Raw genomic sequence first — 144,179 nt, forward strand, 5'->3', positions numbered from 1 at the left:
TTTTTGACTGTCATTTTCAGTGTTCCTGTCCCTCTCCCACTTTTGCATTATGGGGAGGTTTATCCTGTTGTTTCTACTACTTCCGTGGTTCGATTGATCAGCTCTTCAAGCTTTGGTTTCTCATGCCATCTATATCTTCGATTTCAGTTGTTTTTGCCTTGTTTGCCTCCTGATTCGAGTAGTGTCATTTGAGGGCACTCATACAGATTACAGTCTTCTCTACCTGGTCATGTTCTATTTCAGTGGAGGTTCTTCAGATCAGCAGTTATTCTTCGATAGAGTTTGCAGGTTCTTCATGCTTTAGTGGTGTTCTTTTTATCTCTTTTTGGAGTAGAGTTTTGTTCCCACATGGTTTTCTCTATTTCTCCAATTCATAGAGATTTCCTTTGTATTTGGGTATCTGATCAGGCCTTGTTGTCGGGACCCATCTTTATTGCTTTCAGTAGTTGTTCTAGGTTTTAGCTTCTCCCTAAGTCTAGCTTAAGGGGGGGTGTTAGAATATTCGAGTATTTACTCGATTAATTAAACATTATTTGTTTAATTATTTAAGTTCCCTTTATGTCTTTTACACTTAAGCTAACTTTAGGTGCATATAATTATTTTAATTAATTATTATGTGCAAACCTAGGTTTTCCCTTTTAGGGTTTCTTGACCTATTAAAGGTTGAGTTCTTTATTTTCATTGTAGGAAGAAGGATTATTATTGTCAATACATTTTGGAGATTATTGAGCTCTCATCTTTTGGAGCATATTTTTTCTGTGTATTCTTTTCTTCTGTGATTTGCTTCATTGCTTCTCCTTGTAACAGGTTTTTCAACTTGCAGAGATTATTTGGGCTCATGTGGTGTTGTATTTTCTCAACTCCTATAACATAGATATTCCACACTTAACATTAAATGCAATTCACTTGATCATTAAATGTTTGTGGCAAGGCAAAAATAACAACACTTGGGCACACTTGTCATTGAATTCAACTCCAGCCCCCTGGGGGAAAATCGAACCCCATCTAGACAAATAAATGCACTTAAATTCATCACCATTGGCCATTTAAAACCTTGAGGGGAAAATTGATCCTCATCTGGGCAAGTATTTTCATCATTTTGCTTACTTTGCATCCCTAAATTGACTCCAAGGGAAAATCGATGACTATTTGGACAGTTAAAACTCATCATTTCATGTAAAGGCATCTCCCTGTGAAAAAATGTCTGTCATCTGGACACAAAAAACTAATTAAAACTTGTCAATTTCATCAAAATGGCCTCTAGGGGAAATTCAAACTCCATCTGCACAAATAATCTTAGTCAAAATTTGCACTTTTACCTCTAGTGGAAAAACGCACCTCATCAAGACAATGTAAAATTGTCCACACTTCACTTTACCGCACTTGTTTTCCAGTCTAGTGGAGATTTGAACCTCATCTGGACAAATAATTGCACTTAACTTGGTCATTTGTCATCCTGGTGGAAAAACATGGTCTATCTAGACACACCTTCCATGTACATTTTTGCTCAATAAGGCCTAGTGGAAAAACGACCTCCATCGGGACAAACACAATGGAGAATCTAGATGCATGAGAATTTTCCCAAAAAACACTTAAAACTCAATAGAAAAACACCTCCCATCGGGACAGATCAATTTAATGCCTTAATTTCATGTGGGAAAAAAATTCTCCATCAAGATAATTATAATTTTCACCTAGCAAAAGCACAAACTTGTCAAATTTTATCATTTCGCATCAGGACTTTCATCATTTTAACTAGATTTGAGAGATGAAAAATTGGGATCCATTGAAACTTTCTGTATATTGACCTAATTTTACCTCCTACAACCAAAAAAAATGACTCCTATAGGAACCTTTGATGCTCTAGCACAAAATTCACACCAATTTGCAAAACTAAACACATTTACCCTCAAACTTAAAACAGGTTACAACCTCAAAACACTGAGGCAAAATTAGGATCGCTCTAGAACATTTTAACATTTTCTAACACTTAATCCTATTGACTTCAAAATTCAAAAGTTAAACATTAATAGCACTTTGAAGACCTTTGGACATGATCATAGCAAAATGATATTCAGGGTCTCAAAATTGTCATCTAATTGGCAAAACCCCAAACTAATCAAACGTGGAAAGCAGGAAGAGGGGGGTCCCCATTTGCAATGGGGCGATGTGTGAAAAGGTCACAACAAGACCCCAACACCCACACCCACAACTATAGTAAGAACAGGTAGTTATTTTGAAATAATTAAGTTAATTTTTAATAAGTATTAAACAAAACGTTTCCCAAATATAATATTCACAAAGCATAAGGTTGAACCATCAAGAGACCTTCATTTAATTGCCTTGGAATCTTAAATTCACGATAATGCCCAAGATGCAAGCCAAATAACTAACTAGATCTTAGTTGTATGAAAATTTGGCTAGAATGTCAATGGATAACAAAATAACAATTGTGCTTATTTATATTTCAAATTTCTATTCATCTTAACCAATACAAAGGAGGGCCAATGCACGTCAAAAAATAACAGTGAGTACAAGATAAATATTAACATCTTGAAATTAATCAGCCATATTTATTACTGAACCAAATCGCAAGAGCTTTGAATCTATATCTTAATAATGCCAACTAGACATGAGTTCAATATTAACTAGAACTACATAATAACAAATTTTTGGGAGGCTAACAGGCTTTCAAATCTCCTTCAATAATGGCGTCAAAGACACAGAGACTAAAATCGTCTCCCAAATCTCCAATGGTGCCACAAAAGCTTTGTGAATCTCTTCCAACAATTGTGCAATCCCACACTTGGTCAAAAATCGCAGCTCCACAAGCAATGGCACCACACACACTTGGGCAAAAATCGTCCTCAATCTGTTGTAGCAGACCTTCAATCAAGCTCTTGGATTGTCACATCAAGGCAATATAATTATTTTAAAGCAGGGTTGAGTCCTTTTATTCTTGTTTTTGCCTTGAGAATACACCACACAAGCAATGTGAGATAAAACTTCACTTCAATTAGCCTTGTGGAAAATCAATTTACATAGAGACTCCACAATTAACATTAAATGTAATTCACTTGATCATTAAATGTTTGTGGCAAGGCAAAAATAATAGCATTTGGGCACATGTCATTTAAAACTTCATTGAATTCAATTCCAGCTCCCTGGGGGAAAATCAAACCCCATCTAGACAAATAAATGCACTTAAATTCATCACCATTGGCCATTTAAAACCTCGAAGGGAAAATTGATCCTCATCTGGGCAATTATTTTCATCATTTTGCTTACTTTGCATCCCTAAATTGACTCCAGGGGAAAATCGATGCCAATTTGGACAGTTAAAACTCATCATTTCATGTAAAAGCATCCTCCTGTGAAAAAATGTCATTCATCTGGACACAAAAATCTCATTAAAATTTGTCAATTTCATCAAAATGATCTCTAGGGGAAATTCAAACTCCATCTAGACAAATAATCTTAGTCAAAATTTGCCCTTTTACCCCTACTGGAAAAACGCACCTCATCAAGACAATGTAAATTTGTCCACACTTCACTTCATCGCACTTGTTTTCCAATCTAGTGGAGATTTGAACCTAATCTAGACAAATAATTGCACTTAACATGGTCATTTGTCATCCTGGTGGAAAAACATGATGTATCTGGACACACCTTCCTTGTACATTTTTGCTCAATAATGCCTAGAGGAAAAACAACCTCCATCGAGACAAACACAATGGAGAATATAAATGCATCAGAATTTTCTCAAAAAACACTTAAACTCAATAGAAAAACACCTCCCATCGGGACAGATCACTTTAATGCCTTAATTTCATGTGGGAAAAACATTCTCCATCAAGATAAGGATAATTTTCACCTTGCAAAAGCCCAAACTTGTCAAATTTTATCATTTCGCATCGGGACATTCATCATTTTAACTGGATTTGAGGGATGGAAAATTGGGAGACATCGGGACTTTGTGTATATTGACCTGATTTTACCTCCTACGACCAAAAAAATGACTCCTATAGGAACCTTTGATGCTCTAGAACAAAATTCACACCAATTTGCAACACTAAACAGATTTACCCTCAAACTTTAAACAAGGTGCAACCTCAAAACACTGAGGCAAGATTAGGATCACTCTAGACTTTTTAACATTTTCTAACACTTGATCCTATTGACTTCAAAATTCAAAAGTTAAACATTACTAGCACTTTGAAGACCCCTAGGCATGATCATAGTAAAAATGAGATTCGCACTCTCAAAATTGTCATCTAACTACCATAACCCTAAACTAAACAAACGTGGAAAGCGGGAAGAGGGGGGTCCCCATTTGCAATGGGGCGATGTGTGAAAAGGTCACAACAGGACCCCACCATCCACACCCACAACTATAGTAAGAACAGGTAGTCATTTTAAAATAATTAAGTCTTTTTAATAAGTATTAAACAAAACGTTTCCCAAATATGATATTCACAAAGCGTAAGGTTGAACCATAAAGAGACCTTCATTTAATTGCCTTAGAATCTTAAATCCACGATAATGCGCAAGTTGCAAGCCAAAAAACTAACTAGATCCTAGTTGTATGAAAATCTAGCTAGAATGTCAATGGATCACAAAATAACCACTGTGCTTATTTGTATTTCAAATTTCTATTCATCTTAACCAATACAAAAGAGGGACAATGCACGTCAAGAAATAACAATGAGCACAAGATAAACATTAACATCTTGAAATTAATCAGCCATCTTTATTACTGAACCAGATCGCAAGAGCTTTGAATCTATATCTTAATAATGTCAACTACACATGAATTCAATATTAACTAGAACTACTTAATAACAATTTTTTGGAAAGCTTACAGATTGGCTTTCAAACCTCCTTCAATAATGGCGTCAAAGACACACAGACTAAAATCATCTCCCAAATCTACAATGGTGCCACAAATGCTTTGTGAATCTCTTTCAACAATGGTACAATCCCACACTTGGGCAAAAATCCCAGCTCCACAAGTAATGGCACCACACACACTTGGGCAAAAATCACCCTCAATTTGTTGTAGCAGACCTTCAATCAAGCTCTTGGACTGTCACATCAAGGCAATATAATATTATTTTAAAGCAGGGTTGAGTCCATTTATTCTTGTTTTTGCCTTGAGAATACACCACACAAGCAATGCGGGATAAAACTTCACTTCAATCAGCCTTGTGGAAAATCGATTCATATAGAGACTCCACACTTAACATTAAATGTAATTCACTTGATCATTAAATATTTGTGGCAAGGCAAACATAATAACCTTTGGGCACATTTGTCATTTAAAACTTCATTGAATTCAATTCCAGCCCCCTGGGGGAAAATCGAACCCCATCTAGACAAATAAATGCACTTAAATTCGCCACCATTGGCCATTTAAAACCTTGAGGGGAAAATTGATCCTCATCTGGACAAGTATTTTCATCATTTTGCTTACTTTGCATCACTAAATTGACTCCAGGGGAAAATCGATGCCTATCTCGATAGTTAAAACTCGTCATTTCATGTAAAGGCATATCCCTATGAAAAACGTCCTTCATCTGGACACAAAAATCTCATTAAAACTTGTCAATTTCATCAAAATGGCCTCTAGGGGAAATTCAAACTCCATCTAGGCAAATAATCTTAGTCAAAATTTGCACTTTTACCCCTACTAGAAAAACGCACCTCATTGGGACAATGTAAATTTGCCCACACTTCACTTCATGGCACTTGTTTTCCAATCTGGTGAAGATTCGAACCTCATCTAGACAAATAATTGCCCTTAACATGGTCATTTGTCATCCTGGTGGGAAAACATGGTCTATCTGGACACACCTTCCTTGTACATTTTTTCTCAATAAGGCCTAGTGGAAAAACGACCTCCATTGGGACAAACACAATGTAGAATCTAGATGCATGAGAATTTTCCCAAAAAACACTTAAAACTTAATAGAAAAAGACCTCTCATCAGTACAAATCACTTTAATGCCTTAATTTCAAGGGGGGAAACATTATCCATCAAGATAATGATAATTTTCATCGTGCAAAAGCCCAAACTTGTCAAATTTTATCTTCGCATCGAGACTTTCATCATTTTAATTGGATTTGAGAGATGGAAAATTGGGATCCATCGGGACTTTGTGTATATTGACCTAATTTTAACTCCTACGACCAAAAAAATGACTCCTATAGGAACCTTTGATGCTCTAGCACAGAATTCACACCAATTTGCAACACTAAACCCATTTACCCTCAAACTTAAAACAGGTTACAACCTCAAAACACTAAGGCAAAATTAGGATCACTCTAGACATTTTAACATTTTCTAACACTTGATCCTATTGACTTCAAAATTCAAAAGCTAAGCATTGCTAGCACTTTGAAGAGCCCTAGGCATGATCATAGCAAAAATAAGATTCAGGCTCTCAAAATTGTCATCTAACTGCCAAAACCCTAAACTAACCAAATGTGGAAAGCAGAAAGAGGGGTCCCTGTTTGCAATGGGGCAATGTGTGAAAAGGTCGCAACAGAGCCCCAACACCCACACCCACAACTATAGTAACAAGACGTAGTCATTTTGAAATAAATGTTAATTTTTAATGTATTAAACATAATGTTTCCCAAATATGATATTCACAAAGCGTAAGGTTGAACCATCAAGAGACCTTCATTTAATTGCCTCAGAATCTTAAATCCACGATAATGCCCAATTTGCAAGCCAAAAAACTAACTAGATCCTAGTTGTATGAAAATCTAGCTAGAATGTCAATGGATCACAAAATAACCACTGTGCTTATTTGTATTTCAAATTACTATTCATCTTAACCAATACAAAGGAGGGCCAATGCACGTCAAAAAATAATAGTGAGCACTAGATAAACATTAACATCTTGAAATTAATCAGCCATCTTTATTACTGAACCAGATCGCAAGAGCTTTGAATCTATATCTTAATAATGTCAACTACACATGAATTCAATATTACCTAGAACTACTTAATAAACAATTTTTGGAAGGCAGACATATTGGCTTTCAAATCTCCTTCAATAATGGTGTCAAAGACACAGACTAAAATCATCTCCCAAATCTACAATGGTGTCGCAAATGCTTTGTGAATCTCTTCCAACAATGGTGCAATCCCACACTTGGGTAAAAGTTGTAGCTCCACAAGTAATGGCACCACACACACTTGGGCAAAAATCGCCCTCAATCTGTCGTAGCAGACCTTCAATCAAGCTCTTGGACTGTCAGGCCAAGGCAATATAATATTATTTTAAAGCTGGGTTGAGTCCTATTATTCTTGTTTTTGCCTTGAGAATACACTACACAAGCAATGTGGGATAAAACTTCACTTCAATCGGCGTTTTGGAAAATCGATTTACATAGAGATTCCACACTTAACATTAAATGTAATTCACTTGATCATTAAATGTTTGTGGCAAGGCAAATATAATAACATTTGGGCACACTTGTCATTTAAAACTTCATTGAATTCAATTCCAGCCCCCTGGGGGAAAATCGAACCCCATCTAGACAAATAAATGCACTTAAATTCATCACCATTGGCCATTTAAAACCTTGAGGGGAAAATTAATCCTCATCCGGGCAATTATTTTCATCATTTCGCTTAATTTGCATCCCTAAATTGACTCCAGAGGAAAATCAATGCCTATCTAGACAGTTAAAACTCACCATTTCATGTAAAGGCATGTCCCTGTGAAAAAACATCCTTCATCTCGACAAAAAAAATCTCATCAAAAATTGTCACTTTCATCAAAATGGCCTCTAGGGGAAATACAAACTCCATCTGGACAAATAATCTCAGTCAAAATTTGCACTTCTACCCCTACTGGAAAAACACACCTCATCAGGACAATGTAAATTTGTCCACACTTCACTTGGTCGCACTTGTTTTCAAATTTGGTGAAGATTCGAACATCATCTGGACAAATAATTGCACTTAACATGGTCATTTGTCATCCTGGTGGAAAAACATGGTCTATCTGGACACACCTTCCTTGTACATTTTTGCTCAATAAGGCCTAGTGGAAAAATGACCTCCATCGGGACAAACATAGTGGAGAATCTAGATGCATCAGAATTTTCCCCAAAAAACACTTAAAACTCAATAGAAAAACACCTCCTATCGGGACAGATCACTTTAATGCCTTAATTTCAAGGGGGAAAAACGTTCTCCAACAAGATAATGATAATTTTCACCATGCAAAAGCCAAAACTTGTCAAATTTTATCATTTCGCATCAGGACTTTCATCATTTTAACTAGATTTGAGGGATGGAAAACTAGGATCCATCGGGACTTTGTGTATATTGACCTAATTTTACCTCCTACGAGCAAAGTAAATGACTCCTATAGGAACCTTTGATGCTCTAGAACAAAATTCACACCAATTTGCAACACTAAACACATTTACCCTCAAACTTAAAATAGGTTGCAACCCCAAAACACTAAGGCAAAATTGGGATCACTCTAGACATTTTAACATTTTCTAACACTTGATCCTATTGACTTCAAAATTCAAAAGTTAAATATTACTAGCACTTTGAAGACCCCTGGGTATGATCACAGCAAAAATGAGATTCGAGCTCTCAAAATTGTCATCTAACTGCCAAAACCCTAAACTAACCAAACATGGAAAGTAGGAAGACGGGGGTCCCCATTTGCAATGGGGCGATGTGTGAAAAGGTCACAAAAGGACACCAACACCCACACCCAAAACTATAGTAAGAATGAGTAGTCATTTTGAAATAATTAAGTTAATTTTTAATTATTAAACAAAACTTTTCCCAAATATGATATTCACAAAGCGTAAGATTGAACCATCAAGAGACCTCCATTTAATTGCCTTGGAATTTTAAATTTACGATAATGCCCAAGCTGCAAGCCAAAAAACTAACTAGATCCTAGCTGTATGAAAATCTGGCTAGAATGTCGATGGATCACAAAATAACCAATGTGCTTATTTGTATTTCAAATTTCTATTCATCTTAACCAATACAAAGGAGGGCCAATGCCATAGAAAAATAACAGTGAGCACAAGATAAACATTAACATCTTGAAATTAATCAGCCATCTTTATTACTAAACCAGATCGCAAGAGCTTTGAATCTATATCTTAATAACGTCAACTACATATGAATTCAATATTAACTAGAACTACTTAATAACAAATTTTTGGAAGGCTGACAGATTGGCTTTCAAATCTCCTTTAATAATGGCGTCAAAGACACATAGACTAAAATCGTCTCCCAAATCTACAATGGTGCCACAAAAGCTTTGTGAATCTCTTCCAACAATGGTGCAATCCCACACTTGGGCAAAAACCGTAGCTCCACAAGTAATGGCACCACACACACTAGGGCAAAAATCGCCTTCAATGTGTTGTAGTAGACTTTCAATCAAGCTCTTGGACTATCATATCAAGGCAATATAATATTATTTTTAAGCTGGGTTGAGTCCTTTTATTCTTGTTTTTGCCTTGAGAATACACCACACAAGCAATGTGGGATAAAACTTCACTTCAATCAGCCTTATGGAAAATCGATTTACATAGAGATTCCACACTTAGCATTAAATGTAATTCACTTGATCATTAAATGTTTGTGGCAATGCAGAATTAATAACATTTGGGCACACTTGTCATTTAAAACTTCATTGAATTCAACTCTAGCTCCCTAGGGGAAAATTGAACCCCATCTAGACAAATAAATGCACTTAAATTCATCACCATTGGCCATTTAAAACCTTGAGGGGAAAATTGATCCTCATCTGGGCAATTATTTTCATCATTTTGCTTACTTTGCATCCCTAAATTGACTCCAGGGGAAAATGGATGCCCATCTGGATAGTTAAAACTCATCATTTCATGTAAAGGCATCTCCCTGTGAAAAAATGTTATTCATCTGGACACAAAAATCTCATTAAAACTAGTCAATTTCATCAAAATGTCCTCTAGGGGAAATTCAAACTCCATCTGCACAAATAATCTTAGTCAAAATTTGCACTTTTACCCCTAGTGGAAAAACGCACTTCATCGGGACAATGTAAATTTGTCAACACTTCACTTCGTCGCCTTGATTTCCAATCTGGTGGAGATTCGAAACTCATTTGGACAAATTATTGCACTTAACTTGGTCATTTGTCATCCTGGTGGAAAAACATGGTCTATCTGGACACACCTTCCTTGTACATTTTTGCTCAATAAGGCCTAGTGGAAAAACGATCTCCATCTGGACAAACACAGTGGAGAATCTAGATGCATCAGAATTTTCCCAAAAAACACTTGAACTCAATAGAAAAACACCTCCCATCGGGACAGATCACTTTAATGCCTTAATTTCATGGGGGAAAAACGTTCTCCATCAAGATAATGATAATTTTCACCTTGCAAAACCCTAAACTTGTCAAATTTTATAATTTCACATCGGGACTTTCATCATTTTAACTGGATTTGAGGGATGGAAAACTAGGATCTATCGGGACTTTGTGTATATTGACCTGATTTTACCTCCTACGACCAAAAAAAGACTCCTATAGGAACCTTTGATGCTCTAGCACAAAATTCACACCAATTTGTAACACTAAACACAACTACCCTCAAACTTAAAAAAAGTTGCAACCTCAAAACACTAAGGCAAAATTAGGATCACTCTAGACATTTTAACATTTTCTAACAATTCTATTGACTTCAATATTCAAAAGTTAAACATTACTAGCACTTTGAAGACACTTGGGCATGATCATAGCAAAAATGAGATTCGGGCTCTCAAAAGTGTCATCTAATTGCCAAAACCTTAAACGAACCAAACGTGGAAAGGAGGAAGAGGGGGTTCCCAGTTTGCAATGGGGTGATGTGTGAAAAGGTCACAACGGGACCCCAACACCCACAACCACAACTATTGTAAGAACAGGTAGTCATTTTGTAATAATTAAGTTAATTTTTAATAAGTATTAAACAAAACGTTTCCCAAAGATGATATTCACAAAGCATAAGGTTGAACCATCAAGAGACCTTCATTTAATTGCCTTGGAATCTTAAATCCACGATAATGCCCAAGCTGCAAGGCAAAAAACTAACTAGATCCTAGCTGTATGAAAATCTGGCTAGAATGTCAATGGATCACAAAATAACAACTGTGCTTATTTGTATTTCAAATTTCTATTCATCTTAACCAATACAAAGGAGGGCCAATGCACGTCGAAAAATAACCGTGAGCAAAAGATAAACATTAACATCTTGAAATTAATCAGCCATCTATATTACTGAACCAGATCGCGAGAGCTTTGAATCTATATCTTAATAATGTCAACTAGACATGAATTCAATATTAACTAGAACTACTTGATAACAAATTTTTGGAAGGCTAACAGATTGGCAGTGGTATAACCTGGTCCAGAATAGAAAGTGATGTCATCCACCCTTAGCCAAAATGCTTAAGTGGAACAAAAGACGGTTGCTCGCCCGAATTAGAAGATTTCCGAGATTTTGCATTCTTTGTTGTGCCCAAATAGGGAATATTGGAAGACTGAGGTCCAAAGACACCATATTCATCACTTGCAATTGCAAACATTGATGGTTGAAATCCTTGTGCCCTAGGCAAGCCTGTTGCGTCAACTGTTGAACTTGAATTCTTTGATGGTACGTCAGAGTCAAGAGGTAACTCATCCAATGTCTGGATGGAAAAAACATAAACAATATTACAAGTTATGCACTTGCAAATATGGTATGCTGCCGATACATCCAAATGAAGGAAGAAATTTTTGAACTGTGAGATCCTTCTGAATGTAATTAATTAATAAATATCAAAATCACACGCCTGTTTATAAATTGTGATATCCAATTAAATTGGTGACATGAAATACCTTCCATTCACAAGTTATGATTTAAAGCATTGCCATAGCCTATTGCACTTACCCGTGCTGCTTGCTCTAGGACCCTCAGGATGTCCTTGCAGCGTTTCCTCTTAATTGCTATATCTTCCTTCTCTTGCAAAAGATCTTCAAAATTCTTTTCGCTGCAGTTATGGTTGTCTTATAATTAAGCTCCATTAAATTAAATGTTAATAAACCATAGTCCGAAACTCAAAATGCTAAAATCTATTATTTCCATTTATTGAGGTCAAAGAGATGGTAATACCTGTATAGCTTAAGGATAAAGACACTATGCAATTCTCGTTTTGTCTTTTGTACCTAAGTACAATTCCAGAAAGGATTCAGGCAATGACTCAGATCTCATTTCCTCATTTTGGGCAGAAAAAATTGCATTTGCATATGGCAAAAGTACCAATATTCTATCTATAGTATTTTCAACTAACATAAAATATTTATTTGAGAAGACATGAATGTCATGAAAAAGATTTGACCTCGGTTTCTTGATTTAAAACAAAACTACTCATATGTTGATATTTCCAGGAAAATGGTCAATATAAATTTTAAACCTCAAGCAAATGAACTTAGATCAAAATATATACATATAGTTTGACTTATTGCAATGCAGTGAGATAAATGAAATGCTGCAGAACATGTGAACTGATGGGCATGCATAAACTCATCATTCTAACATATAATGATTACCAGAAAGTGCATGATAGCTTTAGGTACAGCATCCTGGATGTTTTTTCTAACAATATTGTAATATGACCTCACAAGTAATTTTGTTACAGTTATTTCAACAAGCTCATCATCTGTTTGTGCTTCAGTAAGTCTCAATATGGCAGGTGGCTGATAAAAGCATCAAAGATTAACACTTATTAGTAAACTCAATAATATTAAGAGATAGTGTTCAAAACACTCGAGCATCCAAATAAATGAATATGTTCTGCAAACTTACTTCCTTCAATTGAATTTTGGAAAACATGGGATCTATACTACGAACAGGGTCATTATATGTCTTGTTCACTGAATTCTCTTTAGTGGGAGCACGAGACTCACTAGTTCCAAAAATTGAAGAAATACCCCAACTTCCACCAGATGCATTTCCTGTATATTTACACAAGTTAGATGAAATACACCAAAACTTCTCAAGTCATATAAAACACACCAAAGTTTCTCAAGTCATATAAAACACACGAAAAATTCTCAAGTCATATAAAACACACAATAGGAATATATTACAGAGCAATACTATGCAAGTTCACAAAGGTATATTGTCGATAACAAAAGCACAAAAGTAGTTGAAAACAATGGAAGGTTATTTACTTGCCCACTTTGAAATCACTGAGGGAGGGAGGGATGCCTTCTCTTAAAGTTTCTTGAATATCAATAAGCATATCAAGAATAGATAGAAACACTTCAAATAAATGTGAAGGCTGCATTAATCAGACCTTTAGACGCTATATGATAATAGTGCTCAATCGTGTACTTGTGACTCAAAAAAAAATACATAATGCATTATATACAAGTTTGAGTGTGACTGATTTGAAGAATTAATCATTGGCAGACAAGGGTTTGAGGTTCAAAGCATTGAGATTGTTTGATTTCACAGATAAATGGATTCAAGTATTTGATTTATCAAGATTGGATTGGTAAGGTATCATGATGACCAAGGTTTCAATGTTCTTTAGATGGATCAAACAAGTCTCAAACGATTTTTTTATGATTAGAGGATGTTTGTGTGCTAGATTGTCATTTTTAACAATCGCTATCACTAGTCGATATTACTTCTGGTCTTCTATTTCCAAGTGATGAGAAAAGCATATTTTTAAGCCACTTGAGTTTTAATTTATTAGTTGTTTAAAATAGTTTAGTTTTGAGTTCCTTTTGTATTTTTTCGCAACTCCATTTGTTTCGCTTTGAAGCATGATTTTTTAGATTTAAAAAGATTATTCTAAATTCCCAAAGATTGGGCATTTGTTACCTATAAGTAAGTGCTTTGAGAAAAAAGAGTTTATGATAATGATCAATGCTACACTTTAAATGCTGAAATGGTCATTCAGATCGTTAACTATGCAATTTCATTGATTAAACTGAAAAAGTGAAAATGAATAACAAATTGTCAAACTTTGCATTGATGTCATTTTATTCATCCAAGTTGTAATTTTGCATGCAAACTAGCGATTTAGTCTTTGGAATCATGTATTGTTCTTTGTTCAATTTATTACTTCAAACTTATGCGCTTTGAAATACTGGTCCCTGTTTTTAGCCAATAGCAAAATGTCGTTTGTTGTGTTTAGATTAGTTGTATGATCCTTAAAATCTGAGAATCTTGCTTGCAAGATACAGTTGTTTTTAGTTTGGTACCTATAATTTGAGGGAAAAAAAACAGGCACCTAGTCATTTATTATTTAATGCAAAACCCTCCAGAAAGATATTGCAGTGTTATATCAATATTTAGTTTGGTGTCTAGGATTAGTTTAGCTAGTTTAACCTGGAAATTTGGGAAACTGCTACTTTGAGCACCGACATACTTTTAGGTTGCATTTCCTGGTTGCATTCAAGGCTTGGACTCCTTAACATATTCCCATTATATTAATTAAAAAAAATATATTCTCTAAATATCATTATCATCATGGGATAAACACAAAACATTTCTTTTTCTTTCACACATTTTTAATGAAATATTGTTAATTGTTATGGTAGAAGGGAATTTGATATGTCATGTCCAAAGGTCATGAGTTTAACTACCAATCAGTGGATCAATTAACTTGATCTAACTAAGAAATAAAGAATTGAACTGCCAAACAGTAGATTAGTTCACTCAATCTGACTAAGATAGAGGTGACACCTAACTACCATCAATCAAGGATTGATGAGCTAGTAGTGACACTTGTGTACTTCAAATCAAGGTGAAAACAGGCCATTATTAGCTCCCAAGGTGAGAATAACCAAGTATTCCTAATGTCCTAAGTAAACTTATTAAAAAAATGCAATATTACATTAAGGATAAACATTATTCCAAGTGAAGTAGAAATATTAAACCAACAAGAAAGAGGAACCATACTAGCAAGAATCTATCTTGGGAATAAATCAGCAAACAAAAAACAAAGAATTTTCAATCAATTAGAAATTAATTGGACAAAATAGGGATGGGATTTGAATTATAGTTGAGCATAGATAAGAACTTGCCGCAGAAACAAATAAAAACCCAGAAACCCTTTTTTTAGTAAAAATTCATGATTGCTTCCTGAAAAATATCCAAAAAACGAGTCAAATTTTGGGTTGACTGAATAAATAAAAAAATTGCAATTTTTTAAAAGATAAAATTGACAGGAGGATCGGTAGCAATTAATTGGGATAAGTCAACAATTTCTGTAACTATTGAATAAAACCGCCTTGCTGCATTTTGGTAAGTCTCACTAAAGACTAAGCTATGACGAGTTTCTTAATTCAGAATCACTTAATCTTGCCTCCAAAGTCAACATACTTACGTTCCAGGATTTGTCAACAAATGAAGAAAGAATGCTTGTGAGATCTTTCTAGACTATATTGAGGATACAAATGTAATGTTTCTTATTTCCGTGGCTGTGACATCTAAATATATAAGACAGTTTATTTCATGTGCTTGTTGAAAAGGGAAAACTCAAACATTAGTAGCTTCTAATTCTACAGATTAATTAAGACTTGTGGAGGTGGTTCAAATTACTAAGCTTACTTGACAATCCAACAAGAGGTAATTGTTATAATGGATGCTACAGCCAAAACTGGTGCAAAATGGAATTTTCAACTACTTTCACAGGATAAGAGTGACTACGATTTTTTTGTTAGAACATGATTATTAAATCCAGTGAATCAATAATACTTCCTCTAAGAAAAAGCATTACAAATCAACTAAAAATACATATGACTACGATAGAAAAATATTAGCTAGGGACACTCAACTTCTTGTTTCTCAATTTCAGAATTTTTTTCCTGGGGTTCAGAATTATGTGTATGACAATTATGATATACTCTAGAAAATGCCTTTGGCTCCCTGGAGTATGATTATGAAAAATGCCGATGCAAGGATAGACAAAATGGGAAATCTACTTTATTCCTTTGAGTTCTTTTGATGTTTTAAAACACTCTGCTTGGATTCATGTTTTCTTTTTGTCAGTTTCTTTTGTGGGGATCTTTTTGCTTTGGGATTTTGTTTCCAGCTGAGTTGATCAATAGGGCTTTTCCTGGCCTTGTTCTGAAGCATTAATATTTGTTTTGAGCTCATGGGTCACTTGGTGAATCTGTGATCAAACCTCACTTGAGAAAAAGGCATGATAAAGGAAACCTATCCCTCTTGATTTGTAGTGGGATTAGCTTCTATAATGTCCCCTTACATTAGATCTTAAGGATTTGGGACAATTAACTCAAAAATCAATTGCAAGAGACGACTTCTTGTAAAAATACATACAATCCTTATGAATGCTGATAATAAATATTTAATAGAACGACAGTATATCAATTCTGAAACATATAATCAATATATGATAATACAAGTATCATATAATCTGTAAATAGTAACTTGATTGATTGGATGTAATATATCAGCTGTCTCTGATATAACCTTGGGAATTATGCAATGGTAAGATTAGCCAATCTGCAATATAGAGAGATCTTTTCTCTTCCTGATGTATTGATGTGAGATATGCAATGAGCCTCCTAATTCGATAATAGCAATGATGCTATGTTGCTCTGTCTGATTGGTCTTTGGAAATATGCACATATGGTTGTGCTGTTTCTGATTTCTCACTTGAAGTATGCAACCTGATTTAATGCCAAAGGCAAATGCTCAATCGAGCAGATCCAATAATGGATACAAATAGAAATAAAAGACAAAATCTGATGATTCCCTTGAGAATGGGATTGATTCCCATTATATATCTAGCAAGATCGATGGGTTGCATCCTTGAATGTTTAAGAGACATATCTCTTCCTAATCGTATCTCTTCATAATATAATCAGTTTTGTTTGTTATACAAATTGCATCCTTCCATAAATATTTGTTATTTATTAATGCAATTCTTAAGCGCTGTTCCTTGTTTAAGGATTAATTAATCACTTGTTGGTTGGGGCTGCTTTATGATTAATATAATCATTGTTTGAATAGAATGGTTAGTTGCTGATCAGGTTTGTTAATGCCTTAACTGATATTTGTTTGGCCAATCAGTCATATACTCGAACTCTCTCTTTTGATATGGATTATCGAACTCTCCTTATCCAGCGATAAATATTGAGCTCTTGATCTTAATCAGATATTCTTGCTGACTGTTATTTGCTTATTGAATCAATTAATGATGCTTGACTATCTTCGATGGAATCATTACACAGTGATGACAATTAATGGATGATGGTTGAACTATGTTACTCATTATCTTCATTGTCTTTCCTCTGTATGACAGATGTTATAGAGGTGATGCCAATATGGATTTATATATAATTGATGCATAATTGATCTTCATGAGTTTCTGTGTAGCAGCAATATTTTGATCACAGCTTCCATATGCATCATACACGACATCATGTGGCTCAATATGTTCTATGCTCTTATAGTCTCCATTCCTTGATTATTAGAATGAGTGGATAGCATATCAAATTTCTTGTCTTATTCTCTATGCTTTACTTGGATGCTTGATAGGAAAATCATGAAGACGATTTTCCTCAATAAGGTCTTCATGCTTCAGTCTTTATTGATATAATATGCAAAGCTACCTCCCTGAACTTCTTAAACTATGTACAAATTGTTATTTCCTAACTACTAACTACTTGAAGGTGTTTCAAGGCTGCCAACCCTTTATCACATAAGTGTTTTATTGCTTCTTATTATAAGGTTAAAGATGGGGCCATCACAGCTTCTCAAGTTTAGAGACAGAAGTGAAATATCAATTTGATAATGTAACAGTTATGGTCTACAACTTTCTCTCTGCCTGGGGTCTTAAAGAAATGATGATACTAAGCAGGAACGAAGCCAAGGCTGACCAAATTCCCTACAAGTCACAACCAGTACCATTCACAACAGAGGGTCTAGAGTCTTTAAAACTAAGCAATTTATTCACGGACTACAACATATAACTTAATACAAATATAAGCACAAATTATTTATCCATCAACACAATAAAAATGTGATATCTCTCACCTGGTGAGGTTGTTAGAAGATAGAGCAACAAGATTATTGTCACAAAAAACAGTAAAAAAAATTATTGTCAAGCAGCTGTTGTTAGATGTTCATCACCAATGAATTTGTGCCTAAACCATGATAGAAAAACTCATACAATAGTACAATAACATTTTCATCTTAAATCCGACTATTTGTTTTAAAGGTATCCATGTAGCTGACATCAATGTTGTTGCAATGACTTAATTTGTATCGGCTTTTATTATGCAGCTATGCATTTATGATTTAACAATGTTTTTTACATTTTATAAATCCTAATAATAGATGGTTTCAGGCCTTCAAATAATCAGATATTAGATGATTATAGAAGTTTAGTCACATGAAGTTTGAAACATCATCAAACATTTCATTGAGATGCAAGACATTACCGCAATAAGATTAGAAAAAAGGCAATAATCCCAATATTTTACTTTTAGGATTCAATCACTTACCAGGTGCCACAGGTTTTTCATGGTGTGCAACTGGTCGTGTAACCTACACTCCAAAGCACCAAACATATATCAGAAAGATAATAAATCAAAACTCAAATATGGATCATAAATATCAGTGTTATTAGCTGTAAATCCACAAAAAATCCTTGAGGACACCCATAGAGGTTGTCCTGGAAAACAGAGTTAGTTACCGTCTGATCAGAAGCAGCTCTGGAGGTATTTGACTTTGGAAGTAATGCCCGTGACTTCTGAATTTTTTCACTACCTGGTACCCTATCAGAATCAGAAGTTTCCTGGTTTAAGAGGTGCAGGATGAAAGGTACATGCATATTAATATTTCAGACAGAGATCCAATCTTCATATTAATTGCTTGCTAACCCATATTAAATGGAAGTAAATTGTAGCTAGCAGTGAATTTAGTGGTGAAGAATGACACCTTGGAAGACCTGTGTTGCTGTAATGCAGCTTCCACTGCTTTGCTGCCACCAATAAATGCAGGATGAGAAGTATTAATATAGTCCATCTGAAAATCACATATGATAACAATGTCATGTCTTTGAAATCTTAAAAAGGAATAAAATAGTCCCCTTATTAGAAATTATGTGGACCATGTAAACTCACAGAAACAGCTTTCTCAAACTGTCTGCCCAGAAATCGAGCTGAACAGAACACTCAAATCAAGGATAAATTTTAAACAGGAAGCAAACCTTCCAAATAATAAGTAAAGACAAATTAGCTGTCTTTTTCTCAGTACCTCCATTTCAATTATGTGCCCAACCATAGTCTCGGCAGGACGTAAACCTTTACGTAAAAAGCCCCCTACAACTTCTTCAATATGTTTTTGTAAAACAGGAAACCGCTGCAGATCTACAGTCCCACAATGATGTGCTATCTGAAAAAGAGTGATTTAATAAACTCAATGCAAAATGTGAAATCAACTAGCACAATATAAACTGTTTTGCCATGGATCTGCATAAATTTGTTTGGACTAGAAGTCAACAAATATTCATTGAGTACCTTAACTAACTCATCATAAATAAACCGGGCACATTGAAGACTTGGATCTAATAAACGAGCAATTTGTTTCCGTACAAGAACCTCAAAGGGGATCTGCAAAATTACAGTCTTCGAAAGGTTAATAATAATAGAAAAAAAATTATGTACCTCATGGGTAAGGCGCAGATTAATCAATTGTAGTCTACAAAAGTGGTGAAGGTTTAAATCTTATTCTTCAGCAGAACATAGAAACATAATTAAAAAATAAAAAGCAAACGCGGCATACTTCAAAATCATTTAAATATGCAGATTGTGTTCTTCAATGCCATGCTCTGACCAGAGAACAATGACACTATAAATAAATCGAAGACTGTCCAAGTTGTGAGATGGATAGTTATTTTAGAGAAATATGTGTTATGGATCTACCTTAAGACTTCCTACATGGCATGCCCACTTATTATGAAGGCTGTTAAATTAATACACACTACAACTGTCAGGGATATCTTTGATGAACATTTAAAGACAAAAGGTATAAAAGATTTTCAAAGTACAACATAAACTTATATGTTTAATATTGAACAATATATACTTCTATGTTTAAAAGTTGAAAACAAAAATCAGGTAATCTTTGATTCTATAAATTCTAACCACATCCCAAACCATACCACAAATTCTCAATTCTTCTTCATCAATTTTGCATGCTCATGAATAAAATGCATAAGATTAAAAAAGCTGCTCCAAGTGAAATCATTACTATGAGTTTCTTTTGATTCTGTGATGCTGATAAAATGTAAAAGAGTAGAAGATTTTGTATGGACAAAAGCATGGGTTTACCTCAGGAACAAACAGAGCATTTTTTGCTCCAGTGGCATTTTGAATAGCTGTTCTAATATCCTCGTCAGTTAAATCTTCACAAGGATCCACTTCCTGTCACAAATTATGGGGCACCATATCTTTTTATGAAATAAGAACTGTGATCCTGAAGTTAAGTGAATCATCAACACCCTTCTACTTAGGAAAGAAAAGTGTAGAATATTTCAAAGGAACAGAAAGTTGAAAGACGAAATCCAATATGCTTTTGTACATTTTATTAAAATAAAAAAAAATTAATGAACAATACAATTTAAATCCAACACCTCTAAGCTCTTAACAAAAATTGATTGAAATATATAATGAAGTCGTGCTCCTCCTGACAACTCTGCTGTTGACATGTCTTCATTTTTGCCGTCTACAATTGAGGTAAATGCTACACAATTCAAATAGAGCATGTCAATACTCCTAGATACTAGTAACACCTGTAGTTCTAAATTCACAAGAGCATGTTGTAAGAAAAAAATACAGAATCTTTTCCAAAATTGTTAAAATGCTATAACATACGAACAATTAATATCACTTGAAGTTGATTTCAACTTTTAAAGCACTGAAAGATTACAATATTAATGCATTTACTAAATCAAACAGATCTTGAATTTGATTTGGTGAGAATCCCAGCATGAAAGCCCATATGCACTCGTTAAAGGCAGACATACTTGAAAAAACACAAGAAAAATATCAGCTACAATATGAGTGTGAAGAAAATATGCATACATATGCAATCAAGATAAAAAAGGTTTGTTTTGGAACTTGATGAGATAGAAAAGGAGCTACTACACAAGTCTTGTTATTATAACTACATAATGTCCCCTTTCTAGCCCATGTTGTATAATGTTGCCGTTAGCTGATTTCTCCATGGTCTCGTAGGCTAAACAGGACAATTTAGGGATCTTGAGGCCATTTGGCCTAGGCAATTTCAGTTTTAGGCGACTCCTGAGGTGATTTGGTGTATTTTCTGGTTACTTACTATTTATAGTAAGTCAACTGGGCCAGGTCCGGGTCATCAGTGGCAGCATTATGTTGATGGTAAATGTTTAATATCAACTGGAGATTTTAATATCGTTGATATGATTTATTAATGCATTGATAAAGTTAAGTTCTTAAATTCAATATAAATATTTTACTTTACTAATGTGCAGACTATAGTCAAGTGGGAAATATTTAAATATTAAAGGTCCCCTTATTTAATAACACATTGGAGATATAAAATGTAAATGGGGAGTAATGTTTATTTATCCCACATTGGTAAAATGAGTGAATGAGCTCTTATGAGAGCATTATAAAAGATTTCCAAGAGCTCACTTTCAGGCAAGCTGGATTGAATAAGAAATTTGTGAAATATTGGAGAGCTTCTCTTCAAGGGATTGTGAGTACGAAATCCCTCATGAATGACATTCTCTTCGTTGTTGGAAGACATAGTGAGGAGGATTTTTGAGTGATCTTTTCAAGGTAAAATCAGATTGTTTGCTACTTCCATTTGAATGTGATTTTTTTGTCTACTGGAATCGACTTGAAAATCTGAAGGAGTTTTTGTGAGTGCAAATTGTTGTTAATCAAATTGAATTTGCTGGCCGTACCAATCTGTACATGCTGGAAGTTTTGTGTGAGCCATACAAGGCTGTGACAGGGGAGTACATGCCCAATATTAGCTACAGCAGTGTCGTACATCCCTAGGGAAGTCTGAAGTGTTGGTGTACGTTTTATCATTCACCGAAAATTAGAATAAAATGTCAAGGACACTCTACCCTCTCTTGAAAAAAAATCACTGCATATGCCAAGATTGCGAGAAAGACCGCACGGTGACTCCAAGGTTTAGATGTGCGAACAGGCGACTTTATGTTGGATAGCTTCCTTGGTTATGTATGCTGAAATACAAGGGGGACTTACGCTTGGCTCGTTCAATTCACAATGAAGGTCTAGACAATGAAGCTCTATCGTTTGGGTCTTCGATCATGGACTTCGAGAAAATTGAAAAGGAGATAAGGGTTTAGGAGTTCTAATTAATTCCTAAGAATTCAAGAGACGGTATTGATTTGGCGAAACCAATAACCACGCTTTGCTTCGCCACGCTAGGACAACTACACAAAGTGGGTGCAATCTTCAAGGGGGTGTGCTTTATGATTTTCACATCATGAATAACTACCATCAAATTGAACAATATTCATCCAGACAGAAGTTAAGCATTGACAAAGTAGGCTCAAACTAACTTTACACAATGAACAAAAATCATCTGTTCATCAAAAGTATGAGCGAAGATTCGCCATAAATCAATACTTATCATATCTAGCATTCGTCTAACATGCATGAAATAAAATCTAAACTATGAGGAGGGATAAGAACCATGCAAACTCCAAAATAAGATATGTAATCACCATCAATTTGAACAATTCATTACTTATTACTTTGGCAATCATAAGCAACAATTTAGTTATCTCAGCATGTTTTACAACATGCTCCCATGTTTTACAAATGAGGAGTGAGCTCAATCTATAGGCTCCTCAATTACAATTCAATGGCTAGGATTGATTTCAAATCAACGCTCGACAAAATAAAACCCTAATTAGGGTTTGTTACAACTAAATACCCCTAGACCAATGAGAAAATTACACTTGGGGACACTTGTCCTTCTACTAAATATAAACCAAGAATAAAATTGAAAGTTGCTGCATTGTGGAGTATGCCTTCTAGAAGCCTCTATGGATGAGTCGGGTTCATTGAACCTAGACATGTTGACTTGGAACAATTTGATTGGTTGGAAGATGACGAGGCATCACCTCAGTGTGCTGGGCGTCTTCCTTGGTCACTTTGTTCCTTTTCCACGTGCTTGCCTTAGAATATCTTTCCTTGCCGACGACTCTGTCCTTTGCGCTTGCATCTTCCTAGCTTCCGAGATTTTGATCTTTTCTTCTTACTTGCATTTGAATCTTTGAGGTCCAAAAATCTTCCCTTGAAGCAAATGTCTCTTGAAGTTATTTAAAATTTCCTTTCCCGATTGCTTTGAAATTGCTCCTGCTTGAATTGAACTAATGTTATTCCTTTGGATTTCCTCCAATTTGTGTCAAGAAATTGTCTAAGTATGGAAATTTGTTTGGAATACTCCTCTTGTCACCATGTGATTGATTGGGAGCTTGTCTTTAATTCTTCAAGAGATGAAATCCCTCAAGAAGTCTGAAATTTTTTCTATATTTTCACTAAGTCTGAGGACTTTTCTTTCTTGATGCCTTGAAGTTCTTTCAAGTGCCTTGAATTTGGAGAAGAATTAAGACTATAATCTTTTGTACTGCTCCCTGAATAGAGATTAGATCAAAGATCTGGGACTTGTATGTAATTGTTTTTACTGTAATACAAGGGATTACTTTGGTGTGTAAGTTTTTCTCCCGTAAGGGTTTTCCCATGTGAAATCTGGTGTACATCTTTGTGTTTGTGTTTTTCATGTTACTCTGTTTATCCTGTATTGTGTATCTTAATTGTTGTAATTCGAATTGAAACACACATCTACTTTACTTCTCTAAGAAATTGACAGGAAGGTGTTTTCCACACTCTACTTTCCTTACAAGAGGAGCTCAACTCAATCTTGGCCAAATTCTTGGAATATGCTACTAGAGAGAGGGATGCAGGCCGGAATCTTCTAGAAGATTCCCTACTTGATGACTAGGCGTCATTCCATTGGGTCTTGTGTTGGTGATTCCTTTTTTGATGTGAACCCTAATTAGGGCAAATTTAGGGCAATGTTGGCATGATCTTGGCCCTTGATTCTATTTGAGACTCGAGATATACCCCATTGCCTCTCATTTGTAAAAGAGATTTTTGAGAATTGTTGTCTATATGCTACAGATTTGAATATAAATCAATTAAGTGTGGTGGTTTTTCTTAGATTTGTATGCATTTGTAGTTCTCATTGCCTCCAAAATTTAGAATAGAATTTGTTTCAAGTTTCTTAGATTGAATGAAAGAGTTACTGAATGCATTTGTGTGGAATCCACTTAATCCATACCACTAGCTTTCTTGCTGACTATAAGATTGCCTTGTGTGGTCAACTGGAATTTGGAATTGAACTTAACTTCAATTATTGTACATCCATTAGTATGCATTGCCTTGATGGTATTGATGTTGATGGTGATAATTTGAACTTCTATAAAATTTACCTTAGATGACTGCACTAAGCTTGTGTCAAATTGTTCATTGATGGTGAGACCGTGCCTAGTAGGATTCCATTAAATCATTCATTGCCTCTTGCATTCTAGGTTTTAGATTAGAACTCCTAAACAATCATTCCTTTTGCATTTTATTTTAAAATCCTTGCTAGATTAGATCAAGAGCTATATTGCAAAATCCTAAGTCATTGGCTAAACTTATTCCAATCCATCAAAAAAGTCCTTGAAGCACCACTTTCCTTCCTTGGTGCTCAAATCTCATCTCTAATTTCTCCAAGTTAAAAGTAAACTCAACTAAAGATGTCATCCAAGTCATACACAGCATCACATCAGAATCACCCATGTCTACCACAGAGAAATCATCTACCAGCTCATAATCACCCAATTGCATGTGCAAATTGCTGATCTTTTGTGTGTAAAGAAGCTTGTGCCCACTAGCTATCATCACTCTAAATCCATCATGCTCCTCTATCTGCACACCCTTCTTAGCCACCAGTTGCGCATCAATAAAATTATGCGTAGCCCCTGTGTCTATCAGTGAAATTACGCGTTGGCCCTGTATAGTACCCCGCACCTTGAAGGTGATTGCCTTCTGAGCACTTGTTAATTGTGCGATAGTCTTTTCATCTCCAGACTCCCCTTCTGATGTATTCTCTTCATCACTGCTTTTTAAATCAAATTGTTGTTCTAACTTCTCTGAAACTGATTCTTCAACACAAAAATACTCAACCTGTTTTGCCTTTTCTTTAACAGTGCACTTATGTGAAGGGTCCCATGGTTCTCTACAATGAAAATAAATTTTCTTCCTCCTGAGCTCATTCAATTGATCACTGTCAAGCCTGCCCAAATCATTTCGGGTTGGGTGAGAATCATTTTGGTTATGCTTCTTGTCTAAGTCTTTTTTTTGTGGAAAAACCTTTGAGTGGAACCTATTCCTCGAACTAGAAGCCTCCATGTCCCTAGCCTTCTTAATGGACTCCTGCAATGTAGGTGGATTGAAAGCCTTGGTGGATTGAAAGCCTTAATCCACCTACATTGCACTGAGAGTCTCTAAAATTCTGAAATATAAGTCTCCAGTGGTCCTCATTGTTTAAGCTGAGCTAGTTCCTTGAAGTGAAATTTTGGGTCCTTTTTGTCGAATCTCTCTATCAATATCTAAGTAAATTCTACATAAGAGGTAATCTAGTCATGCCCCATAGTAACCATGCCATGGTGCCACCACTCTTGCGCAATGTTGTCAAAGTGTATAGCCACATATTTGATGGCTTCTTCTTCTGGCATAGAGTTAAGATGGAGATATGTGTCCACCTTTTTAACCCAAGTTCATGTTGTGGTCTTCCCTGAAGAATCAAAATATGGTAGAGTCAACTTCCCTACTCTCTTCCATAATTCAAAATTTTGATTCCCATCTCCAACACAAGGCATATGTCTCATCCTCACATCAATGTAATCCCACAAGGATATAGCTGCCTAAAAATTTGGTCCTCCACTCTCCCAATCTCTTTTGAACTGATCCTATAAATCGATAATCTGAGGCTCATTCGCAGGCTGTATTGGTGCCCTAGGTGGGAAGTTAGGTAGAAGGTCTAGAGCTCACCGATCTAGTGGGTTGAGCTACATGTCCAAAGTTGACATCCACATTTCCTCCTCCGTTACCCCCCATTTCCATTTTGTCCACCATTATTACCTCCTTGGCTCCCACCATTATTTCCACAACCATCATTAGCATTAACATAAACACCCAATTGCCTAGCCATCATTTGTAACAACAGGTCCATCCGCTAGTTCTGTTCCTATGCTCTCTGATCTGCCTGTCGCTGCCCTTGCATGAATTGTTCCATCATATTGAAGAATCTCTCCTCAACTGGATCTCTTCTTTCACCAATATTGTTAATATTCTGATCTTCTACAGCTCTATGTTCCTCTTGTCCAGTATTAATATTCTGATCTTCTACAGCTCTATGTTCCTCTTGTCCAGTATTAAGCAAGGCGTTGTTTCTCTGTGTGTTATAATGATGCAATAATGGTTGTACGCTCCAATCAGTCATGTCACTGTTTGTTCATGTTTAACCCTCAGGATGGTAGGATTTTCTGCTCGGATACCACTGTAACATACACCCTTATGCCATCCTTTTTTTGTGTTTGTTTGTAATGTTTGAATTGTGTTTTTGCAAATGGTTTTGATGATAAATTTCAATGTTTTTTCATAACAATAGATTGCAGTAAAATAGAAGATATTGTATTAATGTAAACTCAAAAAAAATTGAACATTACATAGGAAATATACTACTGAAAATTCCAGATTTTTCTGCAAGCTTAAATATTCAATTCTTCAATAAAATACTAACAACCAGGTTTATTAAATAACCCCTACTATCTAAATCCATCATACCCAGAAAATGCAACAATACTTTGGTTTGGGCTGCTCACAAAACTCACCCGAACAGCACTCTAAAAATTGAAAATCTGCAAATCACTATAGCAAAATCACTGTAGCAGCAACACTATAGCAAAGTTACTATAGCAATTTTTATTTTTATTTTTTTGCTGCCACCAATGTCCTCCAAATCTGCTCTAACAATCTTCTCCAAAATCTGCCCTAAGTGTTCAGAAATCAAACTGCAATAATTAAAACAGTGCAAGACACACAATGGATTTCAAAGAATTGATTAATGACAGAATGAGCAAGACGCTCATAAATAATACAAGAGTATTTACAAGAATAGCAAGTTTCTAATAAGAAACTGCTGAGAAGATCGTAGAAGATCTTACTAAAATAGAATATACACTATTGAGCATTAATACTAAAATTAACATTATTTTAATATTCTAATACCCTCCCTTAATGCTCAATCTATTAACTACACCTATAGACCCCTTGAATTTTACAAATTTATCAGGACCAAGGGGCTTGGTGAAGATGTCTGCTGGCTACTCCGAGGTAGGAACATATAGCAACTGGATAGATCCGTCTTCAACCAGCTGTCGAATATAGTGACAATGAGTTTCCACATGCTTGGTTCTTTCATGGAAGACTGGATTCTTGGTGAGTTTGAGCACTCCCTGATTATCATAGAACAAGGAAGTTGGACCTGCCTGGGAGACATGCATATCCGCAAGCATTCGTCGAAGCCAAACCGCCTCACAAGATGCCTTAACTGCTCCCCGATACTCTGCTTCTATCGAGGAGAGAGCCACTGCCTGCTGCTTCTTACGAGTCCATGTGACAGCACCAAATCCCAAATTAAACACATACCCTACTGTAGATTTACGGTCATCAACCAAACCTGCCCAGTCAGAATCTGTGTAACCACTGAGTGTAGGATCAGAACTCCGAGTGTACAGAAGTCCATAATCAGGAGTGCCACTCACATAACGTAGCACACGCTTCACTGCCATCCAATGATCAGCCTTGGGAGCTGTCATGAAGCATGAAATGTAGCTCACTACAAAACTAATGTCAGGTCTAGTGGCAGTAAGATAGATGAGGCTGCCCACTAGTTGCCTGAACAAAGATTCATCCACAACTGGTGAAGATGACTAAGCTGAAAGTTTGAGCCCGGGTTCCATAGGAGTAGAGGCAGGTTTGCAATCCTGCATTTTGAACCTGTCCACAAGACTTCTGGCATACTTGGACTGAGAGAGAAAGATATTGTTCTCAATCTGCCAAACTTCAACTCCTAAGCAGTAATGTAGAAGTCCCAAATTTGTCATATCAAAGGTGCGGCACAAATCCTGTTTGATCCCAGTGATCAAATGTGTTGAACTGCCAATAATGATTAAGTCATCCACATAGACAACCACAAACAGAACATCATTACTAGTATGCTTGATATACAGGTTTGCATCAGATGGACTCCGCTGAAAACCATGATCTGTCAGGTACTTATCAATTTTCATGTACCGAGCCCAAGGAGCTTGTTTCAGACCATAGAGTGCTTTGACTAGTCTACAAACCTTCTGTTCTTGACCATCAACCTTGAATCCTGGGGGTTGCATCATGTAGACTTCTTCCTGTAAGTCACCATTCAAAAAGGCACTCTTGACGTCCATCTAATGGACTCTCCAACTAAACTGGGCTGCCAAGGCAAGAATGAGCCGTATAGTACTCATTTTCGCTGTAGGAGCAAAAGTCTCCTCGTAGTCAATGCCTTCTTTCTGTGAGAACCCACGAGCAACAAGACGAGCCTTATACTTGTCTAGGGTTCCATCAGCTTTGTATTTTACTTTGTACACCCATTTGCAGCTAATGGGCTTCTTCCCTGAAGGAAGATCAGAAAGGGCCCAAGTGTGATTCTTCTGAAGACTCTGGAACTCAGCTTCCATAGCCTATTCCCACTCAGGTATACCTTTAGCCTCTGAATATGTTTGAGGCTCAAAGACACTATGTATGTTAGCCATGAGAGCAAAATTGACTGTATGTTGCTGTTTGCTCTTATTACGGGAGGTTCTACCCTCAATGAGCTCAGTATCCCTGAGATCACCAATGGTCTTGGCCCACCATTTAGGCCGGAGAGTAGAAGTGCTAACATCTGGAGGAGCTGGAAGAGGCTCAAGATTAGGAACGGGAGCAGCAGGAGGAGGATTATTCTCCAGAGGGAACTCAGGTAGTGCATCATCGAAAATGGATTTTGCATCATCCCACCCATCAGGCGAGCCTAATGGAAGAACACTGTGAGGTTGATCCTCAGAACACTGCTCAGAAGAAGGGGACTAAAAGAATCCTCTGTCTTCATCAAATACAACATCACGACTGAAAATAAGACATTCAGTGTCTATATCTATCAGTATGTAGGCCTTATGGTGATCACTGTATCGTGTCATCATGAGTTTCTGACTTTTGGAATCCAACTTGGAGCGCTTAGCATCTAGAATCCAAACATTGGCAACAGAGCCAAAAACCTTCAGGTGGTTGATCTTAGGCTTCAGACCAAACCTCTTCTGGAGTCTTCCCCTTAACAGCCTGAGTAGGTGAACGGTTAAAGAGGTAGACAGCAGTAAACACTGCTTCAGCCCAATACTTATTCGGAACACTCCTGTGTTGTAACATTGAACGAGCCATCTCAACAACCGTACAATTGCGACGCTCAACAACATTGTTTTGCTGAGGAGTGTAGGGTGTAGTCAACTGGCATTTGATGCCATGGGTATCACAGAAGTTGGAGAATGCAGAAGAACAAAATTCCCCCCCGTTATCTGTCTTAAGAGTAATGATGCTACATCCAGACTCTTTTTCAACGAAGGACTTAAACTTCTGAAAGATACTAAATACATCTGATTTGTGTTTAAGAAAGTACACCCACATCTTTCTACTAAAATCATCTACAATAAGCAAAAAGTATTTGCAACCAGTAACAGAAGATGTATTCATAGGACCACAAATATCAGCATGAAGTAATTGAAGTACCTTAGATGCGCGCCAAGACTTTCCATGTGTGAATGAAGTCCGATGCTGTTTGCCAGCTTGACAGGCGCCACATACTCCAAGATGCTGAGTCTGAATATCAGATAACCCTGAAACAAGTCCCTCCCGAGATAGCTAAGAGAGATACTGAATGTTGAGATGTCCATATCTCTAATGCCACAAAGTGCTGAGAGGAGAAACACAAGCTGCCAGAGCCACTTCAAGAGAATCAACAATGTCAAGAAGCCTGTATAGGCCATGATCCTCTAGACCAACAGCAACAGTAAGACGAGTCTCCCGATCAATGATGGAACACTTGTGAGCACTGAACACCACATCTAGCTGAGGAGAATTCCTCATAATCTGACTGACAAAGAGCAAATTAAGTTCCATACCAGGAACATAGTACACATTCAGGAAGATGAGATTCCTACCACCAGACTGTATCTGAACAATGCCTTTGCCAACAACTGTATACTCCTCACCTCCGCCAAATACAACGGAATCACTTAAAGATGAGAAGTTTGTAAAGCAGTCACGCCAATGAGAAAAGTGACGTGACGCACCAAAGTCGATGTACCAAGCAAAAGACCTGGCATGATCTGAAGACCTCTTAGCCATAAAGGCATAAAAGGCAGACTACTTCTGCTCGGAATGTTCAGCAACATGCGCCTTCTAGTGTGACCCTCCCTGCTTCTTTTGTTTAGAAGCGAGCCTCTGACGGCAATCTTTCTTCATATGGCCGTACTTGTGATAGTAATTGCACTGCACATTCTTCTTCTTAGCACCATCCTGTGTCTGAGAAGAGCCTTTCTGCTAAAAAGATTGAGAGGATTGAAATTTGCCTTTATCCTTGTGAAAGGATTGGGCTGTGAAGGCATTTTCCAAGGAGGCTGACGTAGTACCACTACCAAACTGTTGTTTCCAGCGATCCTGCTATAAAAGTTTGGTGCACAATTCTGAAAACTTTAGGTCAACATTAGTTGCAGTAATATTGAGGGTCTCAATGAAGTGTTCATACGATTTCTGAAGACTTTTCAGAGTGATTACTACCATGTCTTCTTCCTCCATAGTCCGATCAATAGCTTCGAGCTGATCTCGAATGTCCTTAATCCTCGTGAGGTGTTCCTGTAAGGACATGCATTCGTCCATCATAATGGAGAACAGCTGATTCTTCAGAAAGAATGCTCGGCTCTTGTCGGATGTCTCATGCAATTCATTCAGATGCTTCCAGATGTCGAAAGTTGTCTTGCTGGAAGGAATTTGTGGTAACTGATCATCAGTCACGGAGAGTTTGAGAAGCATAACTGCCTCCCGATTGCGTTCATCAAACTTATCTTGATCTGCACCAGGTGTACCAGGACTGAGCTCTTTTCCCAAAACAAGCTGGTCAAGACGCCTATATTCAAAAATGGTCAACATACGCTGTTTCCAAATGTTGTAATTGTTGCCATTAAAGCGTTGACTGCTATCTAACATTAGGTTGGTTAGAGAAGCCATTTGCACGTTTCGCAATGCACTGAAAACGAAAAAAAACTGAGAAGAGGCACTGGCACAAAATTCAAAAATTTTGAATCCCACTATAGAAATAGAGGCAGATGTAGGTACAGACTTCAAAAAATGAAGTACAGCTAGCACAAATTTCAAGAAAAAATTTCCGGCTAACCCAGAAAAATCCGAAGACAACCCAAAAATCCTTGTGAAAACCCAAAAGGAATCTGCTGTCGAAATCTGGATCCGCTGGCACGAAAATCGAGGCACCCAGAAAATTCTGACGACGATCCAAATGAGATCTCGAAAAACCCACCAAGAATCTGCAATCAGAAAAAAATTTCGACTGAATTTGGAGGGTCAAAACCCTAGCTGAAAATGCAGATTTCCGTCCAAAAATGGCAGAAAAGATCTGCAGGCGAGAAAAAACGCGATCACAAATAAACCCGCACGCACAGGCATAGGAAACGAAGTCGCGCGGCCAAGGATGAAAATCGCAATTTTTTTTTACACAGCAAATGCTTGCGTCTGGAAAACGCGCGAACCGAAAATCTGGGTTTTCAAAAAAATCCAAACAAGTTGAAACAAATCCGCGATTTTGTGGAAGAAAATTCTAAAAAAAAAAATTCGAACAGAAAAAAAAATCCTTCGATTTTGTTTTTCAAAACAATAGAACAAAAAAAATTCACACTGAATTTTTTTGCTTTGAAAAAATTTCGAATTTTTAAGAAACCAGGCTCTGATACCATAAAACAATGCGAGACACGCAATGGATTTCAAAGAACTGATTAATGACAGAATGAGCAAGACGCTCATAAATAATACAAGAGTATTTACAAGAATAGCAAGTTTCTAATAAGAAACTGCTGAGAAGATCGTAGAAGATCTTATTAAAATAGAATGTACACTATTGAGCATTAATACTAAAATTAACATTATTTTAATATTCTAATAATAATCAACCCAACAATGAAGCTCGATTGTATTTCCTGAATGAAAACACTCAATAATCTTCCTAGCTATATCTTACAACAACGAAGAGAATTTCATTCACGAGGGATTTCATCCTCACAAACCCTTGAGAAACTACCCCAGCAATATACTCACAAATTCTCCAACCAAGCATGCTAAAAGAGCTCTGAAAAGTTTTATTTATTCACTCTCCAAGGAAGTCAACCCAACTCACAAGCAATGTGGGATACTAGAAATCACTTTTATTATAATATTATAATCTCCTCATTAGGGCACCCATGTATCTTTTAAAGAAAGGGGACAATTCATTCTTGTAACACTTAACTTTATGGTCCCACTAAATAGCGATAGAGTTAAATATTTTAATTTAACTTTATAACTTAAACTTTATCATTAAATAATAAATATCTCTGATTAGAAGTAAATTATCCAGTCAGTATTCAACTATCATCACCAACATTGTAGCCATTCAAAAATGCACTAAAAATGTTGAGTCACTAGCCTAACTAGTGACTTACTAAAAATTGGCTACTCAAGAGCAGACCTCGCTTGAACAAGATTCCCAATACACCACATAGAATCGACTTCCAAGAAGAATTCAAGGACTTGATAACCATGCTCAATCGGGTCACAAGTGCCTCTCAAGCTTTCTTCTTCGACAAATGGATGTTCTTCTTCATACAACTGATCGTCCAAGGAAAGGGAATGCTCAATTGGGCTAGAATCATTAGCAACAACCTGGACGTGCAGTTGAGAAGACTAAGGCCTACCAAGTCATTTCACATGAGTTCATATGCTATATATGCCTTGATCAGAGGTTTTGACTATGCAGGACTACCTCACAGAGGAGTTGTTGGAAGAGGACCCGGAGAAATAAGAGTTTGTGATTCTTATGTTCAACTGCATCATCCACCAGGAAGTGACTACAAGCTAGTCAATGACACCTTCACGATGTATATCACCAGGACATTGCAAGGAGGGATTCACAATCGACTATCTTTGGATGCACAGGAGCTCGTGAAGAAGCATGGTGCATGGTTCATTCAGTTTCCAAAATTCACATACATCAGAGTTCACGGATGTCCTTCACCTCCCTACATGTTGCCGAGATATCCTACAGACAGGATAAGACTACTTGAGGTGACTAGGCAATTGGCAGCTTATGCAAAGGCATCAAGACACAAGCATGGAAATGGGATTCCTGTACCCATCATACTAGGGAACTCAGTTGAAGTGTGTCCTAATACTCAGGCCGTGGAAGATGCGGAGAAGGAACTATCTCTATATTCATTCACATCCTTTGCCTCAAGTGGAAGACTTTTGGATAAATGTCCAGGATGATGTAGAGGTCAAAAGAAAGATGCATTCCAGGTTACCCTTGGATCTCATCCGGAAATGCAAAATTTATAGAGTAGCCGATCAAGCCCAGGACAGTGGTAGATACCTCCAAGCATCCTATGAGAAGGAAGATAAAGAAGTGAAGGTAGATTGGAATGAGCCCAAGGTTTTAGACCTAAGAGCTTTGATGGCTCCCATTTTATCTTGCACTCGCAGATGGGTGGATGTACAGCATCAAAAGTTGAAGGAGCAGAATGTATCTATGACATTCACCTTGGAAACAAGACCAAAAGAAGGAGAGGCAAGTGTGAGTGAGAATACTTCTCATTCCAAAGGTTCAAAGAGGAAAGAAGGCCCTGAGAAAAGAGAACCTTCCAAGAAGAAGCAGAAAATAAATCCTGATCGCCCACCAAGCACATCTTCTAGGCATGAAAAGGAAGCAAGTCAAGGAGAAGATCAGAGGCAGATAGTGTATGAAATTGATGAGTCTATGGAATCCATGGTACAGAATGATAAACAAGGAAAAGGACAGACACCTCAGCATTCATCAAGTCAATCTCCCCAGGTTGGTGCTAATGAGCAACGAGAAGAAAAGAATGATGATGAAGCAACATCTCCTTTCCGGGAAGATAGACCTCTACCTAAAGAGGTACAAGTGAGGGAAACGAGATCTGCCATTCTGGATTGGCTGAAAGAGAGGCTGACAAGGGTAGTTGTGGTTGAAGAGGAAGAACATGTATTTGACTTGGAAAGCCTTATAAGAAATTCTCATGAAGTAATAGAGAAGAAGGCCACAAAGATGTCAAAGGTAATTAGAGATGAGACAGGATCCAGAAAAGTGCAGATAGCTACACCAGTGGTGGACAAATATCAGGATGAGATTCTAGCAAAAGAATATGATCTAGAAACATTTGATCTTGGTCCACTTACCACCGAGCAAGCTATGGAAGAAGCAACTGATTCACTGAAAGCACTCAAAGAGGAAGTGGAAAAGAATAAGAAGCTTGAAAAGGAGGTCAGTGCTTGGAGGAATTATTTTAGCCATCTTAACCAGCCTTTGAGACGACAGGATCCAGCAATATCTCCTTTACATGCACTTCCTCTTGAATCAATAAGTGAGGCAGAGAGGGTGAAGAGCCTAGTTCAACTCATGAGTTCTTGGATTGATGAAACTTACAAGGTAGCCATTGAATTTGCAACAAGAATGATGAAGACAGTTCATCGAGCTATCCAGGTCCTTGAGATTATCCATAATCTAATGATAACTATAGCTGCATTCACTCACACTAGAGATGTTATCATCCCAGTCTTACAAGTGATAAGAAAAACACCAAGACGGATTCTAGCACAAGAAAATATAATGGATGGAGGAACCCATAGCCTCCTGCAGTGGTCAGCTCTGCTCCAAATGAAGGAAGTTCTTTTTGAAGACGTCAACACCAGATGCAGCCGAGTTGAAGGCACTATCCATCTAGTTCAAGACAAGGTGTTTGAGGTGTTGTGTACCATCCTTGACAGGCAGATTGAGATCGAGATAGATGTGAACATCCACGAGTTGGAAGACAGAATCAAGGTCATCTTTTGCAAGGAAGAGAACATCGTTACAGAAAGGCAGCGAGATCAAATGTATGCTACTACGTTCCTGATTGAGAAGACCAAAGAACTTGAGCCTGGGTGGGAGGCGACTCTTCTCACTGCTTTTGATCAAGTCCTTCACTTGGAAGAACGAATGAAGAATCTTCCTGAGATTCCCATTGCTGAGATTGAGGGAATTGTGTCCAGATTCATTGAATATGCTAGAAAAGAACATAGGAAAGGGAACAAAGTTCTAGATGAAAAGTTGTTATTAGATGATGTGGCAGCTTAATCCCTATTGGTCTATGTCTCCTCGTTATTTGTGCCAATTTTTATTGGCTATGGATTAATAATGTTTATCTAAATGGGGACTTTTTTGTAACAAACCCTAATTAGGGTTTAGGTGTCAAAATCTCAGCCATCGATCTTCTTTTGATCCGGGTTGTTCATTGTATTTGAGAGTGCTATATAAGCCCTCACTCATTTCATTTTGAGGGGAAAGGTTAGAAAAGTTAGAAAGTTGGAGAGAAATAAGTTTAATTTTGTTAGTAGCAAAATTGAGTAGTGAAGAGAGAAAGTTGAACAATTGTTGTTTATTTGGCTATGAGATCAATGAAACATTGAAGTTATGGTGTTTTGTTGCAATCCTTGTAGCTACTTTCATGGTTGTTTATCTTCTTGAATCACTCTTAGTAGAGATAGCATTTAAATTTTAAGTTTGAAGGACGAATGTTGTGCCTGATCTTCAATAAGACTCACATTCCAAACCACTAGCTTCTTACTGATTGTAAAAACGCCTTGTGTGGTTAACTGGAAACATTAAGATTGGTTAAGAGTTCAATCATCATTAGAAGTATTGATATGTATCTCCTTGATAGTATCTATCTCCTTGGTGATTTGAAAATCGTTGAATACCCTTAGAAGATCGCACCAATTCCAGTGGAGTTGTAATCCTTTGGCGATACTGAAATTGGTAGAATCTTATCAAGACCAGTCTTCATTAAGTCATTCTTAGGATTAGTTTAAGTATCTCTTCCTCGAAACCCTTATCTTTTGATTTTTTTTTGAAAATCTGTTAGTATTAGGAAAATCCTGTTTCCTCATTTGGAAAGATAGTAGCACGGACAAGCTTTCTTTGAAAGTACGTAAGGCCCCTTGAAGAAACAGCAAACACAACAACCACTAGTGCTTATCCGCGAGTAGAGATCCTACAAAGCAGAACCTTGAAGTCCTTCCGATTGATCCTTTTTTTGCGATATCTTCAGCATTCGGAGACTTTACTCAAGAGAGGATAAGATACCTCTAGGTATTTTATTCTGTGTTTGGTCGTGTACAAAATACACATCAACACCTACCCACATCTATTTCCTACCTACCCTTGTTTCGTATTGAGACACATGTCATGTTTGTGTGCTCACATATCCATAAGCCTTGCCTATATAAGCAGGCTCATCTACATTGTATAAAAATGGAACAATTGATCATTTATCTATTGATGAGAATACAGTTTATTCTTATCCTATATTTTGTCTCTCTATTGTACTTTTCATTGAGCTCTTGATCTTGGCAAAATCTCACAACATCATATACACCATTATGGTATATCTAAAGATATTACTATATGGCATGTCCACGGATTTCACGTCACATGAAATCCACCATGAATATCTCTTTATGTAATATCCACCATTAAGGCTTATCCATGCATATCACGTCTCATGATATCCACCATTATGGCTTATCCATGCATATCACGTCCCATGATATCCATCATAATGGTATGATCAATCAATATCATAAGATCGTCACCTTACGATAATGATCAGATGTACAAGTGTTCACTATTGAGAGATCGTCACCTCACAATAACATTCACAAGGGCTCATCAAGCACTGAACCAAAATTGTCATGGAGTCCCACACATGTCATCTACCATGAACCATATCAGAGGGTGTAGATAAGGGCTTTCTCCTTAAGTCTCTCTCAAAGAGAAATGCAATCACAAGAGTTTACACTTTAAAACATCTTTTGAAAAGAAGAATACATTAGTGAATAGCATACCTTTCCACCATGTCTCTAACATAGTGATATTTGATCTCCACATGCTTTGACCTTTCATGAAATACAAGGTTGGAGTCTAAATCACTCTTGGTGTATTCCAAGCTCACCAAGTATTCATCTATCCAGGAATATCATGACCTAGAAGTCAGCATAAAGGCCTTCCATCCTACATAAATGGGACTCCAACTCATGAATCATGGTCCTTTGGCTGATCACTAGAGAAAACCATCTTGACATGGTCCACTCCCTTTGAACCAATAACCAAGATCCTCAGGTATCAATAGAAGCACATCCTCTTAGCTGCTCCCTCTGTCACGGAAGCATCCCCTGCTCACATGGTCCCAATCATGGAAGATATCTTTCTTTAGGAGACTCTCATCATCTAGTATGATCCTCATACGGTTGGAAGTGCTAGATCCAAAACCACCATGAATCTACTGTCATAAGATCAAGCCCTAGGCAGGAATATGATCATCTTGAGATTTAGAACAAAATCCCCTTTTAGTATGTTCCCTCCCACTGAGAGAGCCCTCTTGTCTCAATCTGCTTTGTAACCCTAGATGCTATCATCACCTTGCACAAATGCCTCTATGGCTTTCACAAGTGAACTGTTGCACTTCTACTAGTAAATATTTGTTTTATAAAAATTTGGAAATGCAAAATCTCAGAATCTCCACTAAAGTCCTCTGCATATTCCTCCTGAATTGCCATTGCATAAGGGATGCAGGCAGACGAAGTATGAGTCGGTGCTTTCCCTTCTGTCAACACAGAGTGCAGTTCTGTTGCCGCCATTGCCATACAATTTCAAAACAGTTAGATTGTGTATGTGGGAATTTGGGAAATATGGAAATTCAGAACACTAGCAAGCTTCGAGATGATAATCGCTGACAAGGGTAGTGCTGCCTTATGTCAGCATTAGTATCACATAATTAAATTCAAAAACTTCTTTAGAGATAATCGTGGTTTATTAACTTGGCCACTGAACTTTCATTAATATCTGTCATTCACTATTTTATTCAAAGCACTGCATATGAAAGATATTAATCGACCATATTTGGATTGAGTCTACCTTTGACTTCATTAGTCACTGCACTCAATAAGTCGATCATAATGGATTCTGATGAAGTCGTCTATCATATGATTAGTCGTCCTTATTAACCTATTCGATGTTTTATTTATGGGAGTCAGGCTTGCCTTATACTATTAGATCACTACATTATTTCCTTGCTTACCATTTGTTTGTTCGAATAGAAGTTTGAATACTTCCATCCATTGTTGTGCATCAGTAATGATTCACTGCTGCATAATTTCCAGTTCTTGCTGTGAATTGTAGATCGCACCAATTCTTTATGAACTATTTTCTTAACAAATCGTATGTGTATCTCATAATATATGTGTGGAATACATATCGCTGCATACCTTGCATCAAGCTATATATTCGCTCAATACAAGTCTGTTTGTTTATATATATATATATATATATTGTCTTCTTAATGTATATATGAATCGTTGTTCATATAATAATGAGTCGACCATATCATATGCTGACATGAATATGCCCAGCATGTTAAGATCACTACATTACTCATTCCTTCATATATTGCTGCACTTTTATTGTGACCATTACAAGATCGCTGATGTTATTAATCCATTCATGAAGTCGCTGCTGTCAATAAGGAAGTCGTCCAAGAAATCACCATCTATTATAACCGTATCTCGCTTATGTTATAAAGTCGCTGCCTTTACTTGTCAGTTCACTGCTGAGACTCTGCTATTTACTGTTTTATATCTTCAATCTTCAACTAATTTACTAGAAGCAATCTCAACGCCCATTATAATGAGTCAACAATAATAGTTTGATGAACAAATACCTCACATCACTGTGCATTATTCGATACCTTTTGTAAAGGGCAATGTTGCTAAGACCAAACGTGCTACTTCCTTTTTATCATCGTATTCATAAATATGATTTGAATGCTTGACGTTTTGATAAAAATATGAACCGGAATTAATACAAGTTGAAATGCTTTGAAATGCTCAAACTTCTCCAACAGAGACGAAACATTAGTCACCAATGAAACCTGGGGGACACACATACTGGGCCTGTGGTGAATATATACACACAGCATAAGGCCCACACAGGCCTTGTACTGCTCCGCCATGCTAGTCCATGTTACGAACCTGGCTCTAATACCATGTTGAATGGTAGAGCTTGACCCGGAGCACTTCTCATATGTTTCAGTCTCCTGTAGGACTATGTGTGTAGTCTTTATATTCTTATGTCTTCTCCTATACGATCTACTTATCATATCTCCGCCTTATTGTATCCTCTATATATATATATATATTCCTCCCAAAGGAATTGCATTGTATGATATAGGATACCCAAGGTCGTGACTCTACACGTAGAGATATGATACCTTTGGAGGCAAACCAATACATTAATGTAATCAGTATTTATAACTAGACCAATTTAAACATAATCAGTTATGTGTAATAACCAGTGTTCCACGGAAACGCGTTTCCCCCCCCCCAGGCCCAAGTCCCCTCATCTCCGAAACCCATCCCCGCAACTTTTTCCCTTTGTCCCCCCGTCCCCGAAGCCCATCGTAGCGTCCCCTCGTCTCCCCGTCCCCAACGGCCGTGGAACACTGGTAATAACACACATCACCGATAATTAGACAATACTGTAATAATAAAGATCGATAATGTAATATAGATATCGATAGTCGATTATACATATCAACAACAATCATTTGTTAATGTTTTTCATATCGATTATATATATACATTAACTAATATCGATTTTAATATTGTTTAATTTATTAGGCATTTAATTTCGGTTTTCATTAATAGCTGGTATACGTAATTGTCTAAGGCCAATAGGCCAATTAGACAATTACATTGTCTCTGTCGGTCCTAATAGATTCTGACCGTAGCTATTCTAATATTATTTAATCTTAACGATATAACATTCATGTGTAAACTAAGTTGTCAAAGGCCGATTAGACAGCTTAGTTTACATTGTCAGATTAGATTATTGACTGACACTAATCTTCAACACCATCTTCACCTCTAAAGAAGATAGGGCCACCTCTATAGGACAAGCCAGAGAAAACCAGAGATGCTGAGGAAAAAGCCAAAGAAAAACGAGAAAACCAACCCAAGGGCCAACAGGGAGAGAAATAATCAATACAACCCATAGAGAAGGTACACCAAACAGTACCCGAAGGATCACACCACTTAACCATCCCCTCAAAGAGAACAAAGTGCAAGAAAGGGTGACGACAAGAAAGAAACAAGAATGGACAACACCCTCCATAAACAGATCAACAACCTTGAAGGCAAGACCAAGATTTCCTACCCCCCAAAACTCCACCACAAAAGTGGTCACCGAAACTTCTTCAACCAACCCTGTCTCCACCTCGAATTAAAACAAGACCACCTCCAAAGGGAGACCAGAAGAAGAAATCTTACCAAAAAACCTTGTGGCTGCTCCAAAAGACAAAAGCAAAGACCCTCTCAACCGAGCAAAATTACAACCCATAACACAAAAAAATAGACACTGCTCTTAGAAGGGCCCAACAGAACAGCCCCCAAGAGAGCAAAAACAACAAAGGGCTCCATAAAAGGACAAGGAGGAAAACCAACATCAAAAACCCAAAAGATAACTAGGCAAAAGAAAAGGTTACCATCCCCCGTGTAGCACATCAGGCCTAGAAACCTTAGAAAGCATTGACCCCCTTCCAAAATACAGGGCCACGCAACCAAGTCGACTGCATCTCCCAAAATGGCAACAGAAACCCCAAATGCAGCCCACCCGCTCTGCTCATGAACCAAACCAATAGAATGAGAGGTTATAGGGTCAAATAAAGATGTCTCCACAAAAGGAGAGCCTCCAAAAGAAACCCCAAACAAGAAAAGAGAAGCCGCCGAGAACCCAGAAAGGAAACAGGCCAGAGGGCCCCCGCCAGCGATGGTAAAAACGAAGCAAAGTAAGGGAAAGGGGGAGACCTCAGCACATCCCCCACAACCCTCAACCCTAGCTGAAACTCCGACCACCCCATCGCCAACAACTTCCTCCGAAGCCCTAGCCCAAAGCACCCCCATCCAAACACTCCAACTGCAAAGCGAACAAGCCATAGAGCACAACCCAACAACCAAGCAAAGCCCAGGGGAAGCGATCACACCATCATCGTCATCGTCCGCTTCATCTTCTCCACCATCAAATTCCCCTGAAACCCTCACTCCCACCTCGCCTCCGGCTCTCGTCATTTCAAAACTTTTTCGTCTTATAATTTCAATACTTCAAAATGTTGTTTTAAGCATTTCAGTATTTTACATTCTTTAAAGTTGCATATCCATTGTAAGATTATTTTATATTCTTTAAAGTTCAATATATATTTATTAGAATATTTAATTATATTTTAGTCACCTATATTTAGTTCCTTGTTTAATGGTCATTTAGCTTTTTAGTTAATTAGTTTTTAAGCTTTATTTAGCATTTAGCTTTTTAGTTAATTAGCTTTTAAGCTTTATTTAGCATTTAGCTTTTCCTTTTTAGTTAATTAGCTTTTAAGCTTTATTTAGCATTTAGCTTTTTAGTAGTTCACTCTAAATGACTTGTTCTTAATTTAGAACGTTGTCTTGTAATCCGATTATTGAATCATTCATTCATTTAATTTTTCATGGTATGAGAGCGGGTCGATGGGATTCTTTAAAGTTTGGCGAATTTTTTAATAAAAATTCATGGCCTTCTTTCTGGAATATTTTCCAGATTTTTTTTATTGTTTTTTTATTAAAAAAACGATTTTGCTTTTTTGAAGGCTTTTTGAGGGTTTCGAGGGTTTCTGGTTCATGGGCGAATTTCTTTGTGCGGGGCAGCAATTCATGTTTTTTTTAGGGTTCTAGAGATTTTCGGGCCTGCAACTTGGAGGTTTTTTTTTTGCAAATTGAAAATTTTCCTAGGATTTCTGCAATTTTCAACTAGGGTTTTGACCCTTCAGTTCAAGTCGAAATTTTATTCTGGTTGCAGATTCTTGATGGGTTTTTCAAGACCTCAATTGGGCCGTTGTCATATTTTTGGGGGGGGCATCGTTTTCCGTGCCTCGATTTTTGAGCCATTGGATTTGCATTTTGATTTCAGATTCTTGATGGGTTTTTCAAGAGATTTTTTGGGTTGGTCTCTCATTTTTTTGAGTGCCTCGAATTTTGTGCCAGCGAATTTGCCTTGGAATTTAAAAACAGTCCGCAATTTCTGCTAATTTTGTGGACGTCGGGATTTTTGGTGTTTTCTGGGCATCGTTTATGTTGTTTTAAGTTTGCAGAAAAAATTTTAATTTCTGGGTTTCTTCCAAACCTCGAAATTCGCGGCTTGGAACTCATGCCAGAATTCTTCTCCAAGGTTTCAGTTTTTTCAGCAGCTTCTTCTATTCTGAAATTTTTTTTTTTAAATCAAATTCTTCCGTCTCTTGCTTTCACTCAGTTGACCTTGATCAACCTCGGTTTACGTGACGGCATCTTTTACCAGCATCATGTTGGAACACAGACAAAAGTTCAACAGCTACGACAACACCTGGAAACAGTGCATGTTCACGATATCTAAATATCGTTGCCTTGATCAGATTGATTTAGGCTAGACCTCGTCCTACAAGTCCCAGGGTTTTCACATATTTTTTCCTCAAAAGTTGTTTGCAGGGTTCAGAATTTTTTCCTTAAAAATTATTATCTGTCATCTGCAAAGCTTGTGTGGGTTTTCTAATTTTTTGCCATAAAAAATCATGGGAGGGTTTTGCTTGATTTTTTTCTCAAAAATCAAGGTTTTACCACGTGATGTAAGGTATTTTACCACATGATGTTGTCTGGTGTTTTCCCGCATGATGTCTGATGTTTTACCGCGTGATGTTTGGTGTCTTACCACGTGGTGTTTTGGGTCTTGCCATGCGAAGTTTCCAGGTTTTGTTCGATTTTCCCATCCAAGTATGCACCTGCAACATTTTTGGAAAATGGCATACCAGTTCTCATCCCCATCTCCCGTACCAATACCAGTTCCTGTCTCCTGGTAACTTTAGATCCATCTTTCTTGTGTTTAACATATGCCATCAAGAAATGTCTCCCATGAGCACATGAAGGTTCCACAAATTACTTAGGGGTGCCTAATGAAACAGATTACAAACCAATCCACCGAAAAAAAAAATTACAAGACAACCCTGCAAAACTATTACTACAACTAGAATCGGTCCCACTTTTGCAGAAAAATGCAGTTAACTACTAGATACAAAGGAAGCTTATATCTTCTATCCTATGAGAGTGGCTGTGTTCAAAACCAACCGATGATCCCTTATGACGATGCACAAAGGTCTCTAAATGTTCAGCCAAAATAGATTTTGGGTATTCTAGAAATGCTTTTATCCAACCAGGTTGGGAGAAAGATGATCATAAATTCCTTTCAGAAACATGAGCATTGCTTTGTAAACAGTCAAAATTGTTCCTTCAAATACTGACGCTGACCTGATATCAGTCAAATGCAATGGTAGATTCGTTGCACTTTATATGATCTATCTCCAATCAAAGTGATAATCACTTTCAACCATTGCAACATCAATATTGAAGCTACATGCCTAGATGATAAACCATTCATGTGCACAGCAAAGATGAAAAAGATAAATCAGGTTCAGTAGTCTCAAGACCTGTATCATGTGGATTCGAATTGATGAGCATAACAGAATACGTGTGCCTTATTCAGTGGGGAAAAGTGACTGATATCTTCATACATGGAGTCAAGCCTCTTCATCTAGGGACAAGATCTTACCATTAAACAAATTATAAACAAAACAAGAAGCATGTGGTATAAAGCAAAGAAGCAAACATCTGCAAAAAAACGCAATTATACGCAATTAATCGTGAATTGGCCAGGTAGCCGACTTTTACCCCAAAAAAATCACGATTTATTGGTCAACGATTTTCAACGCTTTTTCCCCCATTAAATCGTGTTTAAATCGCCCAAAAATCGGCGAATAATCAGCCAAAGAAAACATGAACTCGTCAAAACCCTAAGAGACATCAACAAAACCAAAAAAAAACGGAAACGCCTACGAAAATCAATAAAAACACTGCGCGACGAAGAACAATATCGCGCGATGTGTGGGAGTTAAGGGAAATTCGCTGCAACGTCAAGGTACAGCCACCATTTGATTCCAAGTCACCACAGTAGCTGCTATGATTACAACCATTTTCATTGCTATATTAATTGCACTCAGTTTTTCAATATTTCTGCTTTCTTAAGTGTCGTTCCAATTTCATAGTATAGGCATTTTAATCGATAAATAAAAACGTCTTTTAAATATTTCAAATTGTTCCATTTGATATTCTTTTTTATTCTTTTTTCAAGTGGGAGAGAGAATTAGTTCGATTTATTTTCAATGAGAATTGTAGTTTTTCCTTTTAATTTTTTGGTTAATACTTATAATTTTATTAATATGTAATATATTTAGCACGATTTTAATATTAGAATGAATATAAATTTTATATTTTTAAAATAGTTAAATAAATAAAATATAATATAATTAACTATTAACAATAAATTATAGTTAAATATTTCAATATTTTAATATGAATATAAAATTAATAAAATATATTATAATTTAGCGTGATTTTAATATTAAATTAAATATAAATTTCAATATTTTTTAGATAGTTAAATAAAATCAAGCTTACATCTAAATTAAAAATTAAAATAAAAAATATATATATCTAATTATCTATTAACAATAAATAATAGTTATGAAATCTGAATATTAAAATTAAAATTAAATATATTAAATTTAATTAAAAAAATTCATATACATAAAATTAACTCTTAACTATTAATCATTGTTAATATATTTTTAATTATATTTAATATTAACAACAATTAATAGTTAAGAATATAAATTAAATATAATTAAAAAATAACAATAAATAATAGTTAAATATTTCAATATTTAAATATAAATATAAAATAAAAATATCAAATATATATATATATATATATCAGCCGTATCCATCTTAGAGAGTGTTGAAAAATAACCATTCCGAATCGGATACTTTGTACCCATATCCTTGTTCACACAACTTTGCAATTCATGTGTTGAAGTCTATTTTTTGTTTGCTTGCAATATCTCTATGCTATGGAAATGTCTGTAAATATTTTTAAAAAGTAGTTTTTTATTGTTTTTCTTCAATTTTTACGGCTTTTTGTAAATCCGATTTTTTCCCCATTTTTTCAAAATATATTATACTTTTGATTTGCCTATTAATTCCAAACGATTAATGCTACTATGGTATAAAGAATATAGCATATTCTAAATGCAAATACTAAAAACTCCAACAAAGACAAATGACACACAACCAGACTGAGAACACTAGGATGTTACCATCTGTGTACTTTGTAAGAATGCTTAGCAACAAAGTTCCTTGGCCATCCTGATAAACACCAAATAAAAGAATGTGAAGTATATAAGTAAAAGTTATGTCAATAGGCATACAGCTTCCACAAGGCTGGGCAATTCAATAATTAAACAAAAAGGAAAGAACAGCATCCATTTAAGTTTTGAGCAAAGCATCTCTTGTTAAATAACCTTGCCAAAAGTGGAAACAGATAAAAACTAGACTCAAATTATGCCCAAAAAAAAGATAGCATAGATTAGTTTCAGTGCACATACTTTAGAATCTACGATCTCGCCATAGGTGGAAAGCTCATTCACCACACTAACCATTTGGACATTTATTCGGGCTTTTAATTCTGGCAAGATAGCCCTGATATGGTGCACTAGTATCTGAAATGCAATAGTTAGAGCTTGAAAGTCATTGAGTATTTTTAACTATTTTTTGATGAGGATCACAAGAGTTTCATGGACAGAAAACAAGGAAAGTGTAATTGCAAAAGTTGTATCAAGAACATTCACCTGATTCAACTTTTTTGCTAGTTGGGGAACACCACAACGATCGGCTAAGCTATGGTACACCTACATAGATGCAAGGAAAGAACACAAACCAAATTTATTCACAAAGAAAGACAGTATACTACTGCATTTTAACATTTGTGCAAATAAACAATCATTAATTCACCTATAAAATGTAGAAGTTATAGATCCATCTATCTACTTCATGTTCCTGATAAAAACGTACCGGGCGACTGCGGAAAAAGCTTTCCTCATAAACAAGTGCATCTCGAATACTTCTGTTTGCAATAATGTCCTGTTTGACGCCACAAGGAAACTACTTAACTGCTAATAAACATTCCTAAGTCACTTGAACTGCTGTAAATCGACATAGAATATTCATAGTGACAATCAACCATTTCCAATACTCTCAAAGAAAAACCAAGAATATTCATCATCTCCATTACAAAAATGTAGGCCTAGCATATAAAGGCATAGTGTTCATTATGACCAGAGATCCTTGAACTAAATTATTGCTCAACAAAACCCTCAATTTCCTAGCTACAAACAAAATGAATCTGTTGGCGAAGGGCTATCCTGAGTGAATGAACTGTAACACTTTCTTTGATGACCTTGTATAACAGTTGAAAAATAGAACTCAAGAACAGTCAAAATCAATTTGAGTAACCAACAGAATAAATAATGTGAGAATATCAAATTTTAATATGTCACACTTTTTGCCTAGTCATACACTCCACAACGCTTAAAACAGCATGCAAAATAATATGCTCCTCTAGACATGCATATGATAGATGTATAACCTGCTGCTTCACTAGCTTTCTATCCTGACACCAGTTTTTCAAATAATCCCAACATCCATAGTTTGCAGACTCAGTGAGTACTCGGTGAGTTGCCAAGAACTTACAAAAAAATCACATAGCAAGTTTTTCTAGAATTAACTCAGGGATTTATGGTGAGTTTTTGACGATTTTTGGCAAGTTTTCCAGCGAATGTTCACCAAACTCAGTGATCCCAAGCCCTTGACTCCGCATGTCAAAAATGTAGATTAAACACTCCAAAAAAAATGCTTTTTTTCTTTGGTTTTATAAGCATTGTTTTTACCTTTTAAAAAATTATGAAAATGGTGTGTGCTGCCCCCAAACCACCACAAAATTCATTTGATAGATTTTGTAGCTGTATTTTGCATGGAATTTATGTTTTTTCAAAAATTTAAGTATTTTTAAAGTTACTGAGTTTTGCCAAGTCAGAAATTTTTTTTCTACCAAAGTCAAGTCCAGAATTTGTGAACATTATTTCTAATAATATAAAGGTCTTCAATATAATTTTATTGACTGTAGATGCATTGTTGTAACTACAAAAAAGCACATTTTTGAGAGATAGCTTGCAATATAGCCACATCTCTATTGTGTGAAGCATTGAGCCAAGCAAATGGAGTGTGCGAGTGACAAGGGCAAAAACAATGAGGAAACAGAAGTGGAAGAAAGGGAGGAATGGTGACATGGCAGGAAGATGGGGGTTGAGCAGCCATTGAAACATGCCAGAAATGGTGCTCTTTAGGCATTGCAATTACAGCAGACCAATTCTGGACGGAGCCTTTATAGTGTAGCTTCCTTTTTACCTTCAAACCCCTATTTAGGATTATGAGAATGCTCTTTACATACTACTGTGAATTGCGAGATTTTTATTGCAGGTTTATGTGTTTTCAGTTGCAAGGACTTCATACATTTTTAATGCATAACATGTATGCAATAAAATCATAAGGAGCATTCCACTGATCAAATACATATATTTCTAATAGAATCTTTCCATTAAGGTTCAGAATACAGATTATTTTAATTAGAAATATGTTCAAAAAATACAGAAGTAAATGGGTTTTTTCCTGATCTCTCGCTTAGAAACAGCAATGTATGAACTACTGATAAAATAATGATTAGGAAGGTGCTATTGCTCAGCAAGGGAAAGCCTGCAAATGTGTTGCAATAATGAACAGAACCTCCACGAACTTCCGGAATCAGCAGCAGCAATAAATGTAAACCAAAAGGTGATTTCCCAGCATACAAGAGGAACCCCCAACTCTCATGTGATTCATAGCATGGCGGACATACCTCTACTATTCATGGCACCCAGCCCATAGAGTATTTTCCAGTCCAAATGCCCTCCAGATTTATGTTTGAAACCCATGACTGGCATTAATTACGCTCAGCACTGACGTCCAAACATAACTTCACAAAATTGATGAGCACATGCTTATATAAGAGATGGTACGGGGGGGAATTAGTATAAGGTAATCTTTTACTTTTTCCAATTAAAATCACAATAATATGAATCACACAACATCAACAATTAAGAACAAAAGATGTATGTGGATACCCTTTCAGAGGGAGAGGCATCAACCTCTAACACAACAAAACTTTCGTCTTCTTGATATTGCTTCTTCAAAGCATAAGAGTCTACTTGATAAAATCTACCATAAATATCCTACAAATCTGCTCTTAAGTCTGCTGTATATCTGCTCTTAGGTCTGCTACAAATCCACTCTTAGGTCTGCTACAAATCTGAAAGATATTTCGTTAATTGCTTGATATATTCTTCCCATACACAACTTGCATATATACCTTCCAAAATACTTCTATGCCCAAAGGAGGTGACCCATCCAAGAGGGGTCAGCCACACTTGAAATTCAAATATTTTATTTTGATTCCCAAAAATGGGCAATCACCATGAGGGGTTGGCCCCTTAAGATAATATACTCATTTATTTTTAGATCAGTTTAAATTCCTGTCACTCCCAAAATGGGTAGGGCCATTATAAATAACATAATTAATTTAATTCTATCAACTTCATTTGCATAAGGTAGTCAGCCATGATTAAGTTCTTTATTTGATGACAATTAGTGGCCTTTGGCCATCGATTCGCTTCAGCAACATGATGTATTATCACAGCAATCTGATTTCTCCTTTGACATCAATGATAATAATCCAACAATCTCCCCCTTTGACATCAATGGCAACCCTACAAAAAAATAATGCTACCCCTTACTCTAATGCTCCCCCTTTTGACATCAATGGCAAAGGGACTCCTGCAATGAATATGCACCAACTGATCTACTTCGAGTTGACTGCTCCATGGAGCCGAATGATAATGCAATGACAAGATCTGCCCAAATTTGTGCTTCTTCATAAGATATTGCTTCCTAACTTCTGCCTGAGATACTTCTGCATCTTGACTTACTATTCTGCTACCTTAATGTCTTTCAATGTCTGTTCCATGATAATATTCCTATGACATCTACCTTCACTATGTATTCTACCTCTGCAATAGGAACTCGTGTGCAGCATGACACTAATACAATCATCACATAATGTATGTCAAATCTGCATGTTCACCTCTGCTACTTGCTCAATCTTTGGCCTTGATGATGTCACATATAGTAGGCTTGCCAAACATTGACTTACATAATGTCTGATTATCAAAAGTTAATATGACCCTTTCTTTTATGTCATAACCAACTTTCATCTTCTTGGCTCATGTACCATTTTTTTCCTTTGATTTGACTAAGAATGTAAAGATTCTTTGCAGTTCTGCTTGCATCTGCAACAAGTTTTCTGATACTTTCCTTTCTGATTTAACAAAGAAATGTCCCCTTCTTGCACCTATTCAGTTTGAGGTTTTCATTAGCCTACCATCTGCAACAAGTTTCCTGATACTTTCCTTTCCGATTTAACAAAGTAATCTCCACTTCTTGTAACTAGTCAGTTTGAGGTTTTCATTAGCCTACTCTTAGGTCCCCATAGCCTAAGTGGATGTGGTTAGGGGACTTAGTGTCCTGAGGAGAGCTCTTGCAAGTGTTCTCAATGTATTCTAGCAGAGCTTCTATTTTTAGCATATGGCTATTTTTAGTAACTGCCACTATTAGGTCTTTGTCTTTGCTTCTATCTTGTCTCAATTCAAAGTGCAATACTTTCCAATGTATTGCCTTGGTGAGTTCTAAGGTTGACATGATGATATTTGATTTATTTCACTAAAGTGTCCTTTTATAAAGTTACTTTATAACTTGAGTAAAGGGTGATGTGTTCATAAAGTGTGGGCCTAGGAAAGTGGGCCACTTCAAGTTGTTTTTAAAAAGCAAGTTACACATAATATGTGCTACAAAGGCAAGGAGGTGTTTTAATATTTCAAAAGGTTTTTATTGTGCCTCCAAAAGTGACACCAAGAGAGAGAGTGTTTTTTACAAAGTTAATTTATGGAGCTCAGAAGGGGTCAATCCATTATGGAATAATTTTGTGTCATTTCATAAAGTGAAATGAAAGGGAAAAAGATTCAAATTCAAGTTGCCCTATCTCTTCCCTCACTTATAAATATGAGTTTGAGCTCTTATTTGCATATAGATGATTTGACAAATTAAGTAGATGCTATTAGAATAAGCTTAGGGAGTTCTTCTTTTCCGTTCAGTGGTGAAACATCCACCCACTAGTCGATCTTCATAATTTGAGTTTGACAATGATTTTGATTTGGTTTTGAAGAAGATAAGATTTATGAAGATTTATAATACGGGTGTTTAATTTTGGTGGGGTGTGAGCAATCTTGGAGTGTTGATCAAGTTTGGTAGTGATTAGATGCTTTTACAATGTCATGGTGTGCTTTTTATGAGATACTAGAAAATAAAGTTTTGCTCATAACTCAGTGAGATTGCTAGGTATCATTCTGGGTATTATTTCATTGCATTCCTCTTTGTTGGGTGCCATTTTTGAGCCATCATACAGGGTTGTTGGTGAAGGATTTATTTATCTAAGCAAATTGCCCTCTAGGCTGAGCGTCGTACTTCAGTTGTCACGTGGGTTTGCTGGTCATTCCAATCTGCATCCTTTTTAGCATGTGTTTTCTATGGTTTTAAATCTGCATTGAATGGTTGTATGTTCAAAGTCATTTGGAAGAGTTTGGAGAAGTTTCAAGTTCATTTGACGGTTTGTAATGTCCCCACTTTGAAATACAATTCAATAGTAAATAATAATAATAACATTAAAATTAAAATATAAAAGAATATAATTAAATATAATTAAATTTTAATTTAGTTAATGAATAGTGAAAGACATGAAATGAGAAGTTGTGACTTGCTCAAACGTGAGATATAAAAGGGAGAAGAGAACCTCATTTGAGGAGGATAATTTGGGGAATCACAAGTGAAAAACTGATTTAAATAGGAAGTGCAGATCTGATTGTGAAATGTTTTCCATCGGGGACTTTGATGACTGTCACACTCTAAAATCCTATGACTACAAAGTTCAAGATTGGTAACTATCATGATGAGGTATTATGTGATATTATGCCTATGGTTTTTTGACTTGTGGGGTCCTTTTTTGGATGCTCATGGCACCGAAAACGCCTGGGTTCTGCCCAATGTTTGGCTCGGGCATTGGGTTCAAATCCAAGGTCGAACCCGAACCAAACCTGAACCCGGATCGAACTTGAACTTACAACTAGACCCAAACTCAGAGCAGCTTTTTGTCTTTCTTGTTTGGAAATGATTTGGATTGAAATTTTGATTGAGGGGCAGCCCACTCCATACTCCTTGCTTTCTTCATAGCTTCATGCAAGAATGGAGGATCAAATGCCTTAATCAATCCCCTAAGTGGCTCCATAAATTCCTCACTAAACAAGACCACCAACCTCCTCTTTGTAGTCCTTAAAACCTTGATTGAGAGCCTCTGAAAATATGCTATATAGGCATCCATTCAACTCGATCTTTCTTGTCAAATCTTTTAATGAATTTATCAGTAAACTCATCATAAGTAGTGATAGATTTGTGACCCAAAGTTAAGGCCATGGTACCACCATTCATGTGCAACTCCATCCAAATGCAAAGTGGCAAACTTAAATGCCTCATTCTTAGCCATATCTAAGAACTAGGTAGTTGTCTGACTTTTGTACCCAAGCTCTAGTTGAACACTTATAACTCCCATCAAAATGAGCAAGTGTAACCTTGCCTAATGCCTGCTGAAGGTCCCTCTATATTGCTGGTTCTCTGTGATCAGCTCTTCCACCACCCCTCTTCTTCTTCTTCTAATCCATGAAGTCATTGAAGGTTAAATTGTTTTTAATGGCTTCCAAAAAGGTTTCATACTCTGCATATGCATTCCTTAATTCGTCCACCAATGGTTGAGGAGTTTCATGAGTAGCCTATAATGCCTCTTTTTGTAGGAAGTGGGTTGGAAAGGCCTAGGAATGGTGTTTGACCTTGCTGTTATAGGCTGCCTTTCATTTTCACTATGCTGATTTGTGGAACTAATTCCTCCATTTTGTGTTTGGCTGCCCTGTGAATTGCTTTGTGTGTTAATCGGTGTTACGCAATTAGGGAGCTATCTTTGCTATTCCTGATATGGCGATGTGCAATAAGCAGGAACATTCAACCACCCTCGGGCCAATCAATCTATCATTTTACCCATGAGAGGTAGGAGCATCCAACCAGGACTAGAACCATCTCTTAGGCCAATTCACTTTACTCACAAGAGGCAGGAGCATCCAATCAGGACCAGAACCATCTCTTGGGCCAATTCATCACTTAGCTCACAAGAGGTAGGAACATCCAACCAGGACTAGATACATGTCTTGGGGTGATGGTTATTCCATAATTCACAATAAATCCCTTCCACAAATCTGCTATAAACTCTTCTACAAATCTGCTATAAAGTCTTCCATAATGTGCTATAGAGTCTTCTATAACCTGATCATAAGATTGTCATAAAGCATCCACAATCTCTTCTCAAAAGCCTATTACAAACTCTTCATATACTTCACCTTAGATCTCCATATAATATTCTCTCTTAAGCTAGTGTATATATTATATACTTGGTTGTCTTCTTCGCACAATACATGTATGTTTAACAATCTCTCATATTGTCTTGTCATTGTCATTTAGTTGTTGCCATATTTTTGAACGAAGTTAATATATCCCTTCCCATTGATTAGAATGCATAATCGTTTTATCCTTACCCTACAGGCTGGCAAGATCATGCTCTGATACCACTTGTAATGTCCTTTTTTGTAAATTCTCTGGAATTAGGAACTATCGACTCACAAATCAATTGCAAGAGACTTCTTCTAATTAAAAAACTTATCTAACATGAGATTCCTTAATAAATCTTATGAGAATGATAATTATGATCTGCTATATAGTTATATCTGATTATACTATTGAGATCAACATGATGTTCAAGTATTATTTGATGTGATGAGAGTCTTCATATATGAATCTGCAATGTACAACCTTGAATGATTAAGATGGATTATCTTGCTGTCTCTGATATTTCTTTGAAGATTATGCAATGGAAATCTTATCTGTATGTTACTGCGATCTGCAATTAGGGAGCTATCTGTGCTATTCCTGATATGGCAATGTGCAATATGCTATGAGCCTTCTCCTTGTTACTTGTAGCAATAATGCCATAATGCTGTTTCTGATTTTTGCTATGAATATATGCAAGTGTAATGGTGCTGTTCCAGATTTCTGTCTTTGAATATATGCAACCTGAATCCATGCCAATAAGGCTATTGCTCCGAGAGAGAACCATTACTAGACATAGATGCAAATAAAAAAACGAATTCCATGATGCCTCTGACTTGATGTTGGATACTCCTTTTATACCTTTATCTCCCAAGGTCGTGCCCTTTTGGAATAGCCATTTCTTGAAGGGTCATGTCTTGTCCTTCCTGTTAACATAGAAAATTGTCTCAATGATAATCATTAATGATATCACACCCCTTTAGATAATTGCCGTCCATTGTAATGTCTTAGTCGTAATTAATATGAACCGATGCTAAGTTTGTTTGACTAACAGATCATATAATTGGATTTCCTCTTATGGTAACATTGATATGGATTGTTTAATGCCTTAATCGCTTATTCCTTGGCCAGCGATATGAATTTCTTGGCAATATATATTACCCTTTGGAGCATTGATAATAACCTTGCACAATTGGATATGGAATTTCTAATTAGGATATCCAAAGTTAGTCACTATTATATTGCTCTACGAATTTCTTACTGTATGTTAATATGTTATAATCATCCTCTGATGATCAAACTGATAAAGCTTCCTCGCAAAATGATAATAATTGGTGGATGAGTGTGATGATTGTTTGAACATGTTTCTTTTATCTCCATTATCTTCTTTTTGTGTGATGGATGTTATAGTGGTGATATTTTACTATGATAAACAATTCCACATGATCAATCAATTTATTTTTCTATTCTTCACTTGATGCTGTAAATTGTAAAATCCACTACCAGGAGGCTGCTGTTTTCTGTAACTTAATAACAGTTCTGATCTGATCTGATCTGATCGATGGTCATCACTGGATTCTTTTAATTCCTTTCCTTTATATCTCTCAATGTGAGGGAGAGGTCACACCTCTTCATTATGGATGCCCTTTTGGCAACAGACACACCCTTTCACCATTAGGACCCTTTGAAAGAGTGCAACTCTTCATTTCTTCTGCCTTTTGAAAAGGACACAACCTTTCACAATCAGATCTGCACTTCCTGTTTAAATCAGTTTTTCACTTGTGATTCCCCAAATTATCCTCCTCAAATGAGGTTCTCTTCTCCCTTTTATATCTCACGTTTGAGCAAGTCACAACTTCTCATTTCATGTCTTTCACTATTCATTAACTAAATTAAAATTTAATTATATTTAATTATATTCTTTTATATTTTTATTTTTATTTTATTATTATTATTTACTATTGAATTGTATTTCAAAGTGGGGACATTACAAACCGTCAAATGAACTTGAAACTTCTCCAAACTCTTCCAAATGACTTTGAACATACAGCCATTCAATGCAGATTTAAAACCTTTCACCATTATGACCCTTTGAAAGAGTGCAACTCTTCATTTCTTCTGCCTTTTGAAAAGGACACAACCTTTCACAATCAGATCTGCACTTCCTATTTAAATCAGTTTTTCACTTGTGATCCCCCAAATTATCCTCCTCAAATGAGGTTCTCTTCTCCCTTTTATATCTCACGTTTGAGCAAGTCGCAACTTCTCATTTCATGTCTTTCACTATTCATTAACTAAATTAAAATTTAATTATATTTAATTATATTCTTTTATATTTTTATTTTTATTTTATTATTATTATTTACTATTGAATTGTATTTCAAAGTAAGGACATTACAAACCGTCAAATGAACTTGAAACTTCTCCAAACTCTTCCAAATGACTTTGAACATACAACCATTCAACCAAGCAATTCGATAGGGAGTCGAGTGCCTTCTTCTTTCTAACTTCAATTTACTAACCATTTCCTCTTGAACAAGGTTATCAGTACTACCACCATCTACAATAACATTGCAAACTTTACCACTACACTTACATCTTGTGCGAAACAAATTCTTCCTTTGGGCTGGTTCTTTCTCATCATTCAACAAGGCTCTTCTAGTAACAAGGACCTCTCCTCTCTCTACATCTTCCAAATGTGAAGACTCGACATCTTCGTCTACAGGGGCAACTCACGCATTACCCTCAGGTCTTCTATTTGTCCTCCCTTGATGTCGGGGGCACTCCTAAGCTCTATGTCCTTCTCCGCACTGAAATCATGTTCCACAAAAGCCTCCTCTTCCTTGTCCTCGTCCTCTTCCTCTTCTTCTTTGATCTCCATTATTTTAATCACAGGGATGGTAGGAATTATTTCCCTTGTGATTCTGATTGCTACTAGATTCTTCATTCTTCTTCAAGTCTTCATTTCAGCCTCCATAAGACTGTCCACCAGTCTTTCCACCACGACCTCTTCTATTTTGCTTGCTCTCAAATCTTCTGTTTATCTTCTCTTCTACCTTCAAAGTAAATTGATATGCATCTTCACTAGTAGACATTCTTACCAAACTCAACTCTTCTTAAATACTTGACCTCAACCCATTTTTGTAACAAACAACTTTCTCCTTATTAGTCTCAGAATGGCCTATTCTAATCAAGACTCGATAGAACTCCTCTGTATACTTTTTGATAAATTTTCCCGCTTGCTTCAACCCTTGCAAATTTTTCAACAAATCAAGCTCATAGTCAACAAGAATGAATTATCTCTTTAATTTGTCCACCATTCGATCCCATTTGGTTATTTTCTCTTTTACTCTTCTATTTCTCTCTAACTGAACTTCTTTCCACCAAATACTCGCATGGCCCTATAGCTTGGTCTTCACAAACTTGATCCTTTCATGGTCACCCACTTCTTCATACTCAAAATATTCTTCCATATCATTGATCCAGTCAATCAACTCTTCTAGATTAAGATTTCTAGAATATTTGGAAACTTCAATCTTTGGCCATTTTCCAATCTTGGAAATGGCCCTCATAAACCTAGCCTCATCAGGATCTCTGGCTACTTCTTGTTCTCATTCGAACTGGTCTTCTTCTTCAAATTAATCTTCACTTTCCTCCCATGCCCTAATATCAACTCCTCTTGCAATGCCTAAACTTGTCTCTAGAGGTCTCTAAAACCCTCTTCTATCACACCAGCATTTCTTCCACCACGGTTTCTTCATAGAGGCATTTTCCTCACTTTTCTCACAAACCCACAACCACAGTACTAGTGTAAAGTATTTTAGGGATTGTTGCATTAATTTCTTAAACAGTACAAAACTAACTCAATCATAATGTGGAAGTAGTGAAAATTATTTACCAAATAAATTTTAGCTAAAATCGGAATTTTTCCTCTTTTACAAGTATCAATATCTTCATTAAAATGTAATTTATGTTCTCAATCTCAGTTTAGGACTAGTTGATAGGCTCTACTAACGAGTACAGTCCAACATTACACTGCAAAATCTTAGGTGAACTCAAATTGAAACACTTTCAAAGGATTATGCTAGTGTAGTGTTGTGACCTTTTCACACATCACCCCATCACAAATGAGGACCCCCTCTTCCTTGCTTTCCACTTTTGTTAGTTTAGGGTTTTTGGCAATCTGGTCGCAATTTTGAGCTTTCAATGCCTGAGTCTCATCTTTTATGCGATCATGTCTAGAGGTCTTCAATGTGCAAGCAATGTTAAATTTTGAGTTTTGAAGTCATTAGGATCAAAGCGTTAAGAGAGATTAAAATGTCAAAGTGATCCTAAGTTTTTCTAAGTGTTGAGGTTGCAACTGGTCTTTAGAATGTGAACGTAATGTGTCCAAAATGTTGCAAATTGGTGTGATTTTTGTGCACAAGTGTCAAAAGTCCTTATAGGAGTCGTTTTTCCACTCCTAGGAGGTGAAATAAGTTAAAATTGCACAAAGTCTTGATGGACTCTTGTTTTCCACCCCTCAAATCTTGACAAAATTTTAAAAGTCCCAATGGAAATAGAATTTCCACTACACAAAATTATAAAATTTGATAAGTATAGGATTTTAGAGTGTGACAATCATAAAAGTCCCGATGGAAAACATTTTTCCACCATGAAATTAAGGCATAAAAGTAAAAAGTCCCGATGGGAGGGTTTCCAGCCATTGAAATTCAGTTTGTAGAGGTGTTTTCAGACCTTGTACTCAGAAAATCGGACCTGAGACAACATTTTTGGGAGTCAAATTCCCCATTTTCTGAGTTTAAAGAGGTGTATTCAAACTTAAGTAACCAAAATCAGACTTGTTCTAAGTCTGAAATTCAGGTTCTTGGAAGGTGAAATGTCTTATTTTGATTGAAATTCCCACATTTTCAGAATTTGTATCACATATTGTTCAATTTTTTATTTAATGAGCTCACAAGTATGAAAATTATTAGAAAATCAGTACCTTAGGGTAATTCTAAAAATTAACTATTACAGTTATTTTATGAGGTTATTGACTTCCAGTTTCATACAGGTGCTATGTCTAAAGCGAGGATAGCTGTGAGGAAGACTCAATTGAAGAATGTACAAGAAGGATACTACTCGAAGTCGCAGATATCTTCTAAATAGAAGAAAATTGGATATTCCAACATTGAGTACTGTTGATGTGTTTTTTATGCACATGCGAACATAGAATAAAATACCAAGGTATCTTATCCTCTCTTGAACAAAGTTATCCGAATGTTGAAGATTTGCCTAAGGATCAGTCGGAATAACTCCAAGGTTCTTATATGTAGGGTCTCTACGTGTGGAAAAGCTCAATTTGGTCTGATGTGATTATGCTAGAATCACAAGGGGACTTACGTTTGTATGCCTGAACATTTAATCTGCTGGAACTTGAGTCCTAACTACTCACCATAGAGAATAAAGAAATAGCAAAAGGTAAAGAGTTCAGAAAGTCCACTCTAAGACCTAGAATGCAAGAAGATAGCTGAACGACTAGGTGGAGTCCTACAGGGCTAGGTCTCATCATCAAACTGAACAATTCAACACCAGCTCAGTGCGATCTTCTAGGGTAGTTCTAAAGATGTTCAAATCATCACCATCAAACACTGATCACCATTCAAGTTAATGCATGAACAATAGACGCATAACAATTCGAGGTTAAGTTCATTCAATGCCAGTTCACCACGCAAGGCGCACTTACAATCAGTAAGAGGCTAGTGATATGGGCTAGGCGGATTTCACGCGAGTGCATTCAGTAACTTCCTTCATTTAATCTAATCATTTATCATCTAAACTGAAGATTCAACAAGAAACCATGCATATTGGAAAGAAACGACATATTTCACCATATCTTCAATGAAAATGGAGTTCATTTACAATCAAAGCAACAATTTATTGCCTTCTCTTCCTAATCTACTCTAATTTCTATTCAATTCACTATTGACCATTAGCTATTCTAACCTCTATTAACTAACTATTTACCAACTATTAACCCTTACAAATGAAGAGCCAATGCTTTATATGGAGAGCTCTTTACATTTCAATGGCTCAAATTGATTTACAATCAATAGCTAGGATTACAAGATGAAAACCCTAATTAGGGTTTGTTACAACAAACTCCTTTAGCCAATGAGAAAATTACATTTCATGAGTGTGGACCAATAGATGTCAGGGGTAGGTGCCTCGAAGTTTGTGCCATCACTGGTGAGTCAAGTACATTGAATCTGGACATGCTGATGTGGACGTATCTAACTGGAGGAACAATGACTGGGATGCCACCTTGTCTTGCATTTGTGCTTGCTCAAGGAACTTAGTATTTCTTGATATTCGATGAGAAGCTTAACTTTGATTAACTCTTCTGAAACTATTTGCCTCTTCAACATACCCTTGCACTGACTTTGGTTGATCTTCCTTCATCCTTGATGTACCTAATGAATGATGTAGCTCTCCTTGACTCTCCTATGTTTGATGAGGCCTCTTCATTGTCAAGTATTTCTTTCTTCTCTGTCATCTTATCTCCCTTTAAAATGTTTGTAAGATCCTTCTTCTGATATCTTGTGATCTTCTTAAGGATAGTTCTAACACTTGAAGTCCTTCAACTTGGAAGCACTTTGAGTCTTCTCTCATGCATTTGAAGTGTCCTTCATGATGATGAAACTTGAAGAGGTCGCCCCTGTCTCGGCCTAATCTTCCTCCATCTTGATTTTGTTGATCTGCAAAAAACAAACAAAAAAAAATGGTGTCAAGCACTTATGATATATTCATCCTAACATGGTGTTTTTCACTTCAAACCATTAACAAGAAGGCATTAGGATCAATTTCGCTTTGGACCCTCTAGAAGGATAGGCCCTATAATGAAATTCGCTCTAGACCCTCTCCAAGGACAGGCCCTATAATGAAATTCGCTCTGGACCCTCTCCAAGGACAGGACCTATAATGAGATTTTCGCTCTGGACCCCCTCCAAGGACAAGACCTATAATGAGATTTTCGCTCTGGACTCTTTCCAAGGATAGGACCTATAATGAAATTCGCCCTGGACCCTCTGGAAGGGTCAAGAGCGAAATTTGTGATTTAGTCACTCCAAGGACAGGCCCTATAATGAAATTCGCTCTAGACCCTCTCCAAGGACAAGACCTATAATGAGATTTTCGCTCTGGACCCCCTCCAAGGACAGGACCTATAATGAGATTTTCGCTCTAGACCCTTTCCAAGGACAAGACCTATAATGAAATTCGCTTTGGACCCTCTGGAAGGGTCAGGAGCGAAATTTGTGATTTAGTCTTAATTCTATCATTTCCTTTGCTCCAAATCACTTCACAAGGCAAGTATACACCAACCCTCTCTCAACCACGCCACAGGAACAAAGATCTTGGTGTCAAACAAGGAGCAAATAGAGGTTTTAGGAAATTTCGCTTTGGACCCTTTGGAAGGGTTAGGAGCAAATTTCTTCCTTAGGCTCAATTAACATTCAATTTCACTTGGCTTCATCTTAAACTTGACTTTTGAATCCTTTCTTTGCCATGCATGACCACCATTCAATGTTTCTAGTGAGGAACTAGGTTATTTGGGGAATTTCGCTCTGGACCCTTTGGAAGGGTCAGGAGCAAAATTTGCAACACAAATCCCTCACTTTTCTTCACTTCACTTTGTTGTACACATCAACTCTCTCTCAATAACGCCCTAGGGACAAGGTTTATAATGCAAATTAAGACCAAGAAGAGAGATCCAAGGAAATTCGCTCTAGACCCTTTGGAAGGGTCAGGAGCGAATTTGAGGAATTAGTCTTTTATATCATTTAAACATCCAAAATTCACCCTCATTCACATTGTCCTGGCCTTAGAACATGCTAACAAATCACCTTAAGGAGGCGCCTAGTCAAAATGTTGAATCAAAAGTGCATCCTAACAATTTCACTTAGGTACCTTTGGAAGGACAGGACCTAAAGAGGAATTTTGCTCTGGACCCTTTGGAAGGGTCAAGAGCGAAATTCATATTTTCACTCAATTTATCCTTCATTTTACTTATGTTTTAACCTTGGTCCATGCTAAGAAGGCATCCTAAGGGTTTTCTTTGCTCAAATTTGGGATCAAAAGGCAACTATTGACAAGTTCACTTGTGTACCCCTGGAAGGTACATACCCCTTTAGGAATTTCGCTCTGGACCCTTTGGAAGGGTCAAGAGTGAAATTCATATTTTTGGCTCAAATTCCTCATAGAACTTCATCTCACTTGGTTGCAACTCACTTCAAAGGTATGAATGAATCAACCTTGCCTCAATCACACCAAAGATTTTGACCTAAACAAGGAGATCAAAGGAAATTCGCTCTGGACCCTTTGGAAGGGTCAAGAGAGAAATTGGTCATCTTGGTCAAATTCCTAACATTTTCATCATCCAATCTTGTTTGAATATGCTCACGAGGCATAAATAGGTCATTTCTCATTTAGTCAAGGCATGGAATCAAGGATTTTAACCCATGTTAGAAGCAAAAGAGGTTTTTTAGAGAAATTCGCTCTAGACCCTTTGGAAGGGTCATGAGGGAATTTTGCAAAAATGCTCAAATTCATAACCTTTTCTCCAAATTTCCAAGTCTAAGTTTGATCAAAGGCATCCAAAAGGTTAATTCAAGCTAATTTCCTCCCAATCCACGCCTTAAAGCAAAGGTTTTGTCCAAAATAGGAGTCAAAAGGGAGCTAAGGAAGATTCGCTCCTGTCCCTTTGGAAGGCTCAGGAGCAAATTTTGCATTTGTGCTCAAATTCTTATTCAACTCTCAAGTTTTCAAGTGTAGGCTTGGTCGTTAGGCCTTTTCCAAGGATAAATTGGTCAGTTTCACATCATTCAATGCCTAGAAGTAAAAGAACTTCATCATTCATCAACTGGACCAATCTCAAACCCTCAAAGGGAAGAATCCTTGAGAACACCTGCTCACATACCTCCATTCACTTCCTTAACTCAATGACAGAGGCCTCAAAAGGCAAGATTCATAGCATGATACAAAGACTTCCTCAAACTCAATCAAGACTCAACCCTAGAAGCAAGACCCAGGCCTAACTAAGAGGAAACTTTCAACAGTGACCTTGACCTGGATCACCTACTGACCCATTTGAATTCAAGCAGACCCTGCTATCTCCAATGATCTCTCTGGCAACTCTCCAATGCAAAGATTAATAACCAAGAACCTAGAAGACTAAGCCAAGAAAACTATCTCCAAGAAAGCAAAAAGCAGGGGTCCCCATTTGCAATGGGGCGATGTGTGAATACGTCACAACAAGTACCTGGATAGAAAGAGGATGAAGCGGATATTGTATGGAACGAAACATCATCTACCATCTCCCTCGGTGGTCAACATTATGAAGAGTGGAATTTACCACGCAACTAGTTTTCGACCATCTATTCAATGCAACGAGCTCATGGTTGAGTGTGCAAGGCACTATGATCCACAAACCCGAACGATCAAGACACCTAAGGGGTTGGTGCTTGCATACCTAGTCAAAGAGTCAATTGGCGAGGCATTTGGAATCCCTAGATATCAAGACATGCAAGAGAGAACCAAGGAGAACAGTCAAGCTAAATTTGAAAAGAGATCAGAATCATGTTTGATAGTTATCAATAACAAGTGGGTCCTTGAGACAAGGTGTCACCACTCTAAGTTACCCAAGAGACTCCTATGTTCAGAATTTAAAGAGGAGCACAATGATTAAAATATTTCTACTCAACTGAGTCATGGGAGCACCTCAAGGCACGCTATTTGAGACATGGATGTATTACTTTATTGAAGAGATAGCAAAGGAACAGTGATGATCGACCAGGCAAAGATTATAAGCAACAACCTAGACATCCAATTGAGGAGTTTGGAAAGGACGAGGACTTTCTACATGACCTCCTACCTAGTCTACATGTTAGTGAGGCAGATTGTTTACAAAGGATTGATATGCAAGGGAGAAGTTGGAAACATGCCAAGACAATACAAGGTGTATGAGTGCTGTCCATAGCTCCACCTGCATGAGATAGAGCAATATAGAAGGGTGAACAATGCTTTCACCATGTACATCACGCGGTTGTTGCAAGGCAGAATACATAAACACTTATCTAAGGAGGCAATGTCACTCATTGAGAAGTATGGATCATGGTATATTCAGTTTCATACCGTCACATACCTAAGGATTCAAGGATTCATTTCCGAAACATACAAGCTTCCTAGGTATTTGACAAACAAGATAGTGTTACTTGAGGTAGTAAGGCAGCTCTCTCAGTTTGATTGCATCCAGAAGGCAAAACAAAGGCAAGGGATCACTTTTCCTATCACACTTGGGAAGATGATGGAAGTATGCCCCACTGCAACAGCAGCAGAGACAGTTATTGAAGAACTGGAATTCTTTCACCTTGTAATTTATAGAGCCAGGGATCGATTTGATCCATTTCAGAAAATCTTAACAACTAAGGGAGGGAAGTTTACACACAGGATTGACATCGAGGCTTATTGGGCTAATCTTATGGATGAGCTCGGAGTTAGAAGGAAGATATGGTCTCAAAGGTCAGTAGACTTCGTGAGGAAGTGTAACTTCTTCTCTATTCCAAACTAGGTGAAAGATGATGGGGATCACATTCATCCGCAATATGCAAAGGAGAAAGAAAAACCTGTTCCACTGCCTAATTGGTCACGGCTTGAGTTGGTAGATTTGAGTATTTTGATGAGAGATGTCAATGAATGCTCCAAAGAATGGGTGGACAAGCAAATTAATGAGTTGAGAAAACAAAAGGTCACCCTAACCTATGAGAAGATGAGAAATGAGTTCTCTCTCAATGATGATGAAAGGACAATAAGCAATGTTAGAATGCACAATGATGAGGAGGATCAAGCTCCTAAAAGGAGGAAAGGTATGCGTGAAGGATCACAAACGAAAGACAAGGAGATTGTTAGCCATGAGTTAAGGCACAAGAAACATAAGTCTAACACTCCTCAATCTACCATGAGTTCCGCATCCGTGAAGGAGAATGATATGACAGAGGACAATGAGCCCGAGCAAGGTTCTGACATGAAAATCCTATCGGAGAATGAATAGGATGTACATGCATCAGCACAATCGGCACCACATGAAGATGATGAAGAGCAGCCAAGATCTCCCACAATTCATCTTGAGGTCCATCTAGGCAATGATGTGGTGGATTTGACTAAGGATAAAGCAAATGATGAGGTTATTTCAGCCTTGTGAGGACTTGATGAAGATCAACAACTAGAAGATGGGATGGAATTCTCTACAGTTCCTGATTGGTTGTTGAGCAGCATGGAGAAGAGGAAAGTGATAGAGGTGCAGCTCACTGAAGATATTGATGACTTCCTAGCCCGGATTGGCAAGGATAAAGAGAAGAAGAAGGCGAAGAAGTTCTCTAAGATTACTAGAGATGATACAGGAGCACACATTGCACAAGTGGCTATACCGACAGGTTATAAGACTAGAGATGTGATCACTCCTATGGATTATAAGGTTGCCATAATTGACCTTGAACCTACTACGAAGCAGCAAGAGTTCCAAGAGTTGAGCGATACCGCCAATGCAATTGAAGCATAGTTCAATAAGGTTGAAGAAAAGAAAGAGATGCTAGAAATTGAGAACAGGAGACTCAAGGAGTGTATTGTAGGGTTGAATCCCCTAAAACGTGAGGATCCTACCTTTGTCTCACCTATTGCTATTGCTCATGGATCCCCCTTTGCTCATGAGGCAATGAGGAATACATATCAAGAGGTCAGAAAATGGATAGAAGATGTTTCAAGGCAAGCAAATGATTTCCTAGCTTAGTTCATCCCAGCATATGATAAGACTATGATGCTCATATTTAGGATGTAATACTTGGAGGGAGTATGGGAAGATTTCCAACCGATGCAAGTAAAGACTATTCCTCGCCTCAAGGTGTTAAAGCGGATTCCTCTACTACATTTATCCGAGAGGGAGTTATTCGGGAAGGTAATGTGTATGATTTCCATGGATGGTATTGTTCTTTGGCCATGAGGAAATCAGTGTTTGATCATGCAAAGCAAGAGTGCATGGAGATGGAGGGATCAATTCAAGAGATACATTCTAAGATCCTCGCACCTATTGAAGAGTTATTGGGACAAGATGTCCATGCTTCCAACAGTTTGAATTTGGAACAGTTGAAGGAGAAATTGAAGTTTATTTACTTCAAACAATTGGAATCCAAAAGGAAGAATCAGCTAGGTAACCTGGTTTCTCGGATGATTCACATCAACAACTTACATAAGCTTATGCAAATTGGGAAAGCATTTTCGATGCTTGCTCAGATGCCTTGGATGTGATCAATTTGCAGCAGGAAGGTCTACCAAATGTTACAATCGAGGATCTCAACTCAGTCTTGGCTAGATTCGTTGAGTATACTGCTAGAGAGAGGGATGCAAGCCGAAATCTTCTAGAAGATTCCCTACTTGTTGACTAGGCATCATCCCGTTTGGACCTCTTTTCTTTATTCCACTTTTTTATGTAAAACCTAATTAGGGCAACGTTGGCATGATCTCGGCCCTTGATTCCAAATGAATCTTGGCCATTCATTTCAGTTGGAGACCCCCTATATAAACCCCTTTGCCTCTCATTTGTAAGAGAGATATTTTTAAGAAGTGTTGCCTATATGTTGCTAGATTGAATTTAATCATTGAAGTTTGGTGATTTTATTGAGATTTTAAGGCATTGTGTGGTTCTCATACCTCCAAATTTAGATTAGAAATTGTTTCAAGTATTTTAGTTGAATTAAAGAAATTGTTGAGTGCATCCACATGAAATTCATTTTATCCATACCGTTAGCTTCTTGCTAATTGTAAGTTTGCCTTGTGTGGTCAACTGGAATCAAATTTGAACTTAACTTCAATTTGTGCTTGTTCATTGATATGCATCGAGTTGATCGTGTTAGTGTTGTTAGTGTGAATTTGAACATCTATTAATTACCTTAGATTATTGCACTAAGCTTGTGTAGAGTTGTTCCTTGATGACAATACCTAGCCTAGTTGAATTTCATCGAGCCATTTGTTATCCCTTGCATTATTGGTTTAAGATAGGATTAGAATAGAACTTCTAAACCTTTTTCCTTTTTGCATTTTGTTTCAAAATCTTTGTTAGAAGTAGATCAAGAGCTTATATTGCAAAATCTTAAGTCATTTGAAAAAATTGGCAAACCTATTCCATTCATGATAAGTTTGAGTTTTCAAGGACAATTACGTAAGTCCCTTTGTGCATACAGCAAAATCGCATTTGCCATTGAGTTACACTGTTACCCACACGTCAAGAACTGATATTAGAAACCTTGGAATCGTCTTAGTTGATCAGATATTTAGCATCTGAGGTGATTTTGTTCAAGAGGGTAAAATACTCTGGTATTTTATTCTATGTTAGAGGTGCCTTAAAAACACGTCAACATGTAGCTTCCAGGAAGCACGTGTATGTAAAATAAAGAGGATTCATGAATGGTGATGCAAACTAGTACATACCTTTAGTTGCACATGCACACTCATTTCAATTTGCTATATATGAGGTCCAGTATGAGTTTTTGTGGCTGCCATAGGAAATGGTTAGTGAAGGCGTAAGTTGCAATCTTTGCATTTCCCTTCAAGTGTGCTAATATGACTCAGGCTATACCCTCCTAGGTTTAGCAAAGCCTGAAAAAGAAGAGTTACCCTCTCCCATCAGTTGGCCACTAACTGTCCATTTTTTGTTGATGAATCTTACCTTTGCCCAGTGCAACCTTGTTCCCCTTGTCTTGGAGCTGAGAGATAAATCTAGGAGAATGGAACAGCAGTTCTGAGAGCCAACAAGAAGCATGTATTCTAAACATACACTTGTAGTCCTAAGACCAACCATTTAGGTGTGTGCAGGAATTCCCTATAACAATTTGAACATTATAACAGCATCAATTGTGATAGAGACACTTTAGCTTAATGTTAAGTAAAAGGCATCCACTTTTTGCTTTAGATTTTATTAGTTTGGAAGGCAGTGGAGCAAACTATCTTTTCTTCAAAATGATCAAGAAAATAGCATCTAGGATCTCAAAACCAATACCCACAAAGCCACAGATCCACAGAAAGAATCGATATACAGCTAATGCCATATCGTGCATACAACAATTCACAGGGAATGAATTCTCCTATAGTCTGAAAGTGGATTCAACAAAAACATAAATGCTCCAAATATGTGATATTTGAAAAACAATAGACATCACACTGATATTGATGTTGTGAAATTTTTCATAGCATAATTGAAATAATCTTAGTATTTAACATAACTAGCACATTCGCAAAATCGAAAATATAAAAATAAGCACATACCTCTTGGCTTCGATTAACAATCCCTATATAGCCAAGTCGAAGTGGAATAACATTTCCAAGAAGAAAATTCCGAGCATCAGTTCCCCTATCCATAATATCCAGCTGCAAGAAAATCCAAACTAGATGTCATTTATATTCTAAAACTTGTAGATACTTTATGAAGAGCATCAGGATGTTTACATATTCATAGAATACATCAGAATCTCAGACAAAAGGTAGTTAGTTACCAAATAAATACAAAGCTCTTTTATGACTCTTTTGAGAATATTACCTTTGTTATCACACCTATTGTCCGAGACCCTGCATCAAAAATTATCATTGTAAAGTATTGCAATGCACCAACAAAAGATAACTACAGCCATTCATTCAAATGGTTCCGCTACTAAAGATAAGTGAGACCATGCTAGAATGCATGTTCAAAGAACATACATGTTATGCTTACCATCAGGGTCAGCCATTCTTGCCATCTGAAGTGCATCTGAATTTGCCAAATCAGAGTTTGCAGGAGAAACAGCTAGTATAATGCAAGTTTCATGCCTAATATAGGACAGAATCATTGTTCTGATTCTAGCTTCAATATCAGAAGGTTGATCGCCCACCGGAACCCTTGTTATACCGGGTAAGTCAACCAAGGTTATATTGAGGACATGTGGTGAATATATTTTCAGCCGGATTTGCTTATCAGATACACCCTTGTTGATTCCAACTTCTCTCTCTGTCTCAGCCTGCACAATAAAAAGCAACTTGAGATGAAAGAAAGCATACAGATCTTACCAAAAGCGTCAATGCATAAGATTCATATTACATATTAGCCCTACTCATCATGTGACTAGAGTGCATGCACATATATAGTATATTCACCATCATTGCTTAGCAAGTTCACAAGCTTAGATATCATAGTTAACCCCAAGATTGCTTAGTTAGGGAACTACCGTAATGCTTCAAAGTTTCAAACTATCTTATATTTCTTTTCACTGCAAAAACTACTCTGTGGATGTGCAAGCCTCAGCCAATCACTCCATATAAGTTATTATTTATGGATTGGTTCATTTTTTTTATATGAGACCTAGTCAAAGTGCCCCACTATACAAAAGTGTGTACCATCATCCATCTACCCTATATGTGACTAATGGACCTTAAAGAACCTTTTCTTTCCATTTATTAAGTTTTCTTCTATTATAAAATAATGCCTCGAATAATTTAGTTCATCATTTATTTCATTACACTGCAAAAGCTAATGTGGGTGTCCCAAGGGTGCCAAACATTGTGGACTTTGAAATGACCTTTCCTTTCCATTTGGAGATTCTTTCTTCTATTATAAAACTCTAAAATTATCCCAGCAATGTAGAGGGTCCTAGTTATCTTCATTCATAGGATCCAGCAAAACTATAACTCTTGGGTAAAGGAATTTTATCTCTAAGTACTGGTATATCTTGTTCCCCATCTTTTCATATGTCTAATTTCCTGAGCATTAGAATAGAATAGTATTCTACCAACAATGCTTGCTCCAAATTATGTGTCTGCTAGTGTGGTGTTGTGCTGGTCAGAAACCAAATGGCTAGCACAGCAAACCACACTTGTCTTTTATCAAATTAAAATCATTATTAATGCTTAAATGAGATTAGCTATTTTCTTGCATGGAATAGTATAACAGCACCATTGCTTTGTGCAAATTATGGAAATAACTTAATTTGCATATTAGCAGGCATTGGTTGGTGCAAACCATGGAAATATCTAATTTTCTTTAAAATTAAGAGCACAGTAAATGCTTAACGATCCCTAAACCAGAATGATGTCTTTAGTCTGATTGATATTTTGCAGAAGATAATTAAAATGGTAAATATCAGCACCATTACTTTCTGTAGATTATGAAAATACCTTATTTTCTTTAAAATCAAAACTAAAAGCATGATCAATACATAAAGATCCCTGAACTGACATAATTTTTTTAGTCTGATTAGCATTTCGCAGAGCAAATTTGTATATCAGCACAAGTGCTTGCTGCAAATTATGGAAATACCTTATTTTTTATAAATGCATGGTCAATGCTTAAAGATCCCTGAAATGACATAAATTCTTTATTCTGACTGATATTTCGCAGAAGATAATTATGTTGTGGCAAATTTTCATGTCAGCACCATTGGTTGCTGCAAATAAATGGAAATGTCTTATTTGCTTTAGAATTAAAAAGAATAGTCAATGTTTAAAGATCCCTAAAACAACATAATTTCTTTAGTTTGCACTCTGACTAATATTTTGCAGAAAATAATTAGTTGTGGCAAATTTACATATCAGCAGTGTTTCATGGGGATTTGTACCTCCCCCCCTAAACTAGAAATTTCTAGGGCAGCGGTGTCCCTGAGAAGCAGGAGCTTGGAGGAAACATCCCCCCACTGTTCTGCCACCACCACCACATACCTGGGGTGTAACGTCCCCACTTTGAAATAGAATTTAATAATGAATAATAATAATAAGATTAAAATATTAAAAATTAAATTAAAATATAAAAGAATATAATTAAAATTTAATTAAGTTAATGAATTGTCAAAAGACATAAAATGAAAAGTTGCGACTCCCTCAAACATGAGATATAGAAGGGAGAAGAGAACCTCATTTGAGAGGGGAATAATTTGGCAATCAGACGTGCAGATCTGATTTAAATAAGAAATGCAGATCTGATTATAAAAGGGTGTGTCCCTTTCCAAGGGCAGAAACAGTGAAGAGTTGCACTCTTTCAAAGGGTGCTAATGGTGAAAGGATGTGTCACTTGCCAAAGGGCATACATGATGAAGAGGTGTGACCTCTCCCTCACATTGAGAGATATAAAGGAAAGGAATCAAAAGCATCTAGTGACATCACCATTGATCAGCTCAGATCAGAACTGTTATAAGTTACAGGCAGTAACATCCTTGTTCTTGGTGGTATGCATGGGGATGTGCTTAATATGTATGCTTAATATATGAAACCTGATAAGTTCTTATGCATAATTTAATAGTAATATTAATATAGATTGCAATATGTATGGCAGTCATATATATTGATCAGCTCAGATCAGAACTGCTATTAAGTTACAGGCAGTAACATCCTTGTTCTTGGTGGTATGCATGGGGATGTGCTTAATATGTATGCGTAATATATGAAGCCTGATAAGTTCTTATGCATGATTTAATAGTAATATTAATATAGATTGCAATATGTATGGCAGTCATATCTATCTATATATATATATATATATATATATCAGAAAATAATAATATGAGATTGAAAAATCAGAAAGAACTCTTAAATAAACATTAAAGAAAATATGCATATACTATTCATTCTTGCTACTACTGTCAATATTTAAGAAGATGGGATTGAGTTGTTTCAAAGAGGGGAAGTCTAAATCCAGCCAATAAGATGATTCCCAAGATAGGGTGGGGATCAGCGCCCCGTAAACGTTGAGGGCATAGTCCCAAGATAGGGTAAGGTCTTGGATCTGTAAACTTTGAGGGAGCCTATTGAGTTTGGTATCCAAGCGCTTGGCAACATAGTCATCTCCTTCTTCCTTAAAATTGGAGTATAAACAAGGATTGAATTTTGCATTAAGAATTATGGATGATACAATTAATTATCTATTTATAGAATTAATTGTCTAGTCTGGTGGCTTGACAATTTATTCATGAATAATTGATAAATTATTTAAAACTATGGAATATCACAGATTTGATTCATTTTGAGCTAGATTTGTTTCCTAATCAATTTAGTTTAAGATAAGTATATTGAAATAGATTAATTATGGTTAAAACAGGCATAAACCTAATAGGGGACATTACATGGGGCGTCTCCAGGATGTCTCCCTATTTCAGAGACTTCAAGACATCCCTTGGACCCTCAAGAGACTCAATCACATCTCCATAATGCACCAAAAATGCCCAGACGCACCCTTCACCTCACCCCCTCCCCCACACCGTATCATTCAACTAAAAAAATGTTTTCTTAATGTTTGTGCCAGTAATTTCAACCTAATGGTTTATGGGCTCCAGCCACACCCTAGCCTGTCATAAAAAAAATTCTAAAGAATGAAGATCGAGTTGGAAATAGGAAGGACTTGTTGTTGCAAAAAATATAGTAATAAAATTGTGAAAATGGTGTACTCCATGAAGATTTGTGGTTTCAAAGGCCTTCATTTGGGCTTGGGAGAGCAATGTGGCAGTGGCAGGATGGTGGCACTGCCACCCCACCACTGTCATACCCTATTAACCAAATCTAGGCTCTTGGTCCCCCCATCCTAAGACTCCATGGAACATAGCATATCAGAGCCATTGCCTGTGCAAATTATGGAAATATCAAATACCTATCTTCTTTAAGTTTAAAATTAAGAAGCAGAGTTGATGCTAGAAGATCCCTGAACCAACATTATTCTTTAGTTTAACAAAAACTTTACAAAAGATAATTGTATTGTGGCAAACTTGCATGCCAGCAACATTACTTACTGCAAATTATGGAAATAACTTATTGTATTTGATGTTAAAAATCATAGTCAATGCTTATAGATCCCTAAACTGACATAATTTCTTTAGTCTGACTGATATTTTGCAGAAGATGATTATATTCTGGAAAATTTGCATATCAGCACCAGCGCTTGCTGCAAATAAATGGAAATGCCGTATTTTCTATTAAATTAAATCGCATGGTCATTGCTTAAAGATGCCTAACCAACAGAATTTATTTAGTCTGACTAATATTTTGCAGAAGTAAACTAAAATTGAAGCAGATTTGAATATCAACATCATCGCTTGCTGCAAACAATGGAAATGCCATATTCCTTCAAAATTAAAAATCAAAATCCATGCTTCACGATGCTGAGTTCTTTAGTCTGACTAATAATTTGCAGAAGACAATTGAATTGTGCAAAATTTACATGTCCGTACCATTATTTGTTACAATTAATGGCCTTATTTCCTGTAGAATTAAAAAGCGTAGTCTATGCTCAAGGATACACGAAAGACATAGTTTATTTAGCCTGACTAATATTTTGCAGAAGATAATTGAATTGTGGCAAATTAGCATATCAGCACCATTGCTTGCTGCAAATAATCGAAATGCCTTATTCCTTCAAAATTAAAAAGCAGAGTCGAGATTTAGAGATCCCTGAACTGACATAATCTATTTAGTCTGACTAATATTTTGAAGAAGGTAGTTGAATTGTGGAAAATTTGCAAGTCAGCAACATTCTTTGCTCCAAATAATTAAAAATTAAAAAGCATAATCTATGCTTAGATCCCTGAGAATTGTGGAAAATTTGCAAGTCAGCAACATTCTTTGCTCCAAATAATTAAAAATTAAAAAGCATATTCTATGCTTAGATCCCTGACCAACCTAATTTATATAGTGTGACTAATAGTTTGCAGAAAATATTTGAATTGTGGCGAACGTGCATATCAGCGCCATTGCTTTGTGCAAATTATAAAAATGCCTTATTTTCTTCGAAAATAGAAGAATAGTCGATGCTTAAAAATAACTGACATACTTTCTTTAGTCTGACTAATATTTTGCAAAAGATAATCGAACTGTAGCAAATTCGCATGTAGAAATAAAAGGCGGACCTGAATCTCCGACCGAATGGTGGCGAAATCAAAAAAACGCTTGCCGGGGAGATGAAGAAATTCACCCCATTCGTGGGCGAGGGCATCTTCGTTGTCTTTGTCTTTCCGGGGGGCGGCAATTTGAACGAGCTGAAGGACAAGGGGGCGGCGAGTGCAAATATCGGAGCCACGCGGAAGAAAGTCGCGACCAACCAGAGCCTCCAGAACGCTCGACTTGCCGCTGCTTTGGCTTCCCACCACCGCCACCTGAGGCAAATCAATGGTGGAGGCGCTTCCCAGCTGCGCAAATATGTCCTGCAGTCTGTTAACTACGGGTATGACCGCTTGCCCTAACGACATCAACATCTCCTGCTGCTCTGCCATTCATTCACAATTGAATTCAACTCAACTCAATTCTCTTATCTTCTGATTTCTCTCAGTTCCCCTGTAATTCGGAATATACTGCTTTCGCGCTTTTATCACTTTGGAAATGTTTTGCTCGCAAACTACCTTATATCATTAAATATAACCGTCATGCATGCATAGAAGGAATACATGTAATTGAAAATCCTATGTTTCTGATCACCTGGATATTGCCCTGCGTAGACAATGACACGAAAACATGGCAGGCTTTTTTAGTTCTGATATTTATTTATTTGTGGTCGAAAGGATTTTAAGATCCTGGGGACCTCGGTCAACCCTTGAAACAATGAAACTTCTACTTCCAATGCCTAAAGTAACTCAACATGTTTCTACATACTTCTAGTGACTAGTTGATGATAATTTATTATATCTAAAAACTAATATTGGTAATTATTTAAGATTTAATATTAATTTATTTCGATTAAAACAATTTAAGTGTATGAGTGTAATTTATATACATAGAAATTGTGTGTATGTGTTTTCACATGGATAAATGATTAGAATGTTTATGACAAAAAGTGAAGTGGCACTTTTTATGGGTGAGCAAGCGAATAGTTAGTTTGGTTTTGAATTTCTTGTGGGTGAGATAATAATAAGTGGAGAGATGGTATAAGGGTTGTAGGTATTGGTTTGACAAAAATTCTTAGAGCGAAGATGGTTATGTCTTTTAATTGATCCTCTAATGTGTCGATTTCATTTAGAAGAAGAGTAATTAGTATAGGTAAAACTTGTTCTATAACTCCCTCACAAAATCTTACATAGTCTTAGACACAAAATTCAAGCATTATAGTAGAAGTTGTTTTGTGGGTTCTTTTTATTTGATTAATATTCAAACTTCTTTGTTTGAGGTTGGCTTGATGTCTTCCTGTTCATTTGATTAAGTTGTAATGTGATAAAGAAAAATCTTGTTTGATTCTCCTAAGTTTATATTATTTGTGGATTATTTTTACATTTTGATAAAATTGATTTGTCTAACGAAAATAAATTAATCTAATTTTAATGATAAAATTTCCATAGCCATACCAATTCTCATTTAGTTTTCTACCTATTTTAAGAGAATAGCTTAATACATTTACATGCTAGTGTAGCGTTGCAAATTGTACACCTTTATTAGTGTGTCTAATTTCACACTCTCCTAGGACCTATTTTAGTATTTCCCTTTCCTTTATGCATTATGGGACCTTTATTGATATTAATTAATATTATGGGTCTTATTCAACTCTATTGCACTATTCATTGGGCCTTGATTCTAGGTGAGTCCTTCATTTCTTCAATATCCTAATTTATCCTAAATCATACCTCAATTTCAACTTTCAAATCATATTTCACATATCTATGCATTATGATTTGAGCCACCGAGCCAGAATCAGCATTAGAACCTCATATCTTGCATTCCTCGAAATCTCAAAAAAAAAACGTTGTCAAGACCAAGGCAACCTACCACCATGGTTCCGCACTTTTTTTCCTAGATTTCGAGAGTAATTTGACTGACTTATCTAATTCAAATCCTTCTTAGTGTGAAAATATATCAAATCTAAGTCAACCTAAAAGTGATTTTAATTATGAAATCCCTATGTAAGGCATCTCTCTCAATTCATTTTGAACATTACATCGTATGCTAACATTATCATCCAATTCAAGAGCAATTCTTCTTCCTCAAGAGAATGAGCAACAAACTATATCAAGGCATCTTCCATTTATGTTTTTTATATGATTTCATGGTGGATTTATGTGATTTATCATGTTATTGCATCAACACATGGAGGACTCATCCTAAGAAAATTACGTCACTTATTGAAGGTATAATCATCTACATTCAAGCATTTCAATTCCAGATCTAGCCTTGCCCTCAAAAGAAAATCTTTTCCAATTCAATTCAAGTTCAATTTCTATTTCAATTAGGGTTAATTTCAAACCCAAGGTTTGACCTAAGGAAAACCACTATCCATAAACCACTTTATTTCCTCTTTGTGTGCAGCTACATGTACTCAATGAAGCTGAAAGACCTCGAATAGCATCAAGAGCCTAGTACAAACCTAATCCTATAATTTGGATCTAAGTTTTAGGGACCAAGATGTTAGGGTGCCCCTACCCCATGACCAAGGCACTGGGGTGCCCTAGTCCTCATCATGAATCATTCTGAAGATCAAATAATTGGAAACAAATTTAAAGGAGTTATGACAAGAGGAAGATTGGCAAATGAAGAGGTATGTCTTATTTCTCAAATTGAACCATCATCTATCAATGAGGCATGTGAAGATAAATTTTGGATTAAAGCGATGGAAGAAGAATTAGGACAAATTGAGAAAAATAATACTTGGACATTAGTTCCCCACCCTAAAGATAAAAATGTAATTGGAACCAAATGGGTATTTAAAAACAAACTTAATGAAGATGGTAAGGTTGTCAGAAATAAAGCAAGACTAGTGTGTAAGGGATATTCTCAGAAAGAAGGAGTTGATTACAATGAAACCTTTGCACCGGTAGCCAGAATTGAGGCAGTTAGATTATTATTGGCTTTTGCAGCTCACAAGGACTACAAAGTTTATCAAATGGATATTAAATGTGCATTTTTGAATGGAGATCTTGAAGAGGAAGTATTTATTGAACAGCCTGATGGATTTTCTTTAACAGATGACAATGATATGGTTTGCAGGTTAAGAAAAGCTCTTTATGGATTGAAACAAGCCCCAAGAGCTTGGTATGCAAGGTTGGATAAGTATCTTTTAAAGATTGGTTTTACTAAAGGAAATGTAGATAACAATTTATATTACAAAATAACTAATGATGACATCTTTATTATTGAAGTATTTGTTGATGATATAATCTTTGGAGGAGAAGATGGATTATGTAAGGAATTTTCCATTAAAATGCAACAAGAATTTGAAATGTCTATGATTGGAGAAATAAAATTCTTTTTAGGATTGCAGATTTCACAGACTGATAAAGGTATATTTTTGAGTCAATCCAAGTACTTGAAAGAATTACTAAAGAAATTTGGGATGGAGAACTCTAAACCGGTAAGCACACCTATGACTGCAAATGACAAATTATCTCAAAGGGATGAATCTACACCTATTAATCCAACTAGATACAAATCTATGATAGGAGGTTTACTGTATTTGACACAAACCAGGCCTGATATTATGAATACAGTATGTATTGTTTCTAGATTTCAAAGTAATCCTAGGGAAAATCATGAATCAGTAGTAAAAAGGATTTTTCGGTACCTTCAAGGCACAACAAATCTTGGATTATGGTATCCTAGAGATGAAAATTTTGATCTATGTGCATACACAGATGCAAATTGGGCAGGAGATGTGGATGATAGAAAGAGCACCACTGGAGGAGCATTCTTTCTTGGAAAGAGATTAGTTTCTTGGTTGAGTAAGAAACAAAGTTGTACATCTTTATAAACAACAGAATTAGAATATGTTGCAGCAGCAACTAACTGTACATAGGTATTATGGCTTAAGCAAATGTTGAAAGACATAAAGGTAAAATGCAAGGAACCCATTACTATATATTGTGATAACACTGCAGCAATTGATATATCTAAGAATCCGGTATTACATTCCAAAAATAAACATGTTTCTATCAAACTGAATTTTCTAAGGGAAAAAGTTGAAGAAAAGGAGATAAAACTAGTTTATGTGAATACTAAAGAACAGCTTGCAGATATTTTTACAAAACCTTTACTTAAGGAGACTTTTGAATATCTCAAAGAACAGCTTGGAGTCATACCACCACCGGTAGAAACTTAGACAGTTGATGATTGTCATCAACTGGCAAAATTAAAAAGACAAATCTTTATTCTGGTCTTTGATGAGGAAGCTACTTCTCAGGGGGAGTAGTTGGTATTTTGTATAAAATTAATTTTTGTAGCTTTGGCATTTGATGTCAAAGGGGGAGAGATATCTATGGAAAAACACATTATCTTTTGAGGAGAGTTTGGTATTGAAAATAAATCTTTGGATAAACACATGTTGCTCCTAGGGGGAGAAATGGAGATTGTTGGTTTTTGGTATTTGGCATTTCTATTTTGGCACTTTGATGTTTTTTCCATCTTGTGTTGCCATCAATGCCAAAGGGGGAGATTGTTGGTATTTTGGTATGGTTTTGTCATTGATGTCAACACCTACTGAAAACTAGCACTTTGAGATCCAACAACATTCACCGACAAGCAAGTAACTATTGCACAGTTACTGATATATGGTTCACTGGCAGGATATAATGTTCACTGGTATCTGGAATGATATGGAAGACACTTGGTAATGTCGAAGACATCGTGTGGACACTTTGTTTTGAAGAATTAATCATTGGTATATTCATATTTGCATATTTGCTTTTACCGGCAAATAGGTCCAAGTTATCTAGGGTTACATCGGCAGGTTTATCTTTTCCAGATCAGCATGGCACGCTATGGAGATGATTTATTATTGATGTAAATGCATCAAGCCGACATGTTTAATCGGTTATTGCATCCGATATTATATTGTATGTAAAATGATTTTATTGTAATATCTTGTAGAGCCGACCTACTAAAATTGGTCTTAGGTTATGGTATAAATGTAAGATCTTATTTGTAAGATCAAATGTGCAATGCAAAAAAAGAATTGAGTGAAAGTATATGCGAAATCAAGCAGAGGTATACATGAAGACATCATTTGAAGGTGAAGCTAGGTTTTTGTATAAGCATATCAGCATTACACCGATACTGAATCCAGCATATGAAGATATTATTTTGTACAGTACATTTTTATTGGATTTAACCATCCAACTGTAGTCAGTGAGACTCCCATTTTGTGATTGAGCAGTGAGCTCTAGGTTGTTGGCCTTTCTACATGTGCAGACCCCATTTATGTACACTTACTATCTGCAGTAGCATCATCTGATTATGGGTAAGGTTTCCCACCGTGGTTTTTCGCCTTACAGGGTTTCCACGTACAAATATTGGTGTTATGTGTTGTGGATGACTTTATGTTTGCGTTGCATGCATTAATCTTTACCGGTATAGCAATTTACTGTTAACACTGTCTACCGACATACTTAACTGGTTTATCGGTATTAAGCATCAAGTTGGTTAATTGGTTTCTGGCTTGAATTTATTAGACAACTGATTCACCCCCCCCTCTCAGTTGTCTCCGGGACCTAACAGGTAGTAGAGTGAAAAGTGTTTGTGATTGATTATGTGCAGTTTCACAGGTGCAAGTGAAAGATTTTTGCTCAAGATTATTAAAAAAAAGTAGAACATAGCAATGCAATAGAGCAGTATGTGATCAAGAGTTTTTGTGCTTAATTGGAACTATACCCAGGTATTTGTAGATGCTATTTTTCAATTCGGACATTCCAATTATCTTTTGTAAAAGATTTTGTAAGCCAAGCCTTCCGAGGTTGTAGCCTTTATTGTTTTGAGCAGTGAGCTCTAGGCAGTGTGCCTAAATGCATGTGCATTCCCCTATGTAATATTTATATACTTCTGCAAAGTATATTGATATTGTGGGCCTCATCCTCATCGTGGTTTTTCCCTTAATTGGGTTTTCCACGTATAAAATATGGTGTTATGGTGTTGTTGTTGTCTACTTTGTGTTGTTGCATCTTTCTTTTGTTCATTTGTATTAAGTGGTTGAAAGAACAAGTTAATAAGATTAAAAATTATAGAACATTGATTCACCCCCCACTCTCAATGTTTATTGATTCCAACATGTTTGTCATTTATAGAAACTTAAGTATTCACTTTCTTCATACCTTAGTCATAGTGTTGCATTACTTCAACATATCTACATATTTCATTCATTTTCCATAACTGCAAAGGAATAGAAACCCTAGAAATGTCATTTGACTCTCTTTTACAAGAGTTAGTCAAATACGATCACTCCTCTAGGTGATTTTGTATTCCAGTGTTGGTATGAAAGTGGATCTTGGTCTTATGTCCTACTCGGTTTCATTTTCATACTATAAATTTTGGTGAACCCAACTCTCATGCTTGATTACTTCTAATTTTTCATTTTTAGATATTATTTGTATGCACTTAAACATTTATATTTGCAACCATTTCTAAAACATTAACTATTTCCCTTTCATTAATTGCATTGATTAGTTCATATGCTTGCACTTAGTTAATCACATAATTGCTTCATTACTTAGAAATTTAGTTTTCTTTCTTTCTTTGCATTGTTTGTTTCATAACATTATATTAAAAAAAAAATGTCATTTATAAATCTTTTTATGTTGCCAAAAAAAAAATGTCAGCCTTTGGCTGACTTGTTCTTTCATTATGATAGTTTCTTAGACCTTCTTATGACCCTTCACCCCTCTCCTAAAGATCCCACCACGGACATTTTGAGCCAAGAGGATGATTTCAATAACACCTTTATTAATTCTCTCCCTTCTATAGATGAAGTATTAATAAATAATGTGTGTTCCTCTCTCAAAATTGGCTCTACCCACGAGGACATCCTAGTTCAAGAAGGAACTATTAATATTTATTTCAAAGATCTCCCTCTCAAGGATGAAGCTTTGATGAATGATGTTGGTTGTGTAAAGGCATGTAAAATTCATCTTCTATTAACAAAGTTATCAATTAGAAGCACAAGGGAAATCACGAATCCCTATCTAATCAAAGAATTTAACAAACTAACAATGAAATGATGCAAGATCAAATAAAATAGGAATTATAAATCAATTCAAATAAAACTCCATATTCCAAGATTTGCATATTGCTTCCATTGCTCTTCTCCTCTTCGTGGTATGATGGCTCTCAGATATTGCACTGGTACCCTGCAAGTGACACAAAGATTCAAAGTTTGTGATTGTTGAAAATGGAGATTGGATGCTCAATTTATAGAAAATTAGAGAAGATTGATTGAAAGGTGGAACAGAATGATCAAGAGGTGTGAACTCGGGTGAGCTCAAATGCAAGTTGATAGTTGAATTGTTGATTGTAGGAGTGAAACTCAATAGATTGAATAGATTAATTGAGTCAGCTGATTGAGAAAAAGCTGACTAAAGGAAGAAAAAGAATGATCGGTGGAAATAAAGAGGATGACACAGAGAGCTTAATTTATAAAAAGCTAACTGAAAGATGGAAATAGAGATTGGAGAGATAAATGATTTAATTAATTAATTGATTGAATTAATTAATTTAGCATGTGCTTGCATTTAGATTTAGATTATTGATTTAATCTTTGCATGAGATATTATTCAAATAATTGAATTTATTAATTCAATGTAGTATTTGAATATATTTAGAACTTAACTTTGATTTTCAATTTGGTTTTTGAATCATGCACGTGTATTTGAATTTGGAAGAAATTAGAAGAATATGAAATTAAATGAAATTAGTATTTGGGGATTTGAAAATGGAAGAATTAATTAGTTAATTAAATAATTTAAAGAAACTATTTAATTATTTAGAAATGGAATTTAATTAAATAATAAAGATTATTTAATTTAAAGGAATTAAATCACAATTAATTAAATAATAAATGTTTAATTAATATTTAGAAGAGGGTTGAATGATTAGTTGATTGGAGATAGAAATTGAGAATTAATTTATTTAAATAATAAAGATTATTTAAAGTAGGGAATTAATCAGAATTAATTAGCTAATTAAATAATTTAAGGAAACTATTTAATTATTTAGAAATTGAATTTAATTAAATAATAAAGATTATTTAATTAAAAGAATTAAATCACAATTAATTAAATAATTAATATTTAGAAGAGGGTTGAATGATTAGATGATTAGAGATAGAATTTGAGAATTAATTTATTTAAATAATGAAGATTATTTAAATTGGGGAATTAACCATAATTAATTAAATAATAAATATTTAATTAATATTAGAAAATAGTTTAAATGATTAAATGATGAAAGAATAAGAAATAGAATAATTAGTAAGCTTATGAGGAAATACGAAATTAGAATAATAAGATTAATTAAATTAATTAAAGAATTAAAGAATTATTTAATCAATTAGAGGAATAATTAGTACATGATCAATGAGACATTTTTAGGTGTCTACAGGTTGTTCTCCTAGAGTGTGTCTCCCCTATGAGGATCATTTAGTGCTAGAGTATGATACAATGACTATCTTTCCTAGTGACACTATACCCTTTTTTCATTTCAATAACCTTCCCTCTAGGGATGAAGCATTAATGACTAGTGCTAGTCCCTCTTCCAAAATTGGTCCTACCTTTGATGAAATTTTGGTGCAAGAGGATACTATCAACACTTATTTCAATAGTCTCCCTTCTACAAATGATGTTGATCTCTCTCCTAAAATGTACCTCCCTTGCAAGGATACTTTGGAACAAGAGAATGCTCTTAGGCTACAAGGGTTCAATTTCACTAACAATCCCCTCTATGAGGATTTCCATTTCATTCAATATGAAAATAAACTTAGTCATGAAGAAGTTTTTATGGCTGATAATCCTCTTTATGAACCACTTGATGATTTCATCTCTACTAGATCTTTCTCAAATATTCCCAAACCATCTTTGATCAATATGATACATGTGAATGGTTATGAAACTCCTAACAAGCCTATGATTACTATTAAGGGTGTTAGTACTCCTCAAACCTCTCAACCTCTTAATAAATTGGTTATTGTGGTTTAAGGTGGTTATAATCATGATAATTTTTGCACCTCCAATAAATTGATCATTATTGTGAAAGGAGGAAACATCACTAAAAGTCCTTATGAATATGCCAAATAAATCACTCAAGAAAGTTACAATGTGATTTCTCACACATATAACACAAGAAAAAATAGGCAACCTAATCCTCCTTCGGTTATCCCGACTTCTCTTCCAATTTCTCAACCAATGCTTCCTTCAGAACCTCATCTTTCTCATCACCCTAGAAAGGAGTATGATCTTATTGAACAACTTTGAGATACTCTTTCCAAGATATCTATTTGGGAGTTGATTCAAACCTCACCCACCTATCATGGAATTTCACAAGATTCTTTAAAGAACTTAGATGTTCCACCTATAGAGACACCTAATAATATGACTTCTTTGATTTATCCTATGAAAGCACCTAAAGCTGAAATTATGTTCTCTCAAAATAAGTTACCTACTAACGAGATTCAAAATTAATATGACCCTCTTATGATTGTTTCCCTTATAAATGGTAATTCTATGAGACGAACCTTAGTGGAAAATTGATCTAACCTTAATGTTTGTAGCATTGATTTGGTGCATAAGATTAATGTGGACATTTCTCTTATTCAACCTGAATCTCTTTCTATTCATGACTTTGACAATATTGCTAAAGCATCCTTAGGTACTATAACCTTTCTTATAAAGGTAGGACATGTTATTTTACCTACACATATCCAAGTCATACCCAATAGTCTTACTTACAATCTTCTCTTAGGATGACCTTGGATTCATAATATGCAAGTTGTCTCTTATACTCTTCATCGCCAAGTCAAATTCATTTATGACGATAAGATTTATACTTTGCATATTGATACTAATTTATAAGCTTGTTTGCAAACTTCATCTAACTATAAATCTTCTTCACATTCTTCTAATTCTTCTACTACTCAAGACAAAACACCATCTCCTCCTAAACATACTTCCTCATCTGAAGAGGTACACTTAGAAGATGATTGGGGATCCTTAGATTTTACACCTGCCTTTGTAGGAGAATATAAAGTCCCCCCAATGGAGCCTAAGACTAAAAAGGATGATTATATGGTGGAACCTAAGAAGAAATCAACTTTTCCTAAACAACTTAGTAACAATTTTGTGGCTACTTCTAATTCAAACCATTCTTCAAAATCTTCCTCTAGTTAATCTAATTCTAACATTGAGACATGTGAGGCCCCACCATCTCTTTTTGATATAGCATCCCTTTATGGTTCAGGTTTCCACATTTTAGCTGAAAGTGGATACAATGGAAACTTCATTTGGACTTGGATTTAATCCTTCAAAGCCCACTAAAGCCTCTTGAAGACCATATCTCAATATGAATGCCATATTTAGTAGTGAGGACTGCACGATATGTTAAATGAAACCCTTGATGACTTCATCTCAATTAGATCATCCTCTACATCTCTCAACACTCATCTCACACATAAGGAAATTGTGATGATTGACAAACCCCTTTATGAAGCTCTCCAAGGAATTAATAGGATTGATAATCCCATTTCTGAGGCTTTATCTTCTATCCATTCCAATACTCTCTCATATACAAATGAGGCCCTAATGAATTAATTTTTTCCCTCTCCTAAGGATTCTTTTGTGTATGAGGAAGTTTGTGTGCAAGAGGAACATGACTCGGAGGCCTATTCTTCTCCTAGAGACTATTTTGTTGATCAAGATATTCCAATACTTATGTATGGTTTTACTTTCATTTATTATAGAGAATTTAACATGATGTATTCAACTTCTTTGTCCACTCTATCATGAAATTAAATAACATTAGTGGCTATTATGTTTCTCCTCACTATGTGGCATTGCTAGCTTACCGATTGGGGGCTCATTGTCATTCATAGTGGTACAATTTGAAGTGCAATCATACTTTGGTAGCAACATAATAGCCTATTTTGTATATTCTTTTGTCTTTATGTTGTGGGGCGAGGAATGATTTATTAACACCTATTCTTCATAAGATTAAACTTTCCCTTTGTGAAGTAGTGTCTTTTATAAAGATCTATTGATTGTGGAGGTGTATATTCCTACTAAGGATCCACTCCCTCTTATTGGAACAAGTATCCCCGATGAGGATCTTATCCTTGCCTTATATGTACATATCCTTAATTGGGACCTCTTACTTAGTGTTAAAAGTCTATAATCATTCATCAAATCCTTCTCTTTATTTAGTTGTATCTTTTATAATGAACCCTTTTATATTATAGATGTTCATATCTTTGTTGAGAATCTCATCCCTCTTGTAGGAAAATGTATCCCTGATGAGTATCTTTTCTTTATTTTAGAAGAGTGTTTCTTTTATAAACGATCTCTCTTTGGTGTACTTGTCTCCATGCTTGGGGGGGAAGAACACTATTTCAATTCTCTCCTCTTCCAAAGATTCGTCTTTCCTTTGTTGAGTTGCATCTTTAATTTGATGTCATTTCTTGCATAGAATTATCCTTCATGTGATTACATGTGTGTTCCTTGCTTAGGACCTATTCTTTGATTGAAATAGTACATCTCTTATGAACACTCTCTCTTAAGAAAATGTGTACAATTCTTCACTAAGGATCCATTTTTTCCTAGAAATGGGAGAAGGTGTGTATTCTTAGTCTCCTTGTCCTTTTCAAAGACATTATCTTTATCAAAGACCCCCTTTATTTTTTGGAGACAAATATATTTAGAAAATGATCTCTTCATCAAAAAGACCCCTTTACACTTGTTGCAAGATATCTCTTTTCCACTATATTTCTCTTTTATTATAGGAGTCATGTCTATTTAGCTTGAAGTTATGTACATTGTTGTCTAAAGGATATCTTCTTGGTGATGAAGGTGTGTATCCTTGGCTCTATCTTCTTTAAGACATTGACATAGTGTCATGTTGACATCTTAAGGGGGGCATACATCACACCCTCCTTGTAACATATTTTTTATTCAAATTGTAGATGTCCTTGCATAATGCCTTGCTTGGTTGTCCTTTTTCATGTCTTATATGGGGCATACATTCTCAAAACCAGACCTAACTCTTATACGAGATGCTTCATTCCTGAAACCAAATACATTATTTTTCATGTCCTATATGAGGTGTACATTCTCAAAACCAAACTAAACTCTTATATGAGATGTTTCATTCCCAAAACCAGACACATTGTTTGTCAATTGCATGTCTTATATAGGTTTTTCTTGTTGTAGATATGTTGGTGATGATGAATACTAAGAGGGGGGTGAATTAGTATGCCTAATAACTTAACCAAACTCTTAAATAATTTTCTAGCAGACCGATGCATCAGTTTAAACACCAAACTAGTTAAAACATAAATAAGCCAAATAGCAAATAGAGCATTCACCCACGTAAGAACAATCACCATAACACAAGATATTTTGACGTGGAAACCCAAATGGGAAAAACCATAGTGAGTAAAACTCACAAGTCAACTATCTGCAGAATAGTAACCAGACCGGTTAGGGTCAGACCGGTTAAGGCCTTACAATGTTCTTCACCAGAACAGATCTTGTTAGGAATCCAGATCTCTATTAGAAGATAAGTCCTATTAAAGACTACCCCGTTAAAGGATTTCAAATCCATGACTATGAACCACCTTGTTAGAGAATTTACAATAGGCTTGGTTGGGCCTACCCGGTTAAGGGTTTTAGACTTGTCAAAGATATTAGTAATCAACAAGTGAATGATCTAGAAGATAGCACAAAATGCCTGATTAGATCCTTGATAGTTCTTCATTAATGCATTACAACATTACTTCAGTCTTCTATCCTTTGCACTCACAAGCTCTACAGTGAGATACCTATTTCGCACAGACCTAATCTGCTCTAGAATACTCGCACACATCAATCCCTCAAAACCCTAGACATGATGTCCTCATATAGGAATCTGATTTCATGTCGGTCCAATAAGATTAGACTACAATTTCCTAGGTACAGTGCATCTAGACATATTTGGTAACACGACACAAAAACACCACTAAAGTGTTGGTGGATGATAACTCATCACACTTTACAATTATACTGGTTTGGAACAATATATCGATTATCAGTTTCGTGAATAAGACTGGAAAACTGGAACATAATGTTTCGATCAAAAGATTAACTTCTGCTAGGGGTCTTCGTTCTGCTTGAGGTCTTCATATTGCTATGACTAGTAAGCTTCTTCTTCAAAACACCGATAGTCTTCAACAAATAAAGACTATACATACAATGGCATATAATACCGGTGTGAACAACACAATACATATTATCGGTGGAGAATAACTCATACATAAAATAAGTGTGTGTCCATTAATGACAATCAAAACTTAGACATTATCAAAATACCAACAATCTCCCCCTTTGGCATTGATGGCAACACTTAGGAAAATTTTGACATCTAAGTACTTACAAAACAAAAATAGATGCCATAATCAAAATTACTCCCCCTAAGCATATACACTACTCCCTTTGCAAAAATTATAAGTATGTGCATAAAATTTTCAATACTACTCCCTCTTTGCCAACAATGACAAAGTAATGCAAACACTCCCCGTTTCACCAAAATTTACCACAGTGATATTGCATAAAACAGAGTATATGTTCATGACAATAAAGAGTAAAACTTCTCAAAAAGAGATTTAAAGTTTTTCAGAAAATTCTTCATGTTTGAAGACCATGAATCAAGAAGTGAGGCAACAATTTCACTTTCGGTCTTCATCTGGAAGGCTAATTCTTCCATTGCAACAATAGTGCTCATCTCATGTGTTACAATAATAGCTTCCAAGTTCAGGAAGCACTTCTGAAGAACCTGCAATCTTGGTAATAAAAGCAATTGGAGCTCCTGCAGATCATGAGTTCGCTTGCAGATCTCTGATTCAATCTTTGCAATCTGATGCTAGTGAGTGTGAACAATCTGTCCATACACTTTGAACGAATCATATGGAAATTTGAAGTTGTCGATATAATTCTTTAACTTCGATTAGAGTTGACTCTTTTGTTGCAGAGCATCTTCACAAAATAGGTGAGGTTGGCATATTTTTCTCAAGAGTAGGTTGCCTTCACCCATAGCTAAACCTATATAATCCTTCTTCTTAAGTAGTTTTGCTCTGTCTGGATCCATTTTCTTTACTAATGAAGCTTTTAGAGATTTTTCATGCTTCTTCTCTGTAGAAACCTGGGCAACATCTTCTAAAGATTGCACTTGATCATCTACCACTGTGCAAAGAAGTTTTAACTTGGCTAGTGAGGAATCGGTACTGGGAAGGTTAGTATCGGGAATTAGATTGGAAAGAGTGTCAACAAAAAACTAAATGACATAATTTTCTTTCTTTTTCCTCAGTTCTTCCAATCTGACCTACGCTAGTTGAATTCTCCTCAGTAGCTCACTTTCATCAATTGATTAAGTAAGACAGGCAAGAGTCAAATCGGTGGGACCAGTGGGATCAACCTACTTGGCTTGATCTCCGGTTGCCTTAGGAGTCTATCCTCCTTCCTTTGCCTTGATCTCCTCTTATCTTTTCTTCTCCTCTTCTTCTTTTTCTTGGGCTACCTTGGCGGCCTTCTCTTTCTCCTCTTCCACTCTCTTCTTCTCTTCTTCTTTCTTCCACTCTTCTTCCCTCTTTTTCTCTTCTTCCTTTTTCTTCTCCTCTTCCTTCTTCTTCTCCTCTTCCTCCTTATTCTTATCATCTTCTTTCTTCTTCTCCTGTTCCTTCTTCTCCTGTTCCTTCTTCTTCTCTGCTTCCTTCTCTTCTCTCTCTTTCTCTTGTCTTGCTTTCTCCGCTTGTTCTTTCTCTTGTTTTTCTTTTTCTGCTTTCTCTTTTACTAGTTTCTCTTTCTCCTATTTCTCTTTTTCTAGTTTCTCTTTTTCTTGTTTCTCTTTTGCCTCTTTCTCATCCTTTTCTTTCTCCACTCTCTCCTTTTCATCTTTCTCTTTCTCTGGAGTGGTGTCCTCAACATCTAGTTCATCAACATCAATGGGTTCATTTTGATCTGCTATTCTTTCACCCAGATTATCAAAGATTTCATCTGATTTGGTTGTGAATAGGTCAAGCTCTTGCTCAGCCAGTCAATTAGCTTCGGATACTTTCTACATTTTGACAGTTTCTTTAACCTACAAATGAGTGTCTTTTTCCACTTCAAAGGTTTTTCCACCGAGTAGCTGAAGTCTTCTTTTTCGCATGAAAAAGATGCCTTTGTACCGATTAAGAATCTCAAACAATTCTGAATTAGAGGCATCAGGAAAATATTGGGAAAATATTTCTTCCCTAATTTCTTGCTCCTTTTCAATGACAATGCACCATTTATTATCCAAATAATTATACAAAGAATTAGGAACAACAGGTTTAATGTCAATTGGAGACCAGTCATTATCACACAAATATTTAATGACTTCTAGCTCTACTTCTTCCTTTTCACTATCCCTAAGATCATCAAAATAATCCTTTAGATCATCAAGTACTTTCCTTTTAACATTTTTCATATTTCTTTGAAAATGTGTCATAGGTTGGTAAGAAGCAACATGTATATTTATCGGTGCAGAGGTTGTTGGTACATTACCGGTGGACTTCGTCTTCTTGCTTGATTGTCTTGTCTTCTTCATTTCTACCTTTGGTTCAATGTCTTTTGAATCCGATGAATTATTCCTTATTTTTCTCTTCCTTTTGAATACCTTTGGTAGAATAGCCTTCGGTTTCTTTTTGGCTGGTGACCTCTTGGTCACTCTAGGACTGGCAGCAAATGTAACCGATGTTGATGTTGATGGCATTGCTTTACTCATTTTCTACTTCGGTACTTCAATAGATTTGATCCTCTCAGAGTAAGTACCGGTCCTCTTCTTCTTTGGATCCAGTGGTGAAGCAAGTAGGGTAGAGGCATACCCTCTGAGTATATCATTTACCACTTCATAGCCCATAGGCTCAACTTCATCTTCTCTGGGCTCAACTGCTTCCATTATGTAGTGATTAACTTTAATTGTGAAACAGATATCCTCTTCATACTTTTTGATTAGATCACCTAATATTCTCATTCTCTGGTTCATCTTTAGTCTGAACTCATCAAAATACCTATTCAGAGTCTCCGAATATGCAGTTCCCACAACTTGCAGACTCTCCTTTATTTGTCTGGAAACCGGTAGGTCACTCAACCATTGAACATCACCAACTCCTAGAAAATATCCTTGAAAATAGAAAAACAAACTGATAAGCAGTTGACCAAACTTAAACCTCAAAGTTTTGTCCACTTTGATGGACTTCAGGCTCTCCATGAGTTGTTTCTTCATGCAGGTACATAAGTCACATTCTGCATTCTCCTTGATCATCCTATAGGTGACATGCACTGCAGCTGTAGGAACAAAATTCATTTTACTAGCATAGAATACTCTATACCCGATTACTATGCATGCACATTTCACCAAGTCATCTTTTATGGTGTTTATAGTCGTTGCCTATTGGTCACTCACAGAACTGGTGAGCTCTATCACTTTGGTTTTGGTGATCTTGTGAAGAACGAGAACTTCCCCAACATTGCAGAAACCGGTCACGACATGAATTGCCTCCGGTGTAATATCATGGGTTCGCTCAAGGTACATCTTATCACCATGAACCCTACTTAGAATAATCCTAATGTGTTCTTCGGCAAATTCCTTGAGAAAATATACTGCATTGTGAAGTTTCTTTTTCTTGATTACATTGTACTCAGGTTTAATCTTCTTATCATTTCCACAGAACAGACTTAGATGGGAGTGAATCACTAGAGACCCTAGGTCTTCTAGTTTGCAATCAATGTATACTAAAACATCCCCTTCGACAATGACTACGACAGGAATTTTAGATAGGGCATTGTACTTCACTTTCCTCCTAAGAAACTCAGATGATTCCTCAGGTTCCGTAGAACTAGAAGGGATTTCAGATGTAGAATCCATATCAAAATAATTCCAAATGATGAGAGTGATTCGACGAAAAATACCTTATTATTCCAAACTAGGGTTCACCAATTTTGAACTAGGGTACACCAATGTCGAACGCAACACACTTCTCCAAAAGCTTGTTTTACCACTCTAAATGACTGCAAAATCTTGTGCAAGATATCTTCCTGAATTCTTTTGAATGCAAGATGAATCTCTCTTGTTGCTTTTCTCAAGCTAGAAAAATTCTTTTTGAAAATAGGTAAGTAAAAATGACGACGAAAGTCACTTTTAAATATGCTCCTACCTACCATAATAAATGCATCACCGTTAGGGCACAAACCCTAACTTTTCTTTTTTACGACTTCGTTTCTTCTATCGGTTGACAAGTAACCAATACCGATAAAGGCACTTTACTGATATACTTTGAGGGTTCGAGACATTGTTACCGATATGTTCCCTCTAAGATTTTCTAAGTTCAGTTTGTTGGTTCAGGGATCTCCACACTAGGTGTGGATACTGGTACATCTTGTGGCTTCCCTTCAGATTTCTTTTTCCAAGTTTTATCCATATCTGCTTGAATGGTTTCAACATCGATCTTCCCTTCTGGGTCAACTGGTATGTCTCCTAATGGATTCTTTCTTAGTCTGCATGCTCTAGCAGTGTGTCCCGGTTTGTTGCAATGCTAGAATACCATACCAGGTGTTCTCCATGGTCCAATGTTCACATTTCCATTCTTCCTTCTGCATGTTGTAGTAGTGTGACTGCTACCACAATAGATCAAACAGGTTGCTCTCCAACTATTTGCCGCTCCATAACCATTTGACCAGTGGTCATAGGTTCTGTACCGGTTCATAGGAGGTTCTGTGACAACTCCTTTAGATCTTGGTGCATAACTTCCAGAGTTGTTCATAACTGACCTACACTCAAAAGCTCTATGCCCAAACTTGTTGCATGCATAATAGTGACTATTAAATCTACCAGTTCTAGCTACATTGTTTTGTATGTAAGGAAAGTTATTGTAAGACTTGCTCCTACATACATTGGTAGTATGTCATTCCTTTGACAATTGAAGCATATAGGTTTAAATTTTGGCTTACCTTTGCTCTTGTTGTTGCTCTTAGGTACTGATTGCTCTTTTGGTGCATTACTCTTGGCTCCAGAGGCTTCACCTTCCTCATATGAAGAGAAACCAAGTCCAGTGGTATCCTTTGATGGCTTCACTGATTCCAGCTTTTGTTCCAATTTAGTAGCACTCCGGCTGAACTTTGCAAGTATCTCCTTTGATTCAACAAGTTCCTTGGAAAGAGAATCATTGGTTTTCATCAAGGTTTCATTTTGAGAGATAGCAGCATTGAGGTCTACTTGTTTTTCTTCTTTCTCTTCATTACCCTCTTGCAAATGAGCAGTGATGGTACCAATCTCTTGTTTAAACTTAGAGATCTCATGCTCCTTGTCCTTCACTAAATCTTCATCTTTTCTTCTGTTTTCTAGCTCCTGACTCATCCTGATAGTCAGTCCTTCCAACTCCCTCCTTAGGTTAGTTTTGGATTCATTTAGTTTCTCCACTTCTCCGACTAGGGCCTCCATGTCTGCTTCATCGGAAGAGTTGTTTTCAGTAAATTCCATCAATTGCTCAGCAAGTTCTCTTCTCTTGGCTAAAGAGGCTTTATACTTAATTTTGAGCTCATCATAGGCTCTCTCAGATTCAGTCAGACGGTGAGTGAGTTCCTTCATGCTGTATTCCCCCATATCTCCTTCCAAGTGGTTAGACTTATAGAAAGGTTGGATCTGATACCAATTGATGAATACTAAGAGGGGGGGGTGAATTAGTATGCCTAAGAACTTAACCAAACTCTTAACAATTTTCCAGTAGACTGGTACAGTAGTTTAAGCACCAAACTAGTTAAAACATAAATAAGCCAAATAGAAAATAGAGCATTCACCCACAAAAGAACAATCACCATAACACAAGATATTTTGATGTGGAAACCCAAATGCGACAAACCACGGTGAGTAAAACTCACAAGTCAACTATCTGTAGAATAATAACCAGACCGATTAGGGTCAGACCGGTTAAGGCCTTACAATGTTCTTCACTAGAATAGATCTTGTTAGTAATCCAGATCTCTATTAGGAGATAAGTCCTGTTAAAGACTACCCTGTTAAAGGATTTCAAATCCACGACTATGAACCACCTCGTTAGAGGATTTACAATAGGCTTGGATGGGCCTACCCAGTTAAGGGTTTCAGACTTGTCGAAGAGATTAGTAATCAACAAGTGAATGATCTAGAAGATAGCATAGAATGCTTGATTAGATCCTTGATAGATCTCCGTTAATGCATTACAACATTACTTCAATATTCTATCCTTTGCACTCACAAGCTCTACAATGAGATACCTATTTTGCACAGACCTAATCTACTCTAGAATACTCACACACATCAATCCCTCAAAACCCTAGACATGATGTCCTCATATAGGAATCTGATTTCATGTCAGTCCAATAAGATTAGACTAAAATTTCCTAGGTATAGTGCATCTAGACATATTTGGTAACACGACACAAAAACATCGCTAAAGTGTTGGTGGATGATAACTCATCACACTTGACAATTATACCGGTTTGGCACAATATACCAATTACCGGTTTAACGAATAAGACTAGAAAACTAGAACATAATGTTCTGATCAAAAGATTAACTTCTGCTAGGGGTCTTCGTTCCGCTTGAGGTCTTCATACCGCTACGATCGGTAAGCTTCTTCTTCAAAACACCGATAGTCTTCAACAAATAAAGACTATACATACAATGGCATATAATACCAGTGTGAACAACACAACACATATTACCAGTGGAGGATAACTCATACATAAAATAAGTGTGTGTCCATCAATGACAATCACAACTTAGACATTATCAAAATACCAATAGGTGATGATGTTGAGTGGTTTTCATTGATGTCAACATAATGGTTGTCATTGATGTCTCTGATTTCTTTGTATTGGTGATCTAAAATATGCGTTCTTAGAATATTTGGTGCTTCGAAAGATGTATTGGTAGATTAGATGTGTTGTTGGTGATTTAGATATTTTTGGTTATTAGATATGGTGTTGATCAATTGTATTCATGTGTATCTTGATTCCATTCTTATTTTTGGTATTTTAGGTGATGATGTTTGGGTTCAGATTAAGTTTGGAATTCGAGGATGTGTAGCATCTTTTGGTGTAGCATGTGAGTCATGATTTGGGTCTAGAATATGTAATGATTGTAAAGTGTTGATCTAACCATTAAGGTGTGGTATTGTCTATTTCTCATTCCTTCCTACCATTAGAATGTTTAGTGTTGACCTATTTTAGATCTCTATCTTGGATGACTTGGAAGATTGTGCTTCTTGGAGACAATATATATATGAGAATGATCTAGATGAGTTAGACATATAAAAAGTGTTGCATTGTTTTGAAGATATGTGAGATTGAGAAGGAAAGATCTGATTGTTGGTGATATGTGAGAGTGTGTTGATGTTGAGGCACCAAAAGTAGTTCGGTTTTGCAGATTGTGTTTTAGTGGTGGATTCTTTCTTTCTTTATTTCTCTCTTTAGTAGAGAGCCCACCTACAATGAGCCCACCTATGGTGAACATTCTAGTAGTGAGCCATCCTTTGTAAAAATCACCTTAACTGATGTCACCTTAACCCATGTTTTATATTGATAACTATCAATTCTTTGTGGTTTTTCCCTTCTTGGGTTTTCCACATCATATTTGGTGTTCATCATGTGATCTGTTGTATGTTTATGCTTTTCATGTTATGTTTGTCTTAGTTAATTTTGTTGGTTTGGATCTAGATGTGCAAAGAATAAAAGAAATTATTTTAAGTTATCAGAGCTTGAATATTCAACAATTGGTATCAGAGCTTTGGTTCCTTAGAGAGGAGCTTAACTGCTTGAGGTGGATCTTGATCTGATGGCACACAAATTAACTAATCCTATCTTTGAAGGATCCAACTATAGTTTCTGGAAAGTGAAGATGAGAGGCTACCTGATATCTTTGGGTTAAAACACTTGGAAAGCAATGGAAACTAAGTATGTTCAATCAAAAAATGGTCTTACCACTCCCGATGAGATTCAAGCTTATGAAGAGAATGAAAAGGTAAGGTATGTTATCTTTAGTGCTTTATCTAAGACTGAATTGACAAAGGTCATTTCATTGAATACTGCTTATGAGGTTTGAGAAAAGTTGAGAGATATCTATGAAGGAAATGACAAAGTCAAGTTATCAAATAAGATAACAACTAAGTGCAGATATGAGAACTTGAAAATGGAAGAAGGTGAGGACATAACTAGCTATTTTTAGAAGGTTGACAATGCGGTAAATGAAACCAGAGAACTTGGTGGCACCTTGATAGATGAAGACATAATTGAGAAGATCTTGATGTCCCTACCAGAAAGTTACAGTGACAAGATCTCAACTGTTGAAGAAATCTATGATCCGAAGAAGTTCACTAGAGAGCAGATTTATGGTACCTCATCAACATTTGAGATAAATTTGGAAAAGACAAAGCTAAGACTAAGTCTACCTTTAAAGCCTCCAAGGAAGATCCGAAAGATGAAAGTTCAGATGAGATGGAAGCAAACTTTGTAAGGAGATTGAGGAAAGGCACTGACAAATACAAAGGTATGTTATCTCTTAAATGTTTTAGATGTGGAAAGATTAATCATATTGCTACTAGGTGTCCAGAAAAAGGTCTAAGACAAAAATCTAGAAAATGTAAAGGAAAATTTAATAAGAGAGCCTATTATGTCAAAGATGATGTTGGCATTTCAAATAATGAATTTGAATATGAAGATGTTGATTATTTATTCTTGGTAGAAAGAGATATACCTAAGATTGATATTCCTAAGACTATTGCTATTGATTTACATGCTAGAAGAGATAGAAATGAACGGTTGATTGATAATGGATGTTCAAATCATATGACTTGTGACAAAAGTAAGTTTGTAAAACTGGATAAGTATGATGGTGGTTGTGTTAGGTTCAGAGATGATCAGACAACACAAATTGTGGGAATTGGTTCTATTTCTTTTGATGGAAAGTATAACACTAACAATGTTTACTATGTGAAGGGTTTGCATCATAATATTTTGAGTGTTGGACATATGTGCAAAAATGGTTACAATGTTGTTTTTCAGGATTATGATTGTGAGATTCGGAAATGATCCCAAATTGTTATTGCGATAGGGAAAAGGATTGGTGGAAACATGGATCTTTTATAAGGAGCTACAAAGCACTATTTGTTATCTCAAATCAATGATAGTTAGCTCTAGTACTGAAGGATGTGTAATATCAATTTTGATAATTTGGTGAAGATTAGTTTATTAAATGCAGTGAGAGATTTACTAAGGCTGACCAAACCGGATAACAATGTTCATTTGCAGAGAATGTCAAGTTAGAAAGTAGACAAGAGGAACTTATAGAGGAATAGAGCATTCATCCACCAGATTGTTGGATTTAGTGCATACAGACCTATGTGGTCCAACCAGAACAAGAAGTGTACAAGGTGATAAGTATTTCATGTTATTGATTGATGATTACTCTAGAATGTCATGGGTTGCATTTTTTAGAGAGAAGTAAGAAGCATTAGAGAAATTCAAAATATTAAAGGCTAAAGTTGAAAATGAAGTTGATAGAAAGATTAAGTGCTTGAGGTCTAACAAAGGAGAAAAATTTACTTCTGATGAGTTTAACAACTTTTGTGAGAAACATGGTATTAAAAGATAACTTTGTTTACCCCAAGAACACCTTAGTAGAATGGTGAAGTGGAAAGAATGAACCAAACAATTCAAGAGGTAGCTAGAGCAATTATCGAAGGAGAAAAACTCCTGAAAGTCTATTGGAGAGAAGCAATTCATATTGTAGTATACACTCTTAACATAATTCTATACCAAAAAAGACATGGAAAGATATCTTATGAACTATGGCATGGTATAACTCTGACAGTGAGATATTTTAAGATATTTGGAAGCAAGTGCTACATCCAAAGAGATGAGGATGATATTGGAAAGTTTGACAACAAATCTGATGAAGGCATATTCGTAGGATACTCTACAAGGAGAAAGGCATACCATTGTTACAACAAAAGGTTGAACAAAATTGTTGAAAGTACAAATGTGAAGGTTGATGAAAAAATTTCTAAAGAATTTGATAAATTGGCTAGTTATGAATCTGATGAATTGACTTACAGAAAAAGGGAAGAAAATATCAGAGAAGGAGAAGAAGAAAATGAATCTCAGGAAGCTTCAACATCTACATCTAAGACACCAAGATATGTTCAGAAGAATCACTTAGTGGATCAGATTATTGGAGATACTTGAACAAAGGTATCATCACAAGAAGCAAAGTAGGTCAAGAACAAGTCTTGTTGTGTTTACTTTTAGAAATTGAACTGAAAATAGTAGAAGAAGATTACAATGATTAGAATTGGATGAAGGAAATGAAAGAAGAGCTAGATTAGATTAAGAAGAATCAGACATTTTAATTAGTTAATAGACCGAGAGATATAAAGTGGGTATTCCAAAACAAGCTGGACGGAGTTGGAAAGGTTGTGAGAAACAAAGCAAGGTTTGTTTGCAAGGGTTATACTCAGATTCAAGGTATTGATTTTGAAGAAATATATACCCTAGTTGCTTGGATGGAGGCAATCAAGATGTTTTTGGAATTTGCAGCTTTTAAGGATTTCAAAGTTTATTAGATGGATGTGAAATCAACATTTTTAAATAGATAATTGAAAGAAGTTTACATTGAACAACTGGAAGGATTCAAGTTGAAAGATGATCCAAACATTATTTGTAGATTGAAGAAGACCCTACATGGATTGAAACAAGCACCTAGAGCTTGATATGGAAGGCTAGATAAGTATTTGATTGATCGAGGATTTCAGAAGGGTTCAACTGAGAACAATTTATATTTCAAAATTGATTTAGGAAAAATATTAATTGTTGTAGTGTATGTTGATGACATAATTTTTGGAGGAAATGAAGGTATATGCAGAAAAATTGCTAATGAGATGCAGAAGAAATTTGAGATGTCTATGATTGGTGAGTTGAATTTATTTCTTGGTTTGCAAGTAAATCAAAACGATAAAGGAATTTTTAATTTTTAGTCTAAATATATAAAGAAATTGTTGAAGAAATTTGGGTTAGAGAACTCCAAACCGGTATGTACACCTATGACCATTAGATGCAAATTGACAAAAGATGATTAGTCCCATAAAGTAGATGCAAGTCAATATAGATTAATGATTGGAGGATTGTTATATTTGACTACTACTAGACTGGATATCATGTATGCAGTCTGTTTGGCAGCTAGATTTTAATAAGAATCAAAATAATCACAAGTTGTGGCAGTGAAAAGAATCTTCAAATATATAAAAGGAATAGAGGAGTTTGGTTTGTGGTACCCTAGAAGTTTAGATTTAATTCTAAAAAATTATACTGATGCAGATTGGGCTGTAAATGTTGATGAAAGGAAAAGTACAAGTGGTGGAGCATAATTTCTTAGCTCTCGGTTAGTGGCTTGGTCAAGTAAGAAGCAAGATTATCTCTTTATCTATAGTTGAAGCATATACATTGCAACATCTTCATGTTGCACACATATTTTATGGATGAAGTAGACTTTAAAGGATATTGGTGTAAGATTCAATGATCATATCTCTATTATGTGTGATTACACTAGTCCAATAAACATTTCTAAGAATCTGGTACAACATTCCAGAATAAAGCACATATCCATTAGATATCACTTCTTGAGGAAAAAAGTGTTAGATAATGAAATAAAGCTTGAATATGCACCTACAAAAGAGCAGATTGTAGATATTTCACAAAGGCATTGTGTGCAGATACTTTTGAGTATCTCCAGCAGAAGTTAGGGGTATTACTGTTGGTGTAAATAATTATTCATCTTGGATATCATTACACCTTACTTAAGTTTACTTAGGTACATCCATTTCATAGTAGTTTGGGTATGAGATACTTGGGTGTTTGCGCCACATTGGGATAGTGTGTGTAGGAGAATTTCCACCTTTTATGGTGTTGATCTTGTTGTTACACTCCACATTCAGTGGGTGATCCACCTCATGTGGACTATTATATTGTTTCTCCTACCTACCCACACCTATTTCCTATCTACCCTTGTTTTTTATTGAGACAAATGTCATTTTTGTGTGCTCACATATCCATATAGCCTTGCCTATATAAGAAGGCTCATATTCATTGTATGTAACGATTGATGATCTAGTTGATCAATATTTTCATCTTGATAGAATATAGTTTATTTCTATCATATATTTTGTCTCTCTTATTTGTGCTTTTTGTTGCCTCTTGATCTTGGCAAAATCTCACATGGTATCAGAGCTGGTCCATGTCTCACATGGTATCAGAGCCATTAGAGTGTCATTGGTTTGCCAATTGGGAGAAATTTGATGCTATTTGGGGTTGTGTATTTTGGAGTTTTTTTTTTATTGCAAGTTATTAGTGAAGCTTGATGGGTCAAATTTGAGGTTACCATTGGATTGAGGAGGACCAAGAAAGTCAGTTTTGCCTTTTGTTTCATCCAAATCGGACTTCGGAGGCCAAATCTAGAGGCATTTGAAGTTTGACGCTGCGGCAGAAATTTTCCAGAAATTATAATTTTGCAGACATTTTTCAAATAGCGATATCTCACTCATCCGGACTCATTTTTTTGAGCAATTTTTTTTGTTTTGGGGTAGAATTTCATGATCTATACAGTGGTCTAGGAGTTTTCTAATTTTTGGATACAGGTTTTTTGGAAATCATGAAATCCCAATTTTTACAACTTTGGAGGCTTCGTCTGGGCTCATATGGACTCATTTTCAGGTGCCATTTTTTTTGAAAGTGCATATTTTTTCATCTACTTTCATAATCTGCCATCTGTTTACAGTGATTTTAAGTAGAAATTGTAGTTTCAGTATTTGACCATTTTTGGCATATTTGGTACTTGCATTTTGCTTGGATCTCAGTTTAGATCACTAGCAGTATTTGTTGAAGTCTCTTAGATCTCATTTTGATAAGTTGTAAATTAAAATCAGAAGTCCACTTTGCCTTTTTTTGCAAGTGGCCTATTGTATACGCACTAAGTATAAAGTGCCAAAATCACCATTTTGGGGGGATTTCTTGATTGAGTATTTTGGGGGGGTGTCTTGTGTGATTGTGCCTCTCCCTATCTTGTGTTTTTTTATTTTGGTGCTATGGGTTCTCCTAAATTTCCACTTTTAACTCCTCATAATTATGCATGATGGAAAACTAAGGCACGGAGTAAACTAATGGAAAAAGGACTCATTCATTATGTAAATGAAACTATTACAACACCACCTGATCCTAAGGCTGATCCTAATGCTCAAATTGAATGACTTACTAAGAATTCTATGACACTTGGAACTCTTAGAAAGTATGTATCAGATGACCTCATTTTTCACATTGATAAGTGTACAACAATTAAAGAGGCGTGGGATATTTTTAAGAAATTGTATGGTCAAGTTGATGAGATTAAGGGCTACAAGCTTGATAGTGAACTCACAACTTTGGATCCCAAATATTTTGATACAATCCAAGATTGTGTCACAAAAGCAACTGAGCTAAGAGCAAAGCTAAAGGATTATGGAATTGACAAAAAGGATGCTCAATTGGTTTATAACTTGATGGACAAGCTTCCTTCAGAGTATGCAGCCTTTGTATCTAGCTTTCACACCCATAGGTTAGCTCAAGGTTCCTCATACACTTCTCCTTCATTTGATTCATTCACGGAGATGTTGATACATGAGAAATCTAAGTTGACCACGATGGGGATTCTCAAATCTTCAAAGTCACAAGCTTTGGTGGCTAACAAAGGTAATCAAATTAATCAAGGAAAAGGTAAGAATCAAAAGCAACCTAAGTCTAAACCACAACAAGATGGAGCACAATCTTCCTCTCCATAACAAGGTGATTCACCATTCTCACCTAAGAGGAATTCATATAAGGACAATTTTTTTTGTGGATATTGCAAGACATGATGAACATCATTGCTATAAGAAGGATATTGATGAGTTGAAGAATCTTCTTGAGAATAATAGAATCAACCTACCTTCTAGAATGTCTACATCGACTTCTTCTTCCAAGGATAAAGGAAAGGATCACTCTTTTGGGATAGATAAAGGGAAGGGACAAGCTCTTTGTGCTACTACAAGTCCTGATTCAGGGAGATGGCTTCTAGATTCAGGGACTTCTCATCAGATGGCATCTTTGCAGTCTATGTTTTCTACATTTGAGCCTTGCCACATGCCATAGATTTTGATGGGCAATCATACATACATGGATGTGATTGGGAAAGGATGTATTGCCATTGGGGATAACTCCTTCAATGATGTGTTGTGTGTACCCCACTTGACAAATAATCTTCTTTCCATCTATCAAATCACACATGGGGCAACTAGGAAAACTGTGGAGTTCACACATGATTCAGTTATCATTAGAGACTTGGAGATTGGAGCTATAATTGTGACTGGGGTGGTTGATCATGCATCTTGGTTCTACTCTTTTTTAGATTTTGGTCCTATTGATAAGGTTGGTTCTTCCTATGTTGATGATTCAGATTTTGAGGAGAACTTTGGCCATTTGAACTTGGGGATTCTCACTTGTGACCCCGTTCTTGAGCCTTGCATTTCATCTCCTTCTATTGATATCACACCACCTATTGCACCTGATGATGCAGCTAGTGTGACAATTTTGCCTTCTTATGATTCAATGCAGCAGGATATTTCATATCTTCCAGCTTCAGTTGGTTGGGATGCCTACTTGACAGACATTGCAGGTTTGTTTGTGGACTTCGACATTGCAGATTTGGGAGACACCATTGATGACATTCATCTTCTCTTTGATGAAGATGATCCTTCTTTGATTGTTGCGAGGGATCATTCTCACCCTCTTGTGCATTCTCTACATGATCAATCTTTAGAGGTTGACATGATTGTGGATACTTTTTTACAACACTTGGAGGAGGTCTCTTATCTTTTGAGGAGACATACGAGTCTTTGGATATTGTTCTACATTCATCTCCACTAGATCTTGGAGTGCCTTTTTCAGCAGTGTGGCACAGTTTACCACCTTTGGAGGAGGTTACCTTCAGCATCGACATGGAGACACTTGAGCAGTTTTCAAAGATTCCTTTCATCATGAGTATTTTTGCTTCATCTTCTCTTCATGGTTGGGGAGACTTCATGGATACACCTTTGGTTTTGTTTCTTCCTAAGGGGAGGAATGTTGTTTGACGTTCATGGAGCAATTTCTTCATTCATCTTCAAGCTTCTATCATTGGTGCAGATTCCAGATTGAGGGGGGGCTTCCTAGTCTCTCTTCTTCTTCTCTCATATGGGGGGGACTTTTTCCTCACATTGGGTTTTGTCCTTACATACTTCTATGAGAGTTATTTGTATCTAGTTTTCATCTCTCTTTTGGGGGAGGGTTTTTTCCCATTGGGTTTTTCTCTCTTTCCCCGCTTTGTGAGAGGTTTCATTGCATTGGTTTGCATGCATTTTCATTTGTACATGGGTACCTAACATGGCCTAGTAGCCGGGACCCATCTTGCATTGCTTAGTTGCATTGTAGACTTTAGTGCATTCCCCTCAGTTGCACTTAAGGGGGGATGTTGGTGTAAATAATTATTCATCTTGGATATTATTACAACTTACTTAAGTTTACTTAGGTACATCCATTTCATAGTAGTTTGGGTATGAGACACTTGGGTGTTTGTGCCACATTGGGATAGTGTGTGTAAGAGAATTTCCACCTCTTATGGTGTTGATCTTGTTGTTACACTCCACATTCAGTGGGTGATCCACCTCATGTGGACTATTATATTGTTTCTCCTACCTACCCACACCTATTTCCTACCTACCTTTTTTTCTTATTGAGCCACATGTCATGTTTGTATGCTCACATATCCATATAGCCTTGCCTATACAAGCAGGCTCATATTCATTGTATGTAACGATTGATGATCCAGTTGATCAGTATTTTCATCTTGATAGAATACAGTTTATTTCTATCATATATTTTGTCTCTCTTATTTGTGCTTTCCATTGCCTCTTGATCTTGGCAAAATCTCACATGGTATCAGAGCTGGTCCATGTCTCACAATTACCCCTTCCCAATGTGAACTGATGTACATTTGGATGTACATCAATCCAGTGAACAACTTGCATATTTCTATCTAGACTAATTCTTGGGTGCTTCCTTATAGGGGGAGCAAAAGTAAGTTTCTTATGGGGAGTTATGCTTGTCTTTATCCTTGATGTCAAAGGGGGGGGGATATTGAGAGTTCATGAGAGATTCAGATTGTTGTTTTAGGTTGTTGAGTTGTTACAAAATTATGTAGATTTTCATGTGTTTATTGTTGATGGATGTTGTCATCAATGACAAAGGGAGAGAGTGTTGCAGATATGTTGGTGATGATGTTGACTGGTTGTTATTAATGTCAACATAATGTTTGTCTTTGATGTCTCTGATGTTCTTTGTATTGGTAACCTAAAATATGTATTCTCAAAATCTTTGGTGCTTTGAAAGATGTGTTGGTGGATCATATGTGTTGTTGGTGATCCAGATGTTTTTGGTTATTTGATATGGTGTTGATCGATTGTATTCATGTATCTTGATTCCATTATTATTTTTGGTATTTTGGGTGATGATGTTTAGTTCCAGATTAAGTCCAAAATTTGAGGATGTGTAGCATCTTTTGGTGTAGCATGTGAGTCATGATTTGGGTCCAGAATTTGTAATGATTGTAATGTTTTGATCTGATCATTGATGTGTGTTATGGTCTACTTCTCATTCCTTCCCACCACTAGAATGTTTAGTGTTAACCTATTTTAGATATTTGTCTTGGCCTAGTTGGAAGATTATGCTTCCCAGAGACAGTATATATATGAGAATGATCTAGACAAGTTAGACAAAGAAAAAGTGTTGCATTGTTTTGAAGATATGCAAGATTAAAAAGGAAAGGTTTGAATGTTGGTTTTATGTGAGAGTATGTTGGTTTTGAGGCACCATAAGTAGTCTGATTTTGCAGATTATGTTTCAGTGGTGGATTCTTTATTTCTTTCTCTCTTCGACGGTGAACCTTTTTATGGACAGTGAGCATTCTAGAAGTGAGCCACCCTTTGTAAAAATCACCTTAACCGGTGTCACCTTAACTAGTGTTTTATGTTGAGAACTAACAATTCTCTATGGTTTTTTCCTTCTTGGGTTTTCCACATTATATTTGGGGTTCATTGTGTGATTTGTTGTATGTTTATGCTTTTCATGTTATATCTATCTTAATTTTGTTGGTTTAGATCCATATGTGCAAAGAATAAAAGAAATTGTTTAAATTTATCAATTGATTCACCCTCCCTCACAGTTGCCTGGATATTCAACAGTTGCATGCTTGAAATTAGACCTAAAGTCTTAGATGAGATTCTTAAAACCTAAAACCATACAATATTTTAGCAAGATGAGTAGAAATAGCATAACACAACTTCCTAGACTCTTATGACTCCTCCTTCCTACATGGATCACCTAGCATAACATAGCTTGCTAGCCCATGGAAACCATATTCCTTATTTCTCTCCCATGAACCTGTAGCATAACACACTTTTCTAGTGTTGGATCATGGTTTATTATGCTTTCAATTGGTGTACATCCTTTTTTATTTCTATAAGTCCACTTTTGCTCTTGCAATAACATGTTGAGAATGATAGTAGTGGTTGAGATATTTTAATTATCGAGGTCTCTTCAACTAGTTGACTTGGAACTTTATGTTTTAGTGCTAACATTGTTCACTTTTGTTTATACTTGAAGGTTACTTGCATGGATTTATAAGATCCTATTCTTGGGGGCTTCATCATCCCTCTATATTATTCTATCCCTAGTTTGTCTTTCTCTTAGTTGCTCTATCTTTTCATTTCTACTTTACCGAGAGTATGATCCTAAGATAATATTCGCTAAAGTGGGGGATAAATGTAGGGTCGTAAATTGTAGACCTTTATTAGTGTGTCCAAATTCACACTCTCCTAGCACCTATTCTAATATTTTTGTTTCCTCTATGCATTAAGGGACCTTTAGTGTAATTGATTAATGTTTAAATTAATACTATGGGTCTTATTACACTATTATTTGGGCCCTTGATTATAGGCATTCCCTTTATTTCTTCAATATCTTGATTTATCCTTCATTCTACCTCAATTTCAATTTTCAAAGCATATTTCACATATCTATGCATTATGGTTTGAGCAATATATCTGGAATCAACATTATAACCTCTTTATGTTACATTCCTCTTAAGTCAAAAAAAAAGTTGTCAGGACTAGGGTGACCTACTACTATGGTTCCACACTTTTTTCCTCAAATTTTAGGAGGATAAATTGGTGGTCTTATCTAATTCAAATCCCACTGAATGAAAAAATATATCAAATCTAATTCAACCTAAAGGTGATTTCAATTATCAAATTCCTATATAAGACATCTCTCTCAATTAATTTTGAAAATTACATCTCATGCTAACAATATCATTTGATTCAAGAGCAATTCTTCTTTCTCAAGAGGAGATTTGGTTCAAGGAGTAGCAAAATACATCAAAGAATCTTCCATTTATGTTTTCATCGATGATTTCATGATGGATTTTATGTGATTTATCACGTTATTGCATCAAAACATGGAGGACTCGTCCTAAGAACATTACATCAGATATTGAAGGTAAAATCATCTACATTCAAGCATTTCAATTCCAAATCTAGCATTTCCCTCAAAAGGAAAGATTTTCCAATTCAATTCAAGTTCAATTTCTATTTCAATTAGGGTTAATTCCAAACCTGGGGTTTTACCTAAGGCAAATCCCTATCCACAACCCACTTTCTTTCCTCTTGTGTGTAGTTACTGGTACCTGAAATAGCTAAAATACCTTAGATAGCATCGGGAGGTTGGTATAGACCCAATCCTAGAATTTGGAGCTTGTTTTGAGGAACCAAGGTGCTAGGGCATCCTTGTACTAGTACCAAGGCACTAGGGCACCCTGGTGCTCATCATTTCTTAGTAGTTTTCAGTGGCGGATTCTAAATTACTTTAGGTTGTAAAATTTTGACAACAACTTAATTTTGGAAGACCAAGGTGTTTAGGTGCCTTGGTCCTGCTAGATCAACATTAAATTTCTATCACATGTGCATATTCATATTCCCTATCTATTTAAGTGTATGTTATAGCAATTATGATTATATGTCAATCATTTATAATAACTTAAGTGTTCACTTTCTTCATACCTTAACCATGGTTTTGTATTACTTAAACATATCTCCATATTTCATTCATATTGATTATCCATTTAAGTGTCTATTATAGCAATTACGACAGGAGATATTTCATTCATTATCCATATTCCATAGATCGGGAATATTTCATTCATATTCTCTATCCATTTATGTGTTTGTTATAGCATTTATGATTATATGACAATTATTTATAGCAACTTAAGTGTTCACAATCTTCATACGTTAGCCATAGTTTTCCATTACTTCAACATATCTCCATATTTCATTCATTTTCCACAACAATGAAGGAATAGAAACCCTAGAAGTGTCATTTGAATCTCTTTAACAAGAGTTAGTCAAATACAATCACTCCTCTAGGTGATTTCGTATTCCAATGTTGATATGAAAGTGGATCTTGGTCTTATGTCCTACCCAGTTCTATTTTCATACTATACAACTATCAAATGACACAATCTTGTGAAAAGTCAAACTCCTTCCCCAACTTGCCATTACTTACCCATTTTGTTGGGATTAAAGTGTCATCTGCCTTTGTAAATCTTATGTCATATTGTATGGTTCCAACATCCTTGAAAAGTTTCCCTATGCATGTAGGATGTACTAGGAGAATAATTTGTAATATTTATTCTCACCATTATTTGTAATGCATTCATAAGGGATGATGGATTTCACTAGTAGCGGTTAAAATGACTTGTGGACATAAATATTTATTTAATATTTCCCCACATGTGGACATCTAAAATGGGATGACAAAAGACAAGTAAAGTGGACAAATGAGTGATTGTTGATATTCTTCAAGTGGGCATTTGGAAAGAGGCAATATGTGTCTCTTGGTATTATGTCTTTTGTGGCATTTAATATAATGTTTCATTTCCAAGATTGGGTGCCCAAGTTGGAGGGAAAGTATTAGAGCTGAAATTGTCATCCTTTCACATTTCGAGGAGGCAATCTAAAGGTTGGGACATTTGGAATGAAGAGTCATTTTCGGGTGCCATGTTTGGTGCTTAATACCTCTTTACAAATCTATATAATTAGCTCCTTGGTTGTAGAAATTATGAGGAACAATTGAATGTAGAGTTTCTCTACAAGAACAAGGATAGGTTGAGGCATGAAGAGGTTGTTAACAAGTGTGCAAGTGTTGTCATGTTGGAGAAAATGAGGAGAATGGAAGTTGATGTATTGTAATCTCATTTATTTGAAGAAATGTACACTTAACCTCTCTTCTTAGTGGAGTTTTTTTCTCATAAGGGTTTCTCCACATAAATATTATGTTATGTGATACTTTTTATGTTGATAATTTGTGTCTCATTACTGTAGATCTTACAATGATGTTATTCTTTATTTATTTCTATTATAAGTTCACATATGGTGGTGTTGATTTTTAACATCATACAAAAGATGGATCTTGTTGGAGTAAATATAATTTACTCATAAGCTCCAGTTTGCTTAGGCATATCATTTTCCTAGGTTAGGTAACCTCTATTATTATCTTATTGTTTACTTGGATTAATATTAGTGTTGATAGTTGGTAGGTAGTTATACCTACCCTTGCGCTTGATTGGTGCTCCCTCTCTAGCTCTTGCCTATATAAGAAAGCTTGTATATTTTGTATAATCAAGCAATCAAGTATTCATTTGCATCTTTCTCAAGTGGTTGGTTGTCTCCTAGTGATCCTCTTAAAGTGTGCAGCTTGATGATTTTATGTTTGCATCTACATATCTAATCATGGTAATTTCATATTAAACTCACTTAATTTCAGATTTTTATATTGTGGTAGTTCAAGCCTTGTATCTCATCTATTAAATTCATAACTTGATTATTTGGATAGAGATTAAAATTGTCTAACACATTCTTATACACTTTTCTCTAATTCTTCTATGCCTATGCCCCAATTTATTCATACATGCACACATCCACCTTAATCATGCATTAATAAGATCTATCCATGCACCTATCTCATGCATATGTCTATAATTTAATCTTATTGTTTTCACATCCCAAATCATTTTTGTGGGTGTGTGGTTGAACCTAAATCTACATACTTGAACCCCAAAGTTTTAAATTTTAGATCTATATTTTAGCCTACTCCTATCATTTCATTTTTTACCTAAGGCTAACTTAACATAAGTTGGTGAGATTTTTTACTAGTACTTTCTATTTAAAGACATTCAATTGTATTCATTTATCATCCACACATCCACTCCAATTCAATCATTTATACACATTAATTTTATAGCATTTGTATAATTGAGATGTGAACTACCTTTGGTCATTCATCTAGTTTTTTTAGGGGTTGACCAACAATGGTATATTCTCATTATGACATTAACAATCTAAGATAAATGTTCTTTTTAATATTACTAGTCTTAAATAATACAAAGGTAGAAGAAGCAGAAATGAATCAAGAAGCAAAATTGTTTAAATTGGGAAATCATTTTCACAAACTGTGTCATATTGTTCCACATGCACAAGTCTAACCTTGATCTATAGAATCAACCCCACATAGTAAAAGAAAAAATAATCAAATATTAAGGTGATCTATAGAATATTATATCCCATTTTCAATCATGAGACATCCAAAATTTAGTGCATTGATAGATTGTTCTTCTCCTTTGAACATAATGTTAAAGACCTTTATTTTATTGCACAATTTATTTTTCATACTATAGTAGGTTGTAGACACATAAAAAATTAATTAAATTAATATTTAATTAATTTATAATGTTAGCCCTTTCGTAGCCCTTTCCTATTCCCAAATTAAGTAAATCATATTTAATTAATCCTCCCCTTCCATCCATATAATTAATTAATTAATTAAATTTATCTCATTTCCTCTAAAGTATTATTTATTTAAATAAACCAAATATTCTAATCCTCTTGCGAAACAATTAATTGAATTAATTTGGCAATTCCTACAACCCCACCTTTTAAATCCCTTCATTAAGCTAATTAACCTAAGCCTAATCCTTATTAGCATTTATCCTCTTTTTAAAATGTTACACACCTACCCAAGTCCACATGTGACTCCCCTCATAAAAGACTTGCATGCAGAAGTCATTTCACCTCTCCACCTCACCTTTGACCAAGGGGTACTCACACATGTGTGAAACTGTTCTTCCCCATGGAGCCACCCTACACCTTTCCTTTTTAGTCCACATATCATATCCCCTCTTCTCATAGCCCTTACATTTTGCTGAAAGTGTTTCCACTTGTCAGCCGCATGGTCTTTCCAAGATTTACTCACACATGTGTGAGCACATATTACCCTATTTCCCATGACAAGTACTCTTCCCAAGCTCAAACATGTGTGAGAACACTTTTCACTCTTCCCAAAGCCTACCCCCTTGTGACACTTGTCACAAGGCTATGAGTCCAATCCAACTCATCTCCTCACCTTCAATCTCAACCCTTCATTTAACTTCCAATCTTAACCATTCAGTTTGAATCCACAAAGTCTATAAATTGGAGCCTCCATTCATCTCAAATTATCCACTTTCATCATATTCTTATGCTTCCCTTTTGGTTACATATCCACTTTTAACATATTCTTATGTTGCCCTTTTGGTTGCATATCCATTTCATTAGTAAGCTTATGTTGTTAGTTTAATTCCAGATCCACTTTTCATGGCATTCTCATGATGCCCTTTTGATTCTAAATCACTTCATTTTATATCTTTATTTTGGCCATAATCCATAGCATTATCATTCTTCCCTTTTTAGAGCATATTCATTCTCATAGTACCCTTACCATGGCAAAATCAATGTCCATCCATCTATCCTATGTTATGCAAATGTGAGAGCAATCCACATTCACTACTCTAACCATCTCCCACTCTTTATTTGTCATCCTTGAGCAACAAAATGATGGAGATGAGGAGGACAAGGAAGATCAAATGGTTTTGGGAGCACCATGAGGGGAGCATATTTCATGCATTTGCTTATTTTATGTATATGTTGTGCAACCATGATTCGGTGAGTCCTCAAAGAGAACATACCAGATCATGCAGCAAGAGTAACACAATGGAAGCAACAAAAACATATTGAAAAATAACAAAATCATATTTCTAGATCACCATATATTTATCATAGATCATTCGGTAATCAATCGGTTACATGCAGGCTAACAAGACAGAATACAATCGGTAACCAACTGGTTACATGCAAGCCAGAATACAATCCATCCGGATCTCTGAGAGACCTCTGAATTATCAATCCCATAACTAGGAACTCATAAACCACTAACTTTCTAGAAAGGATCTCATGTAACAATATATACCCTCCAGAACATATCTAGGTCAGCCACAAAAAAGATTACATTTACCAAGATAGGAAAATCAAATGTGTAAATAGGTCGACCCCAAGAATGAAAGGAAATTCCTTCAGAAAATAACAACCAAGGAGCACAGATCAACATGAATGTTGTCCAAGGACTTAGGATCTTCGAGAAAGACCCCAAATAGATCCACACACCAAGAGATCACTCTACATGCGAAGAAATCAACAAATTAGCCGTTAAGCTCAAAAATTGCTCCGGGAACTAGAACAGTCAAACCAGAAGCAACTTCTCACCAGTAAAGAACCCAAATGGACTGATAATATGGAATTAAGCATAAGAAAACACTTGGAAATTGATGCACAGGCAAAGGGGAAAAGTTGCAAACTTTTAGTTAAATAAATGTTTAGGACCCAAACCCCACATTGCTAAGGTGATTCAAGTAAATCAAATGCCTCCAATAGACTCCAAACTGGTCTTCCACTAAGCCAAGTGGATCCTCTACCCTTAAACCAATATAAATAATCCCAAAAACATGTATCTTAGGTTCTAAAGACATCAAGTCTATATTTGTTAAGACAAGTCAAATTTTAGCCTCCAACTACGCCTAGGCTCCTACTAGCCCTACAAACAATGTTTTAGGTGATTTTCTCCCCAAAGTTGCAAATCACCGGAAAAATAAATCACCGGAAAAATAAATCACATATTTGAATACCCTTTTTGGCCAAAAATAACATACCCAAACCCCAGGTATTAATGCTTTGGACCTACAGTCCCAAAACCTCACTGTCCTCTGTATCTGGTAAGCTAATTAAGCATCTTTTTCAAAGGAATTACTTCCTAAACTCAACCCTAGAAAACACCCTTCTGTATAGTCTTTTTTTATGATCCCAAACCAAGGATTTTCTAGGTTTTATGACTAGGTAAGGCTTATGTATGCCCTAACCCCAAAACCCTCACTAAAACACCCTTAAACTTAGGGCTTACCCAAAAACTCACCAAACACCACTTCCAGAATAAAATGAGGGATTATTAACCATTTCCTCAACCTATACTCACTATTTCAAACATAAAAATAGCCTCTCCTTAAGGCTGATCTGCTATTGCTATTACTGTGGCATCAAAATCATGCTTTTTCAGTCAACTCTTCACAGTGTACACCTAGCATACTCACCTTCCTGTCATTAAATTGTCAGGAGTGTATGATAAATGTTAGGAGATGATCCAAACCATAGGTATCAGGGTCCTACATCTATGGTTGGATCATTATGTCAATGGAAATCAACAAAACAGTGAATTAATGACTGCAGACTTAGGAAGGAACAATACAATGTGTGTTCCCATATTTTATTAAACCCTCAACAGATTGAAAACATGAAAAGAGACATAGATACTATCCACATCCCATTATCAAGTCAATAGAAAACTACCTTAATGCAAAGAAAACCACAGATTTACAGGAAAATTAATGAGTTTTATTGCTATTGTGTTGCAGTCCATACAGTCTGCACTTGCTTGTATTCTCACCTCTTTCTCTCTCATACAAATCCCTCTCAGGATTTAAATAAACCTCCTACAACTACCCCAACCGATCCTTGGAGCTAGTTGTCGTTACAAATGCTTAACAGGCCAGTTCTATCATTTCCCACCAAAATGGCACTAGCTGTTGGCATTCAAACATTGGAATTTAAAACTCCTATTAGACACCCTATTTGGACTTCTACACCAAACTAATGACTCTTAAGGGATTACAATTCTTTATTAAAGAGGTCTAAACACTCTTAAGACCGTGCCCAATCCTATAACCCTTAAATCCCATATTTGGTCCTATGGTCCTATTAGGCCCATTAGGACAATTAACCATTACATTAGGATCCATTGAAATTCCATAATTGGCTTTAAAACATCAAAATTGAGTCTATTAGACCCATACATCTCCTTGTCGTGCCTCCATGGTTTCCTCCAAGTTGTCTTCATGCCAAGTGCTCCTGCACCATACTCCCCTCCAATGAAAAATCTCTTGTCCCAAGAGAACAAATCTTTTGTATTCAGAGATTGTGATTGTTTGGTACATATCTGCACCTTGTTCAACTGCTCAAAGGAAACTCTCTGACTTCTGCAACTTGCATCAATCTCAAAACAACAATTAGTGCTCAAAAACTTATGTTTTGGTCCCTTCATAGGACTATCTTTTGTTTGCCCTTGCTGCTATCTTTCATTTGCTATTTGGTCTACCTTTTGGTTAACACCAATGCCACCATTACTGCCTTTTTTCTGCACCCCAATAGGGCACAAAAATGATCCCACCACTACACCATCCATACTACTAGTCCATGTTACATTAGTGCTTACTAACTTGTTGTCATTAACCTCTGCAATCAACTTCTGCTGCTGCATTTTCTGATTACTCTGGAACTTCTCCATTGGAATTTTCTATTGTCTTACTCCATCACTCTTCCATCTAGTATCTACCTTCTCCATACCCTATACACATACCTGCAACTTGTCTCTAAAACATATCACAATATTCTCTTTTTGATCACCGCAAGGTAAAGGTATTAGTTTGAATTGGTTACTTCCTTAATGCACCAAATAACTATTATGATAACCATCATGAATGGTCTTCCTCATATACTACCATGGTCTATGCAAGATAATATGTCCACATGTCTTAGGGATAACATCACAAAGAACTCTATCCTAGTATGGTCCAATTGAGAAATCTATATATGCCCTCTGACTAACCATTACATTCAACTCTTGGCTTACCCAAGTGGCACTGTAAGGGTTAGGATGAACAAATGTCTTTAAACCCAATTTAGAAACCATATCAGATGAAATTAAATTATCATGTTCTCCAGAATCTATAATCAATCTACACACTTTCCCATGACTTAAACAATTGGTCTTAAAAATGGATACCTATGGTGCTTGTTGCTGCATTTTACCTTTCCTTACCATGAGGAAATCTCCTTCCAGCACTAGACTTTCTTTCAATGGTTCATTTTCTTCTTTCTTTTCCTCTTCTTGTATCAGGTTAACTCTTCTATCCCTCCCTTTGTTTGATTGTTCCCACTTAGGACATTTAAAAGAAGGATGCCCCACTTCATTACAATTGAAGCATCTGCCTGTGAAAGTGCCTCTACCTGCCCCAAATCTTCCACCTCCTCTATATCCTCCTCTTGAATTATAAGTTGTCTCTTTTCCTTTCTCATTGCTTTGTCCTTGTTCCCAATTTCTTCTACCACCTCTTCCTCTTACACCTCTCCCAACATTCCCTTGTCTTTCCCACTTCCTCTTCAACTTCTATTCGGCTCTAATGGCCTACTGAAAACATTCTCCCAACGTCCTAGGCATCTGCAATCCTATTTCATCTTGAAGGTTTAATCTCAACCCATTCAAGTACCTATCTATCTTCTCTTCTTCATCCTCTAGACCCCCTCTGATACTAAGCTTATGAAATTGCTCAGTATAGGACATCACATCCATGTCCTTTTGCCTCAAATTATGCCTCATCTTCTTCACATGAATTGTATAATCAGATGATAAAAATTGATCCTTAATCAAACCCTTCATTCTAGTCCATGTTGTGATCCTTTCCAACCCTCTAGCCATCCTGTCATTCTATATATTAGACCACCATGTCAAAGTTGTACCTCTCAACTTAGATTTGACAAAACTTCACTTTCTTTTCTTCCTCCATTTCCTCAAATCCAAAATAGTTGTCTAAGGCATCTAACCAACCTAAGATTTATTCACTTTCCATCCTCCCTTGGTAAATAGGTAGGTCAATGTTACTCTTACCTCCACCTTGGACTACCTTCAACAATCTCACCAATCTCTTCTCTTCAGGATCTTCTTCACCCCTTCTAGGCTCTTCATGCCTTTCCCCTTCATCGTTTTCTCCCATTTCTTCATTCATCTCCTCTCTTCTAGGTTCTCCCTTCTCTTTCTCTAAGGCTTCAATCCTTGCTAGTAGTTGTAATCTGTCTCTCCTTTGTTGTCTATCCTCTTTTTCCCTTGCTGCTTCCAACTCCCTCTTTTCCCTCTTCTCTCTTTCTAGGGCTTCTCTCAACTCCTCTATCTCCCTAGCCATTTGATTCTTAGGTGATATCTTATCAACAATTTCTCTCAAAGATCTAATCACTACTTTGATACCAATCTGATGCAGAGGCAAAGGGGAAAATTTACAAACTTTTAGTTAAATAAATGTTTAGGACCCAAACCCCACACTCCTAAGGTGATTCAAGTGCATCAAATGCCTCCAATAGACTCCAAACTGGTCTTCCACTAAGCCAAGTGGATCCTCTACCCCTAAACCAATATAAATACTCCCAACAACATGTACCTTGGGTTCTCAAGACATCAAGCCTACATTTGTTAAGACAAGTCAAGTTTTAGCCTCCAACTAGGCCTAGGCTCCTACTAGCCCTACAAACACTATTTTAGGTGATTTTCTCCCCAAATTTGCAAATCACTGGACAAATAAATCACATATTTGAACACCTTTTCAGCCAACAATAACATACCCAAACCTCATGTATTGATGCTTTGGACCAATAGTCCCAAAACCTCACTGTCCTCTATACTCGATAAGCTAATTAGGCCTCTTTTGCAAAGGAAGTACTTCCTAAACTCAACCCTAGAAAACACCCTTCTCTACAGTCTTTTTTTATGATCCCAAACCAAGGATTTTCTAGTTTTTATGACCAGGTAAGGCTTATGTATGCCCTAACCCCAAAACCCTCACTAAAACACCCTTAAACTTAGGGCTTGCCCAAAAACTCACCAAACACCACTTCTAGAATAAAATGGATGATTAACTATTTCCTCAACCTGTACTCACTATGTCAAACATAAAAATAGCCTCTCCTTAAGGCCGATCTGCTACTGCTATTACTGTGGCATCAAAATCATGCTTTTTCAGTCAACTCTTCACGGTGTACACCCAACATACTCACCTTCCTATCATTAAATTGTTAGGAGTGTATGATACATGTTAGGAGATGATCCAAACTATAGGTATTAGGGTCCTACATCTATGGTTGGATCATTGTGTCAATGGAAATCAACAAAACAATGAATTAATGACTGCAAACTTAGGAAGTAACAATGCAATGTGTGTTCCTAGATTTTATTAAACCTTCAGCAGATTGAAAACATGAAAAGAGACACAGATACTATCCACATATCATTACCAAGTCAATAGAAAACTACCTTAATGCAAAGAAAACCATAGATTTGTAGGAAAATTAATGAGTTTTATTGCTATTGTGTTGCAGTCCATACAATCTGCACTTGCTTGTGTTCTCACCTCTTTATCTCTTGTACAAATGCCTCTCAGGCTTTAAATAAACCTCCTACAACTTCCCCAACCGATCCTTGGAGCTAGTTGTCGTTACAAATGCTTAACAAGCCGATTCTGTCATTTCCCACAAAAATGGCACTAGTCGTTGGTATTCAAACATTTGAATTAAAAACTCTTATTAAACACCCTATTTGGACTTCTACCCCAAACTAATGACTCTTAAGGGATTAAAATTCTTTATTAAAGAGGTCTAAACACTCTTAAGACCATGCCCAATCCTATAACCCTTAAATCCCGTATTTGGTCCTATGGTCCTATTAGGCCCATCAAGATAATTAAACATTATATTAGGATCATTACATTGAAATGCCATAATTGGCTTTAAAATATCAAAATTGAGTCTTTTAGACCCATACTTCTCCTTTTCATGCCTCCATGGTGTCCTCCAAGTTTTCTTCATTCCAGGTGCTCCTGCACCAGAAACTGAAAATCTGATCCACAACGAAAAGCAACCAGCTACCGAAAGAACACAAAAACTAAAACACTGAACACAAACAAAACAAAACTGAAAGGAAATATTTTTTGTTGATGAAATATTTCTCATTGACCATGGATGCTCCTACAATAGACACCCCATGTAGAAAGAGATGTTCCATGAGAGGCAACTCATGATCATCAAAAAGGACTCAGGATATAGACTCCATGTTCATTTCTAATCCAAACATCTTCTTTATCTACAAACCTCTTTCTTAGCTCCTCTGGAACATCAATCAGTTTCTCTAATTCTTGACTCTATTTATTTCTTTTAACTTGCTTCAGACCTGCACACTCTCTCTAACTGATGCTCCCTTTCTTCTGTAACTCTGATGTATTTCTGCCACAAGACTTCATCTAGTTTGCCACCATAACCTTACTGCCATTCAGTTTCTTCTTACCATTAGACTTATCTATCAAACCCTTCTATAATTCCATGTCATCCTCTGGTATAAGCTCAACAACTGGTTTCTCCTTATTGCAACTCTTTTGAAGACTTAGATTCCTCACTTCCTTCTCTTTCTCCTTCAAAGAAGCCAATGTGAACTTCTACCCATCCTTGTCAATAGTGATCAGGTTTCTTCTACAGTCATAGATAGCTCATCTATCAAACTGCCAAGGTCTTCCCAACAAGACATGTCAAGCACTCATAGATAAAACATCACACAAGACCTCATCCGTAAAAGGTCCAATATTAAAACTCACCAAACACTCCTCTTTTACTTCTAACTTTTGATCATCTTGTAACCAAATTACCTTGTAAGGACAAGGGTGCTTAAGCCTCTTCAATCCAAGATTCACTACCATCTCCTCAGATACCAAATTATTAGTACTCCCACTATCGACAATAACCTTGCAACACTTACCACTTGATTTGCACACAATTTGAAAAAGACTCCTTCTCTGAGTAGGTCTGGTATCTTCACTGCTCTGCTCCATCATGACTCTTCTGAACATAAGGGATTCTCCTTGCTCTAGTACACATTCAGTTTCGATAAATTCAGCTTCTTGATCCTCATTTGCCACACAACTTCTTGCCACTCCCTACTTACATTCATAAAATCTATGTCTGGTTTCTCCATACTTGAAACATCTACCCAAAAATTCTCTGCTACTACTGCCACTTCCTTTCTTCTATGTTTCCTGATCTAATTTTTTATTCCACTTAGGTTCTAATTCTTCTTCAACACTCTACTTCTCTGTACTCATCTTCCTCCTGAATCTCTTTTTCCCTCTAGGGTTATTATGTTGTCTTCTTCTCACGTTTTCCTTAGTCCTCAAAGCATACTGGTAAGTTTCCTCAACTGTGGAAATTTTCAACATACTCATTTCATCCTAAATGTTAAATGCAAGTCCATTTATGTACCTCACCACCTTTTCTCTATCCATCTCTCTATGTCCAGATCTAATCATTACTTTGTAGAACTCCTCAGTATACTCTTTCACATTCATGTTTCTCTGCCTCAAGTTCTACAACTTCTTGAATAACTCCAACTCATAGTCTCCCAAAATGAACTTAGCCTTCAATCTCGCAACCATTTGTCTCCACTAGGTGATCTTCATTTTGCTATTCTCTACTCTATCTCTCTGCAAACTCTTTCCACCACAAGACAACATGCCCTTTCAATTTAGTTTGTGCCAATCTAACCCTCTACAAGTCCTTAATATCCTCAAACTCAAAGCAGTCCTCCAACTCTCTGATCCAATCAATCAAATCCTCTGGATTCAGCATCTCAAAAAAGTTTAAAATTTCCACTTTATGTATTTTACTTGCTTGTGCCACTACTCTTAGAAATATTTCGTCTCTTTCATCTTCCGGTTCTTCAGCCTCTTTCACCTCAATCTCTTCTCCAACTTCTTCATATTCATCCTCAAACTCTGGATTCCTTCACAAAACAACCAATGTGTTTTGGATCTCGTTCCCCATCTCATTCTTGTAATCCTCCATCATCTTCTCCACCCTTCGAGGGTTCATCCTTCTAGGCAACATCTTCTCCTTTGCTCCGGTGAACTGTCTCAACTCAATGATCTGACTACTAGTTTTAATTGCCTCACACTCAGTGATCTATTGAACACACTTGCAATCTACCTCCACTCGGTGATCTATTCACCCAAAGGAATGCCTCAAGGTTTGCAACTAGCTCTTCCACCAATCGGTTCATAACCAGCTCTGATACCACTTGGTGTAGCGAAGATCCGATGAGTCCTCAAAGAGAACAAACTAGATCATGCAGCAAGAGTAACATAGTGGAAGCAACAACAACACATTGAAAAATAACAGAATTAGATTTTCACATCACCATATATTCACCATAGATCATCTGGTAATGAACGGATTACATGTAGGCTAACAAGCCATAATACAAGTGGTAACCAACCGGTTGCATGCAAGCCCGAATACAATCCATTCAGATCTCTGAGAGACCTCCCAATTATCAATCTCGTAACTAGGAAATCATAAACCATTCACTGCCTACAAAGGATCTCATATAACAATATATATACCCTCTGGAACATATCCGGGTTGGCCACAAAAAGATTACATTTACCAAGATAGGAAAATGAAACGCGTAAATAGGTCAGCCCCAAGAATGAAAGGAAATTCCTCTCGAAAAGAACAACCAAGGAGCATAGATCAACAAGAAGGTCGACCAAGGACTCAGGATCATTGAGAAAGACCCCAAATAGATCCACACGCCAAAATATCACTCTACATGAGAAGAAATCAACAAATTAGCCGTTAAGCTCAAAAACTGCTCCGAGAACCAGAACAGTCAAACCAGAAGCAACATCTCACCGGTAAAGAACCCAAATGGACTAAGAATCTGGAATTAAGCATAAGCACACACCTGGAAATAAAAAATCTGATCCGCAACAAAAAGCAACCATCTACCGAAAGAACACATAAACTAAAACACTGAACTTGAACATAACAAAACTGAAAAAAAAATATTTTTGGTTGATGCAAGTTTGCTCATTGATTGAGGATGCTCTTGCATCAATATGCTAACCCTTTTCCTTGATATTTTATTAAATGGTGTGAATTCTTATTTATTTTATTGAAACTTAGTCCTTTTGCATTTTGGCTTTGCAAGTACCTTAATGACTTTTTCTTTGAAACTCGTATCATGACCATCACCCCATACATCCTCGATGACCTCCCTCTTGTTTGCTCTGAACTAATAGATTGGGACCAACAAGGACCTCCGACAATTGACATATACATATATGATACGTCGTCTTAACACTTTTAGAGATGCAAAACCTAGAAGATCACACTAAGGTTTGTGGCATACGACAACTCCAAACACATACATTGGTAATCAAGTCAACTTCCTTAGTCATAGAACTAAAAATAAAGAGAAAAATCACAAGTCCCTTGTGTGAAAACCTCCATGAGGCACCTTTGGACGAGAAAAAAGTAAAAAGAAAAGACATATCCTTTAGTGAAAACCTGCAAAAGGCACTAGAGGATGAGGGAATTGACTTGCCACTCAAGGTACTTCCTCTTGATACATCATCCATGTTGATAGAAGAAACTGAAGAAGTCAACCTTGGCACTCCTAAAAATCCCAAGAACACATTTATGGCAAAAACATTGAATAATGAAGAATGACAAAACACCATAGCCTTCCTTCAAAACACACAAAAAAACTCCACCTGGTCCTACACAGACATGCCAAGATTGGACGCAGAGATGATAGTGCACCACCTTGTTGTACATCCTGATGCTAAACCTATTAAGTAGAAATTATGAAAAATGCATCCTCAAATCACTCTATTGGTCAAAGTAGAGCTGAAGAAAATGATAGATGTGGGATTCATCTATCCTATTGATTATCCCCAATGGATTTCCAATATAGTACTAGTTGGCAAGCCAATTGGGGGCAACTGCATATGCAAAATTTTTAGATATCTCAATAAGGCATGTCCTAAGGATGAATTTTCTCCGCTAAACATTGACATGATAGTTTATCTCATAACATGACATGAGATTCTCTCCTTAATGGATGGCTTTTTCAGATATAACTAGATGAAGATCGTGGTCAAAGAACAACATAAAACTATTCTCACTTCTCTATGGGGCACCTTTTGAGTTGAATAATGTCAGTGCAACTTATCAGAGAGCTATGACTACAATATTCTATGACCTCCTGCATGATATTATGGAGGACTATGTGGATGATCTCCTTGGAAAATCCAAAACAAGAGGACACATTGCAGTTGACACAAATATTTGAGCGCCTTGAAAAATACAAACTCAGACGAAACCCTAAGAAGTGTGTCTTTGGGGTTGATTCCAAAAATCTCCTTGGTTTCATTGTGTCCAAACGAGGCATTTAAGTAGATCCTACAAAAGTGAAGGCCATCATGGAAATTCCTTCTCCTAGGACTCTCAAACAATTGTGTAGTTTACAAGGTAAACTTCAATCCATTTGGTGATTTATAGCCCAAGTTTGTGACAAATGCCACCCATTTTCTTATCTACTTTGTAAAGACATAAAGTTTCAGAGGGATTGTTTATTCCAAAAATGATTTGACATACTCAAAGAATATCTCACTTCTCTACTAGTCCTCATGCCTCCTATACTAGATAGACCACTCCTCTTGTACAGATTAGCAAAACTAGTCACATTGGGGGAACTTTTTGGCACAAATAGACAATAAAGGAAAAGAACATGTTATCTACTACATAAGACACACCCTAGTAGGTTATGATATGAACTAGACATCCAATGAATAAGATTGCCTTGTCGCAATCTTTAGCACACAAAATATTTGACACTATATGCTTAATCAAACAACAAAGCTCATTTGTAAAATTGATCCCTTGAAGTACCTCCTGTCAAAGGTGGCTCTTACAGGCAGAATGGAAAAATGCGTTATGATACTCAATGGGTTTGACATTGAGTATGTAGATAGAAAATTAATAAAAGGATAGGTCATTGAAGATCAACTAGCAGAAGCACCCATTGAAGTAGACTATCCCCTCATCACTAAATTCCTTGATGATTCTATAATGATAGTTGCACAAACCACTCCCTAGAAGCTATATTTTGATAGTTCCTACACATAACAATGATTGTGGGTAGGCATCTTGTTTGTCACCCCGCATGGAGATTGCATTCTAAAGTCCTATAAGTTGCCCTTTCCATTAACCAATAATATTTTTGAGTATGAGGCCCTCATTATAGGACTTTGCATGGCCATCACATGGAAAATCATAGACTTGTGTATCTATGGAGATTTACAGTTAGTAATTTGATAGGTCAATGATAAATATCAGATGAAGGATAAAAAGTTGCTTCTGTATAGCTGCATGGTTGAAGACCTTAAACAAAATTTTCTCTTCAATCCATTTTGAGTAGATTCCCCGAGCAACAAACATAGCTACAAACGTCATGGCAACAATTGGATCTTTGTTGCAAATTCCAGAAAATAGTACCAGATGTGAATTCCTAGTTGAACATATCTTGGTGCTTGCATATGACATACCATTCATACATGTTCCAATAGTACTCAAAGAAAACAAGAGAAATCTACGGATTGCAAAAAGAAAGGCAAGTTTGAGCTCGATTATCTTGGACCCTATGTTATCACTACTAAATATGGTTCTCGAGCCTATCAGTTGGCTACACTTGAAGGAGAACCGTTGGATGAAAAGAATTAAAAAATTCAAGAAAGAAGAAAAATCATTTTGTCCATTGGTGAAAACCACTCCGTGGAACCATGGGAAAGTACCTTGCTAAAAAACCTGTTCTTAGGCATTAAGGTAAATAAATAAAATCCACCATCTATTTAGAAACTTATCACATTCTCACTCACCTATTCATTCCATTTACTTACTTTCCATTCCCCATTGCAGCTACATTTCACTCTAGTCCTACCAATTTGTACAATAACTCTTCGCCCTAGTCACACACTTTCAATGCCCACCACTTTCATCCTATCACCACCTCTTTTTGCATGAGATGATGAGCTAATACATTATTATTAATAAGGATCTCCCCATCAAACTGAGCTTTCCCCTGGTACACTAAACTTTCCCATCAAATTTGAGCTTCCCTCCCATCTGATTTTATCTTGACTTGCACATAATCGAAACACCCATTTGCAATGTGTTGACCAAATCCAAGTAGAGATCCGCTTGACTAGAGTCTCTCCCATTTAGCTTATATGTTGTCTCTCATCGATCTATCCCATCATCGTGCCCATCAAGATCCATCCTTCCCATGCTTGGCAGTCTTATCCAAATCCATGTCCTACTCTTGGCAAAAGATGTTTTGTTGGCCAACTGAGTTGTTTTCTTGAATGATCTTTTCACTTTTATTTTATTTTTTGTCCTAGGACTATATCTATTCATGATTGCCTTGATCATCCTATATCTTTGTATGTTTGGGTTGGTGTACATTGGGACATAAATTTTGTGGTATGGTGTGTTTGGTGGTTTCCCTTGTATGATATAACAAGTAGCACATTCAATTTGAGTATGTTGGTGTAGTTGCATGGCTCATTCTTTGCATATTCCGATCAAGTCCTCGTAAAAGGATTTAAGTGCATGAGGATGTCATCCAATTCATAAATCTCATATATCCAATCATAGTACAATGTACGCTTGCATACATTGAGATAACCATTTGTTTAAGAGTCTAGTCCACACATTGGCTATTCATTACATTCTGATTCCTATAATTAGTGATGCCGATAATCCTTTGCAATATCAAACCTAGGATTTCTCTCCATATAATGCATAACAACAATCCCATCCTCTTCATTCATAAGCCTTCCATTCAACCCATCCTCTCATCCACACCTTCCCTATCCCTCTCCTTTTCCCTTTCATCCTATGGTCCTATCCATTTTGAGAGCACACCCGTGATCTTGGAAACCACATATCCTTTCAAGGGGGTATACCACTACTTCCTTGTCATCCTTCCTCAACCCACCAATGACTAGGGAATCATGCTACTAGTCCTTATCTTTTCCTATCTATTATGTTTTATTCTCCATTGATATAACATCGCTTCATGATGCTATATCAAAGAAGGGCAAAATGTAGACACACAAAAATTAATTAAATTAATATTTAATTAATTACTTATATTGCATATGTAAGGCCCTCCCCAACCAAGCTTTGATTAACTTAGTTGACCATGTTTGACCCTATTAATAAATATTATATAATTCAATAGAATGGGCTATGTTAGACAGATAGATTGGTGAAAAAAGTAATTGAACCAAGTTATAGAGTTATTTCACCTTGTGGTATACATTTTGATGTGTTATGAATTTGAAATCCTAAAAGATCCACTGATTGGATAATCTTGAACTAACGTATGTCAGCTATATCTGGAATTGTAGAACTTTATTATGGTGTTGGAAATATGATGCGTATCTTATGAATGAATGAAATTATGAGGATTATGATAATGGCTTATGTGGATAAATTGGGATATATGAGATATTGATTTGTTAATGTCAATTGTATGCAGAGTGTTTGATGTGTATTCTTATTCATGTGTTTAATATTTTATGAGGATATTTGGAAGTACTAATGTGTAATTGAGATGCGCAGGAAAATTATCCATGCGACCATGGAAATATTATGGAGAACCAAACCTAGATCTATGTACATTCGTAAAACCAGGGTTTGTCTATTTGGAGAGACAACACCCCATTTGTATCGTATTTTATTCGTGAAAGTGATTGTTGCATGAATGTTAAATTGAATTTTGTTTATTTGTGTAAATCCAACAAGAAACAAGATTTCATGTATAATTTTGTAAAAGTGTTTTCTTTGTGTCACTTGACACATGTTTTGATTTATGTTTGAGTTTTTAAATTTTTCTCTTGGAGGGAGTTGTTTAACTATAGTCTTTTCAATTAATTTAATATGATTCCATAAATGCCTTAGGTAGAGAATCTTTGGGGTGGTCAACTTAGGTTTGACCCGAAAATTAACTTCAAGAGGGTTTAAAAAGGGTTAAATGGACTCCTAGGGGTAGTATATTAGGGTTTCCTAAAGCTCATAAGGTATACCTAAGGGTTAGGAGTAATTTTAGGCATGTGCCAACTCTCATGTGACCATTTAGACACCCTAAAAAGTGACTTTTCTAAGTTGTGAAAAAATTGAAATTAGAAGGATCATCTAAGTTGTAAACTTTCCTTTTGGATGTGAGATCCCTTTCCCATCTTCTCCTACCTTTCCTTTCCAGTTTTAGAAACTTGTGAGAACTCTCACTAGGGTCTTCTTAAGCAAGAATGAGAGATTTTGGGGGTAATCACCCACTCTCCATTTTTGGAGACAAGGAATTTTGAAAGGAAAAAGATAGATTTTGAATTAAGAATTTGGCTAAGTGTAGAAAGGAAAGACTTGTGGAATTGGGCTGCTCATCCTCAACAAAATTAGCATACCCTTGGGCAGTTGAAGGTTGGTTTCACCTTACTTGTAATGTGTTTTCATTGAATGTTATATTGAAAGAATATCTTGTGTAAAAAGTCTAGTTTTCTTGCATGTTTTCCCTTGGAAAATTATTGTGTTTTATGTTTTACTTTTGTATGGCATTTTATGTGCTTTGGGAGTAATCAAGGCCTCCTACTCTTGGGAGAGAGGATGGTCTTGTGGGTGGTAGAAGTGACAGCCCTCGAGTGAGAGGCTCTCCTTATGAGAGTGATCACAAGGGATTTTATGTGACCCTTGCTGCATGACTTGTTTATGCATTGGGGGTCATAAGGAGGGGAATAAGGCATGAATGCCTTGGGGGGTATAAGGAATGTGAGGTTGTTATACTTATGATGTATTTGGTTTTCCATGAGGTGGCTATATGTTTTACCATACTTGCAGTCTCCTCAGTGTACTTGGTCCACTACCACCCTTGAAAAGACATCACAATGTGTGGTGTAGTGTAGCCCTGGGTTGGGAATGTGTTTGTGTTTGTTTTCCCCTTGTTTACTGTGTATGCATGTGTGTAATCCTGTCTAGGGCTTGGTTCTCCAAGCTCGGGGGTGGTTACTAGTTAGCCTAGGCTGGGAGGTGAGCACTCCATGGTCATATCCTTTGATTATTTGCAGGTTGTTGGAAGGAAAGGATTAGGACAAGTGGAAATTCGATGGAGTTATTGGTTGCAGATAAATATTTGGAAATGTATTTATTAATTTCCTCATTTATTAGAAATGAGAGACCTATTTGTAAAGTGACAAGAGTATCTTGGAAATAAGATTTAAAGCTTCGTAATAGTCATTTATGTTATATTGCAGAAAAGAAACGATTATTTCTGGTTTTAGTTCCTAAAGTTTTGAAATAAATATTTGTTGTGTATAGGATGCTTTGAAAAGAAATAAATGTATTCATTCCCTTTATGCATTTAAAATCAAGATATTAGAAAAGAAATGGAATAGATCTACATGCATGTTGTAGGTTGGGAAATAAAATAAAATCTAAAATTTAGGTCTATACATGGAAATGCCATATTTAGGTTTATTTAAATCTGTCATTTTGCTTATTGCAAAAAATAAAAATAAAAATTTATTACAGTCATTTCTAAAGTTTTATTTTAATCTAGATTTATCTAGTTGCTGTAAAATTTATTAAATTTTGTTATTTATATAGTTGCTGTTGGAATTATTAAATACTGTCATTTGTTTTTGTACAGAAAATAAAACCTATAGTTAATCAAATTAAATGAAATAAATAGAAATTCTAGAGTTGCTATCCTAAGTGATTTAATTATGCTTTTTACTATATTTTGCTGAAAGTAAATCAATATTTAAATAACCTATCTATTTCTTTTAGCAACTAGGATTTTGATAAAAGGAAATAAATACAATGATTTAAATCTACCTTTGGTTGGTGATATGAGTACTGGAGGACTCATAAGATATTCTTTTATTTGCAAGAAAGCTTCTTCACATTTTAGATCCCATTTGAATGGAACATTTTTATGTAGAAGATGGGTGAATGGAAGACATCTATTTGCTAACTGAGAAACAAATCTCCTGATTGATTGCAATCTTCCTTGTAAAGATTGCAATTGACAACCAATCATAGACTTATACCTTGTCGAATTTACTGGTGCAGATGTGTCTTTGATAGATAATTCCACACTTGTCACCATAGGAGTACTTACTGATATGGAATTATCCATACCAAACTTATTCAATAATTCTCTTAGATACTTAGTTTGATAGATAAAAATGCCTTTTTCAGTTTGGTGCATGCAAATGTGAGCCTATAAGACTTCGGGATGCTATCACCTTGAGGTGTGATAAACAGAATGCTTGCCCCCGAGCCATGCCTAGTGTATGAACCATCAAAGTATAGTTTCCATGGTTGTGCTGTTGTGATCATGAATATCCCTTCATCTGGAAAATTGGAAATGAGAGGATGATCCCCTATGAGTGGTGCATCGGCCAACTGATCTACAATAACTTGACCTTTGAATCCAATCTGTTAAATATGTTTCAGATTTTATATTTTTCATAGAAAGATTTTGCCCTAGACACCACATATATATATATATAAACAGATTTTCATGCCTATATTGAATGTTTAAAAGAATTCATTTCTCAGATATAAACAAAAATAAATTTATTTGTTCAATATATATATTAAATGTTTAAATGAATTCATTACTTAATAATAAACTCATTTGTTTGAAATATATATATATATATGAATATGTTGGCTTAAGTCTCTCTCTCTCTCTCTCTCTCTATATATATATATATATATATTTGCACCTTTTAAATAAAACAAAAAAAAAAACTATTTAAAACTTTATTTAAAAAAAAAAAAATGGTTCGGCTCGGGCTGAATCCACTATGGATTGCACAGTGGTCGGCCTTGGCCGGCGCCATTGTGGGCGTCCACAGTGGACGGCCCGATAGCCACCACTGTGGGCGACCACAGTGGTCGCCGATCACTGTGGAAACCCATAGTAAGCGGCGCCGCCCGCCCGCCGCCATCGCAACCTCCGCCCCCGCCATAAGACATGGCCGCCGCTCTACCCAAAGATCAGTTCGCCCCCCTGCATAACACCATAAACAAAAAAATAAAAATAAAACCCTAGCGCGGGTAGGGCTAGGGTAGTAAAAAAAAAAAGTAAATTATAAAATATGGGGTATTTTATAATACAAATAATAGTTAGGGTTTGCATGGTTTTGTTTTTATAAATTTGGGGAAATTGTTATAATATTTAAATATATAGTTAATATATATATATATATATATATATATATATATATATATATATATATATATATATATATATATATATATATATATATATATATATGAAAATATATATAGAAAGTTTGTGAATATAAAAGAATAAGGCAAATTTTAGATTTAAGCATTTTATTTAGTGTTTGTAAATTTTATATGAGTTTATATAATCAAGTGGACAAATATTGCTCTTTAATCAACCTAAGGATTTAAAAAGAAAAAAAAAATGAAGTTGAGATTTAATTATTATACTTGGATATAGGTTTTTGGGATTAAACCTTATAGGACGATTTTTCATCATGGACTTAATTGAACCTTAGTTAATTTAATTTAAGCACATTTTAATTATGAATTAAAATGCATTTTAGAAAAATTATAACTATATGCCAGGACTATTTTAATTAGTTTCTAAAATCAATTAATGGCTATTGGAGATTAATTTTGTCTACGCCAATTAATTGACGAAATTAGTTGATTGATTAAAATCGAGGAGAAAATAAAACTATTCATTTAGTATTCCACTTTTAATTTTAAATTTTAAATTATTTTTGAAAACTTGAGTTAGTAGATAAAGTTAACTCTAAACCTAGTTAAGACAAAATATGTTAATGCATTTCATTAATGGCAATTTTAATGTTATTAAGTTTGTGATTTTTTTTTATCCTGTTCTTGCCCTAAATTTTGGGCATGACAACATAATTAATTAATTTAATCATGTAAGTGCTCCCAAATCAATTAAATCATATTTAATTAATTCCTCCCTTCCATCCATATAATTAATTAATTAATTATATTTGTCTCATTTCCTCTAAAGTTTTATTTATTTCAATAAATCAAATTTAACCTTAGCCAAATATTTCAATCCTCTTGCTAATCCCAATTAATTAAATTAATTTGGTGATTCCTACAAACCCACATTTTAGCCCCCTTCATTAAGCTAATTAACCTAAGCCTAATCCCTATTAATATTTATCCTATTTTTAAAATGTTACACACCTACCCAAGTCTGCATGTGACTCCACATGCAACTCCCCTCATAAATGACTTGCATATGGGTGTGATCGAATTGGAGATTCAAATATTGTAAAACCAAACAAATATCTAACAACATAAAAACCCTAGTTCTACAATTAAATCCATAGAACACCAATAAGAAACCTAAAAGCATGTAAAACACAAAATGTTAAAATATTATACCATTCACATGCTCATCAGGGTTTGACCTCCATTGTTTCCTATCTCCATTGATCCTACTTGATATGGCTGCTCTGATATTTTATGTGTGGACAAGAGCTCAACAAAGAATGGATTATGGTCGTGTAGACGCTTGAGTGATTGATCACTTATTAGGATTCACATTATCGCATTAGCATTAAGATTAGAGATCTTGATCGCATTAGGGATTGATAAGGATGAAATGATCCTCTTATACATAGAGTACCTTAGAAATGGAGGGATAAATGGTCGACTCAGATTAGTTTTTTCTCTCTATGACACTTGTCATTCATCTCTAATATTTTCCCATTTTCTAATGAATTAATTATATAAATAGAGATCTATTTAATTAATAGAAGAAGTGGGGCCAATCAAATAAACAAAATATTTATTTAATTTAAGAAAAGGATAATTTAAATAAATAAAAATATTTACTTAAATAGGGAAAGGCTAGAAGAGGATTAATGAATTAATTAAATACATAAAAAATCTATTTAATTACTAGAAGGTTTAGGATAAAATAATTAAATAAATAAAATATTTATTTAATTAGGCTAGGACAATTTTAGGTGTCTACATTTTGCCACTCTTTGAGACAATGCAATTTATCATGTTATTTCAAAGAAGATAAGATTAACTAATACAACATTTTCCCTAGTATGAGAGTGGTAATGCCCCCTTGAGAGATTGGGTGAATGTTTTTGAAAAATTCGAACAATCGTTTGAAAAGAAAAAGGCTAGAAGAAGGCTAAGTGGGATGAAAAAGAATATGAAATTGTAATGGTGGGAAAATGATGAGTGATAGATCAAGAGGAAAACTACCCTTTCCCTCAAAGAGAGATGAGAGTTTCACTATTGATTATCCTTCAAGCATTTTTCACCATTACATTAGGAAGATAAGGGATAATTCACTAGATTAAATCTCCATAGAAAGATGATAGATTGAATTCTGAATGAATTAAGAATGTTAGGATGATCCCTTTTTCTTTTGTTTGATTTGGAAAGGAATTGATTATATTATGTAGTGTAAAAGTGACAAAGAATCGATTATAACTTGAGAACGGAATATGGGATGAAGTTGTGCACCTAGATGTGGCAGTAAAATGTCAAGACAAAGTTTAACTTGAGATCAGAATATGGGATGAAGTTGTGCATCTAGATTTGGCAGTAAAATGTTGAGACAAAGTTGCCGTACAAATTTGACGAAAAGTTGTATGGATTGTGGCGGGAATGTACATGGTCCTCTGAAAAATCCACAAAACGAAAAGGGTTTTTCCAATTCTACAAATGAAGCTCGAATCTGAAAGTACAACTGCGCACCTGCAACCTACACATAGAAAAGAGAGGAAAAGGGGTTGGGATTGGGATTGGGGGTTTGCCTTTAGGCCAAACCCCAGTTTTAGAATTAACCAAGTAATGAAAGAAAGTACTTGCAAGTAGATGTAAATGAAAGACTAAATTGTAAGTCACCTCAAGGGAAGTTGTCGTAGCAATGTTGATAGAAATGCTTGTATGGAATTGTATGTTGGAATCAATCTCCTCTTCAATGGTTGGATCCTTGACTTGAATGCAACACCTAGCCTTGAAGAGAGACTTGAGAGTGCTCAATGCTGGAAAATAATGCTTGAATGCTTGATCGCTTGTGAAATTCCTACTCATCCAACCTATCCAACTTGTGCAAATGAGAGAACGAATGCCCCCTTAAATACATGTTGGTGGATTTGAATTTTGTCACTGGCCGACATCGGGGAGGTTTCTCGCCCGAGGCACAACCCATAAGGCATTCTCTAGGAAGGGTCCTACCCTAAAATAGGGTAGGGATAGGGGCACCACACCCCTATCTTGAGAGGACAAGGGTACCACTCCCCTATCCTACCCCTTTCTCCAGGACATAATGCAGTTGGGGTGATGCAGAGGTCAAGGATGAAGCTATTTTCGCAAGCCGAGCACTCTTCAGTCTTCAATCAGGCTAGAGGATTTGAGTTTGCATGCGTGAGGACCCTAATGCAGTTGTAAATTGCTAGGGTCACAATTTTATGACACTACATTTAACCCCCATTTTAGTGGGGGTATAAGCGTATGCCAATACTACTAGTAAAGTACAAGGAAACAAGATTGAAAGACTTTTACCATGTCAAGGAGGCAAGATGCACCAAGACCCCAGTGGACTTAGGATCTTACGACTTCGATTGACAAAGTAAAATGGAAGATAGAGAAGGGAAGAAAGATGACAACAAGTAGAAAATTTCCCTTCACTATGAGTCAAGAAAGCAAGGATAAAAATATTACAAAGCAAAACAAAGTTCACTAAGTAATTCTAAGTATCACAAGAAGGAAAGTATGTGCGGAGTGTATGCCCCCACGTTAAAGTGATCATACACATCTTATCAAGAGCGATTGCTTTAAGGTAGGATACACCCAAGAGAAAGAGAAGAGATGGAGCACATTATCGCAAGGATTTAGCCCCCAATAAAGGTATAAACCCAAGGATAATGAACATAACACACAAGGTAGTGTCACTTTCCTTGGGGTTAGTATGTTGTATGATAACTCATGTATATCATGTATGTATATGCATATAATAATCTTCATTCCCCAAAGAAGGACACTACCTTAGAAGAAAGGGAAGAGAGGATGTCTTTTGAGTCAACATGAAAGATACCAAGAAAATATCTCAATGCTTTGCATAATCCCTAAGTAGACATTAAGGGAAAAAATAGAAGAACATGGATACATATAGAAGAATGGTCACAAAAGAAAAAGAAAGGAGAGAGAAAGATCTATAGTGCTAATATTGTTAATCTAGCACGACATCCACCTCCCAATCTTGCTGATCACTATTTCGAGAAGGCAAGAAACATGCAAGAGGAGAGATATCGAGCATAATAGATGGAGCTATCACAAGATCCAAACAAGGACTATGCTCATGTTGTAATCCACTTTGTTCGATTCTAGGAGCTAGGATTAAAGTTTGTTAAAACTCATTTGATAAATTCTTTTCCACATAAACATACTCATACTCACTATCAGAAGCATTAGGAGTTGTATTACCATTATGAATAACATTTTCGCCTATTCCTTCATCAAATTTTAAAGAAAGTGGAGCAAGAACACGAATAGGAGTAAAACTATCACATGTTTTATGCAACTTATGATTTGGAGATGTAGGTTGAACATCTTGCTTAGGAGAAAAAAAAATATTATCAACTCTTGGAGTCTGAGGAGATTGACTATTTTGAGGGATAGCTTCACGATCTCAAACATGACGTCTTCGTCGACATTCTCTCGCACAACGATTCCATCGAGTCTTAGTGGAAGGCTAAGAAGGAGGAGGAACATTTGAAGTAGGAATGGTTTCCTCCTTAATAGTGGAAGGTTTAGGTTGAGGTCTTTTTGTTTGAACAATAGGAGAGGTGAGCCTCTTCTCTCGATAAGAGGAAGGAGGAATACTAGGTATAGGGAGGAGACAAAGTCCATCATGGGGAGGAGGGATAGGTCTAAGCTTAGGAAGAATATTGGTGTTCTCCTTAAGAGAAGGTAAAGTCACATCCATAGGAGTAGGTGGACAATTTTCCTTAGGAGGAAGATTAGTTCTATCTGAGAGGGGAAGAACCTCATCTTGAAGAACAATAGGAATGCCAAGTGTATGTGGGAAAAGTGGGCTGATAGAACTCAAAATGTGGAAATATTGCTAAATGACTTGTCCACACACACACATAGGACTTCTTGGTGCAAGCTATGGAGTAACGACATATTACTCAGCTTCCCAAGGTGGGTCCCATGGTTCTCTATCTTACAATATCCCTCAAACCAATGTTTTTGCTCTCAGATCACTGAGCAAAATGGTTTAGGGATGGCAAATGCAAGAACGAGGGATGCTTTGATAGATTTTAGTATGAGATGCATTCTAAGCTATGCATGATTTTAGAAATGCAATAAACTAGATTATAAGATGACAAGGTTAGTATAAATACTATCCTAACATGATATATTAGTCTATGATTGAGCTAAATGATAAAGAAAGTATTCTAAACATGCATATTTAGATTAATTCCTGATTTAAAAGAGGCTAAAATGATGAGCATAAAATGAGATATGAAAGCTTGAATGTATTTGAGCATAAGTGTGATACTACAAATTTGGAGGATGATTGTTATGGAGGAATGAGAGCTCTATTTATAGCAAGAATAGGGCCATGGATGGTCAAGATTGAATGGTTTAATCAAGGGTTGAGTTTGAAAGTTGAGGATCCATGTTTGTAATTGGCACCAATGAAATGGTGACAAGTGTCAACATAGGGTTGGGTTGAGAGAAGGGGTTGGAGACATTAAATGCCTGAGAATACCTCATGGTTATCTAGAGGGTAAGGGTCAAGCTTAAGTTAGGATTACCCAATGGATTAAGAGTTAATCCAAGGATAAACCTTTGTGCAAATGATTAAGAGATAATCATGGTCAAAGCATTAAAGGCCCGATGAGACCCTTGGGTTTGATGAAGGTTGAGTCAAAACAAATGTTTTAACCATGTAAGAGGGTTTGAGTTAACCATTAATGGTTATTGGAGACTTTGGGGGATTAAGTGGTTGAAAGTTGGAAGCCTTTAATGGTTAACAAAGACTTTGAGGAATTAAGTGGTTGAAGACTTGAAGCCTTTAATGGTTATCAAAGACTTTGAGGTTTTGAGAAGTGACTTCCCTTTGCTTAGGGATGTGACAAAGTTTAGAGGGGTTAGGTTAATTAGAAGCGATTAGAAGATTCTAGAAGGGATTAGAAAGGGGTTTAGGATTTAATTGAAATAAAGTATTTTAATTCAATTTGGTTGCAATTTGGAGAAATTAAATAAAATAGATTTATTCAATTTAGGATAACTATTTAATTAAATTTGAATTTAATTAAAAGTGGATAGGGGGGATTTAATTGAATAAAATGATTTATTCATTAAATGGATATAGTGAATTTAATTAAAATAAATTGAGTAATTTACTTAATTAAATAGAGGAATGCAGGTATTTTAATTAAATTGGATTTAATTAAATAGAGAAATGAACATAAAATATTCATTTAGGAATATGGTCATTTTTATACGTCTACACCAAGTATTGGTGATATATGTTGACTTAAAGATAATATTTTATCATTATTCCATTTTTTATAAGATTGAAAAAAGAGCATCACTCATTGATGGAAGAGATTGAAATTGTTGAGGCCAAAAGAGATCAATAGGAACACCGAGGCTTCTTTTAGATGGATGAAATAAGCTGTGATTCACAGTTATGATTTCTCTATTGTGAGGAAATTTAAGACAATTATGGATTGGAGAAGAAATAGCCTTCATTGAAGATAGCCAAGGATAGCCCAACTTCACACATAATTTCTTAGAAGAAGGTATGATAACAAATTCAACATCCATAGATTTACTATGAATTTCAATAGGAAGGGTGATAGAGCCAATGGTAGGACAAGAGAAACCATCAAATAACTTCACAACTACATTAGAAGCATCATATAGTGGTTTATGCAACTGTAAAGTGAAAAGATACTCTTCAGTTATGACATTAACTATGCAAGAGGGATCAATTAGGGAACCATGGCAAGGGATATCCTTAACCTTTGCAACTATGTATAAAGGGCCATCGAGTGCTCTAATTGTCTCACTAGGGTCAAATGTAATACAAGGATCCTTAGGCGTATCTTGTGTTTCTACCATATTAACCAAGTTTGAAGCCATACAGATGAATGCTTCAAAAGTGAGAGAATTAGGCACAATCTCAATAACGTTAGAGGTATGAGATGACAAGGGATCAGTGAAAATATTAAGATTTTGATTAGGAGGAGCGATTGATTTATTCCCTTTATTATTCACACTTGCCACATATATAGTATTATTATCAATCAAGTCTTCAAACTTTTTTTTTGAATGCAAAAAATTTCTCAGTATCATGACCAGGTTGACGATGAAATTGGCAAAAGAAATTGTTATCAAAATAAGGAGAGGCAAGTTTGGAAGGATTGACTTGTTTTATAGGAGGAATTTTGATAACATTTCTATGCAATAACTAAGACATAATGCTATGCAAAGATTCATTCAAAGGAGTAAACTGTCTCTCTCTTTGGAAAAAATTAGAAATAGGAGGCACACTTGTTGTAGCATTCACATGGTTGTTGTTGATTGGATAATTGAACTTGATGAAGCTTTTTGTTGGTTTGAACTTCGCAAATAGTTGTTGAACACTCTCCCCCTTATCACTTGGAGCCATAGGAGTGGATTGCTCCATATGACTCACAACCAGTTGATAATTGTGGAGTGTTGCACACAACTACAGAAAGGAAGTAAACTCAGACAAATGAAGCTTTTCATTGATATCTTTTTGTAAATTAGAAATAAAAATTCTTTGAATATCATTATTAGGCACATGAAAAAAATTTGGGCACACAAATGCTTATATCTACCAATGAAATCAATCACTTTCTCTTTAATACCTTGTTTACAATGCATTAAATCAGTCAAAGTGATTTTAGGACCAATGTTGTTTTGAAATTGTTGTATGAAAGCATTTGTTAGTTGTTGAAAGTAAGTGATAGAATAGGAAGGCAAAGAACAATACCATTGTAAAGCCTTATCTCTTAGTGTTCTTGTAAACAGTTTTGTAAAAAATCGTTGATCATAAGGAAAACTAGTACACAAGATTTGAAATGTTTTGACATGTGTAAGAGGATCACCTTTTCCATTATAGAGTTCCAATTGAGGGATCTCAACATGTTTAGGTGGCACGAATTTAACAATATCAAGAGAAAGTGGGCTCACAACATCAAAGGTGGGCACACTAAACTTGGAGTGACTCATAGAAGCAATTTGTTGCTGTAAAGAAGACACAGTTTGAGCAAGATTGTTAATTGTCATTTCAGTAGAGGAATTCATTTTAGACATAATTTATTGAGAAGGTGGTGTGATGTTGTTAAAAGAAGGCATGGACTGAGAATAAGTTGGTGGGACACTATGATAAGTAGGCATTGGTGATGATTGGGTAGGAAAAGGGACACTTAAAGGAGGAATAAAGTTGTTGAAGGAATTATCCCCTTGTGTCACATTGATTGGTTGAGGAATAGTAGGAATACTCATGGAAGACATAGGTATCGATGGAGGATTAAATGAAGAAGAGGGATTACCCCCATGACCTTTTGTTGTAGGAATGACAGTTTGAGTTGAAGTAGTCATGATGTTAGATGTGGAAGTAGGAATACTAGTCATAGGATTGGTCAAAGGAATTGACTTGTGTTGAAGGTAGTGAGTAACCTAGGGTTTCAACACAACTCTTGATAGGCATGACATTAGAATCAACAATATGTGTGATGCCACACAATATATCAATTCCATTCTTATCGCTTTGAAGCATGTGCTTAAGACATTCAATTAATGGAAGAGATTCAATATTAGGGTATTATCGGGACATTCATTGTTGAAAGCTATCAAATTGATTGTCCAATGTAGAAAGTTGATCTAAAGAAACTCTAGTTAAAGCTTCTTCTTCATCATGGGATCCATCAATGAGGTGAATAGGCACATGATTGGGATGAGAAGAATTAGCATGATCCTCATTAAAGAAGTAACCTAAATTAGGCTCCATCTCCTTGGTAATTAAACCTTGAGAAACCTTAATTCTAATGCTTCATCTAATAGGGATAGGATAGGTAGGACTAATGGTGGTAAAAATCATGCACTAGAGGAAAAATTTGAATTTTGAATTGTAGAACAAAGCTTACAAAATTGAGTAATGCAAAATTCAAGAAAATAATGATTACACAATTTGAACTTTGTTGGGGGAAGAGGATGACACAATTTCCAAAAATGAAAGGAAATTGGAATTTTAAAATTAGGGCCAAGGGCATAGCACTTAATTTTAAAATCAGGGCAAACTATAATTAACCTCTTAATTTTAAATTTTTTCTTGAAAGTTGTAATGTTGAATTTTGAAGGTATTTCCGATTATAGAGGGATAAAAAATTGATAAAATCAGCCAATCTTTCAGATTTAGGCGAGTAAATACAATCATAGCAAGCTCCCAAAATTTCAGGAAAAAAATCGAGTGTCGTGGCGGGAATGCACATGGTCTGACCAACTTTTTTCAAAATTTTCAAGGATGGATATTATGATGATTTTAAAGCTAACCCCCCAAAATTGGTGAATTTTACGATCTCTAGATGGGTGAAATGAAGACACAAATGTGAAAATAAGACCCTATTAGGGTTTTGAAAAAAAGAGGAATTGAATTGTAACTTTGAAAAGGGTCAAACCTAATGGATAGGGATACCTTGGAAAATGTTTAAAAATATGAATGTAATTGAAATTGATTTGAAATTCACACAAAATCCAATTAATTTTAAAATTTAGGGTTTGATGACCTAACCACGTAATTTTGAAATTTGAATTTTGGGAAAAAGGGGGAAATTGAAAACAAATTTGAGAACAATCAGAAATCTAATTTTTGCACAAGTTCAAGATGATTTTTGAAAATTAGGGTTTTAACAAGTAATCTCTTAATTTTATAAATTTCAATTGCAAATTGAACAAGACAATGAAGAAATTGAAATTGACAAACAAAGCAATTTTTAGATTGAGGATAACCACAAGCAATTTTTACAAATCACAAGTTCGATTTTAATTTTAAAAACTAGGGTTTTTAATGATTTAACCACTAAGTTTGCAAAAAATTGAAACTTGTAAATGAAAAATATGCAATGTTGTTCAAAGGAAAGCATGCAAGATGTCAGGTTCACCAAAATGTAATTGTGGGAAAATAAGGAGTGATAGATCAAGAGGAAAACTACACTTTCCCTCAAAGAGAGATGAGAGTTTCACTATTGATTATTCTTCAAGCACTTTTCACCATTACATTAGGAAGATTGTAATGCCCCACCAGGAAACCCCGAAGGGATTAAGCCATAACACAAGAATAGAGTGCAATAATTTTTTTTTAAGATAAACACAACATTAAGATACAACGAGATATCAAAGATTCAGATTACATAGCGGAAGACATCAACTAACACCTAAAGAGTTTCCCAATGAGATTACTTAATTACACATTTAACTTAACACTCTCAATTAATCCAATAAGCTGATTATCTTAAAAACAAGATAATTCTTAAACAAGGATAATTTCTTTCAGAAGATGGAAATATATAAATCACAAGACAAGATTCATCCATTAAGATCTATTCATAATCTTCATTCAAGCTTTTCATTAAAATATAAGCCATGCATCTAATATTCTAACACACAAGAATTTCATCATAAACTTATGAGATCTTTTCATGCATACTTAATTTTCTTAACAACAACTGAATATATCCCACTACTCTAAGTTACATTCTTTCATGATACAATTTACTGTATTTTAAAAGACAATTGCATACATGCATCTACGATAAATCTCATCTAAACCACTTATGCATTCGATCAAAACAACATTCATACATGCTAACACTAAACATGAACTATAAGAAATAAAAGCATCACATAACACCAAGATGATCTCGGAGTTCACCCCTAAAGGGCTACATCTCCGGGTCTGCTCAACTGCAAGACCCCTTTGATAATTAATAAAGTTAAGAATACATGAGGTTCTCATAATTTACAATCCTGCCATCAAGGTGAAACATAAACAATATACAAGCGACTGCATCGGTCAATAAATACATAAACGATTCTTGAAAAGGAAAGGATCCAGCTGAACAAAAATCGAAGCTAATACAAAGGTCCATTAGGACATCCACAAAACTGAGTCATCACCACCCAAGGTCTAACATGAAACCTGATACTCACAAGGGCATAGACAATAAGATAACCCACAAACGTGCTCCTAAAAGGACAATACGACAACACACTAGCGAATGTAGGGACAAGTGTCATCACACAACTTGGTATGGTTACCATGGCAGGTCTTCATAGGTTCCGGCCCCATACACTGGGTTACCCTGGCAACCTAATCCGTACCTCCGGCCCATCCAAGCCTCATGTGGACCCACACATCCTTTCGTGAAGACAAGGATGATGGTTTGCCATTTCAGACCTTCTCACAGCATGTTGAGTCTGTGTTAGCACTCATCCCATGTGTGAGGCACAATTATCTTACTTAGAGATTAATATTCTAATCTACTGTTAGGTTATCACTTATTAGACTCACTTTCGATGGGTTACCCAGCAGCCACTTTGGGCGTGGCCCCCAATCGAAAGCCACTTTCCCATACGACACTAGACTATACTCAAGCGACCTCAGAAACTGAGGAATACACATGGTCAAGCAAACGGAGTTCAAAAAGGAGGGAACAACCATTTGGTCAAACACGACTCAAAAGAGGTACACTTACTGACGGTACTCTAACCAGAGACCTGACCAACTATGGTCAACCACGAATCATTATTCGACACCCACATAAAGGATATGATCAATACAACACCACAACAAAATAACATTCAACTCGAGACCGAGGACAGAAATAGGTACCCAAATCAACCATACGACAGGGTCCAATCAAACAAAGCAAGACTTGCCATTACTGAAGCAAAAGCGAATACAAAAATTAAACTCGCATAGGCAATAACTGAAAGAAAGACAATCTTTTTCCATATTGATTTAAACATTAAAATCGATCCAATTTTCTAATTGATCTAAGTTTGATTGCAATTTGTCTACCTTGCCTAGGCACAGGTCGTTCATGCTTTCTAACTCAGTAAAGTTCATTCGCATCATAAAACTACATAAATACGTCATCATGAGTTTTCAAACCAAATTCACATGAATATAAATAAATAAACATAAATCAATTAAAATATGATATTTATTCATCAAAATAAAACATCATTCTCACACTGGTTCAGAAACAATTTCTCAAAATTCATTTTTTTCCAGAAACAAGTTACTCTCTTCAGATTAAGGAAATATACATTTAAAGAAACCAAAAATAGATAAACATCTCCCAAATTACCCAAAATATTTCCTTGCGTGTATTTAAACAAATATACAAACCTAAAATAATAATTAGTATATATATCTCTAATTATATATACCATAATTTATAAATTCATAATTCAACCGCAATTAATATATATTTAAAAAAAAATACATTAATTAATAAAGATAATTAATATATAATTAATAATACTCATTAATTATAATTCACTACAATTAATATATATATATAATATACATTAATTAGTAATTAAAAATTAATATATTATTAATAATACACATTAATTTAAAAGTAATAATAATAAAAAGAAACTTAACTTAATTTTTTTTTTGAAATAATAAAAAGAAACTTTCTTTTCTTTTAAAAAGGGTAAGGGGAAACCCACGTGGTTCCCCTTTCCTTTGGGAAGGGATGTCCCCACAGCCTTGGCTTTTGGTAGCCCAAGCGTGAGGTTGGGGTTGAGCCTTGGCTCCCCCACCTCACGTAAAACAATAAAAATGTTTTTTTTTTTTTTGGTTAATTTAAATTTTGAATTTTTTAAAAATAAATTTAAACTATTCTGCCCTCACAGAATGAACAGACATAGAAAATTCTCAGTTAATTTCTGGGAAATAATTTTCATTTCAAATCTCTCAGGCATAAATAAACATTTTTTTTACAAAAAAAATCTCAAACCAAACCCCAAATGAAATATACTCAGAAATTTTCTGAGACAAAACAGAAAATGAATTTAATCAATCTAAAACAGAACATTTTCATTCCCACAACTAATTTAACAATCTATAAACCAAATTGCAGGATTCATTGGAGGAATTTTGGATTTCTTACAAATCCTATTTACACACAACACTTTAAATTTAACCCATCATTTCTTTTTCAAAATGAAGAAATGGATTTGCATCCATGAAACAAAGGATTCAATGCAAAATTAATTGTTCAATTCATTTCCAAAATGAAGGGGTTTTCTCAAAGAAAGAAGGGCAGCTACACACACAGGAAGCTCCTTTAAATTCAAGCAAATTCAACAAAAAAGAACAAAGGATTAACCAAAATACCAACCTTGAATGCTATCCTGGAGGTGTTGAAGATGAGTTCCACCTGCAAAAATACCCAAAATCCTTCCACCAGAAATTTCCCAAATTCTTCCCCAAAATCATCCTAAAATATTTTTCCAAAAATATTTTTTTTTCCAAAAAATTCAATCCCCAATATTTTCCAAAAGTCTAGGTTATATGGAAAAGTTTGACCAAAAATCTAATTTTTGAATTTAAAATTTTTATTTAAAATAATTCCCAAAAATCACTATTTTCCAACTATATCAACAAATTAAATTGCTTTTCAATTCAAAATTGATTTTCTCAATTAATTCAATTTAACCTTTCTATTTCCAAAATGCCAAGAAGATAAAATTAATTCTATTTCAATTAAAATTAAATCTTTCTTTTCGTAGGCATAAACATAATACATTTAATATTTAAATTTAACATTTAATCGAACTTGCTCCCAATTTAAATCGAGCAATTCAAATTAACGATAAATCACATAAAGAAATCATGTTTAATTTAGTCCATTAATCTTTACTACACAAACACATATTTAATCAAATTAAATACTAAGAACTAATTAATCAATTTAACCATACACACCAAACACGCAAACCGAGAAGGTCAACCAGACAGATGACTCGCAAACCCAACCAAAAGGGAATACTGACGATGACTGACGGAGCTCACTTGAGCACGACTATGGTCAAACTAGGGTCTTATGACCACCTAATCCAACTCTAAGGATTAAAGAGGTACACTCAAACCTGCAAATCTAGGTGAAGACGAACCTCGCACTCATGCAGTACTGTACCTGAAATCTCCTGCAACCAAGAGTCATACATGCATACATATATAAATTTAATGAAAGCGTTAGCCCGAGATAATAACATGAAATAGGAGAATTAATTAACTTGCATACAAACTGGTGCGAAAACCACAATAACAGGTATGCACTAAAATCAACACAACTGACTATAACACTATAATATGTTAAACTAACTCAGATCAAACCAAGATTATAAATTGATTAGGGTAGGGGTACTACAAAGATAAGGGATAATTCACTAGATTCAATCTCCACACAAAGATGATAGATTTAATTCTAAATAAATTAAGAATGTTAGGATGATCCCTTCTTTCTTTGTTTGATTTGGTAAGGAATTGATTAGATTATGTAGTGCAAAAGTGACAAAGAATCAATTATAACTTGAGATTGGAATATGGGATGATGATGTGCACCTGGATCTAGCAGTAAAATGTCGAGATGAAGTTGCCCTGCAAATTTGATGAAACGTTGTCCGGACCATGGTGGGAATGTACACGACCCATTGAAAAAACCGTGAAATGAAAAGGGTATTTCCGCCTTTGCAAATGAAGCCCGAATTAGAAAGTATAGCTGCACACCTACAACCTACACACAAAAAAGAGAGGAAAAGGGGTTGGGATTGGGGGTTTTCCTTTAAGTCAAACCCCAGTTTTGGAATTAACCAAGTAATGAAAGAAAGTACTTGCAAGTAGATGTAAATGAAAGACTTAATTGTAAGTCACCTCAAGGGAGGTTGTAGTAGCAATGTTGATAGAAATGCTTGTATGAAATTGTGTTGGAATCAATCTCATCTTCAATGGTTGGATCCTTGACTTGAATGCAACACCTAGCCTTGAAGGGAGACTTGAGAATGCTCAATGCTAGAAAAGAATTCTTGAATGCTTGAATGCTCTTGAATGCTTGATCGCCTATGAAATTCCCACTCATCCAACCCATCCAACTTGTGCAAATGAGAGAGAGAATGACCCCTTAAATACATGTTGGTGGATTTGAATTTTGTCATGGACCAACATCGAGAAGGTTTCTCGCCTGAGGCATAACCCACAAGGCATTCTCTAGGAAGGGTCCTGCCCTAAAATAGGGTAGGGACATGAGTGGCATGTCCTTATCTTGGGAAGACAAGGGTGCCACACCCCTATCCAAGGGGGGATAGTGGCGCCACGCCCCTATCCAAGGGGGGACAATGGCGCCATGCCCCTGTCCCACCCCTTTCTCTAGGATATAATGCAGTCGAGGTGATGCAAAGGCCAAGGAAGAAGCTGTTTTCACAAGCCAAGCACTCTCCAGTCTCTGATTAGACTAGAGGATTTGATTTCGCATGCGTGAGGACCCTAATTCAGTCCTAAATTACTAGGGTCACAATTTTACGACACTACATAAATAAAGGCAAAACAAGTCATTGTGATAAATAAGAATGACTAATTAGATAAGTCGTAGGATTAATAAAATCTGATGAGTGCCCTAGAAATTGTAGATTGCAAAGAAAATATTAGATAAGCCATCAAATTTATGAAATTAGGCGAGTGCCCTAGTAGGATAGATTGCAAAGCGACTGATGAAGCTACATAACTATGGTAAAAAGCTAATAAATCTTGATGTAAGGTAATAAAGCTGATAGAGTTGATGTTGATGTGATTGTGTTTTCTTGAAGGTTAATCCCAAGGAGGGGTTCCATCACTAGGGATAGGAGGTTGGACCATCATTAGGAGCTCATATTCCATTGAGGCCTATTGACTCCAAGGGAGGTAGTTCATCATAGCCCTCTTGAGTCTATTTATTGTATGAGTTTTTTTGTACAATGATAGACACCTTGGATATTTTGTTGCCATGATATATATATATATATATATATATATATATATATATATATATATATTTATGATCTATTTTGTTGACGATAATACACTTATGATGTTATGTGATGCACGTGTAATTATTCTTATGATATGTGATTCTATATATGCACTTTATGATGTTTATGAGATGCATTTTATTTATGATGATCCTATGATGCAATATGATGCTTATGATGCTTATGCTATGTATGATGATGTTCTATCATGCACTTATTCTATATGATGTCTTTATATGATCTATGATGCAATGTGATGTACTAAAATGCATTGTATGATTCTATATGCTTATGTGATGTGCTAAGAAGGGGTGTGTGTATGATGTGATCTTATGTCCATATCCTGTGATATGATTATGTACAAACTAATGTTTTCATATGTAGGATGTATGCAATATGATTTATATGTGATATGTATGATGCATACTAACATATGATGATGTGCATTTTTTTTGTGTGTCATTATACTTAGTCGTATTATTTTGAACTACATGAGAATGGGGAAGGATGATGGAGGACATATGGGAAAGAGAGATGGAAGGTAGAAGATATGGAGGTGAACAAGCTTCTTGTTCTATTATCAGCATTGAGCTTATTATGGAAAATGTATTGTGACCATCCAGATATAGGTCTGACCTAGATAGTTATTGTATTATTTGCTTGGAGATTAGGCAATCACAAACAAGGAATACCCCAGTTTACACTAGACCTACAATGTCCTCATATCCTTGGGTGATCCATACTATTACCAAGGGTCAATCCACAAAAAACAAATAGGTGATCATGCCCCAACCTGGCTACTCTAGTCATAGACGTCCTTGATAATCATAGGAAACATGTCATTGCAAAAGATGAAATCAAAAGACAATCAAATACTTGATGCCAACATAAACTAACATCTTGAAGTCATAAGTGTATCTTGCTACATATTTTAACATGTTTGATCTAGTCACAATGTTGTCATCCTGATAAAAGACATATAATACTAAAAAACCTTGTTGTAGTCTATAATACCTCACTAGGGAACCCAAAGGACAACAAACAAAAGAAACAAAAGAAACAAAAGGACATAATTATTACTTTTAACATTAGTAAGAACCATGATTCTAATTAGCTAACATTACTCAACATAATGATCAACTTTTAAATGAATATACAATCTCAAGTTACCAACATTATTCACAATGAAATAAACCATTGATAACTTGTAAAGTAGTAACAAATAGTATAACTTATCATTTACATTTTACACCAAAGTCCTCCTAGGTTCCCCAATGTTGTTACTTACAACAATCATCAAAAGAAAGGATTACACTTCTTTTCCCAATGAGTCTACTAAATAAAGATAAACAAACTTTTAACATAAGAGAACAATATCATGATCACTACATATTTACTACAATGAAATGAACATCTTATAGTTTACTTTTCTAGGAAATTAGATACATCATGATACATCCCTAGATCATCTTAATAAAGAATGAGATAACATCTATTCATTAGTCATCTAAAATTAATTCCTACTCCATACAACACTAGCCAAAGATCATTCCATTACATCAAAGTGCTAT

General features: G+C 35.8%; 1 protein-coding gene across 2 annotated transcripts; it reads right to left on the bottom strand.

Moving 5' to 3' along the window:
* Nucleotides 1-11,153: 11,153 nt before the first annotated feature.
* Nucleotides 11,154-73,778, bottom strand: LOC131030399 (dynamin-related protein 3A). 2 transcript variants are annotated; one of them, XM_057961210.2, is made up of 20 exons: nucleotides 73,079-73,778; nucleotides 67,933-68,215; nucleotides 67,762-67,790; nucleotides 67,491-67,592; nucleotides 46,584-46,652; nucleotides 46,361-46,420; nucleotides 46,118-46,231; nucleotides 45,830-45,878; nucleotides 20,684-20,793; nucleotides 20,382-20,474; nucleotides 19,569-19,661; nucleotides 19,259-19,443; nucleotides 18,988-19,030; nucleotides 18,743-18,844; nucleotides 18,552-18,594; nucleotides 12,868-13,016; nucleotides 12,612-12,758; nucleotides 12,175-12,227; nucleotides 11,953-12,052; nucleotides 11,154-11,710 (listed from the first exon to the last, which is right to left on the bottom strand). In XM_057961210.2, exons 1-20 carry the CDS (start codon nucleotides 73,439-73,441, stop codon nucleotides 11,459-11,461), a joined length of 2,439 nt encoding a protein of 812 aa, XP_057817193.1. In that variant the 5' UTR covers nucleotides 73,442-73,778; the 3' UTR covers nucleotides 11,154-11,458. The 2 variants fall into 2 exon arrangements, with proteins under 2 accessions (XP_057817193.1, XP_057817194.1); XM_057961211.2 differs by having other exon boundaries at nucleotides 18,988-19,074; nucleotides 19,306-19,443; nucleotides 73,079-73,777.
* Between the last annotated feature and the right edge of the window lie 70,401 nt (nucleotides 73,779-144,179).

The sequence above is a fragment of the Cryptomeria japonica genome, chromosome 7 (assembly GCF_030272615.1).
Source record: "Cryptomeria japonica chromosome 7, Sugi_1.0, whole genome shotgun sequence".
In the NCBI taxonomy this organism is placed as follows: Eukaryota; Viridiplantae; Streptophyta; class Pinopsida; order Cupressales; family Cupressaceae; genus Cryptomeria; species Cryptomeria japonica.

What these genes read in the sequence shown, in the direction of transcription:
- LOC131030399 (XM_057961210.2), bottom strand. Translation starts at nt 73,441, where the DNA reads ATGGCAGAGCAGCAGGAGATGTTGATGTCGTTAGGGCAAGCGGTCATA. An exon ending in CAATAGGTGTGATAACAAAG is followed by an intron (nt 67,593 to 67,761) that starts GTAATATTCTCA and finishes ATTTTCTTGCAG; the next exon opens with CTGGATATTATGGATAGGGG. An exon ending in TTGTTAATCGAAGCCAAGAG is followed by an intron (nt 46,653 to 67,490) that starts GTATGTGCTTAT and finishes GGCGTCAAACAG; the next exon opens with GACATTATTGCAAACAGAAG.